The sequence below is a fragment of the Nyctibius grandis genome, chromosome 3 (assembly GCF_013368605.1).
Source record: "Nyctibius grandis isolate bNycGra1 chromosome 3, bNycGra1.pri, whole genome shotgun sequence".
NCBI lineage: Eukaryota > Metazoa > Chordata > Aves > Nyctibiiformes > Nyctibiidae > Nyctibius > Nyctibius grandis.
In genome coordinates, this window is record NC_090660.1 from 54675151 (window position 1) to 54819329 (window position 144179).

Genomic DNA, 144179 nt, shown 5'->3' on the forward strand with positions numbered 1-144179 from the left:
TGGATATAAGAAAACTTGGGTCTTGGCAGCCTTACAACTTAGATTTGTCTGAAACAGGTTTGCTTTGTTCCTTGCAACGTTTTGCATCTCAGTATGTTTTCCTATGTGAGTAGCACAAAGTTCAATGATGTACTGCTTGGTGAAAGATGTCATACCAAGAGCACGTGGCAAATCTTGGTACAGGTGTTTCTTTTACAAAACCCAACAGACATTATGATCAGCAAAATGTTAGGTTACGCAATTAATGCTCCTCTCCATGAGCAGGGAGGAGTGCAGTGGCGCAATGGCAGGTGGGGGAACCCCAATCCGGTACCCAGAGAAACAAGCTCCTCCCAGAGCTGTCCCATGACAGCCACCACTGTGAGTTACGAGGGTTACTGCCTTCAGGAGTATGGGACTCCTGGGACATAAGGGAAGAGCATTTTAGGATGGCACAAGACCTCTTACAGGATTTGTAGAAGAAGGACCAAAGGCAGGGAAAGGGAGGGGTCAAGGTTGTTTGGGGAGGAAACAAAGATGGATAAAAACAGGGATAAGAAGATCAAAGGGGCTGGTCAGCTGCAAACAGGTTGCCAGTCAGTACGCTTGTCTGGCCCTGCCCTGCAGGTACCTCATTAAACTCTTCTCCTGGGTGAGGGGCTCTCCATGCTGTGTGCATGGGGTGTAAGTGCCAGCCACTGGAGAGGGGACCAAGAGTTACAGGGGCCTGCACATCTTCAGTACCTGTGGCTGGAGAGACCAGAGCACGTGTGCATTGTGTGGGTCTGTGTGTCAGTGTGTGATCACCAGCAAATGTCAAGCCCGACGAGCCAGCCAGCAGGATGGGAGGCTTGGGAGCCAGGTATCAAAGTAGCTGTAATTCTGTGATGGATACTGGAGAGACCATGGATATGTGATTAGAGATACAAGCAGGTGTTCTTACATTAATTTTTTAAGTACTAGATGTGAAATCCATTAGGTGTACTAAAAGCATGCCAGGAACCCTAAGAAATGTCAGTAAAGCAATGTCACATTATGGCCATGGTACTCACTCTCTGTGCATTGTGTCAATGCTTCTGAAATTTAGGACCAACAAGTGCCTGTGGGGAGAAACAAACAACAAAAGCCCAAAACTAAAAACCAAAGCAACAAAAACTTTAGAGAAAGAATAACAAAAGGCCTCCAACCCCCCTCAGTCAGAACCCCAACAGACTAGGGATTTGTATAATTTCTTATTATACGAATTCCCTTTTTTGCTACCCTTTAAGTTCAGTGATTTACAATTCTGTCCCAAAGGATAGCGATAAAACTGGCTGATGCTTCACCTGGAGAAAATAAAACTGGCTGATGCTTCACCTGGAGAAAATTCCTAGCCAGAAAAGTTTTTAAAATATGTTTGTAAGTATTCTAAAGCAGGTGATTAGGTAGGTGATGGTTTGCTGGTATCCAGACGCAGGTGAAATAAGAGCCCCCAAAATAAATTGTGATTTTTCTTGCAAAATGAGTAAGTCTTAATAAACAACTTTCCAAAATGGTTAGATTTGTCAGAAATAGCATTTTGAGTAACTAAAATTCTATTTTATTCATTTATGTAAAGAAAAAAACCTCTAAACTGCAATTTTAGTTTTGGAAAAAACTGCTGAAGAGTTAATTCTCTGTATTATTCCATCCATTTAGATTAGTAACTTTTTAATATGCTTCCTGGTAACATTTCCCTGAGAAAATCTTGAGAAAGACAACAAAAGAACCAGTAATGTCTTTTTATTAAAATACCTCTTAAAACACTCATCGTAATAAAATACACTGGATGTTGCTGTATGACATTTGCATACACACAATGCTTGCAGCAAACTCTAGACAGCATCAGGAATTACAAAAAATAAGGCACGCCCCAGAAGGTGTGCATCCTCGCTTCCTACTCTCAGGCCATTACACAGACAACTGTGTTTACATTTATGCCGTTCCCCACAGTGTTTCCTGGACATCTGCCCCCCCATCCCTCCCACTCTCCACCCTTGACCTCACAGTGAAATTCTGATGATATAAATGGAGATGGTGTCACAGATCCATGGGGCAGCAGGTGCCTGACCAAAAACATCAGCCCTGTTTTTCCCCCCAAGAAGATTCTGAACTGCCATAATGTTTCCAATAGTTTAACATTGCAAGAATCCAAAGCGTGCCAATGACCTGCAGCAATGCTTACTGTATGTCTCCTATCTTGGTCAAGAACGAGGATGCATCACCCTCCAGCTAAAAACAGTCACAGCTGCTCTAACATATTCTTTCTCTCCATTCATTTTAAGAAACTCAAGCAGAAGAAAAGATAATGTGAATTGTCAAATACAGGAAGACCAACTCCTTCACGATAAGCTATTTTTTTCTATTCACATCTATGATTTTTTTTATCACTTAATTGCAAGTTTAAAGTATGAAGGTATTCCATTACCCACTAGTTCAAAACAATAAACGTTCATCTTTCAAGTACTTCTTTCTAGCTGAAAAAGAGACCGAAGTAACATTATTTCACAAGAGTAGATTTTTTAATTATTATTTCATCTTATTGAAAGAACTGTATCATGAGAAAAAAATGAAAAAACATTCAGGGAAACTTTTCAACAAAATAAATTTAAAATGACTGCTTTCATTTGTACATGGTACAGATAGACAGGTGTGACTAAAAAACAGTTTAATCCCTCTAGACTGAGGTTAGTGAGAGAAACATGAATAGTTAAATTCTTTTTTGTGTGTGCATATCCATATATGCATTAAAAAAAAATCAAGGAGTTAAAACCCACATCATAAATACCAAAAACTGATCATTACCTACTCATACACTTTATTCTTGTACTTAGTACCATTATCAGTGGAGACCTAACTGGGTCATAGTAACTGCTACGTAACTGTCAACATATTAAAATTCTTACTTAGAAAAATGGACAGAATGTTCTGAACTCAGAACATCCTAATTTTGCCTTTGTGGACACATCTTCCCTTCTTCGATGACAACATTTCATGGGAAAAAAAAATACATTATGTTTTGGAATAAATATTCACAGCACACTACTAAATGGGAACATGCCTGCTGCCAACTGCTCAACTGGTAACCCTGTACCACTTGCTAGTTCATGTCGGTTCATTCTTCTTTATTCATTTAGCCATTAAATCCATAATAACCTTTCATGTTTCCTTTACTGGACTGAACATTCAAGGAGTAAATAGCCCTAGAGAACAGTGCAAAAGGAAGGAGATGCAGCTTTTTTTTGATATCCAAGAGAAGACTTTAAAGTTTGCTTTTTTTTTTTAACATATACATTGTGCAACACAGGCCCTCAATGTACTTCTGAGAGCAGGGCAAATGAAACGTGGAAGAAAAGTGTCCCCTACATAGTGTTTTGTTGGGCAGCCCTTCTAAAAAGTCAGGATTTTATCCATGACAGCCCATGCATTGAACTTGAAGAGAAAGCATGAATTTTTCTTTTTCCCCAAATACCATTTTCACAAAAGAATGCTAAGCTCAAAAACTGGAAGGTAATAAAGTAAAAAAAAAAAACAAACACAAACCACAAAACAAAACCAGAAACTAAATAAAAAAACCCCAGCCTCTAAAGAACCACCACCCCCTGCCCCCAACCTAGCAGCCATTTAATTACTTGTTGAACTTAGATGATGGGAATCTCATTACTATATTCTTAAGGTTTCCCTACTGTAAACTACTAGATACAGTACTACATTCTGAAAACCAGTATAGTCAATACTTTCAAATCAAAGGAAAACAATCAGAACGGCAAGGATGGGCATGGCTGTACCATTTGAGCAGAAATAAAGAAAAATAAACTTAAAACATAGTGTTGAAACTTCTACTAGTTAGCCTTGCTTACATGAATTTAAAAAAAAAAAGTTTTCAGATTTTATACATCTTTTGTCAACCAGTAGGCACTCCACCAAAACGCAGTATTTGCAATCCCCATCTCTTTAACCGAGAGAGATTACTTTGGCCTCAGTATTAAAATTTTCCTGCTTCAAAACATGCAGTTCATACATTTTACAGTTTTACTGCCATAGTCGATGCATTCTGGCCCAATACACTCACAGCAGGCGTTGTGAAACCATCGGTATTTGGATGCTCCCATGGACTCGCAAGAGATCTTGCACTGATGTATTGACATGCAGTCATCAAAATACACCACAGTACACATGTGTTCTAAACCGAGAGGGGGAAAAAGTTTGGTTTAAAAGGTCTTAAAATATTTTTAAAGGTTAGTTAAAAACTAATTACATGTGCAGCTTTTGAAGTAGGATTGCAAATCATCATGACAATCAAGTGTAAAGAAAAAACAGATGACAGTGAAAGCAGAGAGAAGAGACAGCGAACCAAGGTGCGATCTACCAACTTCAAGTTTTCAGTGTCTACAACTCAACCTGTCATCTGCTCTGCCTCTGGATTAATTTATTTCTATAGTCATAGGCAAGAATGTTTGTGGTGGTGGTTTTTTTTTGTGTCCCACGGTTATGAGGGATACCTTTTAAAGTGTAAGGATGGGCTACGCCAAAATAAGAAGCAAGCATGTGTCCTCTGAAGGTAGTATCTTCATCACCAAGATACCACTTGCACAGTTGCCAGCAGTTACTATACACTTTCATTACAAAGCTCAGTTTTAGAGAAGTTATTTAAAAAACACCAAAACCCACTTACTTAAGTGTTAACATTTCCTCCTCCCCCCAACTCAACAATATTCTTAAACTGCATTAAATCACAGAGCTAGAGAATCCCATTTTCCTCAACTTGAAACTGCACACTTTTTTCTTCTTTCTGTAGCAACAACACCAGATTTACTACTAAAATTAAGAAACCCCTTCTGCCTAAGCATTGACTTTATTCTTCTAACATCCATGCAATTACTTGAAATGCCATGAAGTTTGGTGTTGCAACCTCAAGCTGGAGCTGAGGCATTCACCACAACTATAAACCAAAAACATCCCTCACCAGACTACTTTCAGTTCTCCAAGCTGACAGATTCTACCAACTTTCTTCTGTGCTGACCAGGTGATGACACCATAACTTTGGTTCATCCTCCAAAGGATCTTGATTGCATCACATTTACCCCCAACTTGGCACACTTTGGGGAAAAGCACAACCGAAAGCTGTCTGCAAACATAAATGTCTCACTTGCACACATCAGACAGATTTGTGAGTAGGAGATGTCAAGGGGCTTTCAAGCCTATTACTGCTTATGGCGCGTGGATCCAGGAGAAACACACTGACCTACATTCCAACGTGGATTAGAAAAATGTAATCCAACCATAAATGGTAAATCAAGACAGTGGGGATTTTTTTGAATGATTACGGAGATATGGAAAAGGACTCTTGGAGCAGTGTAGTTGTTAACGATAGAGTTTACTCAGTCTCTTATCTATGAGCAAGTCTTTGAAGGCTGAAGTGCACCAGAACCTCTCCTTCAACATATTGGTGCCCCATAGAGTAGCAATGTAGTATGCCTACCTCATGGCAAGCTACTAAGGTGAGGTCCAAAGGTGAGTTGAGGCCAGCAAGGGTCTTCATCGCCCTACAAGCCATCAGATCTAAGAAGTTAGTTTCCCCAGAACCAACAATAGATGATCTCTGTGGGCACGTGGCAAGGGACAGCACAACGTAGAGGGGAGCACAATGTACTCACCAGCTTTTCTGTGGACGCATCCTCCTCCTCTACATCTGGAAACCCTGCCTACCCTTTTAAGAATTATCATTTGTCAAAACATGTATGAGGGAACGCTGATCACTGTCAAACTATTTTACTACTACCTAAATAGCTGCAAGACAGTCACAGGACATGCTGCCAGCCCACTGAAAGTAAGAGTGATGTACACTTCTTGCAGACACCACATATAGTGCAACAGGCAATAAGGATCCTGGGGAGGAAGTGCAGACCCATAGCTGAAGCAGTTTTCTGTTCCCAGGAAAGCTGTGCTGTGAGTAAAGCTGCAGTTGTCCAAGAAATCTTGGAGTACCTGAAGTACTGCTGGGAATGCCAACAAATGTCAACACTGTGGCTGTCTAAGTCCTGTTCCATTCTTGGCACTTTTATTTCTATGCCCCTTTTATAATAAAGCTTGAAGCACACCAACCAGAGGAAGAGTTCTCAGGAAACAAAGCCTCTGCCTAAAACCAACCAACATACCTACAGCTTCAGTAACGATACTTTATTCACAGAGGGGAGAGGAAAAGAACAAAACAGAAGCATGTGCTATGGTATCACTAGCAAAGAGTAACCAGCCAGGTATACACCTGAAGTGCTCAGCCAAAGCTGAAAAGCAGTAGGGAGATGCAGGCACCACAGCTTCATAGGCAAGAATCCACATAGGTGCCATACAGCGGCTCCGTCTTGTTACAAAGAACGTGCAAGGACTTGACAACATTTCATTACTAGCAACAAAAACCTGAGATTGCCCAGGTCCCAAGAAGGAGCGTACACCATCCATTCCCAGGAGGCCCAGGCATTCCCAGGTATCTGTCCCCCTCACTCCTCACAGGAGGTTTTCAGTGGAAGAGTAGGGTGTGAGAAAGTAGAGGTGAGTCTCCAGGCAGCATTTGTCATGAGATCTAAGCACCAGTATCCTATCAGTCATCCAGTTCAGTGCTGGTGTACAAGCACAGGAACCTTAGAGAGGCCTCTCTGAGAAGTAATCATACTCTCTATACCCTCTTACTCAATCTCAATTCACTCCTTTGATACCTTTTTAGCAGTTTTCTTCTCAAGTTTGATGTTAAATGCCATAAGAAAGGTCAGCCTTAGAAGGTGTCAGCTGGAGGCACACAGCCTCTGCCCCAAACCAGGCAATCCTGGCTAATCCAGAAAGACTTCTTGCTGCAAAATCAGCTTTTGAGATGTCATCTCCACCCGACTGACCTAGTCTCCGGATCAGCTTGAGAAGGTAAAATGACTCATGGCTCTCTCTAGATAGCAGTGGAACAACTCTTTAAAGAAACCAGAGTCCTCTCCAAAGGCCAGAAGTGCTCACTGCTATGATGTTGATCACTGCACTCCTACTTGCAACACGCAACGGAAAGCCTACAGTTGGTCAGGAAAGCTTGCCAGGAAAGTTGTACACACTGAGGTGGGTTAGCTGCTCCCAGCACTTGCAGGCTGTTTTCACATCAGAGAACGACCAGTCCCCTCTGTGTTAGGAAACATCTGTGTTCACCATCATGTTAAGCTCATGTGTGTTAGTACCAGTTCAGAAGTCCTGGAGAAGCCCAGTTCATCAGCTAATGCCTGCTTGAACCTCTTGCGGAATAAGAGCATGTGATTTCTAGGATGTAAAGATCAATGACGCTGAACTGAGAAACTGAAGACATCTCTCGGGGGGAAGGAGGCCGGAGGACAAGCAGCACCAGACCCATAACCCTGGCAAAACCAGATGACAGCAGTCAGGTCCTGTGAGACTGGACAGACTGGTCTCCTCAACCACTCTCCCAGGACCAAAATAGGAACCAAAGCCAGACCTCAGCCTTATTAAGGTGGCAGCAACAACCAAGGACATTAATCTTGACTGACTGTAGAGTGGAGAGGAAAGTTTATTTCCCCCTGCACGCAAGCCAAGAGGATTAGGTCCTAGAGGACCAATCCAAAAATGCTGCAAAGGGGAGGACAGACTGTACACGGCAGGCCAGAACCAGTAGTAGATCTGGCTGGTTCCCAGTAGCTCTCGTAAGCAGCTGGAGGACACGCTCCACTGTATATGCTACCAAACTGTTTCTGAAGTCTCGCTCACTCAGAGACTTGCCAGGTCTGAACAAGTCAGATTGGCCAGGGTGCACTTTGTTTGTTACAGGACACTCCTGGTCCCCTCCTCAGCAGCATCTGTGTGCCCGTGTAGATGCTGAACTACTGAAAGCAGGAGAGTTCCTCGCATCAAGCATTAAATCCCTTTTTATAGGCTGCAGAAACAGAGTTACACAGGGGGAAAAAAATACATACCCACAGGCTCAGTTGGGATCCGTGAGAGTATTGAAATTGTTTCACAAACCTAATTACATAGTCATCACTTGGCTCCCTCAGCGTAGATAAAAAGGATGTTACTTAGTGCAGCAACAGCTCTTTCATTTGCATTTTGCCAGTTTCCACAGTAAGGACTACAGACTACAAGTGCAGGGAGGGAGAAGGATGCAGCAGCATTCTTTTTTTTCCAGAACATGAGTTTCTCCCCGTTTTTTCCCCCCAATTCATACTCAACGAAGGTTGTGTAGTAGAAACAACAATCAAATCTAAATTCAAAATGACCAGGAGAAATGGACTCACATTTCTATCAGGCTTTGCTATGATACCGTCTGTGCTGCAAATAAGATCTGTATTGATGCACTACAGAGGAATTTAGCAACTCAGAGAAGACAAAACAATTCAGTTCTTGTAAGTTAAGAAAAAATGTCTATCTACAAGATGAAAAAAAACTTACCCAGTTAATGACAATTCTCTGTATGCCACCTTTGAAGTTAAAGGTGCTATGTAAGTTCAGTTGTCTGCTGGTCTGTTTATCGTAGTGCTTTAAAAAGTACTTTAAAAAGGTAACTGTCCATCCAGCAGCCATACCATCTTATGCCAATCAGAACTTATAAAAAGAAGGAAACAAAAAAAAGTCTTCCTAGAGTACCTACAGAGGTAGGTGCCACTTTACTGGATTTTTAGCCCTCCTCCACCTGGCTGTCACGGGAGGGGAGCAGAAGTGCAGAGCGGACGCCATCCCGTGTGCGACCAAGTGGTGTAAATCAGAAACCCTTAAATACAACACAGATTTTGTTTCATCAGTTGCCAAAAGATTATCTAGTTCCCCGCTCTCTCTCACCAACATCCTGTCATCATCTGAAACAATTAAGCTTATTTAAACATCTGAACTCCCAGTTCAGAGCTCTGAGGGTATCAGCTAAAAGTGAAGCAAAAAGAATAAAGTATAAATGTAGCTCTAGATTAACAATCATCAAAATCCTCTCTGAAGTAGCGGCTCAAATGTCAGAAACTACTGACAGGAAGAACTACAGCAGCTCCAGCAGCGCACGCATTCTTTGGCAGCTAAAACATTAAAAGTCAATTCACAGGAGGAAAGGGAAGACACTCATTAAGATAATAATGGGGAAGTTCAAGGTCTGGTGGCTGGGCTCGCAGCAGGCTGGGGCGAGAAAGGAATGCTTTATATCCCACCGCACCCCACCTCCTCCTGGATCTACGGCCGCCCTCCCAGGGCTGGTGGCTTCACGCCGCTCAGGCACAAAGTTCATGGGTTCTCGTGGCTGGTGCTGCTTTTCCTGGCACTCACCCAGAACTGCATGGAGCAAGTCTGGCACCCTGGACCAGCTCAACGGCAATCCCTGCATGACCGCGGGTTGAAATTAAAATCAGAACTGTGTTACACGATGTGACAAGGGGTATTTGCAGGCAGAACCCTTCCAAATTTGGGGATGTATTCCAGAAGACAGCACAGAGACCACTGTCCCCTTACGAAGATCTACCTCTCATTAGCCCCTCTCCCTTTACAGGCAACGGAACAGGTTGCTGCCAGCACACCATGTTGGAGTGAGCCACAGAAGAACCACAAAATGGAGGAGACACAGCACCATAAAGAAAACATAAAGCATCTGTGTTCCTGCTCACAGGAATATTCTTTCAAATCCCTGAATGTCACGGCCTTGAAGACAACTGCTTAGTGAGTCGCCCAAAGGACTTCTCCATTTGCAAGATCTGCCCTTAAGCCTAACAGCATGTTTGGAAGAAGGAAAGTGTAAAGAGATGGTCTTCAGTTTCTTCCACTGCAGGCTAAGTTTGTATTTACTGCAACTGAGCATGCACACACACACGCACACACAGACCCACCCTCTCTTTCAGTGGTTCTTCTAAAACATGTTAGCTTGTTAAACCACAGTGACTTGATTGCATGACTGAACTTTGCATGGGCAGAAGCCATCAGACTCCAGCAACTTACTGGGCTCACCCTCTGTGCCCATGCTCCCTAGGCTCTTTAGCCGTTGACCTACTACCCCTCCACCTTTTGGTTACTGCTTCCCCAATACACTCATCAAAAAAGTGTTAAAAACAATGCCACCCCATGGCTCACACGACATCCAACACAAGAGGTACAATTCCCCAGCTGTCCTTGCTTTCACCATAATAAACATCAACTGACCAAGACCAGCAGCCAGCTTTTCTTTCCATCTTCTTCTGTTCTCAATCATAGAATCGTTTGGTTGGAAAGGACCTTTAAGATCATCAAGTCCAACTGTTAGCCTAGCACTGCCAAGTCCAATGCTCAAATCATCCATGTTTTTATAAGCAAACTTTAATATGACTTCTAAAAAAACAGACCACTACAAAGTTATCTGCATTGTGACCAAGAAAAGAGAGACTCCTCAACAGGCTTACATATTTAGATACTTAAAGTATAGGATGTTGAAAGCCATTTTCTACCTTTTCCAGTTCTTCACTGATCACTAAGATGGGGGAGGCATAGCCAATGATTACATGAACAGCTCTGACATTTATTTCTGTTCTAAGTGTCTACTGAAGCCTGAAAACCAGTGGCATTTGGTAACTATTTCCACATAACTGTTGTTTTTGGACTGTCATCATTCCAGTGAAAGCTCTCTCGCCCTAATCTCTAATACGTTCTTAGTAAATGAAATGAAGGAGACTTTTGACTAAGAAAAAAATGCAGTGTTATGTATTTGTCTGTGTTGTTAAACTCAAAACTCCTCCACATCCTTGAGATGCAATTCAAATTCCAAGTTTAATCCAAAACTATCATTAGCCCATCCTGTTGGTATGGTAGTAAAGGACTGTCAGGGAACAGCCATCTGGGCTGCAGTACCTAAGTACAGTGGGATACATTCAAGATTGTTCTAAGCATAATTTTTTTCCCCCAACTATAATTTACATCTTTAAATACCATAGCGTTTGCACACAGGGCTTTTTGTGGCTTGCCATTTAACATGGCTTCCTACATCGTTCTCATAGTGGAGAGCAAACATTTTAATAACGTCAAAGACACATGAATGAGATGCTTTCTGACTATCTGGTTTCCCAGTTCTGGAATTAATTTATTTTTCTAACGTCCCTTAACCAAAGGAAATTAAATGAGACCGCAATGGCAACTTTTCTAATCAACAGCAGTCCTACTCAGAAACGTAACTAGGTCAAAGGTTCACAATGGTATGGAAAAGCAGCATGTCCATCAATTAGGGTATCTTTCATTGATAAGATAAAAGAGCCATCACAACAGCAACATATGGAGTTACAAATATTTGAAGTGTGTGTTGAGAAGGAAGAAAAGCATTAATTACACTAATAAAACAAATCAGATCCTTTTTTTTCCCTGTTAAGCAGCAATTTCACTATGAACTGTTTATGAGATTCTTTTAAGTCTGATGTAATGATTTGCAGGGAAAAGTATTTCAGGTTTAGTATGGAAAGCAAGAAGCAGAGAGTATTGGTTTTATGCCACTGTTGTCCCTACCTGAAACTTCTCATCTTCCCACTCCCCGGCCCCCTGCAAGTAAACAATATTCCGAAGTCTGTCCTCTAAACTGGTGAGAATACAAAACACTTGATATAAGATAAGAGGAATGAGCCCATCAGTTGAACCTCTGCCCCCATATTGCTTATTTTTAAGATCGTCTGTCCCATATCCCTCCTCAACATAAAGAGCAATCTTGCTAACCTTACTCAGGTTTACTATTAATCCTGGATCTCCTACCCCGCTAAAGAGTTCAAGTTATGCCAGTCCAGACAAAAGAAACAAACGTCTGCTCCAGATACAATGGTTTATGGCATGTGGCTTTCTCAAACCTCTGAAGCCATGCATTTCAGTTGCCTGCCTCTGCACTGATACATGATTTGGATTCAGTTTTTGATCTGTCCCATCTCCTAAGATACAGGTAACTGCTTCAAAGTCGAGAACATACCATGCCAGTGCACATGAAATAACGCAAACAAACTGCTGCATGCCGCAGGAGGAATTATACAGATGTCAAACTCATGTGGTTCAGTGTCTCCTAAGATCATCAGACACCTTAACACCATCTTCCGTGTTCCTCAATACTTTTGCTTCACTCCTTTTGTTACACCGTGCTCAAAATTAGACTGAACTTTTCATGTTTTTATGGGAAAAGAAGAAGCGAGCACAGACAAGCACAGAATATGCATGGAGAAGGCTCCTGGAAGAGACGAGAGGAAACGCTAGGAATTTAGATACTATACTCATTACCTTTGTCACTAGAGTAAGGTGTGTGGACATTGTTGCTTGGAACAGAGACGTTCTGATGCTGTGGCTGGTTCACTGTTTCTAAAAAGGAAACGAGGTTCTCGTGGTGTGACAGTTCTTCTGCCACAGGGAAGGAAACTATATTCCAGTTCAGCTGAGTATCCCCTTCTGTCAGTGCCCGGAAAAGGGAAGGAATTGGTTCATGCAATTCCTCGACAGTGCTCTTGGATGTTGGAGGTGTGTCACTGTAATTGCGAGGATTGCACATACCTGCAGAGGAATGAAACAGTAAGTTAAACGAAACTCCCTAAACTCTTCTCCTTGAAACAGGTGGGAATATTTAGAAAATTAAAATTGCCTTTTATTTTTTTTGTTAAGCAGAACAGAGCCCTTTTATGTATATATCCCACTGTTCACTAAATAGCAGAAGTGCCATCAAATACAGCAGGACGAGCTTTCCATAACGGCAGGTTTCAGATCTCTGCAGACTTCCCCAAAACACACCTGCAACTTTTGAGAGCCAAGTGAGAAGAAAAATCTCATCTACATGGCACTTTCCTTCCCTTTTTATGCTATCATTACAGTTTAGAATATGAAGAGTTCCACCTAAGGTTTGTTTCCCCTGGGAAAAGAGACAAAGCACAGCATAATCGATACTAGCATAAATATGTAATGAAAGCTTTCGACTGAAGGTAGTATCTTGACAAGTCCTGAGGTACATGAAACTTTTGATCACAGTTCAAGTATTCAATCTCATCTGCTGCAGCAGTGCACTAGATCTTACCAGTCGTCTGCAAGAGGTGCAAAGATCAGTATCAGGAGGGAGCAAGAGTCTGAATTACTTGACCTGCTTAAAGACAGCTGAGATGAACCTTGTTTTGCTACTTAGTTGGAGGGGTCACTACAGGCAAAATGCTTATTTCCAGGTTACCTCTTCCTTATTTTTCAGTGCCTTTTCTGGTATCTTTTTTGAAACCTTGTAAACCTCTTTGCCACTTCCTACAAAATGCTTTTGTGATGTGCAATGCATGTGCCTGTTTTTCATTAACCATTTAAACACTAACATTTATTATCAGCAACGAAACTGAAGGGAACCTTGATTTAATCCAAACATTGAAATGACTGAGATTAAAAACAAAAGTTGTACCTGCACAGGTATTTAAACTCAGAAGCCATAAAACACTATTAGAAGTCACCTGGCAAGAGACAGACAAATTCATGTGCCTCAAGTACATCTGGATATCATTTTGGGTAGTTTCACAGATATAGTTTTAGACAGCTACAGCTGCAAAGCACACCAATCCTTAAAGTCTCCTGTATCAAAGCCGTATGGGACATATATGTTCAAAGTCTACCTACCCCACACAACCAGAGATGCATCTCCTGCCCCACAGATACCTTAGGACTCCAGCTTCAGAAATTGTGTTTAACTAGAACCTTATACCAAACCACAATCTTTTCAATCTAAGTGGATGGATTTGCTTAATGAACAAAACAGAGTGAAGTTCGCCCTTGATGATTAACATGAGATCTGGCAAATCTTAAGCAAGTGGTTAGCATTGCCAGCCTTGAATAATAGGAATAACACAAGATACTCTGCTCCTATAAAAAGGTGAGCCAAATATTGGGTAAAAAAAAAATAAGCCTCTCCTCCAAACAACGTCAGGTCACACTAAAAAATAATTCCACTTATGCAAACTTCCTACTGTAAACAATTATTTTCCTACTCCTCTCAGCTAGGTTTGCTCTTCACAGATGCTCCTGGACTCACTGCTTTAATGAAAAATTTATCTTCTTGCATTATCACCTTTTAGTAAGCTCTTCAAATATTCACCCTACATTTGTAATAAAGGATGCCCACCTAAAAATTAATTAGGAAGATATCAAACCAGGTAAGAGTTTCATACATGCACATCAAGAGACGTGTACTTTAGCTAATGTCATTGTATTAATGTTGTGAAATGGAAACCAGTAAGCTTTTTTAGAGGTCTGCTGTCAGGTTGGATTCACAAAATAAATCCCACTGGTAAGAAGGACACACAGGAAAAAAAACACCATCAAGACTGTTTAACAAATTACTGCAGAATGCATACAGCTTGTGTGCATGTCAATCCAATATGAAAATATTATTTTAAGATAGTACCAAGAAATCATTGCTCATAGTTTAATGGGTAACTGCTCATTCCACAAAGATCCTTCCCTCTTACTATTTTTAAAAAATTTAATTATAATAATTATAATTATACATAATGATTATAATACAGTAGCTTTGGTTAAAACAAAAATTAAAAAATTTAACTTAACGAGCTACTGGTAAGGAACAAACATGTACACATTGCTGCTTTGGAATGGATGAGAAGATGCAGAAATGGGCTATTGAAATGATAGAAGCAGACAAGCTTTTACATGAAGGACTAGAAGAGCTTAACCCACAAAGGTTAGAAAAGTAGAGGCAAGAGGAACCTGTTATTGGTCTCCCTCCTCTAGTATCTTTGTCCCTGTCAGAGAAGGGAGAGAACATCCACACAGAACACAGAAGTAAAATTAATGCTGGAGGGTAGGAGGTAATTCCTGACTTCAGAGCACAAAGGACCTGACACAACCTATCTGCCTGCTTTTACATTGGACTTGATCAGTTTATAGAGAGACGTAAGTATCGTATCAGCAAAGAACTGTCTCCAGGAAGCTGGGTATGGCATGCACTCCTGTTTGCTCATTTGAATAAGGCTACAGCAAGGATGACCCTGCGCTGAAGGGAAGAACAACTGCTTCTGAACAGGAACATACCACAGAACCAACACTGTCTGAGGCACCCACAGAACCACCAGGAGATGTTTTAGTTTACTCAGTACTGGGAAACTGAACCTAAAACATTAACTTTTCTCCTGGATAACACCATGGGAAACAGCAGCAGAACAGTGAGTAATCTGCAGATTTAGGGAAAGTGTGTGGACTTGGCTTTTTTTCTTCATAATCCCAAGAGGCAGGTTACTCCTCTCCCCAGAGGAGATCAGCACACTATACCTTGCTTTCTACCGCCGATAATGGTTCTGAACTAGGGAAATAACCTATTATCTTATTCCCCACTCCTATGACTGAACGTGTGCACTTTAGTATTACATTACAAAAATCAAGATGACATTAGAAGGGCAAAAGGGAAGTGAAAAAAAGAACATATATATATATATATATTTCACGTTTCAAGGAGAGCACTAAAAGATTTCAGATCAAATAGGACAAAAAAAAAAAATCAGATCAAACTCTAAGGCCTGTTTCTAAATGTATATCCTACACAGGTGCAGAGACTGAAAATACTTCATGCCATTGGGAAGAATCACACATGTGCAGGACCATGCCACTCCACTGCTTACAGAAAGACAGTAAAGCAAAGGTAAGCTATCCAGAACCAAGCAAAAAGCAGGATGTCAGAAAGCATATTCACATCATGATCGAACAGGAGAAGCAATGGACTGCACTGAAAAGGAGCATTTTGAAGGTAATCATCTTCATGAATTCAGAGAAGACCCAGCCAGCCAGAGAAGCTGAGAGCAGGTACAACGCCCAAGACGCATCCCTTTCATGGAAGCCAGGTGGATTCTGAATGGCAGCAGAGGGAGACTTACAGCAACCACAGGAGGACGAAGCTTTCAATACATTTAAAACAAGAGACAGAACCAGAATACATCCTCCTTGAGCAGGGGCAGCACTCACTTGCAAAGATCTGGGCACTCTGAACACTACCTGTTAGCAGTAATGCTGTTCTTGTTAAGACTGTCATCTAATCCCACAGTAAGAACTTGTATGCCTCTTTCTTACCCTCAAGGAGCTCTTTTTGCAAGTAAAAGAACGGTGAAAACATTGGGCCATGTATATTTACTACCAGTCCCAAGGATTCACAAGGGAACTCAAACCTAAAATTGTCCCTGTGCAGTATCTGTCAATACACTTTACCGTTAGAAACCTCCATACAGCATCCAACCCCATGAAACAGGTGCTGTGTAGTTTCCTTGAGAAGACAATTCAAAAAGGAGTTTATGTTTTAGAGACAAAATTAATAGTCAGTTATGATGACATTAACCAAGCAAATCTGGACTACCGCCACCATAGCGCGGATATAGCCTTCAAATGTTTGGTTCCCCACAATAATTTATTCCGTACCGACAGAATGAGCCGTAAGATGTTTAAAGCACAGATTCTGTCCTGATGTTTCACTTCTATTATAAGACTGTGAGCTCAGCATGTGGCAGGAGGAAACAATTTTAAAAAAAGAAGAAAATCCCAAAGAAATGCAAACTTACCAACACAGTCACAGCACTCATCCCAAAGTGTGCCCAGGCAGAGCATGCACTCCTTGCAGCAGGAACAGTTCCCTTCCCCGGGGCGGCACTGACACAGCTCCTGAAAACAAGAGACACTCATTACACCGCAGCAATCCCAGATGTAAAATGCTAACACGGCAGAGCGATTCTTCCTCAAGCTGCAACTCAAATTACGGCATTAAAAAAAGCTTAGTACACTAATACAGTGAGCAAACGGTGAAATAGTTCCAGCCAAAGAACCAACCTTGGTTTACAAAAGGATCTTTTGCAAGCTTTTTTTTAAAAAAAGTGAAATTCTAAAGACAAATCTGAAGTCAAGAAGCACTTAAAAGAGAAAAAATGTTTTTCATGGGAAAGGTGCATGCACTACCACATATGGCTGAATCTACAAGTTCTTTGAATGTTTTTCCCCATCACAACAGGAAATTCAGAGGAGAATGTTTCTTTATATATAAATAGTGCGCATATGTTATAATTTAGCTAAAAAAGGAAGTTACTATAAGCAGCATGTGTGTACTCCAGAAGATACACAACGTTTACCATCACACCTATTCGTGGATTCTAAAAGGAACTTATTCAGTTAAGTCATCTGACCACAGGACTTTGTGCATCTCTGAATGCTTGTTACACATTGCTCTCCATTTGCAATATTAGTGACCAGTTTATTTTTTTCCCCTCAGGTCCAGTTGATTCATTTTTGCTATTAAGAGAACAACCCTCCACCTCCTCCCCCCCAGATCAACACCTAGGGATACTTCCAAGACTTCTGGAGCCTCCAGAAAGTGAAATGGTATGCACACGCATTTTTCTTCAACCATTATTAAGTTAAAAAGATGGAAAAGCATGGAAGCAAGAACACAAACCTTTCTCTTCATATTACCTAAACCTGAAGGCACTCGTTTAACAGTCCTGCTGGAGACATACACTTGTGGACCTCAGAGCATGGAAATAGCCTACATGGACGAAGGAAATCTAAAAACCAGGTGGTCTCCTTCTCTCTAGCTCAAACCCATGCTAGTAATTCCAGTTCAGCCAAAAGACTGTGGCTACATGACAATAATATACGGGCTTGAATTACATCATAGTGCAAAATGTGGACAGCGAAGAAGTCACATTTGATTGTCCTGTCTAAGAATTTGGTTTTGATGACGTGTGTCTAACTATCACATTACACACAACTGGTGAGAAACCAAAATCCCGTTACTGGAAACACTGACCACGGGATCCTTCCCAGTCCCAGCTTTACTGGAAGAGCCATCGGCAAATCTCTGCTACGCACAAGGCCAGGGAGAGGATGACGCCCGTCCCCGCTCTTCGATCCCATTCTCCAGAGACAGGGGAGGGACACACCACGTTGTGGTCAGGAGACGCACATGGACAGGAGGGAAGGGCAGGAAGGTGGGTTGGTGTGAAATTCTTCTAACCTGGAGTCACCACCTGGGGCTCCACCTCAGATAACCACAGCTGGGTCAGGGACACCACTCCTTACAGGCAGAGACAAACATCACCCACAAAGTCCTTCTGTAGCACCTTGGGAAGAAGCCAAGGGGGCAAAATTCCACTTTTTAAATAATTATTTGCTCGCTATTGTTAGGAAGCACCAGGTGGGGAGAAAGGAGGCATTCTTATACCAAACGTCAGGCATACATTTGCTAGGCAAGGCACAGAGATGCACCTGATCACATACAACCCCCATTCTCTATTCTGCAACTCTGGCAACTGCAAATGTCCGCAGCCTGTTGAGTTGCACAGGGATCACCCCTGTCTCGCACCAACTCATGCAGGCCCACGGAAGACCGAAGTGCATTTCAGAGGGCGAGGCCAGAGCGAGGTCTGGCTGGGGACTGGGCTTACAAGTACAGTGAATGAAGCTTCAGGGCTCCCAGTTCTGGTCTAAAACTGAACAAACCCCCGAACCTTCTGCAGGCACGCTACAACGTATTAATGCAGTATAATGGCATTGATCTGTGATTTTTCCATTCACCTCATCCCAGATCACAAATCTTCTTGAAGCCAGCAAAGAAACCAAATTCACACACTGTTGCGTGTTCTACACAATGCTGAGAAATGCTGTTGCCTGCACAGCTTAATGTGAGCTGTTTGCCCTGCTGAGCGACCGAGCGTGAACTCCTGCTCCACATGCATTTCTGCAACATGCAGTCTTAGTAAGTCTTGAATTTTTATTTAGAGTAGAAAACTACCAACATTTTTTACTTTTTCATCCTCAAAGTTTATTAATGTCACCTATTACTACACTGTTTCCAAGTGAAAGATGAAAAACAGGCTTATTAATAAAATATACTATTTTTTCCACAAGAGAAGATGCCACAAACTTAGAAAAATTACTTATGTGAATGAATGACGCACTTCTAAAACATTTATCTTACTGTTTGATAAAGAGATTGTGTCAGCCTTGAGAATAAAAAGCCTGAATAAAACAACTTTGAAAACAACCACGAATAAAGCATTGTTACCTTGGCCAGAGAACAGCATTAATACATATTAGCATTAAAAATATCCTATATATTTGTTCTTCAACAGTAAAACTGGACAAACAACTGCATACTTATTAAAAGACATTGCAACACCAACATGCCAGTGTGTGGGAGGAGGCGATTCTCCTATTAAATGTAATATATGAATCAAAGCCAGAAAATTCACTAAATTTAAGTTGTTTCAGTTTTACAGATTGCACTGTGTCAATCTAAGAGAAGAGTATTCTCACTGAATTAAACGTAACCTTAAATTATACATTTGCAATGTAACAAAAAAAAAAATCTGCTTAGCTTCAATATGTGTAAGCACTAGCTTGGGATAGCATCACTATACCTACCAGTATTTTAACAACTTTATTTTCATAGGAAGGGCTTACGAGCACTGTAATTTTTAATTTTATTTCCTATTTTTATTTTTTACTTTCCTTTTTTTTTTTTTAACTTGGAAGGGGAGGAGGGAAGAAAGAGCAACCTGATTAAGTCTTCTGCACAGTTCTCCAGCTCCTTCCTTCTCACAGTTCGACTGTCTCTTCAGGGCAATAACTGTATGTTTTTCCATATATATGTTTGCACATACAAGGTTTCCTTAACCACTCTTGAGTCCTTCTGCCTGACTCATCCACGCTGGATACTTGTACAGGATACATCTTTTTAAAAGAATGCTTACATGAGACGTGGGTGAAGTGAGGCAGAATGAGAAACGTTCCCTGTTGATAGCTGGGGGTGGTAAGGCGTCAGTGGAAGAAAATATTACTCATAAGTCAACTTGGCAACTTCCCAAGCTGAACTACTGAAGGTGCATCGGAGAATGTATTTTGCTGGGCAAGAAATAAGCCTCTCAGTCTAAAAATACAGCATTAAATAGGAAGCAGGCATGTTTGTACAATAAAGATACTTCTGCTCCAGAGAGCAAATAAAGTATTTTTACAAGGTATTTAACATCTGCATTTTTTCAAAGCTTTCCTGAAATGACGGAGACTATTTTCTCAGTGCAGTGAGAAACAGGACCTGAAGGCACTGGCAACATCTTTGCAAAGTGGAAGGGGGAGTGAAAGAAAAAGAGCTAATGTTTTTCCTAGAACAGTTTAATAACAGAAAATCTCCTGGAAGCAAACCAGCCAGAACTGCTTTGTTAACCCAACTGCGTTACGTACTACAGCTACAACATACATGCTAGAAGTAATTTTTAGATGCCTAAGCCCTGAAGTTAAGGAGTGGTGTTTATTTCATACCACAGGGCTAAAAAGTCTTGGAAATCCTTTGAAGCTGACAAGTTTGTACACAAGTTTGTTCTCCGAGCAACCTGATCCGGTGGAAGATGTCCCTGCTCACTGCAGGGAGGTTGGACTAGATGACCTTTAAAGGTCCCTTCCGGCCCAAACCATTCTATGATTGATTCTATGATTCCAAGATTAACAGGAGGTGAAGACAAAGACAAAGAGAGATTCTAATCGGAACGATACCGCACCAGCCAAGGTGACCACAGGCATGTAGTGTTCGGGAGAGAAAACTGTATTCTCTGCAAAACAACCCCTCTTTATAAAGATCTGAAATCCATGCCTGAACTATAGCACTGTTTGTTTCCTACATACAGCAGTAGTTTAAGGAGCTGTTGCAGATGAGACAGCAAAGCTCGGCTTCCAGCACAGACGTACCACCCGAGCCTGACAACTGCAAGTAGCTCTGCACTGCAACAGCCAGCCTGGGACTCGCCTCAAACCCGTTTGCTACAAACAATTGTGGGAACGTCCCATCCTAGAGGTTTCTGCCTTCAAGGATTTCCTCCATGTTGCAATGACACAATATACGCCTCCGCTCCGCCCAGCGAGCGTTAACTGGCCTTCTCATCTCCTCCACACATGGAAACATCAAAACAGCTCATGCATCCAAGTCAACAGCTGTAGTACATCTGAATACATATTGCAATAAGCATGTCGTGTGTAACCAGGGCTCGGTGGCCTACCTGAACAGCAAGGTAACAATCAGTTATTGACTTCAACACGCCAATCCCAGAGACGTGGGAAGGAGCTCTGTCCAAAGCCTTCAAGGGAACTAATTTTGTGGTCCCACTCTGCCTGCACTCCCAAGACTTATCCACAACTCCTTCAACAACTACAGGAAGCCACAAATTTTTTTTGTGAAGGCTCAGCTTATGCAGAGAGATGCCTCAAGCTATTTTCTTATAGGTCTTTGCTTACAGAAAAAAGTAGACTATGAGAGCACCAATGAAGCTAAAGCCTCAAGATGTAAAAGGAAAGCTGAATGCACGCGAGTTGTTGATTCATGCTCTGTTCTGGATCTAACAAAATAAATATTTATGTAGGGACCACCCCTAAGCAGAGCAGCTCGTAAGGACTGGCAGTGATGACTGTACTGACTCCTAGCCATGCTGGCAAAAATATTTACGTTAACCATATGCTTTTTGAGAGAGCAGGTCCTTTGTCTCATTTTGTCTCTGAGGCAGGCAGCCTCGCTTTCTGCACCCAGATGCAGATGACAAACATTCACATTCTGTTTGCTCCCCCAGTTGTCTCAGAGTGACATTTTCATGGTTTCAAGCCACAGATTTTGCTGAACCAGAACAGTTATAAAAATAGGTTTAGGGAAAAATGTCATGCAATAGTCAAGCAAACTCACTCAATACAGTATTTTATTTTAAAGTTCAGATTTCTCTATAAGAGTTTAGAGGGGAAAAAAACACACAGAAATACTCTGCTTGTATACCTACCCAAAAAATAACACCCATTCACATACCAGTGCAGCGCTTCTGCCACAACAGCGCTGAAGATTTTTTTTAAAAAAAAAGCCAAGAAGAAAGATGACAAGTGCTTTAAGTCAAAGCTTTAAGAGTCTTCATATCCACAATCAGACTAGTCTGACCTGATCTGTTCTTCTATAAAGAATGAACACTGACTGCTATGTCAGGCCTGTTCGCGGGAGGAGAGCAGCCAGATGGTGAAAATGAACAGCAGCATTCCCCCGTAATTGTACACCATTCATGTGGCCTGGGTTGCTTTGGGGTCTTGGAGAATTGCATACGGTTTTGATTTTAGGGAAATGCTTTAAAAAGGGATTCCACATCACCTGTACAAAGTAAGAGAGAACACACCTACAAGTAAAGCAGTACTGGGGTCTCTCTGCACGCACAGCGCTGTGTCGCTACAGAGATGCCAACATAATCCAAGCAAAGCACAGTCGTGTGAGCCACCTTCACGCAGCGCTGAACCTCAGCCATCTTATTCTCAGCTGAGGAAGGACTCCAGCAGCACTAACACCACTTCTCCTAGGCTGTACTCTCTTCAGACTAGCTCATAAAGTTGAAATGCTGGGTGTCTCAAGCTTGACTCAATAAAAGGTAAGTGATTACTCTGGAAGGAGATGTTTGTGCTTCCATGGATGGTGGACTCCATCAGCGGCACAGGAAAAGGAGACAATATATCTTCCCTGTTTTCCCCTTCATCCGGACCAACAGCTTTCCCTTGAATCAACAAATCTGTACCACCGCACCTACTATTTAAGTGCCTCATACATCAAATGCCACAACTAGCATCTTACTTTTTAAAGGTTTCAAGGCTGGAGGTGATTTGAAAAAATGCAACAGAAGGAACTTGTAAGTGCATCAGTTTGTCACAGCACACAATGCCCAACATACCAGCAAAAACACTGCCGTTGTCTTGGAAAAGGTAAAAGTCAAAAGCCTCTTTCTTGCTCCCGTATGTAACAACTCCACAGACCATGGTGGGGCTAGGAGAAGCAGCAATTTCTTTTTTAAAGCAATGACACTGCAGAAGCCAGGAAGAAGACAGTTCAGCCTACAGTCAGCCTTCATTCCACAGGATGGATTTGCGAATCTGGCAAGTGTTTTTATTTGTAAACCAGACAAATTTCATACGGAAGTCAATGAAATGGAGTAAACATGGAAATGCTTCATGCCACTTCTGCATCACTTTTCAGACTGTGATCATACATTTACAGTAAGCATACTAGCACATTACTGGCATATGATACTTGTGCTCTCTGCTATTGCATTTGCAATCTATAAAGAAGCAGTACGAAACATTTTCTTTTAAGAAGCCACAACTGACCACATGAAGGCTCCTTTTTTCAATACGGAGTCAAGAAGCATGCTCAATACACCATCAGTAAGTCAAGACTTGGTAGTTACCAGAACTGCCTGCAATTTTGCTAGAAAAGGCACTTTTGTTCCACTGCACCCTGTACCTCTTAACTCCTGCTATAAGAGCAACCTGATCTCAGCCTGTTTCTTTCACTGCAGACAGACACACAGTGAGTCAAAAGCAGCATCTGGATTTGAGTTTAACATCCATTTCCCACCAGTTCAACTCATAAGTATTTGGTTTGGGGTTGGGTTTTTTTGGGGAGGTTTTGTTTCTTTTTAGGTAGACCCACATGCTTTCAGAGCTCGCTCACTACCACTAGCAGCCATAAGTCCCTCCTGATCAAAAAGCTTTTCCAAATGCACCTCAGGACTCTAAGACAAGTTAGGTTCCTGCTCATGGTAGCTCTCTCATGAGAGATTTTAGGCATCATTTAATCGATTGTATAAACCTGATGTTACGGAGAGCATCAGGCATCCACTACTGACCCTTGGCCTAGTCCGGGAGATTTAAGAAAGTGGACAGATTGCAAGTTAAAGGGAACGGGTAAGTGGAACATCTTGGTATTGCAGATATCTTTAAAAAAAAGCAATTGTTGCCCACAGAAACCTTTCTAATAAAATGTGGTTTAAATTGCTTCATAGTATCACTAATAAAGAAGAAAAAGACTGAAAACTAACAGCGTGAGTGGTAGTGGTTTCTAACAGTAACCCAGCAGTCATAATCCTCGACTTGAAAATGTTTCCATTAAAGAAAGAAACATGAAGATATACACATGCATTTAATATTGTCTATAAAATGGTTGTTAATCTGCATTTGTATGTGCAGGAGACCAAATTAACTTCTTTAAAAAGATACTATTTAACATAAAATGCTGGTTATTTGTATCACTGAATCTTTTCAAGACACAGCTTCAGAACTGTTTCTTAAGCGCTTAAAAGCAAAGAAAGGAAACACGGCTCCTACCTGTATCAGGCATTTACTGACATCGCTAGCACAGAGTGCCTTGTTGCAGCCTGTTGATGACTGGATCCAGAGCAGGAACAGAAGGAGAGTGACTGTGGGCGCTGTGATGTACTGCGACCTCATGTTTCCTGCAGGTGAGCAATTTTCACAAGTACTCCAACCAGCACTAAAATAAAAACCAGCAACTGAAAAGCCTATTGGAACACAAGGTAAATCCTACTTCCCTTCCCCCTTGCAAAAAAGATTCACATTTTTTTTTTAAAAAAAAAGAAGAAAAAAAAAGGTCAAATTGGGGAACTTAACAACAAGCCCAACCTCTCCTCCTCCAGCTAACTTGTTTACTGGAAGCTTTCTGCTATTGCACACCTTTGGATTAAAACTGCAACAAACTTAAGGTGAACAATCTCAAGTTTGCAATACTAAATATGATACCCTGTAAGCAGTGACGGTAAAAAAAAGGTCTCAGAAGAGAAAACCCGCCAATGAAGACCTAATTCTGTAAATGCATAAAGCAGACAGATAGGTTTTGTGTAGTATCTCCTTAGGCTAAAGGTACACACAGGTGTCCAGGACCAAAGCTATACAGCAACCTTTTACGAAGTGTAAGGTAAGTTGCCGTGTTCTCTTTAATGTAGACAGACAGTTGTTTTCATACCAACAGTTAGATGTCACATAGGCTTTCAATTCAGTCACAAAGTTCTTAACTTCTTTTTTAAAAATGCTGACACCAACATTTAAAAAAGTACGGGAGACTTTGAATAATGTGAGACTTTGAAGGACGTAACTTTCAGAGCCATGCAAGTGACTGAAATCAGCCAGAGACGAGCATCTGCTACTTCAAACAGACAGAGGAACCGGGTTTGTTCAAAGCATTCCACCTTTCTCCCTCCCTGAAAACCCAGCCTCTCGGCAGGTGGTATTTGTTACAGATATAGTACGATTAGCAGGTGTGCCAGGGAGTTCTTGCTTGTGCTCAGCATGTGAACCCGGTCGAAAGAAGACCCTATTGCACTAGGCACCGTACCAATATGTAATAAAAGGCAGCCCATGTTTGGGCAAGCTCACAGTGAGCCTGTATTGTTCTCGTAAGAGGGAATAAAATGCTAATGGGGCACTGGGTTTCTTTGTTTCTGTATCTAGAAATGTTTTTATGCTTTACAAACTCAAAAAACCCCATCCCCCAATTAGCAATATCCGAATGTAAAAAAAGTAGAAAAACAAGCCGAGATGTAAATAAGGCACGATCTGGGCATTTGAAGCCTGTGTCAGATTAGTCTTCCTTACAGTAGTTATTAAATGCTTCTGAACCTCGCTGTGTTGGGCGCTCTGCCATCTGTACCCACGCAGGATCGGGAGGGACCCCCCCCCTGCTGCGAGACCCGGGGGCACGCACGGAGAACTCGGGATCTTTCTCCTCAGAAGGGGCTCGGTCACCGCTTACCCTCCCCGCTACCCAGAGCACGGAAAGTTTCCTTCCAACGAGGGACGGTCCAAGCGCCCCGGCTGTTGCATTCCGGCGGCCAGGCGCAGAAGCCACGGCAAGCACGATGCCTGCCCAGCTGGGCCATCCAGGCGTGTTTTCACACCGGATCGTTTCGACAACGAGCTGTGCTCGGCTCCTGTGTAAAAGGCTCCCGAGAAGCGGAGCCAGAGCGATGCTGTCCCCACGAGCACCCCGCTCGGACGCGCTGCCGCCCCGGGCTGACCGTGCACCACCCCCCCCCCCCCCTTCCCTTCCCCGGCCTCCCCCATCGCTCTGTTTTTGTTTTACCCGGCATCTCCCCCGTCCCCCCGCGGCACAACCCCTGCCCGCCGCCCCTCCGCTCCTGCAGCCCGCCCCGGCGGCACCGGCTCCCCCCAGCCCGCCTCAGCATCGCTCTCCCTCACCGGCGGGCTCGCACCAGGGGTGGACAAGACTCAAAAAACCCCTCCGGCCGATCCACTCGCGCTCGGCTCGGCTCCTCTCCCCGCCGAGCCCCCCCGCCGCCTCCCGGCAGGCCCAGGCCCCAAAGATGGCACTGCCAGGGGCCCGGGAGGCCGGTGACAGGGAGCGCACCCCGCTGCCGCAGCGGCCCGGGGCAGGCGGGGCCCCGCACGGGGAGCGCCGGGGAAAGCCGCCCCTCCCAGCGGCGGGGGGCCCGGCCGCCGTCTCCTGCTGCTCCGGCCGGCAGGCAGGCGGGCAGAGGGGCGGCTGCGCCGAACCGCACCGAAACTTTCCCTCCACAAAGCAGCAGCCGCGGCCCCGCCGCCGCCGCCTCCTCCCCGGCCACCGGCTCCATCCCGCCGGCGCCGCTGCCCGCACCTCTCCCTCCGCGCCCCCCCCCCGCTCCGCCGGCGGCTGGCTCACCGGACGGCGCCGCGGGCCGGGCAACCCCGCTCCGCCGGCGGCTCTCGCTGCTCCGGAGGCGGCGGCAGTGACGGCAGCAGCAACCGCGCACCTCGGCCCGCTCGCTGCTCCCCCCTCGACCGCAGGCAGCGCGGAGGCGGCGGCGCAGCCTCGCATCGCCCCGCCTCAGGGCACCGTCAGGCGCCAGGACCCTCCCCCCGCCGCCGGCAGCGCGGCCCGGGACCCTCCGCCCCGGCGGGCGGTGGCTGCGCGGAGCGGGGCGGGAGTAAGGCAGGGCCCGGTGGATGAGAGCTTTGTGCACGACCGTGCCGAGAGGGAGAGGCGCGGCGGGGCAAGGCGGGGGAGACTGCCTGTGGAGGGGCTGCGGCGGGAGCGCGCTTCTTCCGGGGTGAGCGGCAGAACGCCCCCCCGTCAACCCGAGTGCGAGCCGGGGAACGCGCGGAATTCTGTGGGGAGCGAGGTCGGCCCAGGGGAGTGGGGAAGGGAGGAGCGAGGCGCCGGGGGTTTGGCCGAGTGGCTGCTGCGGGCAGGACAGGGCAGGGCGCCGGGGGAAGAACCCCGCACCGGAGGGCTGTGGGCAAGGCGTAAGGAAGAAGGGGAACGGAGGGCAGCGCCGGTGGAAGCCAGCGGGCGCGGAGCCGTGCGCTGAGGGAGGCGGAGCTGTCCTGAGAGAGAGCCGGCGCGGAGGGGCCGCGCTCCGCGGGGAGGGCAGGGGCAGGCTGGGACGAGGCAGGGACCGGGGGCTTTCGGAGAGCCCGGCTCAGGATCGCAAAAACGCTGCTGGGGGGGGTGGTTTGTCCTCCTGCGTGCCGAGCTCCAAGGGACCAAGGTAACAAGTCTGGTCCCTAGAAGAAAACCGCCGGAGGAACCTGGCTGGGTACCCAGAAACCCAGAGCAGCCCTCGGGCTTCCCAGGAGACCGCCCCTCGCGAGGGGAATACGGCCATCTCCCACCGAGTCGTGACTGTATTTACTGTCATCCCTCGTCCTCCCCTCCCAACTCGTACCGCTTTGTGAGGGAAATCCACAGCAGGGTGTCCTTACACAACACACTGGGTACCATCCCACAGAGTAAACTGGTGAAAAACCCACGACTGGAACAAGCCCTGGATTCAAATCAGAGAAGCCAGAAGATCGTTGTCTAAGGGGCTGAAAGATTTGGGCAGTCCCCTTTCTTCGAGTCAACTAAATTTTTACTAAGCAGTTGCAATTGAAAAAAACAAAAAAATCTGTTTCACAGACCCTCACCATAGGAAATCAGCTCTCCTTGTAAAGAAAACACAGGCTAACCCCAAGAAACATGCCCTCAGATCTCCTTATAAGATAAGATACTGCCAAAATATGTCTAAATTGTCACAAAAATGTTTCTGCTGATACTTCCAGAGGATGAACTTTGTTTTACAGTAAGCACACTTGAACTCCCAGCCCTGGCAGGAGTGTGGGGGTTCAAGTGTGCTTACTGTTAAACAAACTGCAGGGATGTTCCTGCTGCCATGCGGGGCACAGGACTCCTGCAGCAGACCAGCGCCATCCTGCTCCCTGGTTTGTGTCACTGCTGGTGCCCCACTACACTCGGATGCTGTTGCTCTGAGCACCCACTGAGGTACCACCGTACAACCATACCAAGTTCCAACTATAAATCTGCCCAGTTGTCTCCTCATCCCAAGTATTTTTGTCACCTGCTTCTTGCCTAACACAGCCAACAGCCCTGCAACCCAATTTATCTTTTCTGTTCTTTATGAAATACTCGTAATTATTCATATCCCACCCTTCAAAAAGTCTATATTAGGTTCTCCCACTTCCAGATGTGTGTTACTTTTTATTATTCAGCTATCTGATTGAAGTAAACTCGTACCCACTTACTAGTTGTTAACACCTTGCAGCTTTATCCATTTTTTCCTTGTCTTTTTAAGCAGGTAATAGAGATTTCTGTATTATTTTAAAATTTTACAGCTACTTTCAGAAGAATATCACATTTGCATTTCCCTCAGTACGTCTTCAATTCTGAGTGATGTCAGGAAGATACTCCTATATAAAAGCAGGAACAACTTCTCCTCCCACAGGTACCTAACAAATTAAAAGTGGAAAAAAAAGTTACAGGGCAGGAACTACAAATTAATTGGTTTTACTATGCTTGAGTTACTACTATTTTATTCCCGATTGGAACTAGCAGTGATGTGCACACGGGAAGGAGCCGACTGTCCACACAGTTCGATGTCCATTTGCTCTCCATCACAAGGAAGGTACCCTGGGCGTTCATACGAGCATAAGGAATAAGGACTCTCTAGTAGCTCACCTAGTAACCAAAAATCAGCTCAAACCAAATACTTCAAATCTCTTTTCCGGGTAACCGGGTCTCTTGCCTAAGCCCCATTTCTTTCAGAAGAAATTTCCCAGACATCAGATCCCAAGCATTCTTAAATAATTTATGGACTAGAGGGCAACAAATCTTCTTCATGAATATCTGTAACCTCCTACTAATACATAATTAACTGTCTGCTCATTAACAGTACTAAGAATAAAAAAGCGCTAAATTTTGCAACATGGGAATATTTTTTAGTTTTTCATTGAGCCTCCTTACATATTTCAGGAATGATAAGATCTGATATAGCAAGTGTTACAATATTAAGAAATTCCAACTAATAACATGACCAATAAAATTTAATAAACATTATATTTACAACTATTTACATATCCTTCCATAGATTAATATTAAAATAGACAATATACAATTTAAGAATCTTCATTCAAAGGCATTTTGTTGGAAAAAATAGGCTCTATTACGAGACCACCATATAAGAGCAAAAGGTTTTTTTTTTTTTGTTTTACACAAAAATATTTTCAGTATAGTAAGTCATAGGTATGGCATTACAACAGGAGACTAAAATGAAGTATGATTTTGTAAATATTACAATTGTTTAGGTATCAGTTATTGGAGTAAAGGAGTTAAGAGTTCTGTGAAGCATGCAATACAGTTCAGTTTCAATTCTTTTACAGTTATGGTGATGAAACAAGCAGCTAAATCAAACACATGCCATACAAAAAAGAACTGCCAACCAGGAACACACTACACTTAATAAAAACTACAACTTTGGTCCAATAAAACATTAGACAAAAAACAGTTTTACAGTTAAAATATCTATTTTATACAGGTTTGAACATTAATTACAAGACTATTTACATTTGCACAATATGTATAAAATAAATTATTTAAAAATGAAGACAATATTACATCTTTTTTCCAAAAAGAAAAACTGTACAGTAATTTACAAAATACAATAAGATTAATAGACTATTTTCCTCAAAGTCTTACATTTTCTTCCACAGGCTTTTTCATTATTTTTCTGTGGGAGTTCAACTGTTACTGCAGTTTCATAATACAAAGCTTTGTAGCAGATTTTAAGTATCATTTGTGTTTTGGTGGCTGTTTTAGTTCTTAACAGCTTCCAGCGCTGTTAGCTCACCATGTTTCGTCATCTTTTTCAGCAATAAGCTCTAAAGCTATGGGCAATTGTAAAATACAGATAATGGCATTTACTAGAAAACCAACTTTAAAATTAGCATCCATCTTCTGTGTTTGAACAAGAGCCCATGCCACGCTTCTCTGAAGGAACACCTGAATTATCAGAAAGGTAGCATTCCACAGAATTCAGTGCTCTGTCTTAAAAGAAAAATACCTTTGCGTATCACTGCACCTCAGTGTCTAGTTGTCCAAGGGAAAGGGTGAGCCAGAAGATGCTAGTTGTCATATTGGCGTCAATTCAAAGTCATCGTTAACATCAACAAGAGGAACATAAAACTCCTGAATTTCATAAATGCTGATAGATTTGTATGTAGCAGGATCAAGTTCTTGTAGTTTAAGCTGCCACTCTAGTCTCTGTACCGCATTTAAAGCCGCTGCTTCATGCTGCTGCCTCATCAAAAGGCACGTCTATTTTTAAAAAATTGAGAAAGAATTTATTTCAATATTTGAAAAATATTGCAACAACTTTGAAAATAGAAAAAAAATCTAGGAGCCTCTCCAGTGCTAGTAATTTCCCCACTATGTATTTAAAAATCTGCAGATTATTCCATTAAACTATGTAGCAACAAAAGTTAGGGGTTTTTTTAATACTGCTAGACCCTCTGTTGTGTTGCCCTTAAAACCTCTACAATAGCCTCTGATATTGCATACAAATCTATTTATTCATCTCATCTTTGTAGTGACATTAGACGTTTGTTTTTTTTTTTTTTCAAGTGGAAAGACAAAGAAGCGTACCTTTAATTTGTCAAACTTATCGTCAACGTCCTGTAACCACGACATAAACTGTCTTGCATTAAATCGATCCCTCACTGATGTTTTGCTGTCATCAGCCTGCAAAAAGAATTTTATTCAAGCTGTAAGTCATTTGATGATTCAGTCTTAAACATACTTTAAAAACATAAAACCTGCTTTGTGGGACCTTCATAAACAATGCTTCAGATTGAAAAATAAACTGAGTCAAAGTATCAAGGTATATATGAGCATGTATGTTGATCACCACTTTCACTGTGAGCCAGCTGCTCCCTAAAAATGGGTATTTTCAGATTCCCTCAAGCTATTTACTGTACTCTATTTTTGAAATTTAGAGTAGGAGGCTTAAAGATTTATGCCTTAAAGTCTTAATCAGTACAAGGCAGATCCTTCTACAAAATTGCTATCTCTTTGTTCTCTTTAAAATTCAGTAACAAATTAAATTAATACTTCCTTGAGAAAAGCAGAAACATTAAAAAAGGAAAACTTAAGCAGCCTGACTTAACTGGCCACACAAGTATTCAAAAGCAATAATAAAACCCTTTTTTACCATCAAAATCCCCAAAAGGAGATTAAGTGAGCAGACATGTCTTAATGTCCTGCTCAATGAAATAATTATTTTAAAAAACCTCTATTTAATACAAATCTGGAATGTCACATCTGCCCATCATGAGAAACTAGACACTCTATAGACAGTCCTAAAACCAGATATTCCAATTTAACATTTAAATAATAATCACTAAATAGAACAAGCTGCTGTTACTTTGCGGGGGGGAAGACACTGTAGGAATTTGTACGCTGTAGCAATGGGCAAGAACAGGAAAAAAACCTGCAAAGACTGAAACCTCTAGAATTTCTCTCAGAACAGCTGAGATTTCAGATACTGAGGGCAGCTGTACAGGTTGTTTCTAGAAAAAACCCTCATCAACACTGATCTTGTAACCTGCACTGTAGGCATTTCGGTGAGCTGTGACCAGCTAATAGTCTGTTCACGAGAAATTGGGCCTTTTTCTTCCCCATCTCTGGTTTGGCCCATATAACGGCAAAGAATGGTTCTCAAGGTCTGCCCAACACGTGCAGCCATAAAGGCAAGCCTCCGAAGACCCAGACATCCCATAAAAACAGTTCTGAGGTAATCATTTTCCTGCAAAATAAATCAGATCTTTGCTTACAAATCTTTCTCAGCTATTTGCTCAAATGCAAGAAAAATTTCATCAGAAATGTTTCTTCATTGTAGAACAAGATCAAGAGTTGCTATTGGGTTAACAGGAAAGTGGCAGAATGTATGACAAGACAGTAGTTTCTTATGCATCTACATTCTTCCCATGGAGTGAATTTAAATCAAAGCAGCAAGTCAGTAGTGTAAAACATTCATTTCAAGAATTAAAAATATATTTAATACTTGGCTGAACATTATGTGCAGTAATGTAATTTTCTAAGAAAAATTACCACAGACTGAAACACAAAGCTGTTGAAGTAGTGAGGGGGAAGGAGAGGCATTTTACTACTACTATTGTTGTTATATAGATGGTCAAAAAAGCTGCAATACTTGGGGGGGAAAAAAACCCACAACCACTTCTCGCGCAATAAAGATTAATTTTGTTTCACAGAATTCAAATATAGAATATCAGCTTATTTAAAATAAACTGTAAATTGTTAACTATAAAAATGCAGTCATAAGCATAACTCAGATGTATCCCAAGTTTCTAAAAAGCTCAGGGCCTCTAAATTAGGGCAGGAAAAAAGCAAAGGACATTCTGAACTTCAGAACTGAAAATGATGGTATTTGGACTGTTAACAGAAGAGAAAAATCTCAGTTTTGCCCTGTCAGTTAGATGTACTACGGAAATGATGATTTAAAAATTTGTTGGTATAAAGCTTAAAATGGGAGAACAATACAGTCTCCATAAGAATGCTGTCTCCTGCTGAATCACCTCATTGTGCACAGCTCTATGGGGAAAAAAATGTAATAACAGACTGAGGAAACACTGGAAGCTGTAATAATTCTATAAGGGGCTCCAGGACTAAGGCAGAATTCCACATATGTCTGAAGTGTAGGTGTTTCATTTTAAAATGCCCAGCATCCAACGCATCAACACTTTTATTACGCCTATAACATCAAATTTCTTCCTTGCATTACGTGCTCCTTACAGTCACTGAAACAGGTTCTGAAGACAGTTTCCATTTTTGTTAGTTAGCAGACCTGTTCACGAAATACCGATGCCATGAAATGATATTCTCTTAGAGATACAGAATCACAGAATCAATCCGGTTGGAAGAGACCTCTGGGATCACCGAGTCCAACCATACGGCTGCAGCAAACCTCTGAGCAGCAGTCCACAAAAGGTATGCAGATTATCAAGTATACTGCTTATTTTATGTTTTAATCAGGAATTAAATGCCCATATTGAACATGTAAATAACATGGCGCACGTAAATAATATGGAGTTTGAGGTGATTTTGAAAAAAAATAATCTCATCTGCTAGCGTTCAACATTTCACTGTTGGTCATCTGTTTTTTATGGAACAGTTCTAATGACTGCCTTGTAAAGAGGGGAAAATCATTACGTGAGTGTCTCCACAAAACATTTCCAAATTTCACGAACCGGTCTCATCACTTCACGCACTACTGCAGTCTCTGGACTAGTGACAAAAATGATCTTATGTTCTGATAATTTTTTGTTGTTGTGTAAGCTGTATTTGTAAGCTTCCAAAATATATTTTATGAGTGAAATTTGATTTCATAAAAACCAGCAGACTAATGTTCTCATTTTATCCTTCGCCTCATTTCTGGAGGTGAAAGAAAACCAGGCATGGTACAAACCAGAAACCCAGCATACATATACCCAATATCCTCTTGTTACTGTACACCCAAATGAGGCCTAATCAAAGTAACCATCTATAATGTGCAAAATCTTAATTCCACTCAAATCAATGACAATTTCAGTATGAGAACAGAATTATCTCCAAACACTCCTTTTGAGTCCAGCTAGAAAGACCATTTTGTCTGAAATTCTGAAATACATCTCTTTACCTGAGCATCCAGAGGCACATTATAAACCTCAGCATCCAGCAGAACAGTGCAGGCACTGAATGGTAGTGTTTGATTAGCCAGCGTTCTTGCTGCTCGGTAATGAACACGTAGAACTTCTTGTTCATTAGAAACAATAAGTTTTTCCTAATTGAATAAGATATCAACACATAAATATACATTTGGTAAATTAAGCGTTTCAGTTTGATTCAAAAATGCCGATTCATTTAAACATTTCTTTTTAGGGCTTACACTTTTGAACAGTCTGAGAAACGGGGTGGTGGAGGGGGAGCTGTTGTTCATCTAGCCAAATCCAAAATTTCAATTTAATGATGTGAAGAGTGCTCCCTGAATGCCAGAACTGAAAATGTCTTCTCTCCCACCACCTTGTAATGTCATGCTGAATGTCATGCTCTGATCTTCCACTTAGTGCTACTGAGGCAAGTTCTAGTTAATGAGGAAGGTGAACGATAAAAGATATAAGGAGCATAGGGTTGGGATATGTTTGTGAGTCTCCACAGTATGAAGATTTTTGTCACATGCTTGTCATGCCAGGCACAATGGCCAAGCAAACTGAAGCAGAAATATGGTTTGCAGGATAATTTGAATTTTTTTTTTTTTTTTTTTTTAAACAACATGCAGAAACTCCATAAATCCACAGCTGCACAAAGATTCTTTCTTGAACTGAGGCATGAAAATATGTCTCACTTGGCCAAACTTGAATTATAGTTGTATAAAGTGGATTCGATTTGGAGAACAGTCTATTTGAGCAAAATAACTAAAAATATGCAGAATTTTATAAGACATAAAAGAACATATGTGTGCATTTACTGCTTCGCAACATAACGGCTCTAATTTTTATCAAAAGAAGGTGGGTTATAAGAAGCTCAGAAAACAGAAAAAGCAGCACCTTTCCTTTGGTTACAGCTAATTTCTTTTAATTCAGAACTTGAACCATGATTACATTCTTTGTGCTTATTATTTTATACCTAGCTTTGCACTGAAATACCGAATTCAAGTAAAATCTCTCCCTCAACTGGTTTGTTAAGCCACATTGAAATCAACTTAATAAAAAACACTACCACATTGGGTTTTAATGAGCCAGCTGCTTGTATAACTGTGTAGAAACCCTTAAGATACATTCTACGTGAGAAAGGGATCCTGCCTGTATCCACAAGCAATCTGGCTCACAATACTGACACGACATCTAAATGTAGGCTGCCAAGGAAAAAGGTTTGGGCAACCTAGAAATACTCTTAAACCAGGAATATATTCTCAATTTCTCTGTTCAAATTCAGTGAAGCCTACAGATGTAGTTCTAACATAATTTTAGGCAGTTTTTGCAAGCAGAATATTGCAAATAATGTTTTAGTCTTAGAGCCACATGTCTTCTACCAATACAGAATTTACTCTTACTTTAATTACAGAATTACAGAATCAATCAGGTTGGAAGAGACCTCAGGGATCATCGAGTCCAACCATTGTCCTGACATCACCCTGTCAACTAGACCATGGAACTAAGTGCCACGTCCAGTCTTTTCTTAAACACATTCAGAGATGGTGACTCCACCACCTCCCTGGGCAGCCCATTCCAATGTCTAATAACCCTTTCTGAGAAGAAATTCTTCCTGATGTCCAACCTGAACCTCCCCTGGCAAAGCTTGAGGCTGTGTCCTCTTGTCCTATCGCTAGTTGCCCGGGAAAAGAGGCCGACTCCCACTTCACTATAACCTCCCTTCAGGTAGTTGTAGACTGCAATAATTCTTTTAACTCAGTCAGTTTGGTTCTGAAGTCTACAACCCCTATTAGCTTTCAAAACTAGAGTCTGCAGCTTTCTTCAATCCCCACTGCCCCTGGGAAAAATGTGGGCCACATCTTGGAGCAATTAACAGGAAAAAGCTGCTATCTTACTAACTTAAGTAGCCTGCTAACAGTTGTCCAAACCATTTTTTTGTATTTACAAGTTTCTCCAATTCATAAATTTGCATGGAAGGCGAGTTACTTCTAAAGCACTGTTAAATTGAAAAAAATATAGTTTATCCATTGAAAAAAAAACAAACAAACAAACCCAAAGCTTAAAGTTGGGAAATAAAAAAATAAATTACTTTAGTCTTACCCTTTCAATACTGTGCTGTAAACGTAGTTTCATCCTTACAACCTCCTGTTGTTTAAATAGTTCCTTAAGTGGGTCTGACAGTGAGGGAGGTGGTGTAATCTGTGGAAAAAGTTTTATAAATAGCATAGTGAATATGTATTTACCGTATGTTTAACACTGCCTGTATTATTTGAGCATTTATTTTAAAAAAACATAAGCAAGGTATTTTTTAGGGAAAATACGGGTTTTGTACACTCCATTAATTATGTGACTTCAATCCATTTGCAATAAAAGATTTCAAGGATTCTTTACCATAAATTTAATAAACCTGACTTAAATGGCCTTTCAAACCGTTTAGTGCTTTTAACCAGTCATTGTCAGCATGCCATAGCCGTTCTTTAAAAGGGATATACATTAGATGACAGTAAAAATACAACTTGCTTTCAATTTTAAAGACTCTCTAAAGCACAACTGTTCATTTTGAGAAGTTAAAAACTGCCTAGCCAAATACAAGAGCCAAGTAAGAAAAAGAAAAAAAAAAAAAAAATCACGTGATATATCTATACAGTATCACTGGCATTTTATATGGCACAAAAGACAACCAACCATCTTCTGAATCTTACAATCACGCAGAACACAGACAAGCACAAAAAGTACACTAAAGCCCCAGGCAGTGACTTGGAAAAGTGTTTCCTTTTGTCAGTTATTCAAATAAGCTTTTTTAAAAGATTATGCCTAAAAAATTTTTTAAAAAATTAAAAATCACATAGACTGGAGTGAGCTATCAACACTGTTATTGATTAGCTATACTCTCAACATTTTGCATTTTTAGTCAATTATAGTAAACAACCAGTATTACTATCCTGACTGATCTGTATGACAAACACTGAAAAGGCACCTGGAGCCCTCATGGCAACTGCAGAAATCAGATGTTTCTTGAGAAGTAACTAATAAACATCTTGGAGTTTTAAGGCTCCACCCAAAGTTTATTTTTCTCTATGCAAGTCTGACAGTTCAGCATGATTTTTAACAACTACTAGATGTAAAAGCATTGATACTGCTTTGGGAAGACTAACCAAAACTAAATTAAATACTACTTACTACCACTGATACTTAGAAACCACAGCTGAAATACATACCTACAAGTATTATACTCTACCTTGTACCTAACACAAACACATAGACATAAATAATTCTATTCAATAATATGGATCCTGCAACTGTCAAGAAATAACAAATACATTATGAAAATATAGACACATTGCATTACGAGTATCAATCTTTCACCTATACGCTCCAGTAACACAGTGATTTACCTACCAAGAATTATTAAATTGTTGTTATCTTGGAAAATTATTTCAGGACAATTTTTTCCCCAACTGGAAGTTAGCCAGCATCTTTGGAATGAAAGAACGTATTGAATAACTAACTGCGGTGTCTTCCTTAAATTATTATTTGGTATAAAACGACAGTCAACTCCCTCACGTTTCAAACTACTAAGCAAGATACACTTCACTTCTCTAAGTGAAAACGGTTTTGCTCCCAAAGCAGTGAGTAATGTTTATGGCATATGCCATTTTGTATCAGTCATCAGTATTAAAACCAAACACAACAAAAACCCACCCAAACCACAAACACCTGCTGGACTAATCTGTCTCAATCATAATGGATTTCAGCATGTTTAAGTGCAGCCTGAGATATGCTGCAGTCTAGTTTTGCCTGGAAACTTTGTATTCGGGGCATGGTACAACAGTGCTGTCAGTCTTTCAATAAAATAAGACAAGATGCTTGTAGTAACACCAAGCTTTTATTTAATCAATTTTACTAAACCCAAAAAGATCTCTCAAAAAACTCAGTACTTTTGTTAATAGAGAAGCACACAGCATAAGAAGAAAGATAAACTGTCTGTAAATATTCTTTAAGTTTATGCAAGCTCAGTCATCCCGAAATAAAAATTTCAGAGCTGGCGAGCATCCAGATCACCTGAACAATTTCAAATCTTATTAGAAAATGTTATTCCTTTAAATTTACAGACCGTTTAATTTTGCAGCAGAAATAAGAATCGACACCAGAGGAAATAACTGGAAAGGCCTTAATTACCTCGACAGCAAACTTGCGTGGGCTTTTATTTGAACGGGTAAGAGAACTCTGCCTCTGTGCGGCTGCTGTTACACCGCAGCTTTTACTGAAAGCCCTTTTCAGACCCCAGCACTGCTGTATCAATTACCGCTGGGGCCGAGCAGCCACACACGCGTTTTCTAACCAACACCGAAGAGGCCGCGACAGCCTCCCCACCCCCGCGGCAGCCGCCCCGCCGCCCCTCCCAGGCAGCAGGGGGCGCCCCAGCGCTGCGGGCGGGCGGGCGGGAGGCACCGCGCGGGCCGGGCCGGGCCGGGAGCGCCCCCGCCCTCCTGCCCTCCCAGCGCGGTCACTGCCGCCTGCCCTCCGCCGTGGCAGCCCTCGGTGCCCCCAGAGCCGTTCTGGGCGAGCACCAAGCGCCAGCGGCACCGAGAGGCCGCCTGTGCGGTAACCACAGGTTTTTGTGATCCCACAGATCGCTACTGCCTCTGCATGATGCTTACAGGCGCCTGACTCCAGTCAGCCCTATTGCTGTCTTCCGAAACGTAAAGCTAAATACAGCACTGAGTTTGTTTACAGTAATTTATGAAATTATGAATTTTTTCCTCTCTTCTTGCAAACATGGGAAAAAAGACCCTCTGATCCTTAAAGTCTGCAAACAGGATTTGAGTAGACCCACACGACCTGCTGGAAATCCCCACTTGTGAACCAGCGCTGGATTTGGACAAAGGATATAAAACTTTCTGGTCTCAAAGGAAACTGAAGCTGGATGTTTCAAGGCAAGAACAGCCAGAGGAGCCTCTTGGATCTTCTAATCAAAGAGACGGTTAGTAAAGAGACCACAAAAAGTGTGTAGGGAAAATACGAACACATATGTTTGACTTACAAGGATAGGGCATGAAACCAAATGCCACAAGGAAAAGGTGACCTCAGCTTCTTGTATAACCAAAATAAGTTTGATAACTAGTTCCTTAGGGGCCCAGACTCCATACAGAAGAGAGGGAAACAAAGGGGCCCTGCTTTCTTGAGCATTCTCTAATCCCAGTCTAAGAAACTATCCTGAGAAGCTAGACAGAACTCACCAGCCTTTCACCTCTTTGCTCCGCTTCACCAGAAGGCAGCCATCGGAACACTAATAGCTAAGGTTCAAGACAAACCCTCACCATCTCCAACACATGAAAATCAATTAAGAAAGTTTCTTGCATGCCTAGCATCCTTCATAACAACTACAACAAGAACACAAACTCTTCACTCTGTAAACCTTCAATCCTCATTTGTGCCCACTACAAAGAAAAGCAACACTTAAGCTAACTCAGATTCACACAAACACAAAATTTCCTCAATTATTTTCACACATCTCTGTCTATCTCCCCTCGCCAATGCCACCCAAATCAACTGGCCTGCTCTACTGCTATATTTTGTGCATTTAGGAAGCAAGTTTCTGTTAACACCACTAAAATAAGCTTTTACCACTTCAGTTTCTACAGCACTGCCAGAGAGACTGGACAGAATCCCTTTTACTAGAAACATATCTGCTAGCTAGCCATCAGAAGCTGGCAATGAATCATCTTGGTATCTCTTCTCAGGAGGCGGTACAGAGAAAGATGACTGAACCCTGCAGAACATACTGATGTAACGATCTGAAAGGCAACATAGCTAAATACAATTTACATTTACTCGTTAGAACATTCAGATTTGTTTCCTCCTCTTTTGAACTGACCTGATGTCTCCTATCTTATGTTTTGTATTTGCATTGGTGAGAGGGAAGCCACAATTCATACGTGACTATCCTTACAGCCTTAGGTGACATGAGTCATAAATTACAGTATATAAACACGGCTGTGGAAATCAAACTTAAGCGCACCATCTCCCGCTTCCCACCTACAGGATGTTTGAAGTTCATCGGATAAACTATAGTGCATCTTAAAATTCCAATGCAGAGAACAGGATGTTACACAAACTATTCTGAGTCTCAGAGTGTCAGAGCTAAATATATTGTCTTCACATAGACCTTCACACAGTGATATCTAAAATACAGAAATAATTTATGAAAGAGTATCTACTTTCCCATAGCCTATGTAAATTGATGAGGCAAAAATCAGGTTAACAGAGAATCATTAAAGAACCATCAAAGGAAAAATTTAAAACCCAATCCCAAAAGAAAGGTAATTTTGCAGTTGCATATTAAATTACGCATTATATGCATAACAACATGTACATATTATAAATATTCCACAACTGTAGAGAGAGTAAGCATAGCCCTTATTTACGTTGTTGAGCAATGAGTACAATACACAAACACAGGTTTCTGAGCATGAAGTGATCTCTGGTTTAGCAATAGTCCTTTTTATGGTATTTGTAATGGGAACTATTATGATTGTGATTTTGTAATGGTAAAAAACTACAATTATTAAATTATATACACAAGCAAGCTCTGCAGAAAGGTTAACTCTGAACTACTGATGATTTTTTTTAATGGTATCTTTTTTCTGGAAAGAAACATGAGACATTTTGTCAAAATTATATATTTGCATAAATGACTAAAAGCATTTAGCTGCATTGTAGATGATTTTTCAGACAAATAAAACTAAAATGCTTAAAGTATCTCCCTCTTTAGATTAAAACTCATGCTGCTTTCTTATACTTTACTCCTAATGGAAATAAACACCAATTTCCTAATAATTTATTTTGGCTTCTCAGCATTTTTTTCTCTTCCCTTTTGCTCCTAACAGCCTGGAATAAAAAGCTCCACCTGTTCTTTCTATAACTGTAGAAGATTAACAGTACAATGAAAGCATATACAAAACAAGTAACAGTTTAAGACACCAGTATCACCAGAACATGTATGTGTAGGGAAGCAACTCAGAAATATAAATGAGATAAAAATCAATAACTGTAATCCTTCAAGTATGTATTCACATTTTTATCAACTTTTTTTTAGAGGTTTTTCTTTTCAACAAGTAGTTAAAAGCCATGAGAATGGGGAGCATGCATTCATCTCTGATATTTTCTGAGCCTAAGTTATCCAAGAATTTGTACTATCCCACTACCTAAACTTATTTCCATGAACTGCAGAGTCCCTGTTATACACAGCAAGAGAGACAGGAAGGAACGAAGAGGCAATGCTTTAATACCAAGTCAATAACCCTCCCTTTCTTATAGTGCCTACACACATTGCCATTTATGCAGGGAAAATAATTCTATTGCCCAGGTAGATGATAAGCCACGGTAGAAGATGGGCCAGGGAAAAATATATGTCGTGCTTCTCCACTTTCCGCTTATCTCAAATTAAGCACTGAAGTGTGATGCCAAAGCAGTAAGTTGTAGCTTGGAAACAGTCTGTACTGGACTAGCAGCTGCTATTAAAAAAAGAAATCTCTGCTTCTAGTGATAAAGATATATTACAGAAGCTGCAGCAGGTACTGAGAAAGATTTCTAGACTGGGGAAGGCTGACAGCCTGGCATGTTGTAGCAAAGCTTACTATACATCCTAGTCCACTTACAGACCAAGTAAAAGGGTTGTCTTAGGCACACTGTTCCTCAGACCGAAACTGACCTACTAATTTCAAAGAACTTGTGGTCACCATCAAATAAGAAAGAACTCACTTAACGTGAGAGGATACATGTATTAATTCTCTTGGGCAGACATTGGGGGCACAGTGGAAAAATCAGAGGAAACAGCTTACACGGGGATTATGACTGCCTCTGGAATGAAGCAAACGTATTTTGAAATCTACTTTTATACATTAAATTTGTGTTCATTGCTTAATCAAAAGAATTTTCAACTCTATTGAAAAAAATCTAAGACAACATCTCAAGTAGTGGCAAGTTATCTTAAATGACTCAACATAATAACTAGTCCATTCAGAAATACAAAGGCTGAAGACTGGACGCTTGGCTTGTGCATCTGAGATTTCATACACACAAACAGTTCAGTTTAGTGGGCATTTTTGTCATTTAAGGATTAAGACTCTCCCCATTTCTCCCAAACTCAGACTTTTCCTAACTTCACACATCTTAAGTAATGGGCATGCAATCAAATACTACTGAATCCTGACTACCAAGCTACTGTACATCAGCCACACAACTGCTTTAGGAAATCAAATACGTGATCTCAGCCTATTTCAGCTATTATGTGTGTTAACTTAAACCATTCAAACAGGTTTAAGCTAATGTGTTTTACCTCAGGACTAGAGCAGTTTAAGTGGATCAGATAATAGGTGGAAAAACAGAATATTTATACAATATTAACTGCACTTCAGCCAATTCTGTTGTGCATTGCACAGACCTCCTTTCACAGCTGTCATCAGGAATATGCCCGCGTCAGAACTACGCAGAGCTCAGAACTAAACAAGTGTCCCTGAACTATAGGTGTTCTTCAGTGAAAAGGAAAAGAAGTTCACATTATTAAATAAAACTCAGAACCCTTTAACTTGATGAATTACAAAAACTGGATTACATCTGCTGCTTTTGAGAGTATTAATGAGAAACTGAGATAGCTAGCAGGCACTCTCCTACTTAAAACGTTTGGTGATGGACTTAGTATTTTGAAGCACTGCACATCCACCCCCCTCCAAATAAAAATAACTTTGAATAATTAGTTTTAACCAAATTATTGCCAGCAGAAATTTGGAGAAGCTCTCAACACCTGACTTCACTTTTGAAAGGGTAGGCTCTACAGTAGTAAATACTTTGAAATATAATATTTGTGTGCCTTTTACAGGTGTCATACATGATGGTTTGTCTCATAGCAACTGTGAAACCTCTGTTTATATTTCCACTGAAGGGGGCTTTTAAATATGACATTACCGGTCAATATCAGTTTGACATATGTCAATTTACTATTTTCAGCACAAGTATTCAGAAGCAAGTTAAGAAGAATATGAAAGTACAAAAAATAAAACCAAAACCTTCTTTCATTGTACTGTGTATTTAAAGACCATGTTACTTACAGTTGGGATGCATATCTTGCTCAAGGGATTGCCATCCAGTAGGTATGAGCCATTGAAGGTCACATATTCATCATAATATTGAGGTGCCTGAGGAATAACACTGCACAGTAATTTACGCTTCTCTTCTATTTTTTTTCTTATGTGCAAGTATTCAAAATACGGGTTTGCTCTCTCAGAACTGTATGGCTGAATCTCTTCCAGTTTCAAAGAATCAACAAGAGCTGCCAACGACTGCTGGGTTTTCTCCTTAGCCTGCAGTACAGAAGGGTTCACTTGCACAGGCTGAGGCACACGTGACACCTTTCTTTTACGTGGATGATGTACCTGAGCATCATCCTCTTCAGTTAATCTAATCCTTGCTTTCATAGATGCTGACGATTCAGACTCTTTTTCTGATGTCTGCATGCAGCCAACAGGATTCTGCTTACCCTGGTTAGCAAGCATGTTTGCTCTGTTCCTCGTAATTCTTTGAGGTACTTCTTGCTGTTCCACCTTCTGATCCTCAGCAATTTCTTCTTCTAGTTTAACTATTTGGCTGTATTTGTGCACCTCTTCCTGTGTAATCTGTTGTGAACTATTTTCCAAAGTAGGTAAAGCAGAGTACTGTGGTGGATCATCTGTCAACACATTTTCCCTCTCTGCAGTGCAGGGTTTTTTATTAGCTGATTCGTTCGTAATTCCCTTTGACATTCCTGAACTTAGTTCACAGAGATCAACATCAGCTTTATTATCAACAACATGCACTGAAAACAGCTTTTCTTGTTGGGCTTTTTCATTTCTAATGTCTGAGGTATCTGCTGTGTTACTATGCACTTCACTCTGAGCACTTGTACAAACAAGTTTACTGAATGTGTACGAATTTACATTTAATTGTGAACTGCTGTCGCTTTCAGGAGTATCTTTTTCTAATGATAACGTAGGTAAATCATTCCCCCTTTCACAGCTCTGTGAAATATCCTTCGCAGAGCTCTCAGAATATACAGCAATGGGTGCATCAGCCTTCTTGATGTTTGAAGGCAAGAAAGCATTTTCCATCTCTCTGGTACTAGTAGCATCTGTATCCAAAGCAGAAGTTGTAGTTTGAACTGGATTTTGTTGTTGTACAAATGATGAATCTTGACTGCTACTGCCTGGTAAAGAAGTGTGTTTAGACCTATCTGGGAGTGGCTGGATAGGTAAAGAACAAGGCGACTGTGAAGGCAAAACCGATGCTGATTCTTGAGAACAGGAACTTCCCTTAATTTCAGCATGCTGAGGCAAAAATTCAGATACTTGTTGCTCTTTTAATGTCCTGTTTTCAGAATTATGCATTGTTATAACACTGTTAGTATCTTGCTCTGATACACCATAACCTGAGCTGTTAAACTCATTGTTTAATGAATTAAGTCTGTCAAAAGGCACATCCCAAGGTTTGGTTTGCTGAGTCACACCACTTTGACCACATGGCTCTAAATGTCTATTACAGTCTTCTGAAGGGCTCATCTGAGCAGTATTTTTAATGGTACTTGTACCTGTTGATGCCTGCTTGTTGCTAGCAGCTCCAGTCAGAGATGATGTAAAGTTTGACTGCAAACCAGACGTACTACTTTGAAAATCTCTTTCAAGCATGCTACACGGTAGCTCTGGTTTAGGAGAAGTGCTGGTGTAAGTCTGAACTGACGGCAGAGCATTCTGTTTATTTTCTTCTGATACTTGAGGCAGTTTGCTGTGTTCAGAAACAGCAGCAGGCATGCTGCATCTTCGAACCTCTACAACAGGTCTACACTCATTAAAAAACAGTTTAACATCTTCAACAGATGCTGATCTAATGTACGCTGGTGGAAGCCTGTTTGCAAAAGGTGGCTTAATGCGGTCTGGCAACTCAGCAAGACCATCGGTCTCTTTTTCAAGAAGGGCTGGTGATTTGGCACTGGCCAAGAAGGCTGATTGTGAAAAAGACATTTGGGAATCAGAACCTTCTAGCATAAAGTCTGAGTCATATTCCATTATAGGCCTTGGAGTAGTTACTGTGGTATGGCAAGAATCCTCAGAGCTCGCAACTGAAACCATGGACACTGATCTGGAGCTCAGACCTGTCTTTTCACTTTCTGATTTGGGGGATCTATTTAAATTATCTAAAACCAAGGACGGCTTTATAACATTGACAGGTCTCGCATCTACTGATTGCGATCTATTACTTGTAGCATCTTTCTGCCGTTTGTCCTTCACGCAAACATCTGGCAACTCTGAGCTCTTTGAACGTATCAGTTCTTTGCTTTTTACTTCAGCTAATGAGTGTTTTGGGTTTTCTTTCATCTTGTTAAGTTCTAAAGAAGTGCGGTTTCTTAAACGTTCTTTCTCTTTCTGTTTTATTTTTTCTTTATGTTTTCTATGCCACTGCTCTATTTCCAGATCTTTAAGGCTAAGCATTCTTTCAAAACTAGTTTGCATTAAATCATCGTTGACTAATCTTTTTTCTTTAGGTCGAGCATCCTTTGGTGCAGGAGCTGGTTTGGGCTTAAGTTTCTCATGCTCGAGTTTCAGTTTAAGTAAACTACTTTGATGCAGTTTATCTTTATGCTTGTCTCTCTCTTTGTATCGGTCTATATCTTTATCTTTTTTATCTTTCTCTCTACCATCTGGAATTTTCAACAATTCATCTTTTGTTTTTTCTTTCAAAGATGACAGTTTGTCATGCACTGTTTTATTACTTTCTGTAGTACTGCATCTCCTTTCCTCTTGCACATGTTTTGAATTTGCTACTGTAGAGATCTCCTTGTCTTTGGATTTGTCTTTTTTTTCAAGTTCCTTTTCTTTGTCCTTAGTTCTATTTTTTTCTGATTTAGTATATTCAGGTTCTTTTTCAGACTGTTTCACTTTTCTTTCAGTACAGTGTTTTTCTTTGCTTTCAGCCCAATGTCTGTCTTTATCAGCCTTTTCTTTGTCATGCTTCTTATCAGTTTTTTCTTTATTTCTTTCTTTGTCATCAAGTTTTTTAAGTGTACCTGTGCTTTTTATTTTATCATTTTCCTTATGGCATCTTTCTGCTTGATGGAAATTGGGCTTCTCCTTTACTTTCTCTATATTTTCATTTACTTCTGCTTTTTCTTTCTCCGTCTTGTATTCATGTTTTACCTTTTTCTCTTTTTCTCCATTTTTTCTTTCTGTCTTTTCAACATCTTTTTCTTTGGCCAAGGTTCGCTTTTCAGTTTTTTCTTTATTTTCCTTTAAATTCTTTTCCTGCTTTTCAGTATCTGTTTCTTTTTCTATTAAATGCATGCTGGCTGCCTCATCTTTAACACCAAAGCAGAACAACTCCATTTCTTTATCGGCAAGCATAATTTCTTTTTCTTCTTTTTTATCTTTTATTTTTTCATCCTTGAGAAACTTCTCATTTTCCTTTTTGTTCTTCTCTTTCTCTCTCTCCTCTTTAGCATTTCTCTCTTTCTGGAACTGTCTCTCCTTAACTAACTTATCCTCTTTTGCCACAGCTTTTTCTAGCTTTGATTTTCTGTCTGAAGAGAGAGATTCATGTTCTATATTTAACAACATATCTTCATTTTCATCACTTTTGAAAAAGTTCTCTTTCCAAAATTCTCTGTCAAACTCAATACTTCTTTGAACCTCTTTAACATTATCTTTATGTTTATGTTTTTCCTTTTCCCCATCCTGTTCCTTTTTGTGCTTGTCCTTTTCTCTTTCTTTGTGCCTTAATTTATGCTTTTTAATTGTTTTACCTTCCTTGTCAATCTTTCTCAGAGTATACTCTGAATTCTCTAATGTTGAGCTATTATCTTCGTCTTTAATTTTAGGACTAGATTTTTCACCAAATTCTAAGTGAAAATCTTTCTGATGATGCTTGCTTTTTTCTTTGTGCTTGCAAGATTTGCCACTAGAACTTTCTACTAGATATTCAGAATCAGTGTTGTGATCGTACCGAACTAATTCGGATTGCAATGTTATTTCAGAACCTCCTGGTGATAAGCACGTTTTAGTGTTTTCTTGCTTTAATGGTGTTGACTGCTTTTCACTTAATCCACAGGGATGCTTCGGAGATTTGCCAGCAGTGATATGAAATAGATGTAAAGAAGAATCTTCTTTTGTGGTGAAAGACTTCTTAAAGGTTTCTTCCTCTCTAGTTTTATCTAAAGAATCTAACCCAGAAGTAGCTATATTTGTTACTCTAGCATTTTCTTTTTCTTGCTTTAGTTCTTGATTCTCTTTATTTTTGCTCTGATTTTTTACTTTCCTTTTAACTTTGCCTTTTTGCTTGTGTTCATTTGTAACCATATATTCTTTCTTCACTCTTACATCAGAATTTGATGTCTCTGAAATAGAGCAAGGAGAGACTATCCTCTTGTCCTGACATATTTCTTCATCTGAACTGTCAGAACTTGAATACAGAACTCTAGATGGTTTCTGCTTTTTGCTTTTAAATGATTTTGAAAAGACAACTTTTTCTTGTTTCACAAATAAGCTGTTCTTTTCAACTTCAGTCTCATCCTCTTTCCTTGGGTCTTTTCTAAGAATATGTCTGTCGTCGATCATTTTTTTCATTTCATCTTCATCATCATCTTTAAACTCATACTCATCAAGAGCAGATGGAAGTGGTGCCTTACTAGGGACCATTTGTTTGCTGTCATTGGCTACAGAGTCCTTTTCTGCTTCTGAATCAACATTCCCCTCTACACTGGAAGGATTTACAGATGGAGGTTCTTCAGAATCTAGAGTAAGAAAACTAAAAATTAGTTGAATACTGATGGGACATTCTTCACACATTAGTTCAGGACAAAATAGTTCAGTTCAGCAGTCATACTGCTATACAAATGAAAAAAGAAAAAACACTCGAAACACACAATAAATCTGCTCACTAGAATTAAGCTTTTTAAGAGGAAACAAAAAGTCATTAAGCCAAAGTGCTCCCCACGCTTTACAGCTGTCACTCAGGTATGTAAAAATATTATATAGCATTTACATCCCAATCTAATAAAAGCAATGCACTTTAAATTTTGTAAACCTCATCTATTGTGCATAATTCCTGCATGACCTGACTCTTTCTCAAGGACATCTTGCTACGATGACTCATTCCTGTAGGAATTCATCAACTCTTACGCTCTTTAACAACTAACCTATGTTCCTCCACATGGTACTATTTAGTCGTGTTTCAATGGCAGATGAGCTTTTATTCTTAAAAGACAGAGCTGCTCGTGTAAAGAAATTCCCTCATGAATCTTTATGTACCTGATACAGACAGCCTAAAGTAGACTATGCTGTAACTCACTGCAACTGGTCTCTACTATACAAGTGCATAGCATGGAGCAAGTATGTTGTACTGGATGTCTTGTACTTGCAAGTCCAAAATGTAAACCTCTCAACTGTTCCTAAAATTAAATTTTAGGCAACACATGGAGTGTTATCACTGCCTGAACATATGAAAATCTAGAACTCAAAAATCTTTAAAAAGTATTTCTGGATGTATTGTTCCCTCCAAATAAGGTTCCAAGTCAAGTCTCTTCAGCTGAATCTATCAGTTTGCTTTTTAAAAAGAACCGAGTATTGTCATATTCGGTACCACGGACTTGAGATTTGACATACTGAATAAAAAGTAACAGAAGAGTTTGAAATAATAGCATAAGGAAAGTGATGAAGCAGTTTCAAGGCACTAAAAATTTGAATGAGGAAAAAAAAAAGTACGTTCTGCTGCAAGATTCCCCCTCATTTACAGTAGGGTCCTCTGTGGACCAACTGCCAGTACACAGTGGTTAAGACACATACTTCGCCAGCATGTTTCTCAGCTACTTTGCATTCAACAACACAATATCAATAATATAGATACCAGAAGTCCCTATTATCTTCTGTATCATCTGCAGCACACAGAACATATTACTAGTTCTGTGCTACCAGCTTTTGATATATTCCCCCCCTCGCTCATATGTACACACCATCATCTTCCTGCCTTAACTCTAACCACCCCTTGTATCTTGTCTGTGCCTTCCCTTCACCCTTTTCCTACAAAGTAGTTGCTGCTTCTCTTTTCCATGTCCCTATTTGCTTTGCTCTGAACAGTCTTTCCCCATTCCAAACACATCAGAGAGCTTACTCCTTAATGACCAAAGGTAAAGCAATGGAAGTACAGAAGACAGATCATCTATTCTCTAATCCTGATTCCTTGAGAAACTGCAGAGAACATTCTGCTCCTCTTGGAAACCAACCTATGGAAACTAAGCAATACCCTGCACAGACAGACAACTGTTGGGGAATCAATTACTAAATAGTAACAAGTTTGTATTATGCATATGTAAAAATATATTTCTTAACATTAATGATTTGGCTAAGCTTGAGAAGATTCTGTGGAGCAATGCCTCACCTGTCCCTTAAACAGAATGACTATGCACTGTATTTCAGGTGATTCTTCTAATGCCCAAAAAGTTAACACTACATCAGAACATTTATTAGCTCTACGTAGGGCGATAAGACTTTTTTTTTTTGATTGAAGTATAGTGAAACCTTGAATAGAATACATTTCAAGGAGTTTGGTTTTGGGGTGTTTTTGTTAGTTTGTTTAGTTGGTTTGGTTTTGTTTGTTTGGTTTTTTGTTTTGTTTTGGTTTTTTAATTGCCAGGGAAAAAGAAACTGACTTTAACAATCATGCGACACAATGCTCTCCCTCATGTAATTTTCACAGAATCACAGAATGGTTGAGGTTGGAAGGAACCTCTGGAGGTCATCTTGTCCAACCAACCTGCTCAGGCAGGACCACCCAGAGCCAGTTGCCCAGGATCATGTCCAGATGGCTTCCAAATACCTCCAAGGATGGAGACTCCACAGCCTCCCTGGACAACCTGTGCCAGTGCTCGGTCACCCTCACAGTGAAAAAAATGTTTGCTGCTGTTCAGAGGGAACCTCCTGTGCTTCAGGTTGTGTCCACTGCCTCTGGTCCTGTAACTGGGCACTGCTGAAAAGAGCCTGCCTCTGTCCTCTTTGCGCACAACCTTCGGGTATTTGTACACATTAATAAGATCCCCTTTGAGCCTTCTCTTCTCCAGGCTGAGCAGTCCCAGCTTTCTCAGCCTTTCCTCATATGTGAGATGCTCCAGTCCCTTCATAATATTCCTGGCCCTCCATTGGACTCTCTCCAGCATGTCCATATCTCTCATAATGGGGAGCCCAGAACTGGACCCAGCACTCCACCTGTGGCCTCACTGGTGCTAAGTAATGAAGGATCACCTCCCTCAACCTGCTAGCAACACTCCTCCTAACGCAGCCCAGGGCACCACTGGCCTTCTTTGCAGCAAGTGCACACTGCTGGTTCATGGTCAACCTGGTGTCCACCAGGACCTTCAGGGCCTTTTCTGCAAAGCTGCTCTCCAGCTGGTCAGACCCCAGCCTGTACTGGAGCCTAGGGTTGTTTCTCCCCAGGTGCAGGACTTCACATTTGCCCTTGTTGAACTACATGATGTTCCTGTCAACCCACTTCTCTCCAACATGTCAAGGTCCCTCTAGATGTCAGCACAACCTTCTGGTGCATCAGCCACTCCTCCTAGTTCTGTGTCATCAGCAAACTTCCCGATGGTACACATTACCCCAATCATTAATGAAGATAGTAAACATGACTGGACCCAGTACTGACCCCTGAGGTACACCACTAGTTACTGGCCTCCAACTAAGCTTTGTGCCACTGATCACCACCCTCTGGGCCTGGCCATTCAGCCAGTTTTCGATCCACCTCATTTCTTTTACTCAAAATAATTTGAATTCCTGAAGATTCTGTGAAAGCAGAATGAAAAGTTCCTGCCTGGCACTCAAGTGAGTTACTCATGGTCAAGAATCTTTTGCTTCCAAGGAGACAACAGTTCTTTCTGTGCCCCAAGAGGCGGTATCTGCTCCTTAATCAGCAGAAATACAGCAGGGGCCAAGAATTACTGCCTCCACGTAAGAAAGCTACTGTCTGGTCACCTTCACAAACCAGTGATTCCCCCACTGGCAAGGACTTTTCTTTACTGAGTAAGTGTAGCTAAGTTATACTCATGTGAGACACCAGCTCCTGATTCATCTACTAAGGATGTGAAATAAGTGACTTTGGGGATATTTTCCCCCAAGAAGACCTCTCAGAAATCATTTTGTATCATAATAAATATGGTATTTTTCTCTGCATCCTTCTCTGGTAAAACCACTATTCCAAGGTAGGGTTAATTCACAGAATCACAGAATCAACCAGGTTGGAAGAGACCTCAGGGATCATCGAGTCCAACCGCTGCCCCTACACCACCCTGTCAACTAGACAGTGGGAAGGGCTTATTAATGAGAGAGAAGAAAAATAAGTCAGAATAAACATTTCAGATAATTCAATGGAAAGATTTGAAAACTACCTCTCAAACTAAAAGTGGAAAACCACCTTAGCAATAGCAATTACTACCTGCAGCAACTCTTCATAGCTATCAATATGCAAAAGATTAAAACCACCTAACTTCAGGTGAATTGATGCACTTGAAGCATGCAATTAAATGGCTACTTTTACCTGAGCAACTGTCATCATCAGAGATGGGCACCTCCCTTTTCAATAGCATTTCCAGCTCCTCAGTTTCAGCAACATCAACAGGTCTCTCCCCATGCTTATTGGCTTGAAATGGATTTCCACCATGTCGAAGCAACAGCTTCACAATCTGTAGCGTTAAATAAATGAACTTTTAGGTTTTCCACAACATGTTACTTGATCAGCATAAAAATCTTCCATTGCACATGAAACGTGGATAACGTGATACGCAATCCTGAACTCCTACCTATGAAACTGAGACTGCAAAGCAAGACTTCAGCAACTAGAATGCCAAGTCCAGGTATACATAATCTGCTCATTAAAAGAGGTAACAGGGAAGACTGAAGAAAGTTGTCCTCTGTTAAACAGACATAGCATCATCACAAAGAAAAGCAACAGTGGCCTTTTGTTCTTGCTGTTCTAGCATTTCCTCACACAATGCATCTGGTTCCTCACCTATCAAGCTTCTCCACTCCTCTGCACTTGATTCACCTCCTTGCTCCAAATTTTATAGCACTTAACTATAAGGAACAGGAAAAGTTTTTCAAGTAGCAGTACTGTTGGTTTCTACAGCATTTCAGAAAAGCCCTGACAGAGATCCAAGAGTCTTACTGAAGGAACAAACTACCCCCATCCCCAACTGAATACAATACAACAAAATCATCAATTTCTCTAGCATCAAGGGCAACAAATTGTTAATGTTACAATGATACCAAGGCCGCTGCGTTTTCAGCACAGTATCCAGTATAAGGGGTTTTTTTTTTGCCCTACATGCTAAGAATGGGGAAATTCAGCAGACAGTGATACATTAACATGAAACTTCAGAGTTTTTCCAATACATAATGTCAGTTAGATGCTCACAGATACTTATACTGAGACCAGACAAGCAAGAAGTTCTGTTCTCCAAAACTACTAGAATTTTATGCAAGTTCAGTCTAAAGATCCACTTTTGTGTAGATACCCGAAAGAAACAGTTACTAAACAGTTAATAAAAATTTCAAAATCAGATTATCATAACTCATTTATCTAGCCTTTCCAGAAGATCCTTTCAAACTGAACACCTTGTTCAGAAGGCATACTTGATTCAAGGATATTTTCTGTTTTTTGCTTTATACAGGAGATCACACAGACAGTAATGAAAAAGAAGAGATATAAAGGGGAATGGAGTAATTTCTGCATCTAGTTTGCAGAAAACAAGAACAAATTCAGACATTAATGTAAAATACCTACAGTGTTCCATTTATCTTCTCCGCTATCAGTGCTCTGTTTCAAAGTCCATAAACAAATATATAAAAATAAATGTAGGATATATACCTTTAAATATCTATTCATATACAAACCCACAGTATACTGTTTGGAGACATTTTTCTTTTGAGAATTCCTTACAGTAGAAGTCTCTCAAAAAGAAGTCACTAAAATGTTTATTTATTAAAAAAGTAAAACTGAAACTCCTTAAATCATTAAGAAAACATACTAGTAGAAAATATCTGGCATTAGAAGTAGGGTGAAAAGCAAGATGAAACAAAGAAAACCAAAACAACTTTAAGATGCCCCCAAAACAGCAGAAGCAGAATTATAAAACCATATGACAGCAATCAGGACAGTTAGGATTTGTTCTAAAGATTGAGCATTTCAAACCACTTATTTATTCCCCTCTCACTCCCCCAGTGCACTCACATTTCTATGCCCACTACTAGCAGAATCATGAAGTGGCGTATCATCATCCAAGCCCTGTGTGTTCACGTCGGCTCCCGCTGCTATCAGGACTTTAGCAACATCGTAGTAACCAACATTACAAGCTTCATGTAGTGGTGTCCAGCCTACAGTGAAGAGTGGTAAGTGTAAGTTTGAAAGGTCAAAGATTTAAGTTTGTTTTTTTCTCCTGTGCTACAGATCTCTATTGCCTTGAAACATTTCAAAATACTTTCACACACAGTAGTTGGCAAGAAGGTAATGCCATCCATCTGATGAACAACACATGCTTTATCAACTTTAAACCTCATGCCAAATTCCAAATTTTACTGTGATGAAATTGAATACAGAAATCACTAATCACATAGTAAAAGACAAAATCTGGCACAAAATTCCCAGGCTAAACACGTTAGAAATTCTTCAACTAGCGAGCATTTGAACAGTGCTACGTGTATATATAAATAACATTATTCTATATGGAAACAGTTTGAAAACCACACTACTGAAAAGAATAAGTATGGCAAATTATCATAACCAGTGCTCCTTTAGAGCCACTGAACATGTACCAGGAATCACTAGTAACATTCAGCAGCTATTAGTCTAGATAGCAAGCTATTAATAAATATTGGCAGAGAACTTATTCCTGGTATTTTTTAGAATATTAGTATTTTTTAGCAATTTTGATTTCCACATTGATAATCTGAAATTCAGTGTTCATTTTTTGTAGCAGAGCCTCAACTGAAGATGACAAATCAACCCACACACGTTATATTCCTTACTTTAATTTCCTCTCCCCAACTTGATGCCTTCTACTTCACAGCAGCCCTAAACTTCTAGCCTGCTGTTGATGCTTTCCCAAAGCCCTGTTCTGGGAAGTCATTCAACGTTTGTTTCCAACATAACCAGTGCAACCAACATAACCAGTGCAAGTGTGTAGGAGTTTATTCACTTGAACTCTGCATCTAATCAGCAACGGTCTTGTACATCCATGAAGAGGAGGTATAAGAAACCCCTAATTTATCTAATCCCTCAGTACGGTAATTTCTCACCTTCATCTCTCACTCAACTTCTCACCTGCCACTCATTTAAATTTAAAAAAAAGCTAAAAAAAGAAAAAATAAAATAAAAAAAAAGCTTCCACCTTATTCTACAGCAAAACACTTCTTCCTGATCTTCATATACTGAATTTCCTCTCCAATCATCACTTGGGTCACTCACTTCCAACATTGCCTGACTACCACCTCCTTCTTTCCATTTTCTTGTCATTTGCCCTTTACCCACTCACCCACAACGATGACGCTCTGCTGCTCTCAGCCCTCTGATCCCTGTCTTCTTTCCCCTTGTTAATGCTCTCCATAATTCATTCCACTCCATGTTTTACCGCTTTGCCTTTCTATCCTATCACAATGTCTGGCTTGCTCTCAACATCTGTTTCCTTTACTCTTGTTCTCACATGGTAGTATCATTCTGGCAGATATCCCATGAGCATGGTTACTTCTGCCATTACTAATTCATTTTCTGCTCCTTTAGTTCTGCCAAATACTTAGCTAACAAACTCTTAATTCTCTAAACTTCACTGCATCCTAAATTCTTATTTTTCTCCACTCATGACTGACTGCTCAAATCTTCCCCCTCTTCTTGACCTCCTCCTCCACACAGGACTTTGAAGCTCAGCCACCTCTGCTTCTTACTTTGGATTACCAATGGGAAAGTATCTCACTTGATTCCAAACACCTCCAGAGTTCTGAATGTAGTCTCTAATGACTTGCTCCAAATTGATTCTCAGAACCAGCTCTCAGCCATTCTCCTCATCCTTTTACCTGCCTTTAAAATTAGTTGAATATCTGTACTAGGTCAGGCTGGGATGAAGCTATGAAGTTAACTTCCTCCATAGCAGCCCATACAGTGCTGTGCATTGCATTTGGGGCTAAAACAGTGCTCATAACAGACCAGTCTTTTGGCTACTGCTGACAGTGCTTGTCAGTGTCAAGGCTTTCTCTCTCCCTCTCCCTGGGCAAGAGGTTGGGAGGGGACAGCCAGGACAGTTGATCCAAACTGAGCAACAGTATATTGTATACCGTATGATGTCATGGTCAGCAATAGAAGCTCAGGGAAAGGAGAAGGAAGGAGGGAGGTTCCTAGTTATGGTGCTTGTCTTCCCAAGCAACCGTTACACCTGCTGTGAAGCCCTGCTTCTCAGGAAGTGGCTAGACATTTGCCTGCTGATGGGAAGTAGTGAATTAATTCCTCCTTTCCCTTTTCTAGCACATGCAGCTTTTGATTCTCTTATTAAACGGTCTTTAACTCAACTCATGAGGGCTTTTTTCTATCTTATTTTCTCCCCCGCACTGCTGAGAAGAGGAAGTAAGAGGAGCTGGGTGCACATCTGGCAGCCAGCCAAGGTTAACGCACCACATCTCTTCTTGAAGTGTTTCTATTCTCCCTGTGATTTCTATGGGTCTGTCTTCCCCTGAACCTCCCCCTCCTTCTCTAAAATTGCTCTTGTCAACAAGTTCTTCTCATCTCCCCTCGCAACTTCTCTGAAGATCTCACAGGGTTCTACTTCTGCTTCCTTTCTTTTCTTCCTCTACATGCCAGCTCCTGGGCAGCCTCACCTTCAAACACAAATCCAGCTACCCTCTGTAAACCAAGAAATTACTGATTGGTTTCTTACCTAAAATCAAGATTTTAATCCATCTCATTAATATCTTCTCTTGATGTCAAGTTTGAGCTGACAACTAATTGTACCATATAGTTCTTAATTTCTCCCACTGGGGCCTGCTACCTCAGCTCATCTCCCCCATTCGCATTGAGAATATAATTCTCACTATAACCATTCAGATCCATAAACCGAGCATCTTTAGCAAGCTTTGCTGTAGGTCTAGTTAAAATTCTCATTCAGACCTTCATTATATTTTTGCTTCCATTATGCAATGCCTCTAAAAACTTGAAACTGCTAGTGCTGCCACTTAATTATACTACTGAGCGTTCTCAATATTATGTTTATTCCCCTGGGATGCCAGCAGCTCCCCACACATTTTGTCACCTTTTCTTCAGCATTACCCTTCACATTGGAAGCAGTCTTTTTGAACAAAGCCAAAAGCAATACAGCCCTTTCTTATATTTACTTCCTCACTCTCCCATGATCCACTTCTACTGCAGATGTAGCCAGTGTTTAGAGTCAATGTTGAGAGGTAGAGTATTAGGAGCAGTTTATTATGCTGTTTATATAACGTGCACTTGATACTTCTATTATTTTTTAGAGTTGATCTTGCATTTAAGAGAGAAACATCTAATGAATCCTATCTTTTTATAGACATCTCTTAGACCCCAACCCCACAACAACCTCTGCACCTCACCCAACCCTTTATCCTCTGATTTAGCCTTCCTTTCACTCTGTTCTGTCCCTCTCATTACCCCAGCCTCCTCTTCTATGCTCTAAATCTCTACTCAATACTCCAGCTCCTAAGTATTATGCCCTTTTACACCGGTTGAGGAAAAAACAGCAAGTACTTTGGCTTATCTCAGTATGCAAATACATTTAATTTGGTGCCTAGCTATTCAACAACTGGCAACTACTCAACTCAAATTGCAGGTTCTATCTTCTGTGAAAGCATTATTTGGGGATCTCATATTTACTCTGCTGGAGATTTTCTATAAAAACATGTAGGAACTTAACTACTGTGAGAGTATCAAAAGCAAAATAGGCAAAAGTTTGCCAGGGGGTTCAAAAAAATTATTTAGGAGGTCTTACAGTCAAACAGACTGTAAAGAAAGCTACCAAAATAAGGATACTAAAAATATGGTACAAGATACAACTTACCTTGAAGTTCATCAGTCAGTGCTAAAATCACAGCAAATACTGACATATCAAAACTATAATTAATCTAGCAGGACTAGATGACAAGTGCCAGGTATACCACATCTCCTTTGGTGCATATTATCTGTCCCAGTAAGACAATGTACATTACAGTGCTACCACCTTCACTGTTACTAAACTTTGCATCTCCTCACATAGCCTACAATCCCATTATCAATTACTGACTTTGCCTGGTATAATTCACGTATTTTTGTAAATACCTAGTATGCAAAGGCCCTGGCCACAACTGAAGCCTCCAGGTATTAATATACTATATACTACAGTGTCCCATTACTACCACTGCCATCAGAAATAAAAAATGTGATTTGAGCATTTCTAATAAATTTTAAGTTATATTTTTTCATTTGCATATAGCATGAACTGAAATTAAACCTCTGATAACAACTTCAGCATTGATTTTGAATTTGTACAGTTAAGACAATATGTATCAACTCACCTGCGAAATCTTTTACATTCACATTTGCACCTAAACTGATCAGCTCCTTAACCTGTTTAACATCCCCTCGAATTGCTGCCATATGTAGAGGAGTTTCCCCTCGTTCATTTCTCTTGTTAACTTTGTCTTTTTGTCTTGAAGAAGAGCTTGGAGTTTTCTTTTGTGTTGGTGCTGTTTGTAAGGGATGATTTAAGGTGGAATCTACAAAGTAAATTTTTAAATGGTCACTGTAAGTTATTTAACACTATTTTTACTTCACCTCATTTTAACACTTGCATTCAAAGATGACAATAATCAGTGAATAATTATACTTAAAAAAAGGATGTATTTGACACTTCACATGTATCAACATAATGCCTATCTGCAATGTGCAAAAAGGTGTTTTGCAAAATCTCACTATTTTTAAAGTAGGTTTCAAGGACAGGTGAAGTCTATCCAAACTACAAGGTTCACGTACTCTGGTATAAATTCAGCTGAAACGAGACAAAGCATGACCATGCAGATTAGTAGCTACCCTGCTTCCCCTTCCTCCAGGACAATATATTTTTATGTAGTGGGACACCAGTTTAAGGAATTACTGTCTGTGTATTGTATTCCGTGCACATCCTCAGCTGTGCCGACACAAATGTTTTTGGGCGGACTGGATAGTTTCTTAAGGAAACGCAGCCATCCACTTTTAAAACCCAATTCTGTAACTTGTAGAACATATACATACATAAAGATTTTTTTAAATAAAACTGGACCAAGGACATTTTGAAGCTCTGAATTAAAAACAAGGTGTCTCTCCTCTCCCATTAAATCCTGAGGAAATGATCCAGTTTCCTTCTAAATTAAAACCTGCTCCAAATTGAGACAATGAGACACTAGTGAAACTTCATTAAAAACCAGATGACATTTCAGTTTTTAAATAACGCATATGGAACAGTGTTTGAAAGGCAAAAATAATCAAAGGAAGAAAAGAGATTTTCAGGATTTACAGCTATCATAATGCAAAGCTTTGCACATAAATACAGAAGGTCAAGAATTTTTCATCAAATTACTCGTTAATGCAAAATAGTTTTAACAGAATTATGAATAATTACACAAAATTTCAATAAAAATCAAGGACTGTTCAAAAACATCAAGATTCAGAATATTCTGATTGGGACAGAATTAAACAGGCAGGAGGAAGAAAAACGTTAATTTTGTAAGATCACCTGGACTGTTGTCTCTTGCTGTCATCTGCATGAGAAGTGCCATCTGTTTGCGCTCTGACAGAGGATAACCAAAAAGAATACTAACTGGTGTTGATTTCTTATTTCCAGCCTCCTTCTTCATTTTCTTTTTCTCTGGACCTTCCTTCTCTGGAAATATTAACATTTAAAAACTCAAAATGCTGTTCTATTAGAACATTTTTCTAGAAATAAAAACATCCTTTTAAGGTATGTGAACTGGTGATTGGTGGCAGGTGATGAAAAACAGAAACTGCATCTCTAATTTACTGCATTTGCATTAGTTTTGGTTACCTGTTCTAATCGTATCAGAATAATAAGCTACTGAGTTAAAGCACTTAAAGCTGTAAGGAGGATTACTAAAAAAAGTCTAAAAGATGAAAAACCTGTTTCACAGCAGGAAGACTGTATATGTCACAACTTTAATTTTCAGAGAATCAAGTCAGGAGCTTAAAAAAATTCTGTTAAGATCGGCTAGTCAACTTTCAGCCTTGAATACAGATCCGAGACTGTGCTCTATTCTACTTCTCTTAAGACACCATGTTAAAAATTAGGAAAAGACTTTTTAATACTGGTATTTGTCAGGTAATTGGATAAAAGATTGTTTCTCTCAAACTCATCCTATTACTGCACCTTAGAGCAATTTCTTCTCCAAAATTCATATCCTTCAAAAACATACAGCTATTTTATATACATAACTTCTTCCTTTTATTAATATTTACAGTTGTTTAATATTTCATGTCCAAGTTTTAAACCAGGACCTAAAAAATCACACATCTGAATAAAGAGATCATTCCTAAAGCTATTCAGTAGCTACAAACTCTCACAGATCTTCATATTGGTTAAATGTGTTCTGAAATCAGACAACTTTTTAATACCTAACAAATTTCAAAACTAGCATTTTATTTGTCTAATTTGGAAACTTTGGTCTATGTCTTCCATCATTCTCAAAAGTTCTTCCTTCATTTTTCTGTATAGAGGTCTTGTAAACCAAACACACGCATTTAGGTTAAAATATGATAGAAAAGAACTCATTTGTAATTAAGTGACTTTGACTAAATCACTTTTAACTAGAGCAGTATTTGATGATTTTAACATCAAACAAGTACAAACTCTCAATGCATCAAATTTCTTTTGGTACAACTATTTTCCGCAGATCCCCCTACCTGGTCATTATTGTTTAACTGTATTTTCTAGCGACATATTAGTTTGCATTTATGTGTAGTGAAGACCATTCATTTTCTGAAATTATCTCATCTTTCCAGGCAATTGCTCTTTTTCTGCCTTAAGTTCTTATCAAATTCAACATTTTGTATCTTGTAAGTAGCTTATATTACTTACATGTTACATCTATAATGTCTACTTTTTTTCTTCAGAGCCCCTGAGATTACTACTTGAATATTGTCCTGGTTTGGCCTAAACCAGGCCGATTTTCCTTTCAGTGATTTTTACTTTCCGCTAAGTCTCTTCTAAGTAACTGCACTTTCTGAAACTAACTGCATATTTTGCAGACAGTGTCTGCTTCCAGGACTGATAACGCTCGAAGTTTGTAGTTATTGCTGAGGCACCGGTAGGGATGTTGTGCAGAAAGGCTCTTGCTGTACTTAGGCTTAGAGAAACCAAGGTCACTGCTAAATTCCTCACTGCTTACGAGTGAAGAGCCGAAGGGGGGTCGCAGCTGCAGGGGGGAGCGGACAGGGCAGGTGACCCAAAATTGACCAACGAGGGTATTCCATCCCATACACGTCATTCTCAGTATAAAGCGGGGGGATCACGAGGGTCTCGCTCTCTTTCTGCTATGGCCGGTGTCCAAGGAGGACTCCGTCTGTTTTCCTGCTGCCCCCGATCCCAATCTGTGCATCCCTGAATCCAGCTCTCGACCATCGCTAGGCCCAGCCTGGGCCTTCCCGGATCCTGCCCTGCAGTGCCGGTGGTGACGTGGCTGACTTCAGGGGAGCTCAGTCTTGGTTTTCTATATATATTTGTATATATTTGATTATTTCTATTATTATTATTATACTCTTTTCCATTATTATGGTTTATTAAAACTGTTTTAACTTTCCAACCCGTAAGTCTCTCTCCCTTTTCCCTTTCCCTTTCCCTTTTGGGGGAGGGCGGGGGGATAACAGAGAGCATCTGCCACAGGTTTAATAGCCGGCCCAGCTTTAAACCGTGACAAATATAAACGCACTGGATGTAAAAGATGGTTCAAGGAACCTTAGTCACAAATTAGGTGATTTGGAATTAAAATTTTTGAAAGAGTTAAAAAAAAAAAATTTCTTACCACCACTGTCACGAAGGAATGGTCTGAAGACTATTCTAACAGACTCATCCAACAGAAACATCATCTCCAAACTCTGAGCAAATAATTCCCTTGGTTTCCTCGCCTAAAAGCCCAGGTTCAGTATTAGCTTTTCCACAGATCTTGCTCACTCTATCGCATCTTCTCCTTTTGGAAGCCTCCCTACCGACCACCTTCCCAACAGGCCTTTAACAGCCAGACAGGACTCTGCATCCTAGAGTCATGGGTAATCCCAGTTCACCCTTCAGGCTGGACTAGTGACCACAAAGACAGGGACAGAATTCAGTAAGGATGTCTATTGCCTGCTTTTTCTCCTCTGTGGCTGGCTGATGCACTAACTCCCATAGAGCAAGCAAGAACATGAAACGAAGATGAGATCTAAAAATTACAATGGGGAATATGTAATAAATGAAAAAGGGGCAGGGGGGAAAGATGCTGGACTGATTAACCAGAGCTGGCCATACTAAAATGCTAGAATTTGGCTGGAAATTGGTTGAGGCTTGGTTGGGCGCTGTTACTATTAGTTAAATAAGCCTGGTTGCCACACTGATCTTTTTAGCTCTGTGTGTAGTAAGTTATTTCATCTTATTCTTACTGTGACCAATTACCATATGATGAGACACTGTACATCCAGTTTTAGTTAATCTTAGTATTTTGGGCCATACTAAAAAAATTGTGGAAATGCAATTAAGCTAAGTTAAAGTAGGGGGCAGGGATTTTGTTTTTATTACTGTCCCCACGATAATATTGGTCTCCCAGTTTCCCTTCCTAAATGTCAACCTCAAACAACTTTATGATAAAAACTTCATTAAAAAAAAATCTGCCATCTGCAAAAGCAGAAAATCTTAAAACAGAAGACTCCACTGAGGCAAATTTCACTGACCTTCTGCAGAGAGACAAAAATGAATAAACATTACAAATAAGAAGCTTAAGTCCCTTTGAGGTTCCTAACCATGCCATTCCACGTTTCATTAAGTCACAAACTGACTCTTTTTTATCTTTTGATTTTCTCCACTTCTGCCTTAGGCTCTCTCTGTGGCCCTTCTTATTTCACTCGTTTCCTCTCAACTCATTTTCTGCCTTCCTAGCCACCTCTAAATCTCATCTTCTAGGCTTGATTACAGACACAGGCTCTAGTAACGCAATGCTCTTGAGGCACAGGAAGGCATGTAAATAGTGCACATCTTTAATTCCATAGTGACCAAATAAGAAATACATGATTTTACAGAATAAACAATTATGAGCAAGACTATTTTAAGAATGGAAAGCTACAGACCTACGTACATATTAAAATACCCCTACAAATTTATCCATCATGTTTAAAAAAGGAAATAAGATTCCTTTTACAGAAATAATTGATGAGATTTTTCTGAACTGCATGCATCTTGTACCCCTGAATATCTAAAAATACATTCAATATCCAAATCAACGCTACTGCCCCATTGGAAGAATATCTGCATAGGAAAAATTAAAGAAAAACTACAATGAAATTGTACTTTCATCTTCCCACTGCAAATACTCTGTTCTTTCTCCAAGAATAATGTACAGCATGACTAATTTAGTACTTCCACCAAAACAACACATTTCAGTTTGTCTGGCATGATCTGCTGCTTCTTAGCTTATGTTATTTACTACTCATGATTCTTTTCTTGAAAAACATCCATTTTCATTATGAATTATTCCATACAATTTTATAGCTATACTCTGCTTAAGAAAAGAATACATCAAAAGAAGTAAAATAAATCTTTAGATGATCTAGCTTTTACTTTTTTACTATACAGTGTACTTTTCCAGGTATTTTTATCTGTTCAGTTTTGGTTTTGTTTTTTTGGGGTTTTTTTTTTTTTTAATCATTTTGTTAGAAAAGCCTACTAAGTAAATGAGAGCAATTTACTGCTGTCCCACGTTTAGTGTTGTCAAACAACATGAAGATCCTCCCCTACATATTCCAATGCATTTCAGTTGTGGGGCAAATTACTCTTCCATTACTCTTTATTAACACAGTGTTTGCAAAGCATTTCTAGGGCTTACCAGTTAAAAGCACCAAATAAGAACACAATTGCTCTCCCCAAGTTATACTGTAATTATGCCCTTACCACTCAAAAAAAGAGTTTTATTAAAATTTATGTGAGACTTCATATGTGTTTTCAGTAAATCTAAACAGTTCAATACACAAATTTAATATGATCAACAACAAACCTAAAAAGCAGTCTCAGGACTACAGCAGGTGCACCTGATAATCCATTTACTGGAATATGTCTTATGAGAGGCTATTGCTTTTCCTCCCCAAGATCTCATGTGTATGCCCTGGTTCTGAATGCATAAGATAAAACAACATAGGACAAAAGGGGTGGAAGGAAGCAAAAGGAAGGGAGTAGGGCTTATAAAAGAGACATTTTAATACACCAATAAATAAGAAGATAGTAAAAAGCTACCTTTTGTTTTTTTTTAAATCCAAGGAGAACAACAATGCAACTATTGATAAAGAAGCTACGCAAACCCACAGAAAAATTCTTATAAATTATTGGGGACTCCCATTATGCTTATTGCAGAATATATTATAAGCTTTGTTTTCACTGCTCCATGAATATCATCATGCAGTACACTATACTTTATTTAGCAGAAGACCGACTTAACGTTTAGGAACTTTGACTTTTTAGATTCTTTATCTTGTGGTAACAGAAAACTTTCTACAGCTGTGTATTCGATGTCTATAGAATTTGAACAGTAGTAACTTCCCTAGTAGAGGAATAATATCAGTTTAAAAAATTAAGTTTAGGTAGAATTTCATGTATAAAATTGACAGTTAAAGTCAATTAGGGTTTTTTTTTTTTAGATTTTGAGCATTTTGTTTTCAAAGTCTATGGAATACAAATATCTTCTTCTACATTCACTTTCTTGTCACTTTTTGGTGTTCTTCAGCAATTCTGAACAGAACATCAAGGAACTTCTTACTTGTTATTAAGAAAATTAAAATCAAAACTCTTCAAGTGGCTTCATGTTCAATTATCTTTATTAAATAACCTTCATAATAAGCAGCCAAATCTACGTGGACAACATTCCTTTTAAAATTTTCCTTTTACAACGTAAGCTTTTCACCTAACACTTTAAAAAAAAGGATATAAAAATAGCCAAGTTATGTGAAACAGCTGTTTAGGTGCATTTGAACACTTATTTGTAGAAGAGCTTCACGAAATTCACTCACGGTACTTAAATGTACCGGCACTAGAAACATCAGAATCAACAGCGATTTATTTTAGGAGAACTTATGTACGACAGATTACGACCCAAGGCAACCGATAATGGATCTGTTTTGTTTTTTTTTTTTTAATTTGGATAAATTAGAAGTTCTCAGTCAAGTAATTTCTAAATATTTAGGAAAATAAATTACTAAATAATATAACGTGGATTTCTCAAAACAAAGCATGCCAAACTAACAGAATATTCTGTTTGGTAAAATAACCACCTTAGTGGATAAAAGAAAGCAAGCAAAAAGACCAAATTCAAACTTCAGGGCTCATGATAGTCTGGTTTTATGTAAAATTCTTATCATACTGCAAATTGTAAACAATAACAGGATTAAGAAATAGAACCATGCAAAGCTGAAATATGTACTGCTTGAAATAAATGCTTCTCAGGAAGTTAAAAGATTGCGAGATATACAACAAAAGACTAATATGGTTATTACTAACAACTGTAGAAGACAGGTCAAAATGATCAATTCTGCTGATAACGAAGTTAAGAGAGACAGAGTTACTGAGATCTGTGCGACTGTGGTAATCTGACTGAAGTTATTTTAGAGAAACACATAGTGATTGTCTGCTGCTTCCTATCCTCAGTTAAAGATTAGAATGTGATGAAGAGATCTCACAGTATGCTGTACACTGTAGAGAAATTAAGGTACTATTGTGATACCTAATTAATCAAGTTTATGGCTTATTTATTTAACCAAACCAACATACACATACACACACACACAAAACCACCTCCACTTTTCTGCCTCTAGCCCAAACAACAGTTCAAGAAACTTGTAATAGTTGAACAATAAGTCCAAATCCAGCAAGCAGTAACACAGTGTGTAAACAGTCCCTTTAACAGCCTCACTAACCTCTGCACTATGGGAAGCAAAGTATAGAAATAGTGTTACTATGATGTACATACGGAACATAAAGAGGTCAGTTTTTTGCTTTTCTGGATGTCAATTAAATGTTAAAAGAAATACGACTGTGCCCTGTTTGGACTACTTTAAAGACAGAAATTGAAGGGGTCAGAAAACGAAACCAAGATGCTGCTATAAACAGAAAATCTGGAGAAGTCAATCTCCAAGGAAAGATCAACAAATTAGCACATTCAGTGTAACTGTAACTCTTGTTCTTCTTGAATAATCAACTATGTAACAAGACTACAAAAAAAAAAATCCTACGCTTATCTTCACAATGAAAAGATTTTTCCAATCTGCAGTTATGTTTAATTGTTACAAAAAATTCAAATTTCTCTCTTCAGACTAATAAGGAGGAAGCAAACAAACTTGTCCTTTGCACAGGTTTCCTCTGACTCACGTTATCTTTCAGCGCTGTGCAGACTTCTCAGCTACTGCAGGCATCTCAACTGGCATTGCATGACTACATTTAGGCAACCGGACTGGGTCCTAACCGGTATGAAATTATTAAGAAAGTAACCTAAAGGCTAAATTGAAAATATTTAATACTAATTAAATAGCTGGGTTATCAAGCATTGGAACAGGCTGCCCAGGGAAGTGGTGGAGTCACCATCCCTGGAGGTAGATGGTGGCACTTAGGGACACAGTTTAGTGGTGGACTTGGCAGTGTTAGGTTTACAGTTGGACTTGATGGTCTTAAAGGTCTTTTCTGACCTAAATGATTCTATTCTATTCTATTCTAATTTATTGCAGCAGTTTCTTAGGTAAAAACACTGACTTAAACCTAAATTTAACTAGGAGGACTAAAATTGTTCTAGACTCTTATGGAACACTACAAATTATGTTTGATTTCAGTCTTGCCAAAACTGACTGGGTGTAAAATTGATGTTATGTATAGTTTTGTAAGAATCCAATTTAAAAAGTTATTTCCAAATTAAGTTAACATTAAGTTTAGCTGTCCATATTCATTATCACTTATAGTTTCTAGACAATACCTGAACCAAGAGAACCCCATCACAAAAAGGAGCAAGACGTGGAATTGCAGGGGGCAATTTTTACAAAAATAAAGCAAAAAAAGACAAAATCTTAGTTCATGAACGAATACTCTGGAGATAGAACCGAGACAGCTCTAATGTTGTAAAGCTCTAACAAATAGATATTCCCATTCTTTGCCTGACTTACCTGCCTAAATAGGAAAAAACCCAATTATCATGAGGTTTCTACAATCAGCCAGCAACCCTATCACGTATCTTGGAGATAAACCATTTATTAAGTTAAACCATTAATTAAATTAAACTTTTTACCCTAGAGCTACTTTTTATGGCATTTCTTGATTTTTGTTCACCCAGACACATTTTTAGAAGACCCTGTATCTTTAAAAACATTTGAAAATCAAACTCAATGGTCTTTTCTGTTACAGAGAAATTATTTAGTAAAGCAGTAAGAACATTTTGCTATTCTGAACTCCGAAAAAAACATATTGGAAAGCTATTAAAAATAAAACTATAGCGAAAGGATAAAATACATCCTGGAACTGTAATGGACAGTGGGAAGAATGGGTTAGTACCACATATATTTTCAGAATCTTTCTAATTATGAATTTTATACACAACCTTTGACCATTTCCCTAGAATACCACTACAGATTTGCACAAAGTATCAGTAGAAAACTGGGATTTTTTTTAAAGTTTATTTTATTTTTAAACACTAGCATTACTAGCTGATAAGAAGCTTTTCATCACCTCTTCTTTTCCCTCTGTCTCTGGTTACACTCCCATCTCCAAAAACTTTCTTCCTTCTCAAGTAACATTTGCTGTTCTCTGCACATAGTTAGCAGGGAGACATTTCTGTCAGAGGTAACAGTTTAGTCCAGTGATGGCAAACTTTTTCAATGTCTAATGCCAAGTCTGGGTCAAAAGCAGCACTGTATTTTGTGATCACTGATGTCAGTCCTAATCCATGTCAGTGCCAAACTTGGCACCAACGTAAGTGGTTAATTGCCACTGGTCTAATCTAATTGGTTAGGTACAGAATCCGTGTTATATGAACTCTTTTTTCATCCTAGTAATGCTCCTGCCTCTAAAGTTTCTGGAAAGCTTAGGTACCAAGTTCCTCATCTGTGAAACCGGGTAGTTGCTCTTACCTACTTACCACAGCAGGAATGAAAAGGACAACAAGCTATGATGTCTGCTACACAGTAGTTAAAAGCTATGTGCCTTCTATTGTAACATTACATATTTCTTGCCTCTAGTTGAACGGTTTATTTCATCTCCCTGCTACAACTTGTAAGAAAAAGATTTTGTAGTGCGTGCATTTTTTTGTGCACGTCTAAGCGCCTAGAGTAATCCATCTTGTTTGTGGCAACTGTGGCAATAGATGCTACAGCAAGAGAAACACAAAAAATTACATTACCTTACAAGATGCTGTGATAGTGTGTAGTGACCATGAGATGGTAGAGTTCAGGATCTCATGTGGCAGGAACAGAATAGCTAGCAGAATCACAACCCTGGACTTCAGGAGGGCCAACTTTGGCCTTTTCAAGCAATTGCTAGGGGAAATCCCATGGGACAGGGTACTAGAAGGTAAGGGGGCCCAAGATAGTTGGTTAGCATTCAAGGACTGCTTCTTCCGAGCTCAAGATCAGAGCATCCCAACAAGTAGGAAGTCAAGGAAGGGTACCAGGAGACCTGCATGGTTAAACAGGGAACTGCTGGGCAAACTCCAGTGGAAGAAGAGGGTGTACAGATCGTGGAAGGAGGGGCTGGCCACTTGGGAGGAATAGAAGTCTGTTGTCAGAGGATGTAGGGAGGCAACTAGGAAAGGTAAGGCCTCCTTGGAATTAAACCTTGCAAGAGAGGTCAAGGACAACAGAAAGGGCTTCTTCAAATACATTGCAGGTAAAGCCAACACGAGAGGCAATGTAGGCCCACTGATGAATGAGGTGGGGGCCCTGGAGACAGAGGATAAAAAGAAGGCGGAGTTACTGAATGCCTTCTTTGCCTCTGTCTATACTGCTGGAGGCTGTCCTGAGGAGCCCCGGACCCCTGCGGCGCCAGAAGAAGTCAGGATAGAGGAGGAATCTGTCTTGGTAGATGAGGGCTGGGTCAGGGACCAATTAAGCAATCTGGACATCCATAAATCCATGGGCCCTGATGGGATGCACCCGCGGGTGCTGAGGGAGTTGGCGGAAGTCATTGCTAGGCCACTCTTCATCATCTTTGCTAAGTCGTGGGCAACGGGAGAGGTGCCTGAGGACTGGAGGAAAGCGAATGTCACTCCAGTCTTCCAAAAGGGCAAGAAGGAGGACCCGGGTAACTATAGACCGGTCAGCCTCACCTCCATCCCCGGAAAGGTGATGGAACAACTTGTCCTTGGTGCTGTCTCTAGGCACATCAAGGATAGGGGCATCATTAGGGGCACTCAGCATGGCTTCACCAAGGGGAAGTCATGCTTAACCAACTTGATAGCCTTTTATGAGGACGTAACCCGGTGGATAGATGATGGTAAAGCTGTGGATGTGGTCTATCTCGATTTCAGTAAGGCGTTTGACACGGTCTCCCACAGCATCCTCGCAGCTAAACTGAGGAAGTGTGGTCTGGATGATCGGGTAGTGAGGTGGATTGTGAACTGGCTGAAGGAAAGAAGCCAGAGAGTAGTGGTCAGTGGGACAGAGTCCAGTTGGAGGCCTGTGTCTAGCGGAGTCCCTCAAGGGTCGGTACTGGGACCAGTACTATTCAATATATTCATTAATGACTTGGATAAGGGAATAGAGTGCACTATCAGCAAGTTCGCTGATGACACAAAACTGGGAGGAGTGGCTGACACACCGGAAGGCTGCGCAGCCATTCAGAGAGACCTGGACAGGCTGGAGAGTTGGGCGGGGAGAAATTTAATGAAATATAACAAGGGCAAGTGTAGAGTCCTGCATCTGGGCAAGAACAACCCCATGTACCAGCACAAGTTGGGGACAGACCTGTTGGAGACCAGCGTAGGGGAAAGGGACCTGGGGGTCCTAGTGGACAGCAGGATGACCATGAGCCAGCAGTGTGCCCTTGTGGCCAAGAAGGCCAATGGCATCCTGGGGTGTATTAGAAGGGGTGTGGTTAGCAGGTCAAGAGAGGTTCTCCTCCCCCTCTACTCTGCCCTGGTGAGGCCACATCTGGAATATTGTGTCCAGTTCTGGGCCCCTCAGTTCAAGAAGGACAGGGAACTGCTAGAGAGAGTCCAGCGCAGAGCCACGAAGATGATTAAGGGAGTGGAACATCTCCCTTATGAGGAGAGGCTGAGGGAGCTGGGTCTCTTTAGCTTAGAGAAGAGGAGACTGAGGGGTGACCTCATTAATGTTTATAAATATGTAAAGGGCAAGTGTCATGAGGATGGAGCCAGGCTCTTCTCAGTGACATCCCTTGACAGGACAAGGGGCAATGGGTGCAAGCTGGAACACAGGAGGTTCCACATAAATATGAGGAAAAACTTCTTTACGGTGAGGGTGACCGAACACTGGAACAGGCTGCCCAGAGAGGTTGTGGAGTCTCCTTCTCTGGAGACATTCAAAAACCCGCCTGGACGCGTTTCCTGTGTGATATGGTCTAGGCAATCCTGCTCCGGCAGGGGGATTGGACTAGATGATCTTTCGAGGTCCCTTCCAATCCCTAACATTCTGTGATTCTGTGATAATGAATTACTTAAAGTTGATGGGGGTGGGGAGATATAACAAAAGATTTCCAACACAGAAAACATTAGATAAGTGCTAAAAATTACTTCTAAATATATTTATTTCCATTATGAAAAACAGAGTATAATACCAAGCAATAAATTTAATAAAGCAGATGCTGGGAGCATACTTCTAATTTATACATGGTCTTTTCAGAATCAAGTGGTATCACGAATAGTATAAGACTCTAGAAGCCAAGAGTATTGTTTTGTAATGTGACTATTTCAAATTTGGATTTCATACCGTATTCTCTTTAGAGTAACAAAAACAGGCATCCAGGAGCCAAATCTTCTGCAGTAAATCAATCCTGGACACAAATTAAACATGTACTGAGGTATATACTTCTACCTCGCATTTAAATCTAAGCATATTAAGGGAATTATCTGTTTATGAAAATACTCAAATGTACAACAAGTACTGTATAAGAAACTGTAGTACTGACCCTCTGAGAAATTTGTGGAACATGCCTTCTGGAGGCCTTCCAGAGGGCATGGATACTGTCTTGCTACCAACAGAACCATTACTGAACTATGACATAGATAACTAATTACCTAAACTCAGAGATAACTGTACTCTTGGAATACATCCAGATCCCTCCATCTTGATTTGAAAAGAGCCATGTTAAGAATGGTATTTTGAAGTCTTGAAATCAGTTCTAATAGAATATGGGTAAGTTAGAAAAGAACTACCGGCCTGTGCAGAAAAGGTATCCTGAACAGATCACAGGAGCTTAGACTGAAAGAAAAGTTCGCTCTCTGGTGGCTAGTTTAGTTAGGTCCATAACCTTAGCAACCTTTTGTCTTATACAGAGGACAGTACATCTACAATCTTTCCCACTCTCCCTCCCCCAAAAAGGCTAGGAAGGCTGACAGCTGTGTCTCAGATCAAGGCACTTACACCCCTTTTCATCAGTTTACTTGTTTAAGCAAATGGACCTCTAGAGATGACAATGAAAAGAAACATTTACTACTAAAATAGAAGTAAAAGAATGAGGTTAGGAAACAACTGGAAAATGTGGATAAACTATGCTGGCATGCTGGCTCTTGCTAATGATAGGATGAATGCCTATCAGACTGAGATGCAACAATCAGAAGCAAGCAAGCAACTTTTATACTTAGCATCCCTTTTTTATAGCAAACAAAATAATCAATACAAAAACATAGTATACAATTAGTTAAACTAGGATGTATTTTAACCAACAAATAATTAGTTGAGGAAATAAAAAGGTTCTACCTGTGTCTGAATTGCGATCTTCATTTCTGGATGGGACTAATAGTAAAAGGAAGTTTACGTTTCATGGAAGACTTTTCTTTCATCTCCTTCCCACATCACTCCTATCCACTTTTGGAGTTTTGCTGTAGGATGCAATCTTGTCCTTGCTCTAATATAAATAAAAAGTATACTAAGTAATTTTTGCATAAAGCAGAATAGTCTTATAACATATACAGACTGAAAAGACTGCTATGCAAGAATGTATGTGCATGTGTGTATGCATGTGTACTACATAGTTTATTCAAAACCTTTTAAAGTAACCTCACTAAAAATAATCAATGGCATTTCTTTGTTTTTAAAATGAGTATCCTCTGTGTTATTTCTACTTCTAGATACATCATTGTAGAACTGCTGTTCACTATTAGAGCCTTGATGAATAAGTAAAGGAACAACACAAACTCGACAAGAAATTTGCTATTGTCTTAATGACCATCTCAATTTCCTTCCCTGACCATAACATAATAATCGCATTAAAAGCACATTAAAAGCCCACACTGAAATTCAGACTGCGAATAGTAACAGAGTAACAACAAAAAAATCTCTAACAACCCTCCCCACCTCCACCCCCACCCCATAATCCATCCATACAGAACTCCCTTTCTATTTCAACAAAACTACTAGCATAGTGTTTAATTTTCAAAAGAAAAGTTCACTAAGAACTTAGAAAATCTATGAAGAAAAATTTTTAACTGGTATCAAACTTAGAAAAATAGGTACAAGCTATTTGGAATTTTTAGTTGCATAAATCTGGGATTTTTGGCTTATAAAACGTATTTCAGGATGAACATAGAAAAAAACAGATCAGCACAATATTAACTTCTGTTTGATTACTTTGATAATATATGAGGTCAAAGTATGTAAAAGATACCAGGTTAGTGAGAAGACTGCTTAAAAACCTCCTGCAAACACCAACATCTTGGCCTCCCAATCAAGATGCAATGTAGAGACATTACATCTGTTCATTACATGCTGCAGAAGCACATTATCCAGCTATGCCAGCTATCACAACTCCACAGCTTTATATCATTCTTAACAGATGATCAGATGAAACCACTAACAGATTCATTTTCTAAAGGTAGAAGAGGCACATACACTTACTTGTCAATCAGTGAACAACAAAAGGCTGCTTCTTGGTACTTCTGAAGGAAGAAGTTTCCCCGCCCCAGCCTTTTCCTTACATGCTAGAACAAGAAAACCTAAAAATCTAACCCCCCTTAAGACTCTCCTAAGCCCCTGGGAGATGGTGTCTGTGCTATTACCTTTGAAAGAAGCTAATCAGTCTAATGCAACTGATCATTTGCAAATGCATCTATAAGTTGACAAGGGCAGATCCAAACTCCATAAAGCCCATTTCGATCTCTTCCACTACACATATGAGTTCCCATCTTCAGCCCAATCTCACCATGAGCGCTTTGATCCCTTTGTTCCAAATAATCCAATTACTTCTCATATGTACCTACATAAATTTCCCACCATATGATAAAGTGGTATCAAATTTTTATTGCTTTCTTGAGAATATTATCTTAAGTACTATGCAATAGAATGGATGAACTAAAAATAACTTAAAATTCATAAGCAGGAAGCACTGGTTTCAACTTGTTCTGTAGAAAAAAACACAAACTTTTTGCGGCTGATAATCCTTAAAAAGAATCACTTTTTTTAGTACTAATCACTTAAATACATTGGTTGGTGCTCACAAAGAAACACAAGCTGCTTAAATAATTTGATAGCTTTACTTTTATTCTTACTTTTAAACTGTATATATATATTATGTTAAATATTATGACTGATGCACTACTTTTTTGATAATCACTAAATATTAATTTTGAGATGATCTAGCTAGAAGGAGAGACAGTTCAAAATGCAGATAAATAAAGGAGAGACAGTTCTTTATTTGGATAAATAAAGATACATTGAAAATTAAAGAACAGGCTATACAGAGAATACACAGAAACTGAAAAATGAGAGTATTTTGTTCCTTAGCTATTGTGGAAATAAACATTTAGCAACCACCAGTGGTGGTCTTTCCAACCCAAAAGATGCAATGAGCAGGGTTGTACAAAGTCAATGCTATTTAGTATTTTCAGTGGCAATGCTGAAATAGAGATGCAATTAGATACGCAGACACCATCACAACAAGGAGAGAGGGAGAAACAAAGAGCACTGGCAAAGGGAAAATAAAATTACTAGCAAATTTGAGAAACAGTCTAAATGCAAAACAAAATGAGAAAAGCCAGGAAAAGGTTCTACAAATTGATAAAAATAATTAACTGTACAATCACAAGACCTCGCATTAAAAGCCACAAAACTCTTAACAGCCTCCTGGATTCAACTTCAAGTAAAGGAAGGCAAGAGGAGGTAGCAAGCTCTGCAGGTTAGAACAGGCATTTCGAGAGTGAGCACCCACTGTTCCAACTGCTCCTGGTCACTGCAACAGCATGGAGATATCTTTTTCAGGGTCCAAATCAAGGTTCAAAATTCAGCATGAATAGGTCTATGTATTAGTTTAATGTGATCCACAGAAGCAACCCAAAACAAAGTTGATGTCTTTTATAAAGCAGCCTGTAACTTAGAATATCTGTGGACTTTCTAAAGAGGTTCATTACTCTAAAGTGAAAACTGCTAATCAAACACTGAAGACATGATAATGTTCAGATACATAAACTATTGCTGCAAAGAGAAAGGCACTACATACTCTCCATGTCCACTACAGTTAGAGAACATTTAATGGCTTTAGACTGCAACAGGAGACAAGCAAAAGTTATTTATCCTTCAACTAAGTATCCAACTCTATGCCAGTCAGCGTAATTAAGCATCAGAATTAACTGCCCAAGGAGACTGGAATTTCCATCAGTCAAGGCTTTAAAGAAAAGGTCTGGCAAACATCTGTCAAGAAGAGAGTACAGCTTATTCTACTCTGGGGCAAACGGATGAACTGGATCTGCACGTCTCAACATTTAACGCATGCCTCACTGGAGGATGTAGTAACAAGGAAGAATTTTCTCTGTCAATAAAACCATACTAGTGAGCTATGATGAGGAACACATTTTTAATCTGTTCAACAGAAACTGCCTCAGAAGGCTAACAAACAGCAGTCTGGACAATCGCTTGATATCCCATTCCAGATCTGTTGTCTGGTACCGCTACAATCAATGACAATACACAAAAGGAGACAACAGAGTGCCATATAATCTAGCAGATGTACTAAGCCCTGGGAGAACAAGCGTTCTTTTTCTGCCTATCAAAGATAATTACGTACTGAAGCATGCTCTGCATGGTATTAAAATGGCTTTGGGCACTATTGCTGGATTCTTCTAAGAAGAGTTAATTCTTACAAACCCCAAATGCGTTTCTCCTTTGGACCACAAACCGATCATTTACTTCCTGAATTTTGGCCACGTAAGTTTTAAAGTATGAATGCAGATAAATTAAAATTTCATTATGTTCTTATCTTTATAAAATATCTCATGCAAACACTAACTGGTCTATCTGCTGTATATACTCTTACAATTTTTTTCTTTATGCTCCCAAGATGAGCAACTGAAATAAAAATACACATACCCTAAAGCATATATGATATAAACTCAGCTTATTACCAGGAATGTTATTCCTCATTATTTTTTTTTAAGCTCTCAGAAGACCTGAACACATAGCTGATTCACATAGCTATTTACTGGTTGCTAGAACACCATAATAAGCATTAACTTCCACCGGACAAATATGAAAGATTAAGTCTTGTAACAACAGTAACTTTACTACATTCCTCGGTCAACAGCTAAGAGAGCACAACCAGTAAGAGTTAAACATTGTATCAACCATGAAAGGAAAAACAAATCCTGCAAGTGTTTTTTCTTTTATCTTAATACATTATTAACCATTGGAATAGTCTTACACCATATATTTAGGACATTACAGTTTTTATTTTGAGAAGAATGAGGAATTTTTTTAGGGAGTGGCATCCTTTAACATTACTGTTGATTTGCAAGATGCACCGTTTTGTACGAACATTATTTCACATTAGGCCTCCTCTGCCTGCAATGCATCTATGAACATATAAGGGAACATGAACAATTAAACTACCTATCTTCTGTTCATTTACAGTCATAGAGATTAAGCTCCACGAGTAGTTCAAAGACATTTCTGCTTCAGTAACGAAGTGGATACAGAAGCAAGTAAGAGCAAGTTTACATAGCAAAGTGCAGAAGTGGTTTCACTGTACTATTCTACAGAAAAAAATAAAAAGCCAAAGCTACGTGAAAAACACAGTTAGAATGGATTTTTTGTACTAAGGACCACTACAATTATCTTAATGTTGAAGACCTCAGGGTCTTTTCATGCTACCAAAAGACACAGGCAGCTCTGATGGCACAGTGAACAGTCACTCATTGGTCGCACAATACTGAGAAAAGTGTGTGGACAAGAGGTATTTTCCAGATTAATCAAGACACTTCCATATCAAAATGCCACTAAAGCAAAAATTTTACTTTAGTATCCCTTTCACCTGCAGCATCAGTACTTCTTTACATCAATTAGATTAGATTAATGAATCCATAGCTTTTTCATAAGAAGTTCTAATGCTTCAAAGACCATTGTTTTTAAATTCATGGTTGCAAATATTTACATATTGAGAAAAATCCTTATTTGCTTTACAGAAATTTCCATTACTTCCTGAAGATATTTAATCTAAAATTATCACTGTTGATTTGTCCTGGTCAATCTTTACTTCAGAGTTTTATGTCTGTGTGTGTAATACAGATTTGCTTTCATGATTTTATGTTGTTCAAACTCATATTTTACTCTTACCGTATTTCTGTTGAATTTTAAATAATCTTCTAGGCTGAATTAAAATCATTGCATTTTGGCAATATTTTGTCTATTTTTTCTGATATAGGGGAAAAGATTGCAGATTATTCAAGGACCAGCTAAACACTGCGGACAATTATTTGTTCACGTGTTAGAGAACAGTTCACGTGACTGTTTAAGTGACTATTTAACATCTTAACCATGTATTCAGTTTTCTCAAAATATGACAAAAGCAACCAAACTGTATTTATTATGCTAAAAACCTGAATACAGGAATATATTAACTTAAAAACTTAAATAATCCTGTAATTTTATTTAGGCGCTCACATTTTCAATGTTACATATATCAATTTATACCATACAATCCCCAAACCAAATCCTACATTATTCTAATCTCACATTATGCATTGTGCCAAGGTGGATAGCAAGCAAGACTGAACATAACAGTGCAAGCAGTTTATCAGTTTAGCAGTTTACTGCTTGGTATCAATCTCATTAGTCCACCATTGTGTTCCCATATATATGTCCTTAGTCAAACTTCCATCTTCCCCTGGACTTCAATTTCCTAAGTAATCCTGCCTTCATTGGCCTCAATCTCAAATACAAGGCAAGGCAGAATCTGAACCTAGCACATTTGTCCATGCTTTTAATTCCTGTACTGGTGATCAGTCTCAACAACAGCATTTCCTTGTTAGAGTAGCCAGCTAAGGACAAACCTTCACCCAAAGCAATATGACAATTAAAGGGTTTTATGCAACCATTAAAAATAGAATGTTAATTTACTCCTTTCTAAATCAAATCAAAATTTGCCTTGTTGCCTGGTGGTTAAATAAATGACACCATGTTCACTCTTCTGTTCCCTGGAAAAAGTTATTCATACTTTCTTTCATATGAATTTTCCTATCTTCTTCTGGTGAAAGAGAGCTACACATATCTGTCTCAGAAGATTACCTATCTTTGCAGAGATTGTAGTGTATGATGGTTACATGGCTCAGCAGACATAACTGCTACTTTTATTAGCAGAGAGGGAACAGTTCATGGGGATCACAGGCAGGAGGTTACTGGAAAGTGTCAAGACAACCAGCAAATACTGAACTGGGCACAAGGATCACTGCTAAGGCAGTTCCTTTGGCAGCGGCTGCAGATTCAACAGCCACTCTGGAAACTAGCACCATTTTTCTACTATGGCAGCAAGCAACAGGGAGAGGAGGTGAGGGGGAGTCAGAGGTGGAGGGTGGAGGAGGAAAAGGAGCCTCAGAAGTAAACTCTTTATTTATTTTTTTTGAACTCAGATTGCTGAGCAATTTGTGTGTAAAATTCAAAGCTTACAAAGAAAGGAAGTAATCTGCACTATAAATATATGATAATCAATTTCTATACATTCAAACCTACAAACAAATGCATTCCGAGCATTTCAAGCCATATCTTTAGCAGAGAAACAGAGAAAACTTAAAAATTGGCACATTCCAGCAAACCTATTATTTTTGCTCTGACGAAAGCCAACAAAAGATGAAAATGCATTTTAACCTGTGTTATAGATTTTTTTAAATTAAAAACTCAAATAATGCTTGAAAAAAAGGGATGTAAGTCAGCTTTCCTAGCATGAGCAGCTATTGATTATGTCTTCAAGATTTTCCTGTCAAAAGTTTTTCTAAGAAATACTGAAGTTCAAGACAAGTTTATAAAGCCAGAAAATATTTTTTTAGTTAAATAAATAACCTAAAATCTTTACAAAATGTAGCTTATTTACGAGTGTATAAATAAAAGGCCACTACTGAATACCACTAAATTTCATTGCAATAGCCTTCCTATTCCTGCTGCTTGTAGGCCCCAGTTTCCTCCCCTTATTCCCAGTGTTGAATGACACTTCTATTAACTTGACCATATCCCAAACAAGGACCAGAACAAAACAACAAAAAACCACATCCCAACAGTTTTTCATCCCTTTACTAGTAAGTCAATTCATCCCTTTACTAGTAAGTCAATTTCCTTTCCCCATTTTACTCTTTTATTTTCCTCTTCTTATCAAAGTAGTTCATCACAGCTAGAAGAAACAACTACATTTGCCTCACTTTACTGGGACCCATAAAACAAACTGGGAAGCAACTAACAAACTAATGTTTTCTATGAATATTTTCAGAAGACAAACAGTTTGAAGCAGATGCTCTGTCTTCTTATCTTTTCCTATTTTTTCATCTCTCCCTGTTTTGCATCCATTCATTAAGTGGTCTTACAGAGAATGCAGACTTCAACAAAATATTAACAGTAAGCACGACCACACACACATGTCATCTCCTTTTCGAGAGAAAACAGTTTTAAACATCATTTGGGAGGTAAATGGATTCTCTCTCCTTAGGGCAATATGGAACTCATCATTCACAATATGGAATACAAATCTATCTTCTGTTATTCACTAGTACTACAGATAACCTTGTTGTCTATTGTACAAGTGTACTAGGCAGACAAAACGGAGAACTGGGTTATTTGCAACTTGGCTTCAGTAGTTTGAAAATTATAGGATACTTCACATTTATAAACAACAACCCACCCCTCAGTATTACTGGAGCTTGCATACTTCTTCATTCTCCAACATTCAAAAATGGATTGTACAGTTTTTGAAGTGGACACCCTTGTACAGGAGTTACTCTTAACCCTTCTGCAGCATTTGGCTTTCACATCCTCCTAACAAGGAACAGGTCCCTATGTTACAAACGAATATAAGAAACTTATGTTTGTTCATTGGTCTGTGCTATCACAGGCCTTCAGAAATGTTTCATGTGTTTGTTACAGATAGTAGGACACTGTAAAATTAAACAAAATATGAGTCACTGTTCTTGTGAGTGCATAAAGACTTCATGTGATGCAAGATATGGAAACTATGCACTAACTTACATCAAATAAACCCAATGCGTCCAGCTTCCTTTTGAATTAAGTTGCAAGTTACAATAAAAGGCATAAATTCTGTTCCCTAGTTTAATTTACAGTTAAAGCCATGTAAAAACTTACTTTTTTCCTGCACCTAAGATATCAGAATATGTATCAATATTTATTTCTTCCCATTATAGTAACAAAAATTGTGATAGAACACATGCTCTTCATTTCACTGAAATTAAATGGACATGAATATAATTTTGTTACCTTTCTTGCAGTTGTTTTTTCCACCATGGTGCTATCACTGTCAGAATTTTCAACTTGAACTGTTTTTGTAGACCCAAATTTGGGCATCTTCTAGCTGTTTAGCTAGCTGTATCTTGTATCAGCAGGTTCATCATGTGTCTGAAAAACAACCAACCAACATTACATAAATATACACACCACAGTGTATATATATAATTATATAACATTATATAAATATACACACTACAGTGTCATTTCAGGACAAAAGTTGTTACTGCAGATGATAGCAGAGCTGAATAGTACCCCAAAAAAGATGACTAACAATGACACCTGACTTTAAGCATCCCACTCATCTGCAGCTCAAACCTTGGGGTGAAAACCCAAAAGGTCTAACATGGCTACTACTGGGGACAGTGTCATCAGAAAACCAAGTCAGTTGCTGAACTGCCTCATCCCTCTAACTTACCTCTTTAGTAGACTTAACACTTTTGGGTATTTGATGGCTTATTGGTTCAATATCTCACTTAATTTTATAGGTAATAAGATTGGAAGGATGCACAAGATCATTTCTAGCAACAATGATACTGACAGTAAAGTGCCCAACTTCATGAGCTTACTAAAATTTATTAGCTTAGGCTTGGCTCCATTCCTCTTATTTGCCTCACCAGTAAGGGCTATACCACATTAACTGAAAAAGAGTTCCTCCATAAAAGGTACAGCCTCCCTGCGTGTCCTTTCAAGTCTTACTAAACAGAAATAGTTCATCAAAAAAAACTGCAGACTACAACAAATGCAACCTACAGGTATCATACAGGTGCAAGAAGATGATGAAAACATTTTCAAAATAAATTTAAATTAAGGGTATTTTTAGATAATACAGTTAGCACAAATAATACACAAATATAAGTAAATGAAATCAGAAAGCACAGGATGTTTCCATTTTCTTTACCACATGATCAAAATTAAATGTGAATTCATTCAATTCTTGACCCCAAGCCAGTTATGTTTTGAAGAGAAAACTGCTTTGGAAGATCACTAAAACGAAGTATCATGTAATGGATTATTAAAGCAGAACCATCCCAACTATCACACTGACACTACCGTAGTATTTCCATTAAATGTTTTATGTACCAGGCTGCTATTTCACAATCCCTGTGTGAAATACTTTTCAGACAGACATAACTGTTTCAAATATTTGAGAAATAAAAGTACTTTTCATAAAGGGTAGATTTTTTAATTTCATGAGATACCACTATGGTCCAGAAATATACGCAAACTACTCAACCCATGATCACAGTGTATATTACAACAAAATTCTGGCCTGAAGTGATTTTCCTGACATTTCAACTTTATTTCTGTCTGCCTGCAGTTCAGTGCCATTTCCACTCATGTTCCAAACACTGCCAGAATACATTTGCATTCAAAGTGAAAATGTAGAACATTAGCAGGTTCTTCCAGGGAAACCTAGATCTGTCTGCTTTGAGTTTCCTTCAGGGTTGTTTCTTAATGCAATTACTGGTTTATCATGCAGTCTTGATGGTGTATTTCATATCACTAGAACCCTAAATTAAAAGTTAAACTCTTTCCATTCAAATCATTCTCCTCTGTCACAACAAGCAGCACTATCACTTTTCATCTGACAAACAGGCACAACTGTTCTTCTTCTCTAACAAACTAATCTATTTCACGCTTTTCAATAAAACATAGAATCTGCTTCCTGCTAAGGAAACTTCTCAGCATGTGAAGAAATCACATAGTCTGATTTTATGTTTGGACCTCTTTCCTGCATATTTGTTACCAGTTATCAATATCCTATTATTTGAAATACTGTAAAACTTTTCTCTCAATCATTTTTCACCTAAAGGAACTAGTGAAATCTATTTTCTTCTTAAAGTAACAAAGATAAACATTTTGACAGACCTACAGGCAGCGATATAAAAAAAACAGGATTATTTCATCAAAAAGACCCACCCCAAAAACCAAACAAAAAACCCTCACCAACCACCAGAATTTCAGACATAACTAGCTACAGGAAATTAAACAAATAATAAATCTCTAATACCAACATGTTACTGTATTAATTTGTATAAGCTTACATCTAGCACTAATGAAAGGGCATGCCTTCATCTACGTAAAAAAACCCAGAGAATTAATGCAGCAATCCAACAGCACCACTGCCGTTGTCGGTCAATCCCCTTATATGAGTTCTTGCTTTCAGCCCAGCCTCCTGAGAAACCGAGGCCCATGTGTTTGTGTTACATGCATGTGTGATTCACCAATGACTTGCAAGCCCGTAGATGGATTTTCTTTAAATACGACAGCAGAGAAAAGTTTGAAAATATATTAAGCACTCACAAATGGCATGGAAAAAGGTGGTGGCCTGTGGATAATAATTAACAACCACAACAATATTATTATTAAAAATATTAATAAACTGTCACTGTTTTCCCTGAGGGAAAGCTTCAATACAAGCTTCATGCATGTAAGAAAACTCCACATAAGATGGCCTTTTTAAACCACTTTCCTTCTTTTCCCCTAGACACAGGGGAAGTTTCAGTTGAGACCTGTATGTTACCAGAATCAATCAACTGTAAGACATAAATCTGTAAGAAATTAAGCATCAGTAGCTCTCATGCTCACAGAACTACTTGTTTCCTTTCTGGTTGCTCTCTAGCTCCAGAGGTTCTTCTCCCAGGCAACTAGCAATAGGACAAGAGGACATAGCCTCAGGCTTCGCCAAGGGAGGTTCAGGTTGGACATTAGGAAGAATTTCTTCTCAGAAAGGATCATTAGACGTTGGAATGGGCTGCCCAGGGAGGTGGTGGTCACCATCTCTGGATGTGTTTAAGAAAAGACTGGACATGGCACTTAGTGCCATGGTCTAGTTGACAGGGTGGTGTCAGGGCAATGGTTGGACTCATTGATCCCAGAGGTCTCTTCCAGCCTGATTGATTCTGTGGTTTACAATGGATGCTTACCTTCTTACTCCACCATGTCTTCCCCATAACACATACAGCAAAAAGTTACACGATGCTTAGGGAAGGTTTTCTTTGACAGTCCTGTTGTACAATTCATCTTGAAGGTTAGCTGACTGCTATTGTAGCAAATTAATGGGGCGCAAGACTGAACTTCACAGAATCACAGAATGGTTAAGGGTTGGAAGGGACCTCTGGAGATCATCTAGTCCAACCCCCTGCCAAAGCAGGTTCCCCTAGAGCATGTTGCACAGGGTTGCGTCCAGGCGGGTTTTGAGTATCTCCAGAGAAGGAGACTCCACAGCCTCCCTGGGCAGCCTGTTCCAGTGCTCTGCCACCCTCAAAGTAAAGAAGTTCCTCCTCGTATTCAGATGGAACTTCCCATGTTTCAGCTTGTGCCCATTGCCCCTTGCCCTGTCACTGGGTACCACTGAGAAGAGTCTGGTCCTCTCCTCTTGACACCCACCCCTAAGGTATTTGTAAGTGTTGATAAGATCCCCTCTCAGTCTTCTCCAAGCTGAACAGACCCAGCTCTCTCAGCCTCTCCTCATAAGAGAGATGCTCCAGTCCTTTGATCATCTTTGTAGGCCTTCGCTGGACTCTCTCCAGTAATTCCTTATCTTTCTTGAACTGGGGGCCCAGAACTGGACACAGTACTCCTGATGTGGCCTCACCAGGGCCGTGTAGAGGGGCAGGATAACCTCCCTTGACCTGTTGTCCACATTCTTCCTAATGCACCCCAGGATACCATTGGCCTTCCTGGCCACAAGGGCACATTGCTGGCTCATGGTGAACTTGTTGTCTGCCAGAACACCCAGGTCCTTCTCTGCAGAGCTGCTCTCCAGTAGATCAGCCCTCAACCTGTACCGGTGCATGGCGTTACTCCTCCCCAGGTGCAGAACTCTACACTTGCCTTTGTTGAACTTCATGAGGTTCCTCTCTGCCCAGCTCTCCAGCCTGTCCAGGTCTCGCTGAATGGCAGCACAGCCTTCTGGTGTATTGGCCACCCCTCCCAGTTTTGTGTCATCAGCAAATTTGCTGAGTGTACACTCAGTTCCTTCGTCCAGGTCATTGATGAATAAGTTAAACAGGACCGGGCCCAGTACTGACCCCTTGGGAACACCACTAGCCACAGGCCTCCAACTAGACTGAGCACCACTGATCACAACCCTCTGGGCTCTGTCGTTCAGCCAGTTCTCGATCCACCTCCCTGTGCACTCATCTAAGCCACACTTCTTGAGCTTTCCTATGAGGATGTTATGGGAGACAGTGTCGAAAGCCTTGCTGAAGTCAAGGTAGATAACATCCACTGCTCTCCCCTCATCAACCCAGCCAGTCATGTCGTCACAGAAGGCTACCAGATTGGTCAAGCATGATTTCCCCTTGGTGAATCCATGTTGACTACTTCTGATGACCTTCTCCACATGCTTAGAGATGGCATCCAGAATGAGCTGCTCCATCACCTTTCCAGGGATGGAGGTCAGGCTGACAAGCCTGTAGTTGCCTGGGTCCTCCTTCTTACCCTTTTTAAAGACTGGAGTGACACTGGCCTTCCTCCAGTCCTCAGGAACTTCTCCTGTTCTCCATGACCTTTCAAAGATGACAGAGAGTGGCTGGGCAATAACATCTGCCAGTTCCCTCAACACTTGTGGGTGCATCCTGTCGGGGCCCATGGATTTGTGTGTGTCCAGTTTGTCTAAATGATCTCTAACTTGATCCTCCTCAACCAAGAGAAAGTCTTCCTTTCTCCAGACTTTCTCTTGTACCTCCAGGGTCCGGGATTCTTGAGGGCTGGCCTTAGTAGTAAAGACTGTGGCAAAGAAGGCATTCAGTAACTCCGCCTTCTCTGCATCCTCCATCACCAGGGTGCCCTCCTCATTCAGCAGCGGGCCCACGTTTTCCCTCGTCTTCCTTTTGCTGCTGATGTACTTGAAGAAGCCCTTCTTGTTGTCTTTGATGTCCCTTGCCAGATTTAATTCCAAGCGGGCCTTGGCCTTCCTTGTCGCCTCCCTGCATACTCCGACAACCTTCCTCCCAAGTAGCCTGTCCCTTTTTCCACATTCCATAGACTTCCTTCTTCCATTTCAGTTTTGTCAGAAGCTCTTTGCTCGTCCATGCAGGTCTCCTGCCCCCTTTGCTTGATTTCTTACTCATAGGGATGTACCGATCTTGAGCTTGGAGGAAGTGATGTTTGAATATTGACCAGCTCTCATGGACCCCCCTGCCCTCTAGAGCCCTAACCCATGGGATATCCCCAAGGAGGTCCTTGAAGAGGCCAAAGTCAGCTCTCCTTAAGTCCAGGGTTGTGGTCCTACTTATTGCCCTGCTTCCTCTACGCAGAATCCTGAACTCCACCATCTTGTGGTCGCTACAATCCAGGCTACCCCCAACTTTCACATCTCCAACCAGACCTTTGTTATTTGTTAACACAAGGTCTAGCAGAGCACCTCTCCGCGTTGGCTCCTCCACCACCTGTGTCAAAAAGTTATCATCAACGCTCTGTAGGAACCTCCTGGACTAATATTCTGATGTTCTATGAGAATATTAGTAGCAGATGGGTTAATTTCCAAGATACAGCATTTATCCTGGAGCTCTAGAATGCACTTGCATTTAAAAAGCAGGGGATCTAGCATAAGGAAATGTTCTCAACTACCTTTGTTCTTCTATATTTCCTGTATCTTATTTCATCTGCAGAGAAAAGAAAAAAAAGAAGAAAAATATCCCTGTTTTCCAACAGGGATTTACTCCAGAGTGGGAAACAGCGAATCAACTGTACAAAATTTCTGCTATAAATATAGAATCATAGAATGGTTTGGGTTGGAAGGGACCTTAAAGATCACCTAGTTCCAACCCCCCTGCCACAGCTTCTCTGGGCAGCCTGTACCAGTGTCTCACCACCCTCACAGGAAAGAATTTCTTCCTAATATCTAATCTAAATCTACCCTCTTTCAGTTTAAAACAGTTCCCCCTCCCTCATTCCATCACTACATGCCCTTGTAAAACGTCCCTCTCCCGCTTTCCTGTAGGCCCCTCTCAGGTACTAGAAGGCTGCTAGAAGGTCTCCCTGGAGCGCTTCAGAATGTTTTGCTAAAATTAAACTTAGGAAAATGACAGCTAAGGCTACATCTACATTAGGAGGAAGTACAGAATTATGAAGAGTGGATCTGTAGGGTGGAACAGCTGGTAACAAAAATTTGAAATTTACACTAGTCACATTCAGCAGGTTTGCTCTGGACTAGTTCTAGTGCACTCCCATGTACTAAACACACACAAAAGGTTGGAGCACATTCAGCACATTCCTGAACACATCCCTCAGCTTAAAACAGGAGGAATCCAAGCTCTGAAGCCACTGCATGGAGCAAACTAAACTACAGCAAGGAGAGAGAAGGACAGTCACTCTAAAGGTGTATTCCTGATTCAAACTAAGACACTGATAACAGATTTCCTCTTAGTGATCTCCTCCCTCCCACCCCCAAGACTTTGTCTCTTCCAAATTTATTTAGAAATGACTGGTATGATCTTGATCTTAAGCTATTAAGAGTCTATTATAGAAAGGAAAAAAGAAAGTTGATGGCTGAGTATAAGAGAGAGATGTCTAAGAACAGCTGAACTGAGGGAAAGGCGGGCAAAAGCCAACATTACATATTCTGTTCAGAGAAAGCCAGCTGGCCAACGCATATGTACATACTGGCTAATTAAGAAGTATGTAGGTAGCTCCCACCTAGCCATGCCAAATGTTATCTGTATTCTGGTGGGAGTGTCAAAGGCAGCTGACGTTAATGCACTGGGAGAAAGGGAATGGATATAGTACAACCACAGAAAATTGAGAGTTTTAAATATTGTAAGGAGTAGAGTTTAAGCAAAAAGATATTAGCAAAAAAAAAAGATGTTCAATTAACTAAATTTAACGCTCTTTGGGTTCTTTTTTATTCTCATCAGGAAAGTGCAAATTACTTAATTTTATTTCACAATAAAAGCATCCTTCAGCAAACAGCTTAAAAGAAGTGATTTCTTTCCAAAAGAGAGGTTAACAAACTCCAGCGTTACTAGTGATACATGAAACATTGTGATGGGGCATGTAGCAGCATTGTCAATTTTCTTCTTCTTACAGAAGTCAGTGCCTCTATACAGATAATTACCTCAACCGTGACCTACTGCTATGCAATGAACAGCTCTTGGTCAGATTGCAAAGCACGTGTCACCAGATCAGCATCTACCTTTTCACCTACAGTGTCCAATAAGAAAGAAGGGCTTGAGATGGAACGAGAGATTATTTAGGATATTTTGGTTAGGGGTTGGGGACATGCTAAGAGGCACAAGACAAGGAGCTTGGGAGTGTGGGGAAGGAGACCATTCAGGTCTGAGTATGCAAATACACAACATGCAGCAGGAGGGTAAGGAAGTCCCGTAGTATACAGCTGGGCTTTTCCGGCTTAGGAAGTTAAACACCACGTGTATGAAAAGAACAGCTGTATTTTTACCTGATATTTCCCACATAGAAGTATGCCTAATAAGGAGTAAAGCTTCAGATTAGCTACATGAGAGAATGACTGATGAGCAAATAGTAGAATGAGAAACTTGAGAAGACATGCAAGAAGGGATTGTGCTTGGGAGGAAAGCACAGGAGACTCCACAATCAACACCCAACAATTTTTTTCCCCAGAATGTGGAACACAAAATTCTCAAGTCTGCCATTCCTGTGGCCCTGTAAAAAAGCACAAGCGTTGCATCTCATTTTAGTTTTAATGGAGAATGACAAGCTTACTGCTGTGGTCAGTTTTCCATTAACTCCTTGAACAGATATACTTGTAGAAATGAAGTCTTAAACACTGCTGATGTCTCATGAGAATGCCAAAATTAAGGCAAAGGATAGGACATTGCCCAGAGCATGTAACATATTTGCCACTAGCACAAGAGCTGGACTAGGGAATCCTATACCCTTCTGAGCTTAAGGAGGGAAGTGGTGTATGGTTCAGTGTTTCAAACCTAGTAAGCTCCATCAGGCTTATTGTAACTGGACTTCACATCAGAACCAATAAATACAGCAAGCAGGAGGCAGACACTGTAAGAAACATCTTTTGAGCAGCCTTGTCTGGAGACAGTAACAGTACTGGAAATAAAGCCAGGAAGAAAGCAGAGGAGAAAAGGTACAAAAAAAGATGACGGAAGTCAGATCCACTTTAAGGAAGCGCCAGAAGGGGAACTATAGACCCAGACACAGTGTTCCGCTGGTTCCACTCACCTTATCCTTTTCTGCCTCTTCCCATCCCACTCCTCTGTCCATTTTCTTCACATAGCCAATTACACCTCCCACTCCTATCCTACCTTTTTTAGTTCTTTGCAATAACAGAGAAGGTTCAGATCCCAAAACAAGGTATATGAAAGAACATCTTCCAGATGAAAGTTATAATTTCACATAAAAGCATACTGCGACATTTTCACAATTTGTATATTCTCTGATCACTTGAAAGTTAGCAAATTTTGGGGAGGGAGGGTAGAAATCAAGATCAACCAGTCAAGAAACATTTCCCTGAACTATGCTCTGAAATAGAGTTCCCTTCAGTGAAGTGAAAGAAGATTCCTCCAAAAGATGGTCAAGCATTTTTCTCCTTCAATAGAAAAAGATGCAAGCCTGCCACAAAAAACTGCCCTTTGATTAGTAAAGCACAGCCTACGTAAAAAAAACTGATTAGAACTTTATACAAAATACTGTTCTGAAATTTCAAAATTTCAGAGTGACTGTAGCCACAAAAATATTAGTCTTTGTACCAAGGTCTTCATTGCAGAGGACTATATAAACACAGCTATTCTATAATCATTGCAGCAGTTTATTTGATCTTTGAGATGCAGACAATGAAAGGGCTATTGAAGGCTTCATTTGAGCAAAAACAGTTTTAGGTTTCTGGTGCAAAGTCCTATGAAAACAAAGTTACATGGATCACAAAACAAAACAAACAAACAAAAATACTTCCTCCCAAACATTTAGCAACCAAGGGTGCTGCTGGAGTCAAGCACCCTAGAAAGTAGCTGCATATTACTGCTAAGTAGGACTACTGAGCAACTTAACTCCCAAGGTGCTAAAGTCAAAGCTGAGTAGGTATGTGATCTATATAGTAAGGCAATTTTTCCAAAAGCTGGTAATACATTACACATATGCAGCTACAATGGACTAAACGTACACTGAAGTACATCCCTACTGGCAAGCCTGCCTCCTGCTGCAGGCTAGAAGCATGCTGTCCTTTACAAGCTTAAAGGAAAACACATTTTGGATAAGAAAAGATTAAATAAGAGGCTATCTGCATATGTTATACTATTTAAGACTAAATTTTTTTACCATCACCGCTTCCTGTATGTGGTGTGCACTAAAATACCATCAAATACAATGAACAGAACAATCTACCAGGCACTTTTTGTCCCACGCTCCATAGTGTCTCATTGTACTTGCTATTCAGTTCTCTAGCACTAACCAGCAAACAAATCACTAAATACTACTGGCTTTAAGTAGCACACCAATTTAGTGTGTTGGAGAGAACAGTGCCTGAATGATACATGCAGTGGCTTTTACAGATGAAAGGTGAGAAGAACATTTTTATTTGGAAAATATTCACAAGGTCTTTTCACACATGATTGCGACAGTTCAGTCCAAGCAGATTCCAGTGTCAGAGTTATGATGAAAGAATGGAGCTCTAACACAGTCTCAAACTAATGGTGCCTAAGGCAACAGTCTGTTGCGGTATTAAGTGCAAATGTAGTACCCAGCACGGACATGAGTCACAAGTTTGGCAGATTTCACAGCATTTGACGATAAAATATGTCAAAACACTTTTGGTCCAGAAGTGAGGAATTCTTTTTATTACAATTTTCCTTTAAGATTTGCACAATACTTGAGGTGACTCTGTGGCTAAAACGGGCAACAGTGAGATCAGTTCTACTCCTTTCTTTGCTATACCTATTGCACAACCTCAGAAAAAGTGCCTTACCCCTCCCCTGTAGCAATTCTCCTTACCAGATTGTAGATGATACACTAAAAATCAAAGAAAAGAAAACATCAGCCTAACATAAACGCACCTTTTAGAAATATATGCCATGAGGTGACTTGGATATGTGTATTTCAAAGACTCCTCAGATTGGAGCTAACATATGGAATGGACTACTAGACGCGTTGTCGTACCAGACAGTATTTCTATATTTTAATTTGAAGTGTTTAGATACTTGAGATCCAAACATATAAGGATTGCACAAATCTTTCTGTAATAAGAAAAAGAAAATATTTGAACCCCATTTTATAAAGGTGTCCTTGGAACAGTGAAATAGGAATGGGCAGTGACTACTCATAATCTCCAGAACAGCTTTTAATATACTCTGAAGTACCTACTCACCGCGTGCCAGACTACACTACACAGGGCTAGGATGAAGTCCCTTAAAAAACAGCTGACACTCAGGCAGCAAGAAAGATTTTCCAATACTTCAGCTGGAACTCACCACTACTTCCTACCAAAATAAAGAACGTATCTCATAGTCTAGGAATTTCTACTAGGAAGAGCAAAAAATGAGATGACATACAACTCTTTCCTATGAAGAAAACAAATGAGACTCTTTGCAGGGCTTTTGTTGCACTTGCCTACGTAGGACCTTGGGCTCCTACCCAGAATGCCTTCAAATCCCTAATTTAAGTGCCTGAGTTTACCTGTGCTTGGTTTCAAGTGTCAAGTTCCACAGATTTCACAATACTCTTCAATTTATTCTCCATGCTAATAGCAGCACCTAGACTTGTCAGCTTCTTTCTAACAAATAAGCTCTATTAAAGAGCATGGCTGAATCTGGAGTTTTCTGATTGAGTTTTTGTAAGGCTTTTTTTTTTTTTTTTTAAACTAAACACATGCTTACCACAGAACACAAGAACTTCATCTCTCATAGAATTAAAGAATAGCTGAGGTTAAGGGACATCTGGAGGTCATCTAAGTCCCTCAGTTATCTAGTCAGTCAGACATTTTCATCTGTCCTTGTACCTTACATAGACCAGGTTGAGTTTGTTACTTGAGCAGGAAAAAAGTGGTAAAAGAAACCATGGAAAAAACAGACCTTCCTATTCTTGACTAACTGTAGGCACCTATAAATCCTGCAGCGGAGTTTTACAAGCAGCACACTATGGAACAAGAAAAATTTAATTTACAAAATTTAATTTACAAAACCTTATTCCCTGATTGAAAATCCCACACCCCAACATACCTTTGAGATTTGTTGCATGGATTGACTTGAATTTTAAAGTTACTACTGGTTTACAAATTACAGATAGATCATGCTTCAATAACAGCTGTATCTGAGCAAGAGATTGCTCCTCTTTCATGTCACAGCTCATCTTTAGAAATAGACCTGCACTTCTTTCTGTAATGTTTTCTTGCAACTACACTTATAATAAACATCAACCAAGTAAGGACTAAAACTCCTGTTGGAGTAGCCTTGGATGTATCTCATCTCACACACTTCTAATTAAAACTCAAAAGTCTACCTGTCAGAATGAAACCAACACATTGGCACTGATTTGCTTCCAAAAGTAAAAACAAAACAAGACAAAACAAACGAGACTTTTAGGGTATCTTACAACTCGGATTTTATTTACACTTCCTTCGACATGATCAAGCAAAATATTCATTTGCTGAACATTCCTTTTAAGCTAGTTTAGCCCTAATGCTCCTGCTGAAATGTTTAAGTAGCACTCAATACAAAAAGTGGACTTCAACGTTTTGTCATAATTTTTACTACTGGCAAAGGCAATTTCTCATAGTAATTGAAGAAACTTGCTTCTGTTGCTGTGTGAAATTTTTTTGACAACTTGGTGAAGTTCTGAGGAACCACTGACCAGAAACACACGTAGCAAGTGACTTCACTTACTTTCAGAGAATCTCTTTGTCACTAATACCATAATTCCCTGCTATTTCAGTGTACCTTGATTTCCACCTTCTTAAAAAGAGGAAATATCTACAACACTTTTTTTTTTTTAAATTTTAAAAAACATCCTAAATAAAAAGGAGGACCTATCCTGGACAACACCATAGAACTTACTATCCATAAATCGAAACTGGGAATAATAAGGTCTAGGCTCCCCCTTCCTTCACAGACATTAATTTATTTTCACAGTATTGCTGAAAGATGAGAATGCGTTATTTCCTTCATTTTACAGATGATGACTTAAGTTCACAGAAATAATGACGTCAAGAGTTTGATCAATTTGCCATACCCATAACACATTACGGACTTTATTTTTCAGATTATTTCAGTTTGTTGGGATCGGACTTCTAAGCTCATGTGGAATTAATTACTGTTTATGTCTTGCCAAGGCACTGAAAAATCATAAAAACTAACATTTTGTTAAAATATCCTTGCAGGTGCTATGCCAAACAATCTAGTCTTGCTTGGCATGTAAGAGCTAAAGATTATTAACAGAACATAACACAGGAAGAGAAACAAAAGGATCCCAGCTATCTATAAATGACCTTTAATGTTCTTCCACATAGATAACTGAACATGGAAGAACTGAAGAAAATGAGTGTGCTAGGCTCTACTTCTACTTTAACACCTTACAGTAGTATACTAAATATTCAAGTCCAAGTGTCCAAAAAGTGTCATTTTCAAAGGACGAGACACTCTCAGAGAATCAGTTAGATTCATGGACACAAAACCCGGGTAAACCCATCTGCATCAAGCCCCATCCAAAAGATGACACCACGAGACTGCCTCCCAAAGACCCTGTAAGGTGCTGAGAAAAGGTATGAAACAAAAGTAGTAGGGAGGGGATGAATTCTTTCCCATTTGACTCTTGAACATCTCCTAGGACACTGAATGCCTTCCTAACTTAAAAAAAAAAAGCTATGGGAATTACTTTGTTTACATAATGTTGTTTAGGGTGAAAAACAATGTTGACAAGCATGGCCAAAACTCGCAACCCTGAAAACTGGCAAATGGGGAGGATGGTGCTTTGCAACAGGGAACCCAAAAAGAAGATTTGATATAAACAGACAGCTGAAACAGTGAAGCATCGAATGAGAAGGTACCTGAAGGAAGAAAAAGTAAGATCAATTACTACGATTTCTTCACTTTTATTTTTGAACAGAAATAGTTTCACAAGTCTGAAATCCTAAATGTTAGTTGTTTAGTAAAAGAAATACACATGGCCAAGGAACTGTCTTTACAATAGGTACTCACTCTCTGATTTACACCTCAATTGTACATATATTTATATTCAGAATAAACTTTCAGAACAGAAGTCCTACCAGCTTAAGATTACAGAATTATCCATTATTTCAGAGAAGTCTTAAGGGCTGTGGACCTGCTTAATAGTGAAGCATGTGGACTGGATACATATATTACAAAAGAACTTGCAAAACCATAGTCTTAAGTAATTAATAATTTTCACAACAGGATTGGAAAAAATGCTTGTTTTTCTAGAAAAGCATAAAACAGTAGGACATTTGATATCCCAATGACATCCCAGATTGTACAAGAATCACAGAATCTTCATCAATAAGCCAGTATTATCTTGCAAAAAAGGTAGATCATTCTATCACCACTATCCATTTTCTCATATAATTTCCTCTTAATACCCAAGAAAAGTTCTGCATTCAAAGCATTTAAATTAATATTTTATGACAAAACTATTTTTAATTTAAACAGCTTAAATTACCAAAGCTGAAAGTTTGTGGAACTTGCATCACATAAACCAGATGACAGTTTTATCAGAGAATGCTTAGGAATTATTCAAAAGCAGAAAATCCTCTCTGATTCTGAGAGGCTTGTGTTGAAGTTTCTTTTTATGCGTAGAGGTACGCATCCCCTGCCCCAAATTGGGAGGGACAAGATGTAAGAAATGAACGTTTAAGAATAGGGTTATCTCCTGGCATTATAAACAAACAGAAACAAACAAAAAAAAGCTCTACCCCTCCCGAAAATGGTGATAAACCTGCCTTCCAGAAGTCAGACCCTGACCCCCATATCAGCTGGGCAGGAATGGCTTCCATAGTGACAGGGGGCATCAGCCTTTCTGAACCACATATACCATTTTGACAGCATTCCTCCACGTGGGCCAGTAAGGATCTGCAACCGGTGCCAGAATTCAAGATGAACCTGAAGGATGTTTGTCAGTATTGTCTTATTCTCAAATGCATTTCTCTACTCTCAGATTAACCCTTTGTGTTTTCATGGAAGATACTAGCATTATTGTTTTTACATACAGCTGGCTGTTCTGCAAAGAAGCACTGGAAAGAAACAAACAGAACGATGAGGGTACAAATACAACTGGCTGAATAAATAATTTTTTCTCTCCTTGAAAGGAATTCTGCAAGGTCAAAAATATTAAGTTTCTTTTCAGATGTTATCAATATTCAAATGATAATTTCTGAAGAAATGCCCTTACTAATATTCATGCTTTAGCTACTTTTCGTATTTCTCCTTCCTCAGTAGAAAATAAGGTCGTTTCACTTTCAGTTTCTCACAAGCTTACTCTGAGCTGCCGGCACCGGAAGAGACTTTCTTGAAGTAAGTTCTAGTACAAATAACGTAGAGAAGACATATATGTATTTGTCTTTTATTTCTTAAAAAATAAATATCAGAAACTGCATTTGTAATAAGTGAGACAAAGTGCAAAGAAGTCTTATTTATGCAACCAGGTAATTAGTCATTTAAATGAAAAAAAAAAAAGGACTTCATTAAGCATCTGTATAGCAGAACTTAGTAGAATGCACCACAGCTTTACAAGACTACCACACACAGGCAGTACAAGAAGAATGCATCCTTTGACTATTAAAAACTAAATTAGCCAGGAAAAACACATTACCTACAACAACTGAAAAAAATTTCTATTCCACATTTGAAAGACAAAAGTTTGACAGTTTTACAATTTATCAAGCCTTCAGCAATAAGCTCAGCAAGGAATCCCAACAGACTAAGATCAGAACTTAGTAAAATGTTACTCACACTATTAGGGTGAATTCCAAGTTCAACTGGTCATGCCTATAAGCAGTCTGCTCTAGCGGACCCTGCTCTGAGCAGAGGGGTGGACTAGATGACCTCCAGAGGTGCCTTCTAATCTCAACTAGTCTATGATTCTGTTCCATGAATTAGAAATGCAGATGTTCTTTACCTCAGCAGCAGCATGTCTACTGGTAGGTCTCTCCTACTGATATGTTCAGTATATGAAAAGGGTTAAGTCTTCTGTATTCTCCAGCAACTTATGCTATGTAGTCAGGACAGCATTTATTCCAACAAAGACTTACACAGGTGGCTAGAATAACCTGTGTAGCTTGTGAGTACTGATGTCATACTCAAATCATATCATTAAGACAGCTGCATAGAATGCAAACATCATATTCCTACTGAGGGACATACCTAGCTGTCGAAATAAACGTTTACATGGAAAAACAACCTCACCTCTTTACTCTGAGAATCAGACATACATAAGCTTCCAGAGTGCCTGAAGGGATCTCCCTTTATTCTGGATAGCCTCTCAAAATAAAGGAGATTCGTGATCCTATATAGAGGAAACCTATTCTGGGAAAGAAAAGAGTGAGTCATGCTTGCCCAAGAACTCTGGCTCTCAGGAGTCAAAGACACTTAACTGCAAAATCCATTAGTCCTCCCTTTTAATCTACAAGTCTAAAAAACTTATATGTTCACAGGTGCTTCCTCTTGAGTTTTTTTTAGGATGAGCTAGGGGTTCAAAGGAAGCACCTGCATAGATGTTTAGCATAATATGATACTCCCATTAAACTAAATGGAGAAGTGGAGTTGTAAGCTTCAGTTTTGATGTTCTGCTTATTACTTAAAGATGTAGCTAAGTAGATATTTGTCAACTAAGAAAGACTATTCCATTAGCACAGTGCCTACCAAAGAAAAACTTAAAAGCTCTTCTATCAGTGCTTTGCCAAACTAAAGATAAGCAAGCCTATTGCCAATTAACTTTAAATTCCTTCTACAGGAATCTACATTCCCTCTGGAAACCTTCTAAAGATCTGCAAGACAAGAGATTTCAAATCTACTGTGTACATCATTACTAGAACCTCAGTAATTTCTATTTAAACCTCCATAAGGTAATGATAATTTGCCAACCTAAAAAAACAAGAAAACCAACAACTTATCTACAGCACTTCCAGAAGGAACATAACCACTAAAAGCAGATGAACTGCCAACACCTACTCACAGTCCTTCAACTGTAGCAGGATCCACCATGAGTGGTGTGTGTGTGCTCAAGTATGACTGTTCATGAGTAAGACCTAAAACAGCAGATGCAGGGAAAAAAAGCAAGCCTCTGACTAAGCTTACTTACAGGTCCCCAACTGGATAACTGAAGTTTTTGTTCTGGCTAAATTGTGAAGATAAGCAAAATATTCAACAGTCTTTATTGCCACCTCTTGGCCATCACCACATACCACCAAAGTAACTGAACAAAAGCAGATGCCAGTTCCTTTACAGAAAAATATTTTTTCTTTCCGGAAAAGAGATAGCGAGGGAACAGATGGAGTGGAAACAGAGAACAAAGAATAACCAGAATACTGTTTGCATACAAGTGTAACTATTCAGGGCTGTAAAACTACAGTGAATACTGCAATTAACCCTCATTAATGTTTTACTGTGTCTTCTGGAGAATTGAAGGGACTGGAAAGAAAAGAACCAGTTATTTTCAAGACAAAAGACAGTATTTTTTCATTCATTTAAAAAACTTAATACAGTTGTCAAGACACCTGTCCCTTCTCGAAGTTAGAAGACGAATGGATTAACATTGCCCACTCTAGAAAGAGAGTCTCACTAACGGAACTTTCCATTTTCCCTTTTTCAGTGAACTAGTAGTAAGAACCCAGATTAGTAGGTTTCTGTACAGTGTACAGCACCACAGAAAGCTGATTTCTCTCCGTTAGCATTCTTTGTTGCATACAATCTTGAAGCAAACATAAACAAGGGCAAGGTATTTCCACAAACTGGCTAGGGAAGCTATCTATCAAACCTTCAAAGGCTTGAAAAGCCAGACACCTATTAAGTAGGACTAATACAAAAGGCTTTGAAAGAGAAGGGAAACTATAGGAAATGTCTTCAGGTAAGCAAGCTCATTTCTGCTGTCATCAAGCAATTGAACTTTCTAAGACTCCTACCACAACAATACTCCTGGAAACACAAAGTGTTATTTGGTTTCTGTTGCATTTAATACATTCTGAAGCTCAGAGGGGGGCAAAAAAAGTGCTTTCTACCTCTGCTGTTTTCCAGCCTCATGAATGCAAGACATAGGATAAGAAGAAAGTTGTTCCAATACTCTCTATCTCCACCAGGCTACCAGCAAGTGGAAAGCACTTGACAGGGGCAGGGAAGAAAATACCTGAAGTCTTCCTCCTTGGCTTGCATTTTTACTTTTGCCTCTAATAATGCTCATAATTGCATCTCTAACATTGCTAATGGGCTTTTCTTAGCATAAACCAGTGTGAAACTAACCCTCTTGCAACATTATCACTACCTAGAGCACTCTGAGTAGCAGCCATGAAACCGGGGAAAGTTTATTCATTTGTTGCTTGCTAAAGATAAAAGCAGTTGCAGCAGATAGAAGGATGCTTCATCAGATCCAGGGAGATAACTCAAAATATGCCAAGACAAAGGCATACTCTCAACAGCTTGAAGTCCCTCTTTCAGTAAATGTTTACATTTTATGCAAGGTGGCAATAAAGGTCCTTAACTGCATAGGTAAGCTACAAAGTATGGCTCCATAAACTTATGGAGGAACTTTCTAAGACTTTTCTAGGTTCTGGAATAATAATGAACTGGTAAGGAAAAAACTAAAGATGTTAGCAGGGCTCCGACTTCTGTTACTCTATTAATAAAACTATTCAGTGTCATAACACAAAATGCAAGATAGAGTTTGTGCTAATATTTATTTCATACCATCTGTCGCTAGAGTCTAAGTAGAGTCTAATGATTCAGTTAAAAAAAAAATAGTCTGATCTGGAGACTAAATGACCAACCAACATTTATACTACTCCATCTGCAATAGAACATGGAAGAGAAGAAACACCAAACATTCATGTCCAGCCCACCTCTTTATAAGATAAGATCAAATTTGTCAAAAGTAAGTTGTTCTAACTGTGCGTATTAACAGTGCGGTAGCAGGTTAATCATTACATATTCTGTGATCAATAGTTTTTTCCAGTTTTAAAGAAGACCAACTGTGCTAGTCTTCCAGACAATTTCATCAGCCTAAGATCATCTAAACATGTCAAATCACTTCAAAAAAAAGGATTTGTTTTCATATGCCTGTATGCCCAATATTGAGGAAGAAGTTCTAGCTCAGCCACTTCTAGGTGCCAGTATTTCCGCTAAAAGGATATCCAGAGTTTTCCATCTGGTTAAGTTAAAGCTGCAACAGTTTATGGGTTTTGTAGCAATTTAAAGAGACACCTAAAGCAGAAAGAAGCTGCTGCTTGAGACTATGATTGATGACCTCTAATTTAATAAATATAGATATTCGATTTTCAGTTTGTGCTTTTAATCCTAAGGTAAGTGGTAATGTAGTAGCACCCCCTGCAAGTAATGCCAGACATTGAAGCTTCATACAAGCACTCACTCAGCCTGCTTATTAAAAGACCTTTTCCTCAAAGAACTTACCTATCGAGCAAGCCTGCTGGAAGAAACCGTAAATGAATTTAGTTTGTTGCACAGAGCTTGCTTTTTTACACAACATCTGTCCTAAGCTTTGCTGTCTGTAGTATCCCAGAGTTCACAAATAATTTTGCATAATCCTCTGGGTGGGAGAAAAACATGCAAAGAGATGGCAATGGAAAGGCAGAAATCCTTATATCTGAAAGACTGAGCTGTTGTCTTTGCGACAGAACCAAAGGCTCTCTGATCAACTGTCTGCACTCAGTGATGACTAGAGAAAAGCCAGGAAATCTGAAGAGGGACTCACATACCATACACCAAAAAACTGACACCACCACAAGAATGCCACCATACTCCTCTGGGTGCTGAGAAAAACATTAGCACTCCTTGACATTTTAGCTCACAAGACACGTACAGAAAAGCAGACGTATTGGGGGGGGGGGGGGGGGGGGGGGGGGGGGGGGCACACCAAAGACACAGATAGTCAATGGGTTTTCCATTACCTTCCCAATAAAGTATTCTGCTATACCTCAAACCCTGCAATTTTATTTGAACATACAGTTTTTCAAGCTTGCACATAAACCTACTGAATTCACACAGGGTGAGATTAAGGTCCCCAGCTGATCAAGTCACAAGGTTAGCTGAGAGTGTGAGTTTCCACGTAAAGAATGAAGAAAAGCAAATGACATCCAGCATCTGCACACGCCTCAAATAATACGAACAGGTGAAATGCCCTGATGTCTCACATCATTCTGAAGATCTGTTACTCTGGGGACTCTTACCCACTGCATTACAGAAGATTACAGTGGAAGAAGGAAAGAAAGCACAAGATGCTTAGCTATTTGCAGCTGCACAGCACCTGTGGGTAGCTCACCATGCCCCTAGGGTAACCTAGACATGAGGTCCTAGAGTAACTAAGATGTGAGGACAACCAAGCTCCATCAACTTGCATACTGAAAAACGTCCAAACCCTTGCTGCTTCAAAACTAGAGAGTAGAAGTGACCCCTACCTCCAAATCATGACAGGTCAATAACACCAAATTATTTTAATAAAAGTTAATGATTTCTTATAGACATGATGATCTCACCCTTTCCTAGTGTTCCAAGATTAAACATTTCTTTCCTGGAACACAAGTCTATTTGGACTGTTCCATATCTGTCTGATAGCTTTTTGTTCCTACAAGCATCACAATTTACTTGTCTTCATTAAAGCGCCGTTTTATCCCACGAACGATCTTCTAATTCAGAGGTATAAAATACAGATCTTCCTCCAAATCACACGGCCCACAGAAGAAAGGCACAGAACACAGCAACGGCATCAAGATAATTTCCACAGCTGATAATTTCTCTAGCTGATAATACTGATATTAAACTACTCATTTTATTTGTGAGTTTAAATTTAAAAAAAAAACAACTTTCATTTCTTATCACCTACTCAGTTCTTAAAAAAAAATACTGAATATTAAGAATGGTACCTAGAGAGTTAGGCTAGAACTAGCGTGAAGAACCGTGCAACTGAGCCTGGCATTCTCTCATTTCTTGTCCTTCCTTTGTTGCCGAGTGTCACCTGTGCCGTGTGAGTTACTGTGCTCCACCTCAGCGCCGGCTGCCTTGTACTGACAGACCAGGCAGCTGAACGCGTTATTCTGCAAAACAACCAGGCACCCTTCAGCGTTTAACGGAAGACCGCAGAAACGCCTCACCCGGGTCTAGATTTGACGAGGGCAGGTCACCCCGGCGGGGCGGCACGGCCGAAATCGGCGGAGCAACTCCCGAGGCTGCAAGGGAGCTGCCGAAATTCCCGAAACGGAGGCGGGGCGTATGTGTGTGTGTGTGGTGTGTGTACACCGCCATGCCGCGCCCGGCACCCCGCGCCCCGGCCGCCCGTGCAGCCCCCGCCTCCTTCCCCGCAGCCCCGGCCGTGCCGCCCGCGGCAATCGCTGCCCCGGCCCCCGCCACCGCCCCCCGGCCACAAGCGAGCCCCCCGCCGGACGGCGGGGCAGGGGCTGGGCTCGGCGGGCGAGAGGCGCGGCCGCCAGACGGTGACAGCGGCGGCCATGGCTCCCGCCGCCGCGCTGACAGGCTGACAGCGGAGAGCCGCTGCCCGCCGCCGCCGTGCCCCCCGCGCAGGGCAGCGCGGCGACAGGCCCGCCGCCCCGCCGGGCGGGGGAGGCGAGGTGCCCGCTGCCCGGGAGGGCAGGGCAGCGGTTACACCCCCCAAGGCGGGCACCGGGTGAGGGCTCCCCGGCCGCTCCACTGCCCGCCGTTCGGAGACAGGGGGGCGGCACCCCGCGGGCGCGGGCACCGCGGCGACGGGTGGGATCGGGGGTCCCCGCCGCGCACCGGGAAGGGGTGGGGAGATGCACTCCGGTCCTTACCTTCTCCCGGGACCCGGCGGCGGGACGCGTCCTCCTCCCGCCGCTTCCCTTCTCCTCTCTCCGTGGCGGCGCGGCCGCGGGGATCCGACAGGGGAGCGGGTGCTGCCCGCCGCCACCGGCGGTGCCCGGGGGCTCAGGCTCAGCCCCGGCTCCGGCCGCTGTGGCTGTCGGGTTTGGAAACACCGCTCCTCCTCCTCCCCCCGCCTGCTCTCCCCCTCCCACCCTCCCTCTCCCCCTGCGCTGCCGTTGCCGCTCCCCTCCCCCTTCCACCGCCCCCCCCTTCCCCAGCGCCGCTGCCGGAGCAGGGCTCCGCGGAGCTCCCATTGGCCGCGCCCCGCCCACGTGGCTCTCGCACAGGGCACGGGCGGGCACGCGCTACCGCGAACGTTACAGCGCTCGGGCAGTGGTTGGGGAGGGAAAGGCGCGGGGGGGCGGTAACGTGACTGCACCGGTCCGGTCCCCGTCCCGAGGGAGAACGGCACGGGTGCGCCTCGGCCCGGCTCCTTGCCGTTGTGCGAAGGGGAATAACGGGCTCGCAGGGTGCCAGGGGCGGGGGGAGGCGAGCAGTGCGCACGCGCCCGGGCGGCCGCGCTCCTTTTGGCCGCGGCCACTGGAACTTTCTGGAAATGGCGGCGGCCCGGCTGCGGCGCATCCGATCGCGAGGCAGGGATGGGGCGAGGGGACGAGAAGTTTCCAGTCCCCGCAGGACGGCAGGCGACCTACAGCCACGGGCGCGACCCCCGCCTCTTTTCGACGCGCCCGTGGCGGCCGCTCCCTCCCCGGGCAGGGGTTTTCCGGCGGCGATGGCGCAGTGAGTTTTAACGGCCGGCTCAGTGCGCGTGCGCGACGGGCGCAACCCGGTGCCGGCAGCGCATCCCAATGAGGCGGGTGCGGTGGGGTACGGGCGCTGGCGGCCGAGGAGGGGCCGCTGCTCCCGCCGGTGGGGGCCGCCTGCACTCGCGCAGGGGCCGAGAGGAGCGCTGCGTACAGAAGGGCCCGCAGTTTTTGGGAGGAGCTCCTAGACGCAGGTGCGTGTGGCGCGGTGCCGGAGAGCCCGGGCGGACCGTTCGCCTTTCGGGGCACCCGCGTAGAGGGGCTGTGGGAGGAGGAGCCCGCCGCGCCCGGGGGCCTGGTCAGTGCTGCCTCCCGCGCTGCCCGGAGGCAGAGTCCCCGTCCGCACCCGCCCGCCGCTTCACGTCCCGGCGGGTGCAGCTAATGTAGGCGAAGAGCTGCCGGAGCTTCTGTGGGGGGCACGCGGCCCCCAGCCCCGCAGGCGGGCACAGCCTTTGAAGCTTGGGCCCGCCTCCAGTTTTTAAAGAAAAAAAGCCCCAAAACCTACAAGTTTCAATGGCATGTTACTTGCGCCAGTAAGCCAGACGTCATAAAAGTGTATGAGAAGGGGTTACAGAAGTAGACCGACGTTAGTCCTAGTTGCAAGCATTAAAAACTGGTCGTTCGTCTGCACTTGTGAAAGGTTTTGCATCTGCTTATTAAAGTGGCATGTGGTAAGACCTTAAGAATCTGTGTGGTTCTGTATTCGTGGGTTCCGCAATAACACAGATTGCTTCTGGAAGGTGCTGAAGATAGGTGGGCTGTCAGATGTTTTTAGAAAAGGCAGAGAAACAAAGCCCTTCCATTTGACGTCTTAATTGCCATGCTCAATCTGCTTTTGGATGAGTTTCATCAGTTACAGTGTAGACAGCAAGAACTCCTTAATACTTACTATGCAAGTCAGAAATGTGAATTTTTCAGAATTAAAGGATTACTTTGATTAAGGCCATCTAATTGTGTGGACTTCCCCTATATTCTGATCTCCACCCATCGTGTTCCAGCATGGGTGGAGAACGGCATCGCAAATCTCAAACATTCCCATGCTGCGCAACAGCTTATTGTTTAGGCAAACTTCTCTTACTTGCTTTAAACATCTTACCGTACAAATGCTTGTACAGATAGTTTGTGTTGTAAAGCAACTGCCCTCATTTTCATTTGATTCTGTTAGCATACCTTGAGTACTGTCAGCTGACCAGGAGCAGGTATGGTGGCACCCGTGACCACCTAACAAAGGGAGTTGCATTCACTTCACGTTCTTCCATGTCAGGTTGATTAGAGAGGCCAACACTTGAGGTGGCAAGCAGAATGGAAGAGCAGACAGGCCGTAGACTGCCAGTGTAAGTGGAATAAGAACTTTTCCCAAAGCAGAATAGTTTTTCTCCTCACAGTACTATATAGGGACGATACTGATGATTCAGCTTCTAAAAAATTATACGCTACAGGTGTAGCGCAACGGTGTAATGCTGCATTCTGATCCTTGTGCATCAGCACTAGTAGTGTGCAGTTCCAGGATTTCAGTGTGTGTTGGTAGGTGTTCACAGCCAACAGCTGAGATAAGAGGGAAGGAATCTCATAAGCAACATCATCTTCTGCAGCAGATGTTAAGATTTGATAATAGTTATCTGTCAGTAACTAGAAAATATGGTTCCTTAAGCCTTTTATAAGAACTACTGCTTTCAACTAATAGCATCAGTCAGTTAATTGCTAATTGCTACCCCTACATTAGTTTCTTCCCCTTGTTTCCAGAAGCCCCTCCCTTTTACATAGCACAGCTGCAAAATGCCTTTGTAGCTGCACTGTGTTGGCACGCACAGTACTTCCCTTGGTCTGCCCTCCTTAGCCAAACATCTTGTTACCAGCAGCGTGAACTACTTACTGGTCTTGATCAAGACAAACATGCATGGCATCTGGTTGAACTGTGTCACTGCTGAATTCAGTCTAGTAATTGGAAGACTGAAAATCTCAAACTGCAGTACAAAAATCTGAAAATAAGAACTGTATCCTAAGAACTTGCAAAATGTCACGCTGGTGAAAGCACGTGCACTGGCCTCGGGTGGGTAACCGGCTGGTCAGCCCGTGAGCCCGGCTAACATACTGCACAGGTGGAACTGAATTTCATCATTTCTTCCTGTTTAATGACAGAACACAGGTCCAGATAACATTTTTCAAGCAGTGTGTGGAGGTCATGGAAATCCTTTCAGTTGTCCAACATCAAACGCATCATTGGGTATCTTGTGGCGTTTCCTATTACTCTAAACTGTCTTCTGTCTTTACCAAAGGAAAGAACCACCTCCACCCACTCTCTCAGTCCAGTGGGTTCTTTGCACATCTTCTGCTTCCATGTTCTAAATCTCATTTCCTTTCCCAAGACTGTGCCTGTTTTTCTTAAAATCTTCTCGAGGTAGTCTTTTTCCTCCCCAGTTAAAGGGTATTCTTTTACTTTTTTTTTTTCTTCCACTTTTACATTTGGAGAATTAATACAGCATATGAATTCTTTCATTTTTCCCTCATTCAAGAAGAGGGGCAGACAAGACCACCGAAAACACAAAATCAGTTCTGTTACTGCTACATGACTAGTTTAAGGAATGTAAACTGTTGGTATAGCTTATTCATTTTTCATTTAACTCAACACCCAGTACTCCTGCAGTCCAAGATATTAACCAGGAGATCAAAACTGCAGAATTTTAAGTGTTTAATTATTTGACAGATTAGCGTCAGCTGCCCAGAATTATTATTAGTAACACTCTGCTACTGCGGACTGAGAATAATGGAAATTATGTTCTGTTCATATTTGTTACCTAAAATATTCAATGTTACCAGTAAAAGCAAGCACAGGGTATTATCTGCAGCTATTTAAAAATAGAAAAGAGGACTTAGATATATTAATTCTTACACTATTCTAGAACTGTTCCATAATGATCACCTTGTTAATCCTCACAGTCCTGCGTAACTTAACACTGTGAAAATAATCTTGTATATAGTAAACAAATACATGTTTACAAACATTGCAGAATCTGTATTTCTAGTTGAGATGTTTGAAGTTGGAAACGTTCAAATTTCAACAAAACCTGAACTAACACAAGATGTGATTTTTTTTCTTTAATCATTTATCTTAATACGATTGCCAAACTTTTTTGATGTAGAAACCAGGACTATAAAGTCTCACATAATTAATGAATGATGTGGGGAAGATGAGAGAGAAGAGTAATAGTTATTTGCTTATTTCTCTTCAAATATTTCACAGTTCTATAGCTGCCCTACAATATTCAATTTAACTTTAAATAGTGGTGTATCAGATTTGTACCACACAATAAGGATAATGTAAATTACCCTTTTCTAGTGAAGTGATTGGCAAACTGTTATGTGTTGTATCAAAATGACTGACACACTTGTCAGTTCCACTTGTCTGTGGAACATCACGAACGATCTCCAAGAAGGGGGAAACGGTTGAGGTTCATGTTCTGCTCGTGAGACAGACATCGAGATTTTCACATACAGGTGGAATGAACAGAGGAGAAAAGTGGGACAAGGCAACCAATTCTCCTCTTCAGCTTTACAAATCGGAGTCTGGCATTATAGAGCTTTTTTTTTGTATACTTGAAAGTTTCAAACTTGGCAGGTCTAAAACTGTGTTTCCCTTCAATACAATTATGCAGTCCCATCAGTTTCAGAGTTACATAAAAAACATGAATAATTGTAACACACTATAGTTCCATAACGCATGCAAAATCCTCATTTATATTCAACGTAGACTTTAAAAATAGTTGCCTGCTTTTATACTAGGCTAGAATGAGGTAAACCTATATGAACATACGAATACAGCGTTGTTATAATAGAGCAAACAGCTTAGTTACAGACTGGTATATTAAAATGAGTCTGTCTTTGCAGCAAAATGTAATATGCTGTCTATCTCATGTCTCTAGAGAAGTGCCACATAGTGCCAGCTGCCTGGCCTGCTACAAGGCATGTGGCTATTAGAAACACTGGAGTGATCTTTCAGAAAAGCATTCTGAACTTTAAACTACAGATAATACTTCAATTCATGTGCTGTTTTCTCATATGCAGTGTTCTCTATCACTTGTATACAAGCTTTATTGTCATGCTTATTGGGTGACTGCTTCACTCATGACTTTTATTTACCAAATTTACTTTTCCATTTGTATGCAATTCACTGATTTCATTTTATAAATTTAGTAATGTAGAAGGGATAGCAAGTTTTACATATATATGTATATCATTTGTATTTTGCTCTCAGAACTACGAACAGTAACACTACTGGTTTAACAATACATCAAGGAACTTCACAGAGCCTATTGAAATAAAAGGGGGGTACAAAGAGACCGTATGAGATAATCATCATGCAGGGAAATCTGTAGATAACAAAATTTGACTCAGAAGAATAGTTTAGGGAAGTACTATTAATCAGAATAGTAAAACAAACTAAATAGAGAATAAAATACAAATAATACAATTAAGCTCCATCTATCACATTAATTGTAATAAGAATGTAAGTTCCACGGCAGATTTTAGAAGGGGCAGACACAATGTGGTCTCAGGTGACTGATATGTTCATATTTCCTAATTTACATTGAAATGTATATGTGTATATATATAAAGCATTTGCTAGATTTTAATACATGTGGTTGTAAGTGTCAATATGCAGTCAATTTAAAAAAAAAATTCAACTTTTCTTATATCAGGATAAATACTTCAATTTCACATAATTAGTTCTTAAAAGTAGCTGATACACAGCAGCAAGGTCAAAGAAGGATCTGTGACTCAAATAACTAGTGTCATATATTACACTTAGCCAAGTACACTGTTCTGGTATGTTCTGTCTTCCCCCAACTGCATACGTTGGCTGTATTGAGTAAATTTGTACAGGAAGTGGTTTCTTGTTGCTGTTCATTCTTAGTAGAATACTATTGCTATTTGGAGGGGTTTTTTGTAACATGATAAAAAGACAATTTTCACATTTTTCTTCGTCACTGAATGGTAATAAGAAGAATTAGACTCAAGAAGAACCACTTCTTACTGAACCTACCAGATTTTTTTTTTTATACACAACACAGCTTGGATCACCTTTCCTGTGTTTTTGTTTTTAAATTGTAATTAAAAGTAACATGCGATGAAATTTTGTCAGATAATCTCCTTTCAGTTTGCTTCCTTGTGCATTTGCCAGACTTGTATTTAGTCACCTTTGTTGCTTCTTTAAAGAACCTTAGAAAAAGTTGGAAGAATTTTCAATGACAGATAAAAAGATGCAACTTTCATGTCTCAGTCATCATGTGGACTCTTCCAGTGAGTCACTTTACAGTCTACAGAACCACTTGTCTTATAATCTAGAATTATTATTATGCTTTGCAGTAGTTAAAACCATGGTAAGTTATATATTCCAATTGCTGTTGCTTTCTTCATTTTTTAAAAAAGTATTACAACATACATCATTTTACTGATATTAAAGTTACTTTATTATTTTCAGACAGTTCATCTTATATTACAAAAATCCTCAGAGGTCAGCTCGAACTCCAAAACCTGGTCCTTTGGGTGGTTCAGTCAGAGAAGTAAGGCCACCAGCTGGTTCACAAGAAAAACGTCCACTCCTGAAAAATGAAAGCAGTTTTACTCATTGCTGGTATTGTCATAACCTCAGACACTGTTTAATCACTTGATAGAAGACAGTTACAAATGTGACTTAAGGCTGAAGCCACTTTTTTTTTCTTTTGTTCTTCCTATTCATCCTGCAGAAATGTGTGATGCTACTTTTCAATCAGAATGATTCCAAATTCAAGTAGTGACAAATAGTTTCATAAAGGAAATGCAAGCTAGGACCACTAGTTTTCTATTTTAGTTATTTATAGGTTGGCCAGACAAAAGTGATGTTGATCCCAGTAATACCAAAGGCAGTATCCAATTGTATGAGTCATATTTTTGTTAAAGATGCCTCCCTGTGTTGGGAAACGAACTGTTTTAAGATTATTGTTCTCGTATTCAAAAAAATCATTATACAAACAATAGGAATAGGTAACACACACAAGTTAAATTAATTCCTCCATTCACACAAACATGTGAGTTGGGCTAACACAGAACAATGGGAAATAACAGATAAGGAAAGTTCAGAAATAATACCCCTTTCACAAACTTGCATTCTTTGTGGTTTCTGTGAGAAATTGAAAAAAACCTGAACAACCAAACAGGCATTTGTTGATTTACACAATTTAGACAAAAGAATCCAATAGGTGGTATCATTCACCTATTAGGTAGTAAGCCAAATCAGAATTGATGTTTTCACATTTCACACTCCTGTAGTCGGTCACCAAGAACATGAAAATTCTCTTCTCAGTTCTTTCAAGTTCTTTTTGGCTTTGAATATATAGAAAGGCACTGAATACATGCCATTCTGGTTCAGTAAATTAATGCTTTTTAGCTGTAGGTTGTGAACTCAGATCACTGGAACAGGAATCTAGCTTCTCAAAAGCATCAGCCTTCAAGTAGTTGGCCAGTATTATACAAATATAGCATACCTTGGGCCAGGTTTGGGAACTTTGCCAGCCTTTAGCTCATCAATTATGTCTTCAATATCTTTGGGTGTCAAATCTTCCTGTAAAAAAAAACAACACACCAAACAAAAACCCAAAACATTGACAAAACAGAAAGAGTCAGCAATTGTGCTAATTGCAGCATTCAAAATTCATCAGATTAGTGGCTCTCTTAGGTGTGATCCTAGCATAGGTCATCTTGATCCTGTCCATTAACACACATACTGGTTTAAAGAATTAGGAAAATTAAAAAGCGTACTGTCATTTTAATGTTAAAATTTTTGTTTTACTTGTAATTGCAGAAATTATGTTAAAACTAACAATGTTGATGCAGGTCATCTATAACATGGGTTTGTGTTTTCAGCTTCCGTAGTATATTAGTGAGCTGGATCTCTGCCTACCTACTATACGTGTGCCATTACACATACTGTAAAATGATGTCAGCTGTGACAAAAAAATTGCGGATACAGTTTAAGAGAACCGTTCTTAAAAAATTAATCAGACTGTGACAACAAAATAAAATATTTTGAAAATAAGTGTTTTTAGAAAGCTGGATTCAGTCAATACATTAATTCCTTTAGTCTGATGGCATCCAAGTGAGCCATAATTCTGAAGTCTAAAAGTTCAAAAATAGTGTTAAACCAGTCCATACTTTCCAACAGACTCCTTTAAAGTACTTTTAAAAGCCTATCAAATACCTATTTAAAAATTTTTGTGCAGACTACTATTGCAAAAATGCATCATTTATAAATCAAGACAGTAACTGAAAGGAAAAACGCACAGACACACACAGATAGTGTTATAGGGAGAGGCCACGAAACTAAAAGATGCTCTAGGTTATAAGTTGTCCCTACCAACAGGAATCTGAAGTAACTGACCAAACTTCAGAATCTGAAACAAGTGACAATACAGGTAACCCAGCAAAGAAGTTCTATCTTTTAAAAGGGAATGTAATACTTACATAGTAATTGTCATTTATTTGTACCATTGGTGCATTTACACAAGCACCTAAACATTCCACTTCTATCAGCGTGAAGAGTTTATCAGGTGTTGTTTCCCCAACTTTTATACCTAAACCAACAAAGAATATTAGGTTCAGCAATGGTTATTGAACGAGATTAATAAAGCATGAGTCGAAGTACTCCACAGTCTTCTCATTATTTGTATTTTAGCCTTAAAAACATTTATATAGTTAAATACTCTTAAATGAGTCCAGAATGTTTCCATTGAACAAAAGGCTCTAATACACTCTGAAGTCAGTTTTCAGATACATTTTTGAGACCTCATTTACAGGTATGATTTATTGAAAAATAACCATGAAATGACAATTCTAAGAACAGCTCTACTCAGGAACATTTTTAGTAATCAATACAATAGAATGGAAAAATAGGGAAAACATAGCTTTTATGTGCTGATATAAAATGCACTAATATACAGTGTCGAGTATTAAATTCCCAAATTAACCAAGATCTAAGCATTAACATTGTTAGCTACAAATTCATAAGCAACTTCCAAGTTTATCCACAAAGGCTTATTTCCTGAACAACTCTGTACACATACTCAGCATCCATGACACATTATTGCTCTAGTGATGCAGATGCAGACCTTCCCCAGAGGGCAGGTTAGTGAAAAAAAACATCTCAAGAGTCTGATCCCGACAAAATACTCCATGGAAGGAAGAATGCTGAAAAGCAGTTTTCCTCCATAGTTATTAGAAAGGGAGAAAAAAAAACCTACTGAAAATATAGGTAAGGCCTGTGTCCCAGTAAGAGCTACACAATTACCCTCAATGCTTTGATTTCTCAAGCTAACAGTTTCAGTTAAAATTAAGCTATCTTTGCAGTAACAAACTAAGACAAATTTCATCTAAATATGCCTTTTCCAGACAACAGAATATATGAAATGCAAGATAATAAGCAGTTGTTCTGCAGCTCTTATCACAGCAGTTCTTGGGAAATGTTAGTACAGCTTGCGACTTCATAAAAGGGGAAGAGTTGTTAGTTGCTGATCTTATCCCCTCTTCTCCCCATAACCACCCAACAAGGAGGGGGGGGAAAAAAACCCCACAACCCACACACAAAACCTGAGTTCTCCTTACATCTCTCATGATGCAGCACTCTCAATTAACTTTTTCCATGGAGAATTCATAAGTTATGTTAACATCATGTTTGCCATCCAGAGGGACCTTGACAGACTTTAGAGGTGGGCCTGTGCGAATCTCATGAAGTTCAACAAGGCCAAGTGCAAGGTCCTGCACACGAGTTGGGGCAATCCCAAATGTGGATACAGGCTGGGCAATGAGTGGATTGAGAGCAGCTCTGCAGAGAAGAACTTGGGGGTTTTCACCCACTTCGTGGGTGAAAAACTGGCCATGAGCCGGCAATGTGCGCTCGCAGCCCAGAAAGCCAGTCGCATCCTGGGCTGCATCAAAAGAAGTGTGGCCAGCAGGTCGAGGCAGGTGATTCTGCCCCTCTGCTTGGGTCATGTGAGACCCCACCTGGAGGACTGTGTTCAGCTCTGGGTCCCCCAGCATAAGAAAGACATGGACCTCCCTGAGTGGGTCCAGAGGAGGTACATGAAGATGATCAGAGGCTGGAGCACCTCTCCTATGAAGACAGGCTGAGAGAGTTGGGGCTGTTCAGCCTGGAGAAGAGAAGGCTCAGGGGAGACCTTAGAGCAGCCTTCCAGTACCTGAAAGGGGCCTACAGGAAAGTGGGAGAGGGGCTTTTTACAAGGACATGTAGGGGTCCTTGTAAAAAGGTCTGAGGGGTAAGTTTTAAACTGAAAGAGGGTAGATTTAGAGTAGATATTAGGAAGAAATTCTTTACTGTGAGGGTGGTGAGACACTGGAACAGGTTGCCCAGAGCAGCTGTGTATGCCCCCTCCCTGGCAGTGTTTAAGGCCAGATTGGATGAGGCTTTGAGCAACCTGGTCTAGTGGAAGGTGTCCCTGACCATGGCAGGGGGGTTGGACCTAGATTATCTTTAAGGTCCCTTCCAACCCAAACCATTCTGTGATTCTATCACCTTACTTAAGGAAAAAAACCCTTACAAACAACTTTCATATAGCATATACCTTAAAAATCTTGTTTTACATATAAAAAAGTGCTATAGCATTCAGAGTCCTCTCATATAAATAGGTAGGGCTTACTTTCTCTGTCCAAGGATCATATTAGAATAACGCATTTCCTGGCAAACTGCCCTTAAAACTACTATAAGACCACTCAGTGGCACTCCTGACTGGCCTTTTCTGCTCTACTGTACCAAAATCTTTAAAAATAAAGAATAAATGCCAAATCTGAAATTTGAAGTACTTAGTACCTCCAGTGATTTCACTCTGTATTTTCAAGACTATCGCTCTGTCCCCACAATATGAAAAATTTTACTTCAGTATACAAAGACTAAAAAAAATACAAAAAGTATATTACAAATTTGTGTCATACCAAGTTTCTTCTTAATGGCTTCTAAAATACTATCAGAGTCTCGTAGCATGCAAGGCGTGGTAGTGCAGACCTGAATATGGTATTTCCCAACAGGTTTGCGATTATACATTGTGTAGAAGGTTGCTACTTCATATACTCTCATGGGAGGCATTTCTAATACTTCAGCAACCTGTAGCAAGGGGAAACAGACGCTACATTGAATTCTCACAGGGCATCAGTAAAGGCGTTTAACAAACCATTTCAGTAAAGTCCTCTGTCTGCAGTAAGCCATAAATAAGAGGGAGGGGATGGATACGAAAGCACAACTGTATTCAAGTGCCAAGACAAAGACACCCGAGTTATTCTGACTGGAGTCACCCTGCTTGAGCACAAACTCCACTAGGCCATGGATAGCACAGCGAGGAGCTCACATCAATTCCCCCTAGCAGCTAGCATCATACACAAGCAGATGCGAGGAGTCAGCTGGGTTCCAGCTTTCACTGTCGGCTCCAGCTCTTACCACGCTTCTGCCCTTTTGCTGTATGAACGAACGAGCTTGTGCAGATCTGCCCACGCTAACCCACGTAAACCTTTCGGTAAGGGAATACTTATAGGCTGGTACTACACTCCCCTAATTCAGATACAGCAGGTCTGTCTCGGGTTCTGTGACACACCAGGGCTGGCCTTAGAAACACCACGACTACATCTGCAGATTGGGATCACAGCTAATAAATAGGGAGTGAAGCACCATCTCCATGGAGCCAGTTCTGGTGCAAGTATCCCTGACCTCATTAACCTGGAACCCTGGCAAACTGCTGGCATTGAGAACTGGCTCTGTTTTCAGAAGTGTAACTGTTTTATGTTCCAGTCTCTACAGAAGGCAAATAACAAACCACAGAAAATATTTGTTCACTTTAAACTCTTAAGATCACTTTAAGCATAATATCAATACAAAACTTAGAGTAAATAAACAAAAATACTTTTCCCATTCAGTATTAATGGAAATTTGAGGCTTTATGCTACACTACAGAAACAGTAGCAGACGAAATTTGCTCTTCTCTAAACATGCACTTAACTCCTTCAGTAATTTCTGTAACGCTCACAGTCCTCACTTAGCTATTTTGATTGAATTTAAAACTTTTCACTTTAAAACTGACGATATGCCAGACTGTAACACAAAATATGACAGATTTATTCATATGAATATAAACCAGAATTTTTTATTTCCTTGTATTTGATTACTGTCATGCAGCCTATCACTTTGGAGCAGTGTAGTTGCTTGCTTGCTTATTTTGAAACAATTTAAATAAGTAATTTGATAAGTCTTCCAGGCACTTGCTGTGAGGCATTATAGAACACGACACATACTACACTAACGCTGCTTTGCAGAAGTCTTTACAGGCCTAGAGGTTAAGTACAATCCTGGCAATGTGTGTAGTGCTGCTAATCTGAGAGGATAAAGACCTCCACCATCGTTATCTTTTTTCTTACTGTCAATTCAGCAGCAAACAAGATCTTTCAATTTCTGTTCCTACCTTCCAGAATGATTCTGGGAAAAGAGCCTATCTAAATAGGGCTCACATAATTTTTGTTTTGTTCTGTCTGTAGTTTCTAGCAATGGGCTAACATTATGTAAACAACAGAGCCCTGAGTTTTCTGCATTAGTTTTCCCTTTTATTTTTTAAAGTGTAGTCTCAGGAAATTCTCACAGTCCTGTGCCACATGTAAATTCCCACATTAGTACACTTTGATAAATAAATGCTAATATTCTAGTAAGATATTTAAAGAAAACAGTAAAATTATGCTTAAAAGATAATTAAGTACTAAATACCTTGTTCATAGCTGATATGGGCAACCACCCATGCTGTCTTTGGGCCAAATCTAGTACTGCCATGACAGCTGCAGACTTGTGTCCCCCTGGGTAGCTGTTTATGATTGCTTCTATTCGCTTTTTAAAGGGAAAGAGGAAAAAACCATATCAGTACTGATCTAAAGACCAAGTCTGTATTTAACTTCTTTTGTCTGCATACCTTTTGGTTTTCAGGTGTGAACTCAAATGGAGTATCTGGATTATTTTCAGGACTATCTCTGTGCTTCAGGAAAAGAAAAAGAAAACATGTTAAAATAGGGTTGCCAGAAAATTATTCAGGACAGATTTACTGTTGTAAAATACCTTATTAGACAGTTACAGTTGAGCTGCTTAAATAAAACTGATATATTCCAGATAAAAATTTAATAGTACTCAATCATAAATTATTAAATAACTCTGTGAAAGTTATCAAAAATATTGATAATTATTTCAGCACTCTTAAAAATAATTACTTATTCCTGTTATTTCCTGTTCAAAAACTTATTTCTTGAGGAATATGGCATTGTTATCAAAATATCAATTTTTTAACACTGTTAATACAGTTCGGCAATTATGTTCAAACTCATCACAGGTAGATTAAGAGTCCTCTGGTTAATACCTTAATAAACAACAAGGGACTAAAACAACAGCCCATTTTCTCTTTTCCCATGAGATATTAACTATAAAAACTTTAAAATTCATCAAGAAGCTTGCTATATAACTAAAATGTTTGCACAAACACATATTAACCCATTTTAACATATTATTTTTATTTATAATGGAGTTCAACATTTTAATTTTAGATACAATTCTGAACCAGAATGGAAGAGGCAGAAATAAGGTATTCTATAATATTATTATTAAGGTGGTCTTCTAGGGAAACATCAAATTGAAATTAGTTCTTCTATTTTCAGATAATACAAATTTGGAAGTCATGAAGAAAGTGACATTTTGCTATAATAAAGTCTTAGTTCTGACGAAAATCCTTATCCACCAGAAAAACTTCCTGCACAAAATTTTCAGTTATCTCTAAGCAGCTCATTATGGTATCCTTGAAATACTCGTAGCTAAATTTCATTCCAAACTTCATACAGTTATCAAATTGAGAAAGTTTCAAATTACATGGAAAGTTTGGAGAAAAATGCAAGCTATATTTGAGGCTTGATGTTACAAGTAGTCCACAACCAGCTAATAATAAAAGCTTTAAAAGTATATTTAGGAGAAAGAAACCCACTCCACTGACTTTCAGTTTGATCGTTCTCTCAAGTAACCTAGGGTGATTTTGCAGTTTCCACACTGTCTTCGTATGAAGCGGCGAAGGATTTAATGAAAAATCGTACCACTGGAAGATACGTACATACTGAAAGACTGTCATCAGTGCAGAACTTAAAATATGTATGGTTCATAGCTATTCCCAGATTTAGAAATTTTAATAGGAAATATCAAAAGGCCAAATACTTAAATCACGTCTGTTGGTCTAGCAAGAGATTCCCTTTGGTTATCCTGTCCATATCCTGGAGCAGAAAGTACTACTGCCACCATCAATTTGAAAGCACATGCCCCTACCACAGTTTCAAGTGAAATATAAAACTGCAGTCAATATATACTTCTCCACCAAGGATGACTTTCCCCTAGTAACAGGAATTACAGAAAGATAACTGATTTCCTTTGAACACACTAGTATTCTATTAAGTATTAACGTATTGCTTAATGTGTGGTCTACAAGACAACTTTTAGGAACACAATTGCCACTGTTTTAGACTGACTCTTCCAGATAAAGAATTTGACTCCTCATATGTAGTGGTGGTGAAGGTTTTCTACCAATTTTAATGGAAGTTCTCAAAAAGAGGCTGATAGAGGAAAAACTGTTTGTAAATACTGTGCAACTTTTCATTTTTTTCCCTTACAGACCTGTTCTATGTCTTAGCTGCACAGATCAAATCCATGATTCATGATAAGTATTTCCATAACTTAACTCCTCCTTCTCAAATCTGCATGCCTGTTTTATTTCAGGCTGTTATTTTGCCTTCCATAGCTATTTGATACAGTTAAAATTGTATTTGATCTCAATTTCTTTTGCAAATACGTATATTTGACTTACTAAAATCTCTCTCTCTGGCTAGAACAGCTGTTCTTTTCAGTGTACCATCTCTAAACTGATATCCTTAAATACCCTACATGTGAAGAGGAATAATAAAGACTTTATATCTGAAGCTACAGTTGGCCACACAGTCAGTTCTGTGCAGCAAGGTCCAAGATACATTGCAAAAGCTACAGCACTGGTGAACGCTAAAGAAGATCATCTTGCCTTTTTTTGTTTTCCATTTTCCTAAATGGGCTTAATCTAATTCTGTGCTGTGGAGAGTTTGATAGTTTTCACTGAGAGCTCACTCAGTTCTACTGAGCTGTTAGGAATTTGTCAATCACATGTTCCCTAGCCTTCCGTTTGTCTGACGATGCACCATTTATCTGAGACTTACCTAGGCTGATTTGCTCCTAAATTACATGGGTGCATTTCTGCCTTTTTTTAGGATACAGATTCTGAAGAGCAAGATCAGAATTAAGGACACAGTAGTGGAAGGAATACTATGTTAAATCACAGAATGGTTGAGGTTGGAAGAGACCTCTGGAGGTCATCTGGGCTGAACCCCCCTGTTCAAACAGAGCCACCCAGAGCTGGCTGCCCATGTCCACGTGGCCTCTTGTGAATATCTCCAGGGTGGGAGACTCCACAACCTCTCTGGGCAACCTGTGACAGTGCTTGGTCACCCTCACAGTAAAAAAGTGTTTCCTGATGTGATCTGAGGCCATTCCCTCTAGTCCTGTCACTGGGCACCACTGAAAAGAGCCTGGCTCTGTCCTCTTTGCACCCTCCCTTCAGGTACCTGTACACATTGGTAAGTTCCCCCCTCCCCAGCCTTCTCTTCTCCAACAGTCCCCGCTCTCTCAGCCTTTCCTCATATAAGAGATGCACATAAAAAGAAACCGATGTATTAAGCCTTCCTCCATACACAAACTAAGTACAAACAATTATCTCTGTACCAACTACAGCAATTTGTTGAAAGGCAAGGTCAAACTCTGTCCTATCCACACTTCTTTTTCCCAATTCCCTTCTTGTGCTCCCCAATTTCCTTAAGTCTTACACAGTATGTTTTCATTTCATGCATAGCTTGACTGTATGACGTTTCTATTGCTGCATTCAGCCTGACCTACTTAAAGTGTGAACAACTGCACTGCGAGAGCCTACCCAAGATGATGGTACTCTCCCATGGAAGGTACTAAGGCTGCTGAATGTTCATCTCACATTCTTTTTGCTACACCAACCTGGGCCACTTTATTATTCTTTTTCAGTGATCTGATCATCTTTCTTGACACAGAGAATTATTAAAGAGCGCTGAAGAATTGCAATGGAATAACTAGAATAATTTAGCTTTCACATATACTGCAAAAAAGTTGGCCTGGCAAATTTGACCTATGCCATGTGGTAAACGCCAGTCCAAAACACTGTAAACCAAAATGAGAGAATTGTGCAGTCTGCAGGGGAGAAGATGTTTAGAGCAACAACCTGGTAAGAGCCCATAACAAATCAGCAATGAAAAGAAATTTATTACTTCTCCTCCAAGGCCAAAGTACCCTACATTCACTATTCCAGCAGAACTCAAGACATAAGCCTCTCTTAAATTAAGAATGGTGGAACTGCTCTCAGACCCAAGTATTTCACTGACCATCTTCACAAGTAACTAAAACTATAATACAGCAATTATCTAAGCTTCTGTACTGAACTGCTGTGCAGCCGTGTGACAAAGCCCACATCAGGGCAGTTGATATGTTAAGGAAACTCAATGTGTTGAAAATCACAAAGTAGAAGAGTTAAGTTTTAGCAGTTAAGGAGCCTAAAGACAGGTAAAAGTCAAAGATAGAGAAGGCATGTTTGAAGAAAGTAAGGTAACCATTTGAAATGAAAGTATCTTTGAAATCAGACCTTCCCTAGCTATCAGAAATTAGATAGATTTGGAGCAGCTCTCTTACGTTACTATGGGCAAACAATCCACCTAGTTTTAAACTTGATATACTCTTTCTGGAAGTGTGATCTAGCTGCCTGTGATGGCACCAGACTTAGTTTAATGGTTGAGAAAGTATCTTCTTGGCTGTTTCATAATAAAAAGGAGTTTCAGGAGAAGTTTTCTTACTTCTGTATGTTTTTGATAACATGTAAGGAAAAAGGATGCATGAAAAAACTTTGCAAAGGGATACAAGGGCATACAAATCAGCACTGCCTTTTAATACTAGATTTAAGACAACCAGGTCCCCTGCCAGCGTGTCCCCTGCTGTTACAAAACAAATATGCATTTCCCTTCCTCACATATAGATTTCCTATATGGAAAGTGCAACAAGAAGCACCATTATGCTTTGCAAAAAAACCACCAAGACACACATGCGTACACTGACATACAAAGAGGACCACCACAACAGGTTGGAGTTACTCCCAGGTAAGCCTACTATTCCTCCACAAGCAGTTTTTAACAACCTTTGACACTTCATCTGCTTGTAATATTCCAGAAAACTAAGACTTTTTTTAATGTAGTTTTCTCCCTATGGATATCTGGGGGAAAAAAGTCCCATTTTCTGGTTGTGTACAAACACCTAGAGTTAACTAAAATAATGCCTTCAGCTCAACTCAGCAGAATAGCTTCCCTTGAAATTTGGCGTGTTAAATAACATCTGAAATTTGCTCTGAAGGTTTTTATTCATAGTTAGGGCAAACAATTAGATGCACACACAGTAACATCAAACTATCTTCTTCCCATAGCCTTTTACTTGATAGAAGAACAAATATTACCCTATTTAAAAAACAACAAAAAAAAAACAAACAACACCCCCCCCACACAATTATCTATGCTCTGCTAGCAAAGATTCTGTTGTGGAATAAAAATAAAAGGAGTGAATGATGCTGTTAAATAAAACAGCTGGATATCACAAGCAGCTAACTAAAACACACACTTTCTCTTTTCTACTTCCCTTTCTCTATTTTCAGGCTCCTCCCTTCAGCAGATAATTTAAGCAGTTACATAAATCTTGAAAAATGCCTGGAGAATTTACAAAGCTAGCTAGCTTCATATGCGAGACACCAACATCCATTAGGGTGCCAAGGACACCTTTTGCCTGTCTTCACCAAGCTCAAACTACACTTGAAGTTTCCTAAGTTGTCAGTCTACAGTTTCCTCTATTCCTTGAATACCAGCTCTCACTCCATAAATCATCAATGACTCTTCATGTTTCTGGAAAAGTATATGAAGCATGAACTGTAAGTCTATTAACTTCGTATTATAAGAAAAGCTGTAGAGACAGCTGCAGAAAGGCAACAACAACAACAACAATTCTGTCCAAAAATGCTGAGCACCTGCTTTCAACAAAGCAGTCAATCCTCTAGTAAAGTGCTGATTTCTAGTCAACATTGTAAAAACACCAAATTATTCAGCTGTTGAATTGCAGACTAGATAAAGCTCTGAATTGAGCAAAATAGGAGAGAATACACCTCTCTGAAATGGTTCAGGTTCTCTTCAGAGGTAGACAGACAACACGTCTGCTTTACACATTTAAATCTGAGGGGTGCTTTTTTTTTTTTGCAATCACTATTACTATTTATACATATTATGATAATGCCTCATCAGTTGGACTTGATGATCTTAAAAGGTCTTTTCCAACCTAATTCTATGATTCTAATGGCCTCAATTCAAATCATTATGCAACGTGAAAAATGACATATAATATGAACAAGAACAGTACTTTTCAGCTGCTAGTGAACAGGGCAAGACCTGGACCTAAGGGTAATTCTGTGGCAAATTTTAGAAAAGAAATTGTGCCTGCAAAAAGTTTCATGAGCTTCAATTACAAACTCAATTAACTTCAATATAAAAAGAAAACAAGAACAGTTTTATAATGAAATATCTGCGGTCACACACAAATGCTGCTAATATCACCATTACTATTAATAAACAAGAGTTTTCATTATATAAAAAACACAAGACCAAGAACTAAAACAAAACCTTTCAATACTCCATCGCCACTCTAATAAAAAGTTCTACTGAAGAAGTGCTTCTTTGTAAATTCCAGCAGGTTTCTATAGCAAGTTCTGCCCATCAGAATCTTTTAGGCAGATTAAAAAAGTACACGCCAAACTCTTCTTACACATCCCCCTTCCAGTAAGGTAGAAAATTACTCACCACAAATAAGGCTCCTCCACTGGTATTGCACACTGCTGTTCTATGTAAGTATCGGATTTGTCTTATCTACAAACAAAATAAAGTAGATAGCATCAATAGTTAATAATTTACATAACTGCTAGCGACTGCTTTCAGAACCAGCTTGATTTCTACTCTAATTGTAAGCCACTAATTCTAATGTCATCACTAATAATTTGAATTAAGTCAAGAGAAGAATATTAAGGGCTCTCCTGCACTATTAGGAGAGCACATCTCTTAACTCACCTTGACCATTTCAGACAATCTGCCACAGCTTAATCTAACTGCCTTGAATACAAATTCTCATCAAATATTTAATGAAGAATTTTCCAATTTGTTACTTTATAGCATGTCCTTTAAAAAGTTTGCAGAAACTACCATTATTGAGGTTCTTCTCTAGTAAGCATTTACATGCTTAGTCAAGTTTTTATCTAATTGAACAGTGAGATCAGGCATAAGAGAACACACCTAAGAACCTGAAATATCAACAGGACACAAGACCCCTTATGCAAGTTGTGTCTGCTGTTCTCTGTAGTCTCTGTCTGGATCTGTCATAACAAAACAGATCAAGATTGCTAGTTTCTGGCCAATATTACTAAAATAATTTGATATTATCTTGTCACAAGCAAACATTACATGAAAAAGTAATTTTATATCACTTTTATATTATTATATTGAACTTGACCAATTTTGAGCATTCTTAAAGAGAAGTATAGCATATTAAAAAACCAAAATCCCCCCTTAACTACTTAATCTCTGTTACTGTATAAAATTTATGGATCAGCATCAAACTAGCAAAAATACAGGCATGAGGTCAGATCTGAAATCCAAGCCTACGTACCAGGCAACTACAGTCCCTGCTCTTCTGTCACAGCAACCTAATCAGCTCAATCTTTTCAGCAGCAGATCATGTAGTTTCACCTGCAGCACAGTTTCACACGATGGCTGCAGTCTTTGCCTGTCATATGATCAGCCCTTCCAGGAAGTGCTGGATTTACTATGCAGCTGTGAGTATTATGTAGTCTGCACCCATTTCCTCTTTGCTCTCCATTTCTGGCTCATCTGAAAGCAGCAGCCAGGAAAGCAGTTCCTCTCCTGCCATTCTGTGTCAGAGGCCAAAATGAACTCTGGGATACATGGATAACTCTGTGGACTGCACAGCATTCCTGAGTGCCACCTTTTCCGGGAGTCTATTGTCTTTGTCAGCTGACACAAAGCACATCAAATGAACTACACTGGCATGCCAATTTGAGTGCCCTCTGGGAACCAGACAACATGTAAAATTCAGACAAAGAACTAAAAAGGGTAAGTAGAGCATGCAAATACAACTGAAATTCTGCAGGCAATGCTGAAAGGAGCATGTAAATGAAGATGTGATGCTCTCGTATAAATTCTACTAAATACTAAATAAATATAGCACATAAGCAGTTTTGGCTCTGAAGGGACCGCCACCACCACATTGCAAGCTTCAGGTTTCTAACTGTAAGAGGCATACAAAAAGATGCACTTCAGATGAAAATGCTTTATTCTATCCAAAGATATTGTACTGTTTCCAGGAACCAAAACCTGTAAATTTCAGACTTTAAGAAGAAATAGGACAAGACTCCATTTTTTGCACTGGCCTAAAGGATTTCAATTAGTGTGAAGTGTTGACTCAGGACTGAAAGACAAACTAAGGGTCTTCCTTCCGATGGTTAGTCTTAAATAAGTGGGCAAGGCAGAAGTATTATTTGCACTCGGGAAGCTTCCCCATAACCTACAATAAGGACCAAGCAGCTGCTGCTGGAGCCTTTTCCATTTGATGCAGGCAGTGCAGCTCTAGAGCCAGTCAGGTAACGCCGGCGGGCCCCGGGGCCGCGAAGGAAACACCCAACAGACACACCCTTCCACGGCTGTACCGGGCCTTTCTCCCCCCCCCGAGGCCTTGCCCCGCCGCGGGCCTCCGCCGCCTGCCCACTGCGAGGGCAGCACCGACCTCGCACCCCCCTCCCCGCGATGGCCTCCCTCCTCTCCCGCGGCCTCCTCCAGCCGAGCGGGCGGCCCTGTCCCGGCCGGCGGCGACAGACGTGTCGTCGCAGCAGCCTCCCCCTTACCGAGTGTGCGGCCGCGGCCCGCAGGGGAGCGCACAGGAACATGGCGCCGGCGGCTGAAGCGGCGACCCCCGCCGCTCCCTTCCCTTCCCTCTCCTTGAGGCCCACGCTCGCCCTCCGCGCAGCGGCAAGGAGACCCGCACCGCGCATGCGCTGGCGACGCCCGCCTGCGCGCGCGCGCGCGCGCGCGCGCGCGGCTGTGGCCGGGAGGGCTCGGCGGGAGCGCGCGGCGGCCGTTGGCGGTTGGTCGTTGGCCGTCAGGAGCGGGCGGTTTGTGCCTTCCCTTATGGTGGCCGCTCATCCCGAATGAGTGGGTTGGCGCTCCCTTTACTCCTTGGCAGGTACCATGGCTGCCTGCTGTAGAAGGAGAAGTTACCCAGACTGTCCCTCCTGCAGATGTGGAATTCCCAGAATCACAGAATGGTTAAGGGTTGGAAGGGACCTCTGGAGATCAGCTAGTCCAACCCCCTGCCAAAGCAGGTTCCCCTAGAGCACACTGCACAGGGTAGTGTCCAGGCAGGTTTTGAATATCTCCAGAGAAGGAGACTTCACAACCCCCCTGGGCAGCCTGTTCTAGTGCTCTGCCACCCTCAAAGAAGTTTTTCCTCATTTTCAGATGGAACTTCCCATGTTTCAGTTTGTGCCCCTTGCCCCTTGTGCTGTCACTGGTCACCACTGAGAAGAGTCTGGCCCCATCCTCTTGACACCCACCCCTATGGTATTTGTAAGCATTGATAACATCCCCCCTCAGTCTTGTCTTCTCCAGGCTAAACACCCAGGTCCTTCAGCCTCTCCTCATAAGAGAGAAGCTTCAGCCCTCTGATCATCTTTGTAGCCCTCCGCTGGACTCTCTCCAGTAGTTCCTTGTCTTTCTTGAACTGGGGTCTCAGAACTGGACACAGTGCTCCAGGTGTGGCCTCACCAGGGCAGTGTAGAGGGGGAGGATAACCTCCCTCAACCCGCTGGCCACACTCTTCCTAATGCACCCCAGGATACCACTGGCCTTCTTGTCCACAAAGGCACATTCCTGTCCTGTCAGCCGTGGAAGGCTTGCATCAAATAACAGAAGCAAACCACAAGTTCCATATGAGAATATTCGGTGAATTTTAACCTTTTGTGACATACATCAATGTGAAAAAACAAATCCCCTTGGAAGCAAGGACGTGTGTAAATAGGGGAAAGCTGCAGAAACTGCTGAGGTGGTTTTGGTCCTAAAGCAGAACAAGTATAACGGTGCAGCAATGTTCAAGCACAGATTACAGATTCCATTGCTAAGCTGAACTTTTATATCTTGTTGAGAATCTGCCCTAGGCATATAGTCTAAGAATAGCAAAGGCCATATATGATTAGATTCAGGGACTGTTCCTGTGCAGATAAATTAATAAAGATTCATTTGTATACTATAAAATAATCACAGTGATTTACTAATTATATAAGTTAACCCAATACACATTTTTCAGTTGGACTTCATAAATAGGTTACTAGAAAACAGAAAAAAAAAGCATTTGGAAGCATTTGTAGTTTAAACTCAGTCCTATTTATCAGATGACAATACTAAAAAAATAAATTGGAAACAGTGTGGCCTTGAATAGGAGTCCAATACCTTCAGTGGTCTGCAGACTTGCCCGTTGCTTTGTGTGTTCTCCCTTCTGCATGCACTGAACTGAAGTGCCAAAGTCCTGCCCACCCAGGGCCTGATGCAGCACCGCAAAGCACGGGCATACAACTGCTCAAACCGACAGTGATACCTAAGAGGGTCTTCTATGGACCACAGTGATTTCAGACAACACGAGCACAAACTGAAACATGGAAAGATCTATCTCAATATGAGGAAAAACTTCTTTACTCTGAGAGTGACAGAGCACTGGAACAGGCTGCCCAGGGAGGTAGTGAAGTTTCCTTCTCTGGAGACATTCAAAACCCACCTGGACACAACCCTGTGCAATGTGCTCTAGGGGAACCTGCTTTGGCAGGGGGTTGGACTAGATGATCTCCAGAGGTCCCTTCCAACCCTTAACCGTTCTGTGGTTCTGTGATTCTGTGATTCTTTTCCAGTGTGACCCATCAACAAGGGAAGCAGCATTAAGGAGAGGAAGACTCCCTGTGTTCACTCTTTTGATAAGGGTCTGGAAGAGCAGCAACAGGTGATGTACTTGTGCCTATGTCTCCAATAGGGCAGGTGTGCGAGGACAGGTGAGAAATGGCCAGACCACCTCTCTCCATAACCTCACACCCTGTCCCCAGCAGCCTCACGAGCTCTGATGGCATGGGCTAGTAAGGGAGAGATGGAGAACACTGTTGTTTTCTGCAAATGTAGGCTAGAGAATTATTCTTGCAAACAAACAATTATTTACTGTGTCATTGGATTTCTTTATTAGTATGCATTATGCCAAATAATTGCTTTCAGGCTTTTGTTTTAAATGTAAGCATGCAAGGATATGTAATGACTGTTAAATTGCTCTCCATCTGGAAATACAAAAATAAACAAATCAGCTTTCATTAATCTTCAATCCATTATTCATATACAGGCATTCGTTGTATTTTTTCTGACATTCAAAACTAGTAGTTCTAGCCATAGCAGTACAAGTAATATTAACCAATCATACTTGAAAACATTCAATTTTAATTATTATATGATACATGCTCTAATTAAGTAATGTAAATAGTAATTTGCACTGTAGGGACTGTGAATGCTGGCAAGATATTTGAAGAGATTCTTCTGAAAACAGGTCATCTGTAGAGAACATAAAAACCGTCAAATGGTATCACAGGCTTCTTATCACATTAGAACACCTTCAGTCAGCTCTGCTGTCAACTACTCAAAAAAAGAAAAAGAAAAGGCTATTAAGATCTTTCTGAAACCTCAGCATTATACATTAGTATGTTCATATTTAACCAGTACAGTGATCTATTTTAGGAAGTGTGAAAACACAGGGGGCAAACAGAAGAGATCATATTAAATAATTGAGACCTAAAAATACTGGAAAACTAAACAGTCTCGGTTGCAATCTTCACATTGAAACTGTGCAAAAAACCTGACTTTTATACCCAGGAGTATTTCAGACGAAAAAATGTCGCTATCCTTGTGATAGATTAGATTTAATTTGTCAATAATTTATATGTACTACAGAGCAGGATTAGTGTAAAGTATGATCTGAGACCCATTTCTGTAAGCAAAATAGAGACAAAGCAGGCAATGAACTGCCTACTCATTTAACACCCTCGCCTGAGATCTGTAAATTTTAGAATGGATATTTATTAACATAGTAGAAGCAACTCTTCCAACAAAAGATGATGGTATGGGTAGTGTTGAAGTTGTACATGGAAGCACTTCTGTAGAACGTTTTTCTTTGGAGAAATAATTGCAGGACAGAGACTGGAAAGAAAATGAGAAGGAATATGGAACATGGAAAAAAAACCACCACAAATGCTTAGCCACTGTGCTGAATAACAATTAAGAACCAAACTGGAAGTGAACACCAGGGAATACTGCTGTAGGGAGAGGCTCACTGGGATGATAATAATCCTCACTATACGAGAGAAACCTGGAAGGTGTAGTTGGTGCTATAGCATCTGAAAAGATACTTCTAAAGAAGGAGCATGACACTGCCACCAGCAGCTGGCCCTATCTTCTGTGCTGGGGGAAGGTGGTATAGCTTCACTGAAGGAGAGAGAACTGAACTGATTTTCGTCATCGAGGACCAGGCCCACTGGTTTGTGACATACGAGCTTTCACAGCCCATTGTATATGACAAATATATTTCAGTTTTTCTGTTGATGATCACTTTGCCTCTATGCCTTGAGTACTAGAGACGATAAATTTGTGTCTCTGTTCTACAGTTTGCATGAAGCAAATGCTAGAAGTACAGTAAATGATGGAGAAAACCGATGAAAATAAGCTCAAGCAGTATTGTGTACCTAATGCAGATAAAATGCTTGTAACCTCGGCATCCTTTATACAACACCCACGGAATGAATAAGAAGTCATTTTGCATTAGCTGTGGAGACATGAACTCAGTAAAATATTGATATATGGTTTAGCCAGTTATTTTATCTTATATCATGAAGTTTGATAAATATTTAAATGTAAAATAATCTGTGCTTAAATTCAAAGATAACTTGTTGGCATTCCTTCATTGTATAGTCTGTTCTGTGTACAGACGACATTACAGATTAGTAACACATGATATGTTTTTTCTTTACAATGTACTTCTTTTACAACACACTGCACTTTATTCAACATGCCTACACATTGCTTATGTTCCTAGATGTTGCTTGAATGTTATTGAGGTCTAATGAGGAAGCCTATACAGTAATATGAAACATTCCTCCACTGATAGAATAAGGGGTGATGAAAAACGTCTTAATGGTGTTTATTATTTGCACAAAGGCATTGTACAATTTTATAAGTCCCTTGATTACATTTATACTTTCTACAAATGCAGTTGTTTCAATATGCTGTAGCAGTTTAAATTTCACCTTTATGTGAAAGGACATTTCATATTATGCATGAAAGTGGAAATGCACTTAAAGTTTAGAAAGAATCTTAATTTAAACTGTCCTTTCTACTACTCACATTATTTAGAAATATGTAACAATAACTTAAATGCGCCCATAGGGATAGATATTTTTGCTGGGAATGAAATAATTGTAGTTATTATATAATTAAGACTTTGTTATCCAAATATGAAGACCTCTTTTAGAATGTGAATAGGAATTATTTTATTTATTTTACAGATAGGAAAATGTGAGGCAAATGTGTACAGACCATCAGTCTGTCACAAGAAATCACCGAGAGGGAAAAGAACACAAGTCCACTGAGCTATAACCTGGCATCCTGTTCTGTGGACTATGTTTTCCCACTAGTCTGAGAGAAATTCAGTTCCCAGTGATCAGCCATTCGCAATCCCTGGTTTGCAGCATGGGAAGGGCACTAGGAAAAAATTCTTCACAATTCAAACTTCAAACTATGAATAGAGAGGGATGAGGAGGTAAATGCATTCACACACTTAGCATTAGACACTTAAAAGGCCAGGTTAGGAACTTGCGCTCCTTCTGTAGTTAACTGACTCTCTCCTGACTATGTACAGAGCCTGAAGAGCTACTTTCCTAGGTTAGTCTCCCAAGTCAGGTATCAAAAGCTATAAGGAAGAACAGCTTCCAAATAATTTTACTTCTTACATTGCTTCTGTATTCAGGCTAAATATTAATTTAAGCTTAAGAATGTTTTGATGTGTAAATAAACTGCTGTAAGAGACACTGCTGCTCTTTTCAACAAGGCTATGAAAGGCTGCTGTGACTTCCATTGGCATCTTCTGACTTCCCCGTGTTAATCATCCATGAATCACAGAATCACAGAATCACAGAATGTTAGGGATTGGAAGGGACCTCGAAAGATCATCTAGTCCAATCCCCCTGCCGGGGCAGGATTGCCTAGACCATATCACACAGGAACGCGTCCAGGCGGGTTTTGAATGTCTCCAGAGAAGGAGACTCCACAACCTCTCTGGGCAGCCTGTTCCAGTGTTCAGTCACCCTTACAGTAAAGAAGTTTTTCCTCAAATTTAAGTGGAACCTCCTGTGCTCCAGCTTGCACCCATTGCCCCTTGTCCTGTCAAGGGATGTCACTGAGAAGAGCCTGGCTCCATCCTCATGACACTTGCCCTTTACATATTTATAAACATTAATGAGGTCACCCCTCAGTCTCCTCTTCTCTAAGCTAAAGAGACCCAGCTCCCTCAGCCTCTCCTCATAAGGGAGATGTTCCACCTCCTTAATCATCTTCGTGGCTCTGCGCTGGACTCTCTCTAGCAGTTCCCTGTCCTTCTTGAACTGAGGGGCCCAGAACTGGACACAATACTCCAGATGCGGCCTCACCAGGGCAGAGTAGAGGGGGAGGAGAACCTCTCTCGACCTGCTAACCACACCCCTTCTAATACACCCCAGGATGCCATTGGCCTTCTTGGCCACAAGGGCACACTGCTGGCTCATGGTCATCCTGTTGTCCACTAGGACCCCCAGGTCCCTTTCCCCTACACTGCTCTCCAACAGCTCTGTCCCCAACTTGTACTGGTACATGGGGTTGTTCTTGCCCAGATGCAGGACTCTACACTTGCCCTTGTTATATTTCATTAAATTTCTCCCCACCCAACTCTCCAGCCTGTCCAGGTCTCTCTGAATGGCTGCGCAGCCTTCCGGCATCTCAGCCACTCCTCCCAGTTTTGTGTCATCAGCGAACTTGCTGACAGCGCACTCTAATCCCTCATCCAAGTCATTAATGAATATATTGAATAGAACTGGTCCCAGAACCGACCCTTGCAGAACTCCGCTAGACACAGACCTCCAACTGGACTCTGTCCCGCTGACCACTACTCTCTGGCTTCTTTCCTTCAGCCAGTTCACAATCCACCTCACTACCCGATCATCCAAACCACACTTCCTCAGTTTAGCTGCGAGGATGCTGTGGGAGACCGTGTCAAACGCTTTACTGAAATCGAGATAGACCACATCCACAGCTTTACCATCATCTATCCACCGGGTAACATCCTCATAAAAGGCTATCAAGTTGGTTGAGCAAGACTTCCCGTTGGTGAAGCCATGTTGACTGCCCCTAATGATCCCCCTATCCTTGATGTGCCTAGAGACAGCACCAAGAACAAGTTGCTCCATCACCTTTCCGGGGATGGAGGTGAGGCTGACCGGTCTATAGTTACCCGGGTCCTCCTTCCTGCCCTTTTTGAAGACTGGAGTGACATTCGCTTTCCTCCAGTCCTCAGGCACCTCTCCTGTTGCCCATGACTTAGCAAAGATGATGGAGAGTGGCCTAGCAATGACTTCCGCCAGCTCCCTCAGCACCCGCGGGTGCATCCCATCAGGGCCCATGGATTTATGGACATCCAGGTTGCTTAATTGGTCCCTGACCCAGCCCTCATCAACCAAGACAGATTCCTCCTCTATCCTGACTTCTTCTGAGGCCGCAGGGGTCCAGGGATCCTCAGGACAGCCTCCAACAGTATAGACAGAGGCAAAGAAGGCATTCAGTAACTCCGCCTTCTTTTTATCCTCTGTCTCCAGGACCCCCACCTCATTCATCAGTGGGCCTACATTGCCTCTAGTGTTGGCTTTACCTGCAATGTATTTGAAGAAGCCCTTTCTGTTGTCCTTGACCTCTCTTGCAAGGTTTAATTCCAAGGAGGCCTTAGCTTTCCTAGTTGCCTCCCTACATCCTCTGACAACAGACTTATATTCCTCCCAAGTGGCCAGCCCCTCCTTCCACGATCTGTACACCTTCTTCTTCCACTTGAGTTTGCCCAGCAGTTCCCTGTTCAACCATGCAGGTCTCCTGGTACCCTTCCTTGACTTCCTACCTGTTGGGATGCTCTGATCTTGAGCTCGGAAGAAGCAGTCCTTGAACGCTAACCAACTATCTTGGGCCCCCTTACCTTCTAGTACCCTGTCCCATGGGATTTCCCCTAGCAATTGCCTGAAAAGGCCAAAGTTGGCCCTCCTGAAGTTCAGGGTTGCGATTCTGCTAGCTATTCTGTTCCTGCCACATGAGATCCTGAACTCTACCATCTCATGGTCGCTACAACCAAGGCTGCCCTCAACCTTCACCTCTTCCACCAGACCCTCCTTGTTAGTGAGGATCAGATCCAGCAGCGCTCCTCTCCTAGTTGGCTCATCCACCATTTGCATCAGAAAGTTATCATCAATGCACTGGAGGAACCTCCTGGACTGAGGATGGCTGGCTGAGTAGGCCTCCCAGCAAATATCAGGGTAGTTGAAATCCCCCACAACCACCAGGCCCTGTAATTGAGAGACTGCTCTCAGCTGCCTGTAGAAGGCCTCATCACCGTCCTCATCCTGATCCGGTGGCCTGTAATAGACACCCACAACAGTATCACCCCTGCCAGCCTGCCCCTTAATTCGCACCCACAAACTCTCAACTCGCTCCTGATCTGCCTCTGGACAGAACTCAATACATTCTAGCTGCTCACTCACATAAAGAGCAACTCCACCACCTCTCCTTAGTGGCCTGTCTTTCCTGAACAGGACATAGCCATCCATGACCACATTCCAGTCATGCTGTTCAAACATCATTCAAAAAAAAGGGATCAGCATCTTTTTGCAGCAGCTTTGAACTTTCTTTATTCAAAAGGGCAGCTAGAGCTATAATTAGGTACAGCTAGTCTCCATTATTTAGCTCATTTATTATTTATGTCTTCCTCCCACAGTGCCTGTGAACCTCACATCTTGTGCTGACAGAGGTGGGAGTCTGAATGTTGCTCTACTAGCTCTCACAAACTCCAAGTAACGCAGCTGTCCCTGTGGCATGGCCCTTGATTCATAAGCTGGACTTCAGGGAGCTGACAAAATGCAACTGGTGCTGTTGCAGCCTCTAGCATCCCAAGCAAAAAATTTACCAATGCACTCTCTCCACCTTTCAGACAAGCAATCAGAGATGAACTCCCCTGTACACAGTTACTACCTGAATGTACTGTAATTCTTGTCACTCCCTCACTGCGGTGTCTCTCCACCTCATGCTGGGTAAATTATTTTTTGGACATTTTGTGACTTACTGTATTACGAAGTTCTGCAGGTCTTCTGGGGGATGGGAGGAGAGGCAACTGTAATTTTCAATGGACATAAATGCAGGAAGGACATCATGGGATGGAGTTTTAGGCTGTTTTCTTTTAAGCTCCTGAAGGTCAGTGTGTTACTGCCTTTTTACAAAGATTATGCATGATCATAACAGTGACAGCTTTAGTAACAAGTTGCATTGCCTTGCAATACTCTTTGAGAACAAATTTCTTCTTTTCTGCAGTATGCAGCTTTCACCTCTCTGGGATGCCTTCCTCCCCGAATCCTTACCCGTGAAGGACTAGCAGATGGAAAGGCAAGAACTTGAGAACAGCCTGGTGGGTATTGAGTGGGTGAGGTTAAAGTGAAAAACAGTAGAATTGCTAAAGTAGATTTGAAATTTCTGCAGAGCTTTTTTTGTTCTGTTATAAAGAGAATAAATAAAGGTTTAGACTACAAGTTGCTTTAGAAGGAGGGCAGTGCAGAAAAGGAAAACCAGTGACCTACTTAGAAAGGAATTAAAATGCATTAAACCTCTTGGGGTTGAGGTTACCAAAAAAATAGTAACAAAAAAGGCAACACAATAAATGTGTGCATGAAAGGAGACAACATCCTCATTTCTTCCCTAGAGGCAACAAAATTCTGTGAGGAATTAATTTGACTTCTGGTCAAATTATTGTTATGCAGTTATTATTATACAGTTTAAAGGGATATTTTTACTTTGCCTAGTAAGAATTCTAGGGTACTGGCTTTCTAGTGTGTTAGTATCTTGTCTGAAAACAAATGCTTCTCACCCTGTCAGGTATCCTAGGACACAAATAAGTTTCTGCCATCCTTGTTCATTATCCTGTTTATTATAACAGTTATACTGTATTTCAGTAACTTTTTTTTCTTTTTTTTTTTTTTTTCCCCTTGACTATTACAGAGACACAATCCTGAATGACCAGAAGCTGTTTTTTATTTGTCCTTTAATCTTTGATCTGTTCACTTTGGATGGTCTTTCCAGGACTTAATGCTTCTGTTGGCATAGGTCATATCAGCCTTTCCATTGCATCAAAGTGGGTCCCCAGGGAAGGAGTCTATTTTACCTAATGTGAATTAAAACACACAGACCTAGTCAGAGCTACCTTCACAGCTCTATGGATAATAATTACAAGCACAGGAATTACATTTGTCTTATATCCAAAGCTTTGAGAGTAATTAAGTCTGTTGGGAACAGACAGGCTGATTTGATACCTTTGTGGATTATTAGGATCCAGCTGTTTCCACACTTTGATACCTGTGGTGAAACAGATAGCTGCCAAGTTGACAGGAGTGTCCTGGTGCATGGGCCCTGCTGACAACACAAGAGCCTCCCACAGCTGTGTCCCTTGCACACTCACACCTTTGCAGGACCCAGCGCCAATCTCATCCTCTCTTTTAGTCTCTGTTGCTCGCTCATCGCACTCATCTTCAGTCTTCTCCCCGCTCTTCTTTGGTTTATCCTCTTCACAGATCCAGGCATGATTTAACCTCTCCCATCTTAAAATGGTGCCCTTGAACTCACCTGCCTTTCCTGTTTATTGCCTCATCATCCTTTCTCCTTTCATCTCTCAGCATACTTAACAGTTTACCATTGCTATCTGGGGTTTCATCAAAAAAAAACCCACCTTAATGCAGCTTCTGCCCTTGTACTTTGCTGACACCTAAGTAAGTCTGTTATTTATTTCAGTAACTGTCACATTCTTTTCTCTCTCCTGAGTAAATGTCCTAGTGATTTTGCTCTTTCCCCGTTTACAGCCATTCAGAATGTTGCTGCAAATACTGTTTCCCCGAATTTGGCCACAAAATAAGGGAAAGTTCTGATTTTCCTTTATTCTCCAAAGGCTTGTTTTCGCTTTCAAGGCCTCTTCCCCCTTATAAAGCTGCATTCGTAACATTTTTTATTTCTTATATTCCATCCCCATAATTATTTTGATTCAATTGTACAACAGCTATTTCTGTGTCAGAAACTGAGTGACAACAGGAACCCTGGGACGAGCAAACACACTAGGTATCATCTTGCAGCATAGACCCTGCCTGACAAAATCCATGGTCCAATCTGCACTACACTGCTAACTCTCACTCCTCAAAGGTAAACAAGGACCTGCCTTGGCACTAACTCATCAACAGAAATGCCTGTCTCCGCTGCAGGTGCTGTCATACAGAGGAACGCTAGCTCCATTCTGGACGTTGTCCTCATACATAGTGACAAGAGATTGCCTGGCTTGGAATTGCCAGCTTATGTTTGGCATGAATTCAGCCATCTGGGCTGCTGGATGGTGAGCTATGTACCAAAACCAAACACGTGGGAGCTGCTGGGCAGGCCCCTGTGCAAGTCTGGTCCCGTCAAGCGGTGGTACTATGGAAAATCTCCTCTTCTATTACATTATGATGCCAGCCTGCATTGCCCACTTGTTTCATGCTTTCCCTGTGCTGCCCACCAGGGAGAAGTTTCCTAGACGTATATCTAAAATAACCTTTCAATTCCTTGTTAATGTTCTTGTTTGCTCTGATACCTAAAAACCCCATGACAACAGTGTGGAACTGATACCAGTCACACTGATGAGTACTGTTGTGTTGTTTCCTTGCGCTTTCCCATCTGTCTCATAAGTGCTTCTGTCCTCTCCTATTTAATGCTTTGATTTAACCTCCTGGAGAGAAGGATAGGACGTAAGAGGGGCTTTACTCAGAGGAACTGTTCCAGTGACAAAACTAGTTCTAATGTGGGTCTTTGCAGAAAAAGAGATTGGAAATTACTGTAAAGGCTTGAGTGGAAGAGTGGTGTAAAGGAAAGGGGAATCAAATCCCAGGCCTATTGCAGATTCATTCTTCTCTCTCACAGTTTTTCATCCATTTGTGGTGTGGATGATTCTAAACTGCCAAATGTAATATTTATAATCTCAAAATCTGCTCAAATCAGTAGATGTTCAGTGCTTAGAATGCTGTCTTTCCTATTTTGCATGATCTAACTGTAATTGGTGTTAAGTTATTCCTATTTATTCTGGAAATAAAAAATAGTTCCTTTGCTCTTAATCTGCATAGACTGAAACCGTCTGCTGTGGTTCACAGTTGAAGAACAAGAGATTATAAATTCCATCTAGTATTTATATCCAGCCCTCATTAAACAAGTAGTCATTACTTCTACCCAGTTGTGAGTCAGAGAAGCGTACAATCATAATCTTAACATTTAAGCACATGAATTACCCATTCCCTTTTTAAAAAAAAAATCATTTAAATACACATTTATTTTTTGCTTCTACCTGACGGTGAGAAGGCAGCTTTTAGTGGCTCAGGCAGAGGAGGAGTGGAAGCTGTTCTCAGGTCAGTCAGTGACTCTAACTCCATGCTGAGTAAAAGGTGATTTGACAAAAGAAGGAAAACCATGCTGTACTCAGTTGCAGGATCAGCTAGTTTGCCTCCAGAATGGCGGGAAGCAAGAGTCAGCAGGGATAGCTTTGCAGTAGGAAGACCTATTTGAGAAATATGTTTTGTTTGCATTGTACCCAGATATACTACAAGCTTGCTTGAGTTAATGCAGAAACATGAAGCATCTTGTTTGCCTTGCACCCAGACATACCACAAGATGGTTTGATTTAGGGTAGGAAGTAAAATATTGTGTAATATCTGTTTGCTTGGCATAGTTGCAAAAAAATAGTAGAGCTTAGATAACTGTACCTGGTCTGCAAAAGCTTGAAGGAATCAGATGGCCAGCATGCAGTCTGCAAACAGGTAGCACCCAGCTGAAGAGGCTGGACTGGACCTGTGCACAGAAGAGTGTGAAATCTGTCTGAGAAGCCAGAACAGACTGGTTCTGACCTAGGGAAAGAGGAAGTAAACCTTTGGACCAGACTGGTCTTGATCCATGGAAAAGCTATGTGTAAATACGAGTGATACACAGTGGAGCTTGGGGAAGGGAGAATATGCCCCCTTTGGTTCTGGCTTCCCCTGTCAGAGAGCTCTCAAACTCAGTCACCGCAGCCTTGGAGCCTAAGAATCATCAAATGATGTAGCCATCAGAAACCACAATCCAGCATCAGTCTCACAGTATTGTAGACCTAAGGCTTCATGTTTAGGTCTGTATGTTTAAGTAATGCTTGATTTTTGTTTGTTAACAGATGGATTGCCTAAAAGCTGAGCATAAATAGATGCCTGCTTGAATTATTGACTGGCTGATCCTCTCAGAACTCTCTCATTATGGTGGTCCCCAGGTCCCAGCTGCAACAGCTGACAAAAAGCAGTTTCTGCTACCTGCACCAGTTTATCAGGCTTTGCTGGGCGTGAAAAGAAACTCCTGCCAGGAGGAGTAACACCACACAGAAGCTGAGGAGAGGAACAGGATATTTGTGAATCCAATGGACCAGGTCTCCTGTGCACGTAAATACTGGAGTGCTTTTAATCCATGCATTCGCCACTAAGTATTTTCATTGGGTTTGGATATTCAATGTATATAGATAGAATTGTATCCCGCACTTTATCCATGCCCACTGTCTGTCATCCTCTGGCAATCAAAATACTGATTCAGTCTTAGTCTTAGATCCAGCTGAATTACACCAGAGGTGAATTTGGTCCTGTCTGATTGGTAAGTAGATTTTGCTTCTGTCCTAAATAAACTAGAGAAAAAAATAAGAGCAGCAAGGCTAAATGTGTTAGAGCAGATTTGACTCCTTATTTAGCTTTTTTCCATGATGCAAATCTTCAGCTCATTATCTACCCTTATGTCTCCTAGAATATGTTTTGAATGATGATGATGCACTCTTTCTAGAGCTGTTTACTCAATTTATTTGTTACATTTGCGCAACATTTTACAAACAAGATAGGTCAAATTTTTTTCTGTTGACATAATTCAACAGGCTTCACTTAGGTTTGACTGTAAGGAATTTGGTCCATTTAGTTTTGTTTACAGATTTATTCAAAATTAGGAAGGGCTTTTACACTCTAGGTCTGCACCTAGCTTTCTGGCTGACCTTAGGACTGGAAAATGCTGAGGCCCATTTTTTGCTTAGGACTGGAAAATGCTGAGGCCCATTTTTTGCTTGTAAAAAATGCCACTTATAAATAAATGTAGGAAAATTCCATCCCCTTATCTTGAGATTTTTTATTGTATTTTCTGCATTAAATCTTTCAACCACCAATCTTTAGACTGTTTTCCATGGAAAATTTCTTTTCTCCATCGTTTTAAGAGAGCAGGTTTCCCTATAATTACCCTGGTCTGACTTCTAGAGGAAGAAATACACTAAGATTTAAACTGTTGAAAGGAGGAACCACAGAGCTTCTTGAGGGATTTAATCTACAGTCGGTTTAAAGAAACTGAACCTTTTGCTGTCTTTAAATATGTGACACGTATTTCATGTCGTAGAAAAGGTTTTAGCAGAAGGGGATGATACAAGGCAGTGTTGTGACCCTCTGAGTGCCCCAGAGAGATTTAAACAGCGTAAGTTACAGGCAGAGCTCCTCAGTCACAGACACCCTCGGAACTGGGTAGGTGTAAAACTATTTTAACGTTTAAAGATCTTGTAAGATGATTCAAGCACAGCACGGAATGTCACCTCGGTGCTTTATATCACTGTACTTCTCATATGTCATTATGAATATAACACTTCTCCCTCAATCTGGAAAGGCCTGAGATAACGAGCTTTATCCTCACAGCATCTTTACATCTGGGTAAACATTATGCTAGTTTGGTTCTAAAGGTCTTAGCCTTTATATCTGAGCCTTATAGCTGCTGTAATCACCTGACTTCAGAGAAGATATAAAAAATAATTTCAACTCCTTTTATCATATATGGTGCAAATAGCATACATAAGTCTGTTTGGTTAGGCAGCCCTCCTATCTGATTTAAAAGTGTAAAACTTCTCCCCTTGTGTGTAATACTGCAGCATCATACTTGCATCCAGCAATACTCTTTTGGTTCAAAACAAACGGAGATAGATACCTTTTCAAGCAACGCATACTTAAATGTGGAACTTACTGCCATGCAGAGCAATCAGGGCCAAACATGTACACATGTTGAGAAAATCGAAATAAGATAAATCCATTCAAAAAAACCCACAAAAAACTACCAAAGGCTACTAAGCACAAATATCCACCTCTGGGCTGGCAAGTGCCTGAGCTTCAGGCTGTTCAGAACTGGAAGAATTTGCTATCAGTATTTGTTTGCCCTATTACAGCGTGCCCTGTGCTCCACTATTGGCCACCGCTGGACTGGATGGATCTTCAGTGTGACCTCTTGCAGCCTTTTCCATGCTCATATATTACGTTTAACTTACAAGTGCAAAGAGGCCTATGCTGATGTCATGTTTTGGCAGGCAAAATCATAAATGCCAAGTCCCAGTGAGGATATTTTTCAGATGTTCAGTTCACTTCAAACCACACAAAAGGGAAACTTTTTAAAGCTTTAAGGTTAGCATTTGTAAAAAGACTAGGTTTAAGTCCCAAAGAATGCACATATACTTGAAAGGTTGGCATTTGTGGGACTGCACGATTATCTAACGGGTATTACCTCTTCTTACAAGCTTTGCCTTTCTTTGTTTCTTTACGGTGAACAGGTCCAGTTTTGTTTCTTTATGGTGAACAGGTCCAGTTCTGGGCCCCCCCAGTTCAAGAAAGACAAGGAACTACTAGAGAGAGTCCAGTGGAGGGCTACAAAGATGATCAGAGGGCTGGAGCATCTCTCTTATGAGGAAAGGCTGAGGGAGCTGGGTCTGTTTAGCCTGGAGAAGACAAGAGTGAGGGGGGATCTTATCAATACTTACAAATACCTTAGGGGCAGGTGTCAAGAGGATGGGGCCAGACTCTTCTCAGTGGTGCCCAGCGACAGCACAAGGGACAATGGGCACAAACTGAAACATGGGAAGTTCCATCTGAAAATGAGGAAAAACTTCTTTGAGGGTGGCAGAGCACTAGAACAGGCTGCCCAGGGAGGCTGTGGAGTCTCCTTCTCTGGAGATATTCAAAACGTGCTCTAGGGGAACCTGCTTTGGCAGGGGGTTGGACTAGCTGATCTCCAGAGGTTCCTTCCAACCCCACCCACGCTGTGATTCTGTGATCACTGTATTTAAAAAAAGGTTCAATCAACAACTACATTCGAGCTGATTTGTGAAGGTTTGGCAGGACGATTTAGTCTGGCTTGTTATCATGAAACAAAAGGATGCAGCAAAGGGCAGGCTTTAACAGAAGAGAAGGACTGGGCAAGCCCCTCATCGCCGTTAGAGGCAATACCTTGTTTTGGCGCAGCTTCTGTCTCCATCCTCTCATTCTTTTGCACTGCAACAGAAGTACAGTGCTGCACTTGGGAATTTTAAAGGCCGACTCGATGGAAAACATACCGCTAAAATTCAGCCTGTTCCGGGAACACGCGCAGCGCCGGCGGCAGCGGGCGGTGACCTTGCGGATGGCCGCTGCGGTGACAGCGCCGGTAGGGGGCAGCGTGCCGCGCCGCCACAGGCTGGTCGCGCAGCGCCACCCAGCGGGCGTCCGCGCCCACTGCTCCGCTCCGCGGCTGAGCGGGCCCGGGGGGAGCCGGGCTGGTGCCTCAGCTGAACCCATCTCCGGCGTGAGGTGGTGAGGAGAGAGCATCGGTTCTATTTAGCCTTGGGTAACAACTTGTCCAGCTACGGCTGTTTGCTAAGTAAATGTGAGTCTTTACACTTCAGAGCTGTAGAGAAAGAACCAGCCCTATATAAATACGACACCAAGCTGTGGGGTGTGGTCGACACGCTGGAGGGAAGGGATGCCATCCAGAGGGACCCTGACAGGCTTGAGAGCTGGGCCTGTGCAAACTTCATGAAGTTCAACAAGGCCAAGTGCAAGGTCCTGCACGTGGGTCGGGGCAATCCCAAGCACAAATACAGGCTGGGTGGAGAATGGATTGAGAGCAGTCCTGTGGAGAAGGACTTGGGTGTACTGGTGGATGAAAAGCTGGGTGTGAGCCGGCAACGTGTGTTTGCAGCCCAGAAAGCCAACTGTATCCTGGGCTGCATCAAAAGAAGCATGGGCAGCAGGTCGAGGGAGGTGATTCTGCCCCTCTGCTCTCGTGAGACTCCACCTGGAGTACTGCATTCAGCTCTGGGACCCCCAACATAACAAGGACATGGAGCTGTTGGAATGAGTCCAGAGGAGGACCACGAAGATGATCAGAGGGCTGGAGCACCTCTCCTATGAAGACAGGTTGAGAGAGTCGGGGCTGTTCAGCCTGGAGAAGAGAAGGCTCCTGGGAGACCTCATAGCAGCCTTCCAGTATCTGAAAGGGGACTACAGGAAAGTGGGAGAGGGGCTTTTTACAAGGGCATGTAGAGACAGGACGAGGGGGAATGGTTTTAAACTGAAAGAGGGTAGATTTAGAGTAGATCTTAGGAAGAAATTCTTTCCTGTGAGGGTGGTGAGACACTGGAACAGGTTGCCCAGAGCAGCTGTGTATGCCCCCTCCCTGGCAGTGTTTAAGGCCAGATTGGATGAGGCTTTGAGCAACCTGGTCTAGTGGGAAGGTGTCCCTGCCTGTGGCAGGGGGGTTGGAACTAGATGATCTTTAAGGTCCCTTACAACCCAAACCATTTTATGATTCTATGAAATACCCATAGAGTCAAAACATACTGGGTTGGTAGAGCCAACTTCAGTGATAGCTGTGTAGTTGCATTTGTCATGAGATTGGCAATCAGGTGGCATGCACCACCAGGTATGTTCTATAAGCATACAAAATTTTAGGAAATAGTAGCATGAAGTACTAGTCAAAGGGTTCATCAACATGAATTTGAGAATATGACTTTACTCACAGTGTGAATTACACCCATCATCCTAAATTAATGTCATGGTATGTTTCGTGCTATTCTATTATGTATGTGCTATATATACAATAGGAAGAAAATCCAGTTTCTATAAATTTGTAAATGTCCTAGTTAAACAACTGAGGACTATTTATTTTAATCTGAAATATATTAAATAGAGTGTCTGGTAGCTGGTACCACGCAAAAATTCTGTTTGCATTCATCTATGATTTTCTTCAGTGATTTCTACTTTTGGGTTCATCATGGCATTGGATACACCCATTTTAAGCTACTGGTAATAAAGTATTTCCACTTTAACCATGGTAGCATAAGGTCTCCAGACATGTATAAGAGAGACTGTTTGTATATTCTTAAGAAATAAAATGTGGAGGATTAGATAATTCTGTTGTGTAGTATGCCATTTATTCTCTACATCTACATTTTAATTATATAGCTACTAAATTAAATACTAGAAAGAACTTAAATCAAACGTTAGGAAGAAGGCACTGTACACCTTTTTTTTCTTAACTGTGCCATGTTGTAGATCGCAGTGCTTAATAGCTAAAAGTATCACACTTTTGAGCTGTAGGGGGTTAGGTCTTTTCCTTCTCAAGAATGTATCACTAAAGCATGACACTTATCAAAACAAAAACTTGTGAACAATGCTGGTGTTTTGAACTCACACAAACTCCCAAAGCAATGTGGATGTCAGAAGGGAGACATTGTCGTACCCCCGATCAATAGATGGCTGTGCTCTCTCCGACTCAGATAGGCGCTCTGAGAAGGGCCTCCTTTCAGCTGGTTAAGACTGTCCATTCCTCTGCATTTAGGAAAGACCGGTAAAAGGTGGGAACACATACCTGCAGGAGACAACATGGAGGATTGCCAAGCCACAGAACATAAGACAGAAAGAGAATGGAGACTAGGGAGATGATGTGTTTATAAAATTGTCCTCTGATGACAATATGCAAGATAAAATGGAGCAGGCACCAGATACTCTTCACCTGATCCTGTGGCTCCCTTCTTTGTCAGAATAATTTGCATTATTTTGAAAGGTTCCTTTAAAGAAAAATGTTAAAAAAAACTACTGTAAAAATTAAGGGCTTTTCACACAGATGAAATTTAGCCAGGGAAATTACCTCCTTTTGCTTATCCTGTAGCCAATGGGATGAGATAATTTTTTCTACAATCCAGAACAGTTGAAATATTGTGTAAAGGAACTGACTATAACAGATGCTCTGGGAAATTATTGCCCTAGGAAAGAGCTAAGAATATCACTGACTATTATGACCAAACTTCATAACTTTAAAGAAAAATGTATGCACATTGCTCTGACCCTGCAGAGCTCTGGGAAGAGATTTTATGCTCAGGAAGAACTTTGAGCAAAGTGTAAGCTGGTGTATAAACTTGTCTGCTTAAGAAAATGCTGTGCTTCAAATATATGCCTATTTGCAAAGCATACTCTTTTCCTATTGCCACCTTGTGACCAGGAAGATAATTTACAGCGGCTCTTTGAGAAGAGTGTGAACTTCTTTACACTGCTCTGCCAACAAAATGGCTGTCTGAGATTTTATGGGACAATTCCACTGTAGCTGGAGGATCCCTGCAACAAATGCTGCCTGAAACAATCCAACATGCCTTCGGCGATTCAGGGAGTGCAATGACACTGCAATGATTTGGGCCAGCATAGGAGTTTTGGTGTCTTACCATCCAAACGATAAGTAATTTCCCAACTATGGAGCCAATTTCTGCCACTTGAATGAGCCCAAAAGGAGATAACATATCAGTAGATAAATTATTAATATTTATATTAATTCATATGCTCAAATCTTTCCAGGAAACTGAGGCCTATAATTTGATACAAAACATACTTATGTTTTTACCCTTAGTGACAACATTTTTCATGCAAATAACAGATACCAAAACATTCAGCTGCAAGCACAGCTTTGGGATTTTCACATGTAAGCACAGATGTACACATATGCAGCTCCACTTATTGAAAATCTGGCCCAGTTAATGCTTTGGTTCAAATGGAAGGAAGAATTAAGACGCACCCATTTGCATGTAAAATTCTAGGGCTGTGCAGCTCCACATAACAAAATATTGAAGCAAACTAAATAATAGGAACATATTGCCATCATTTTTAAGTCCCGTATCACCAGAAGAACTCCTAGACATTTTCTTTATCATTGTAACACGTTAATGACTCCCATAACATCTGAATGCATCCATAAGGCTTCAGACCACCTAATCATTTATGAATGTTCTTTTCTACATGGTTTTTATGTTTTGAAAACTGAAGTGGTGTCAGAAAACAGTAAAACCTGGCCCAGTGAGGACTTCAACATTAGGTCTTCTCAGCTTGCTTTTCCTCTTTCTATTCTGTAGGTAAGCAAATGGATGCATGATGTCGGAGGTTGAGTACTGAGCTCCAGCACTGCTTTTACTTGCCAGGCTCATGCAACTCCGGTTCCCTGCTACTACAATCCTGTATCACGCTTAGTCCAAGGGAGAACAGATATCGACAGTCCAAGCTCTCTACGTAGATGTTGGGTACCTGATTTTCCCAAAATATCTTGAGTTTGTCAGCCAAGAATTGGCACTCGACTCATTTCTTCAGTGCTGTCTCTTGACTATCCTTGGAAGATGCCTCTGATGAAGTACTGGCTATGTATCCCACTGCTCACTGAAAACTGGCTTTTCTTAAGACAAATGGAATTATTTTAATCTTTTCTATCTTCACAGCCCTTAGAGTTTCCTAAAAATCTCCAAGCAAAGATAAGTGATTTATTTTCAGAGCTCAGCAGTTCCTCTTATTTATATATGTGTGAGGACACTCCTAGATGTGTAAGAAATCTTAATATAACCAAATCTTCATCCCCAAAATGGCAATGAAGAATACTGCCTATGTCAGCACACATTTTTATAAGTTAACCTTTGGAAGGCAGTAGCTTGTGAATAGCAATTTCTCATCTCCCTTGCTATGCTGCAATTTATTCCTCTGGAAAGACATTTTAGGTAAATTTACCGAAGACAAATGTAATGATGATGATATACTAAAAGCTCCCAAGCTGGTTAATCTTTAGAGGCAATGGAAATTTTATTGAGAGCAATAGAACAGCCTGTGCTAGTCTCCAGTCACAAGATATAAAAGTGTTTATTTTTTAAAACCTGAGTGAGGGTTGAGCTTCACAATCTATTTTCCACACTATTGCACTGAGGTCAAGGAACGTTTGGTGCTAGACAGGGAAAACGCAGCAGCCTGGATGCCCAGCGCTCCCCAAACACCAACAGGGTCTCAGAACTGAAATACAAATCCCCAATAAGGTGAGCTAGGGGGTAACTGTTCCTCTGAGACGCCTGTATTCAGGATTTTCGTGATAACACACATAGATGCAACGGCCACTGTCTAGCCATCTCATTCTGTGGGGTATCATGAAATATAACAGCTTACATGATAGTGAATTTGTGTTTTACACACTTTTGTTATTAATGAGGGAGAAAGAACCTCTAGCGCAGAACCGAAGGGCCTATTTAAGGATGTTTTTTTCTGGGGAAGTTTATAATCTCTGTTGGTTTAATTATATCACTGGGAGTATGTTAATTTCAGTCCCAAACGAACCTCTATGTGATTTTAAGCTTGTTTTCATTTTGACTTAAAGTGCTTTTGAAGAGACATATATGAAACTGAAAAGAGACATTCCAAATCCTGAGAGAAACTACCTACAGACGCTGTTGAACTGTCTCAGCAGTAGCAGTGTAACTATATTCCTATAGCTGTATGGATAATATCCTTTCACAGGCAAGTTTCTGCTTTGTAGCAGAGACCCTATAGCCAAAAATGCTCCCATTTTATTCCCCTGGGGTAGCAGTAGTCAGAAGCTCTGCTATGACTTGTGAGCCAGTTACGAGGTGGGGAGGGAGAGGAATGTTGATCCAACACTTAGTAGATAGTTATGTTGGCTATATAACTAATTTCACTAATGGGAATTTCACTAATGGAACATAAATTTTCACTAACGGATTACCAACAGAAATAATTTAATAGGTAGCAGCTCTTTCGTAATACACCATTTCTGACAGAACAATTGCAAATTACAGAGGGGCTGGAAAATACTCTAGAACATCTGATTCTCTTTCAACTTGAAGATACCCAACCCCAATCACTGTACATAAAAAGACCTGAAAATAGATGAAAATATAATCTACCTTTAAATAGAGCCTTTATTCCACCAGAGTGACATAAGTGGGCTGAGAGCAGGAAGAGCCAAGTTTAGAGTAGCAACGGCTGTAGATAAATAGAGAAAATACGATATTACTTGGGAAAGTACTACCAGTTGAGACATGAAAAGATGTAAACCAGGAGCTGTACCCAATACATTAAAAGGATTCAAAATTGATATCTGTTCTTCATATTGTTGTCATAGTATTTGTTCATGAAATCGGTAACTTGCTGTAAAGGTTGAGCATATGAAAAAGGTCAGTGTTTGAAAAAGAAAATTAGTGCTTTAAGAAGAGTGAAAAAAATTGAGCATCTGAAGTGTGATATTGCAAAAACTAGTTGAATGCTGTAAAAGGCAGAAATTTAAAATATCTCATCTATAAGCTTTCAAGCATTACAATTTCTACGCAGAGAGGCAATCTCCTAAAGCCCAGGAAGAAAAGAACAGAAGTATCAGAAGTATGTGTCTGGCAAAAGGCTTATTTTGCTGCCCTTAGTTTGTGATTGAGGGTGCAATATATACATATAAATATATGAAATAAGGTGCAAAAATGTGTATACATTTATTTATAAGTCCAGTGATTATATTTTACAATCAAATAATAGCAACACCAAGACAATATTACTATTGAAATATCCAGCTTCACAGTTTTGGCATTGATGTATGTAAATCAGACATGTACGTGGAGAACTATCTTCTGAAAATCTGGTGTTGACAAAATTCTTGGCCAGGTGGGAGGAAGGACTACAGAAGCATCAGTCTGCATCTAAAATCCTGGGAAATACAGCCCCTAATAACATAAATATGGACCAAACTGCAGACAACTGTACTTGCAAAAATGATGGTGTCTGCAGGCTATCGATACAGCTGTTTTCTGTCACAACAGGGAGTTTAACTGCGGTGGCTTCAAATTCAAAAAATCCAGAGTTTTTGTTGCTATGGCAGCATCAGCCCTCCACTGCAGAAGTCCAAATACATGTGATACCATTCCAGTCCTTTCACACGTGCTCATTTTATTTCATAATAAAACCTTGGAGAGCCATCATATAAGCATGCTAACACAACCACTGCATTGAGTAAAGTTAAGGGCATTGCTTTTAGGAAATATATTTCACGGCATTTAGCTTGATGAGAAAAGCCATGACTCATAACACTGAAGAATGTTTTCATGGCTAATAATAGACTGCAATTAATATTTTTCCTGAAAAACAGTTTCTACTGTTACATAAGTCTGCAGCTGATGATCTCAGGGACTATATGATATTTTCATTTCAGTCAGTCAGATGGTAGAATATTCTATAAAAATGGAGCTGGGTTTTATTTATACTTATGTGAGTCCTACTACTAGAAGAGCACCTTGCATCTTCAGTGTATTCATCCTTTCACTGTCCCTGTCAGGCAGGGTGATGTTAATTAAAAGCTCTTTTAAACCTGTGGATATTGTTTGCCAACATTTGAAATATTTCTGCAAAGCATGGCATTGATACATGTGACATAAATGTATGTATGTTGGCTTAGCCAAGAAAAACAGCCCTTCTCCTTTTTTCAGCTTGCCACACTATTAACGTGTTTCCTGCAACAAGGAATTCACAGGTGGAGATTGAAAGAGATTTTTGCAAGGTCACTGTCCTGGTTTGGCCTAAACCAG

General features: G+C 40.6%; 3 protein-coding genes across 4 annotated transcripts; all 3 read right to left on the reverse strand.

Moving 5' to 3' along the window:
* Nucleotides 1-1742: 1742 nt before the first annotated feature.
* On the reverse strand, nucleotides 1743-26572 carry TWSG1 (twisted gastrulation BMP signaling modulator 1). Of its 2 annotated transcripts, none has more exons than XM_068397031.1 (5): nucleotides 26468-26572; nucleotides 24121-24286; nucleotides 16521-16620; nucleotides 12226-12492; nucleotides 1743-4180 (listed from the first exon to the last, which is right to left on the reverse strand). In XM_068397031.1, exons 2-5 carry the CDS (start codon nucleotides 24241-24243, stop codon nucleotides 3999-4001), a joined length of 672 nt encoding a protein of 223 aa, XP_068253132.1. In that variant the 5' UTR covers nucleotides 24244-24286; nucleotides 26468-26572; the 3' UTR covers nucleotides 1743-3998. The 2 variants fall into 2 exon arrangements, with proteins under 2 accessions (XP_068253132.1, XP_068253134.1); XM_068397033.1 differs by lacking the exon at nucleotides 26468-26572 and adding an exon at nucleotides 26008-26043.
* Nucleotides 26573-29168: 2596 nt separating this feature from the next.
* ANKRD12 (ankyrin repeat domain 12) lies at nucleotides 29169-100175 on the reverse strand. Its single transcript, XM_068396691.1, is given in 14 exon segments — nucleotides 29169-30397; nucleotides 30725-30820; nucleotides 33774-33917; nucleotides 35887-35985; nucleotides 42897-47599; nucleotides 51394-51538; nucleotides 53086-53228; nucleotides 57417-57617; nucleotides 58613-58759; nucleotides 71035-71068; nucleotides 71070-71125; nucleotides 71128-71182; nucleotides 79015-79152; nucleotides 99977-100175. Coding segments are annotated over 13 exon segments (6096 nt in total). The 5' UTR covers nucleotides 79102-79152; nucleotides 99977-100175; the 3' UTR covers nucleotides 29169-30211.
* A 6079-nt stretch (nucleotides 100176-106254) lies between these two features.
* On the reverse strand, nucleotides 106255-121106 carry NDUFV2 (NADH:ubiquinone oxidoreductase core subunit V2). The gene is made up of 8 exons (XM_068396595.1): nucleotides 120952-121106; nucleotides 118841-118906; nucleotides 112798-112860; nucleotides 112599-112715; nucleotides 110789-110957; nucleotides 108308-108417; nucleotides 107332-107408; nucleotides 106255-106410 (listed from the first exon to the last, which is right to left on the reverse strand). The coding sequence occupies exons 1-8, from the start codon at nucleotides 121096-121098 to the stop codon at nucleotides 106317-106319; spliced, it is 843 nt and encodes a 280-aa protein (XP_068252696.1). The 5' UTR covers nucleotides 121099-121106; the 3' UTR covers nucleotides 106255-106316.
* Nucleotides 121107-144179: the final 23073 nt, after the last annotated feature.

Excerpts from the sequence above, each read along its gene's own strand:
- TWSG1 (XM_068397031.1), bottom strand. The coding sequence starts at position 24,243 with ATGAGGTCGCAGTACATCACAGCGCCCACAGTCACTCTCCTTCTGTTC. Across the intron at positions 12,493-16,520 it reads TGAGTGCTGTGACTGTGTTG|GTATGTGCAATCCTCGCAAT; the intron begins GTAAGTTTGCAT and ends ATTCCTCTGCAG. Across the intron at positions 4,181-12,225 it reads ACCTTACTCTAGTGACAAAG|AACACATGTGTACTGTGGTG; the intron begins GTAATGAGTATA and ends CTCTCGGTTTAG.
- NDUFV2 (XM_068396595.1), bottom strand. The coding sequence starts at position 121,098 with ATGCGCGGTGCGGGTCTCCTTGCCGCTGCGCGGAGGGCGAGCGTGGGC. Across the intron at positions 110,958-112,598 it reads CCATATCAGCTATGAACAAG|GTTGCTGAAGTATTAGAAAT; the intron begins GTATTTAGTACT and ends CCCTTGCTACAG. Across the intron at positions 108,418-110,788 it reads AGCCATTAAGAAGAAACTTG|GTATAAAAGTTGGGGAAACA; the intron begins GTATGACACAAA and ends TTGTTGGTTTAG.